A 144,179-nucleotide genomic window follows, 5' to 3' on the forward strand; every position below is an offset into this window, starting at 1 on the left:
TCTGCTCTTCTTTAGTGTTAAGTTCTTTTAAAATTAATTTTTTTTTAGTAATCTCTATGCCCAGTGTAGGGCTCAAACTCACAACCCAGAGATCAAAATTGCATGCTCTACCAACTGAGCAGCCAGACACCCCTAAAACTTTATTTTCTAACTAGCATGTAGTACAGTTGACTATTTTTGGCATTCAGTCCTATGAATTTTAACATATGTATAGATTAGTATAATTATCATAATTAGGATGAGGAGCTCTTCCATAATTCAAAAAAACTTCTATCTGCTGTCCCTTTGTAGTCCCTCCCCCTAACTTTTAACCCTTGGGAACTGCTGCTGTTTTCTCTATCACTGTGGGTTTTTTTTTTTTTTAAGAATGTCATATAAATGGTGATTATGAACCTTTTGAGACTAAATTCTTCACTCAGCATCATATCTTTGAGATTCATCCAATTTGTTCAGTATAGCAGTAGTCTATTCCTTTTTTGTTGCTGAGTAGTATTTATCAATGTGTCAGGTTTATCTTTTTACCTATTAAAGGACATTGGGTGGTTTACAGTTTTTGGCTATTATAAGTACAGCTGCTATGAACATTTTAATATAGGTTTTATGTTTATGTTTATTTTAATTTCTTTAGGATAAATACCAGGAGAGAGATTGATAGATTGTAATTATAGGTATAACTTTATAAGGATCTGCCAAACATTTTGCCTGCACACAGCGGTGAATGAGAGTTTTAAAGCTCTTCATTACTGTTAACATTATTGCTTTTATTTTCTGTTTGGGGCATTTCTCATAGGTCTATAGTACTTGTCTCATTGTGGTTTTAATTTAAATTTCTCTCATGGATAATGATGTATATCTTTTTATTTCCTTGCACATATCCTCTGTGGTGAAGTGTCTGTTTAAGTCTTTTGCCCAGTTTCAAATTGGATTTCTTAATACTGAGTGGTGAGCTTAAAAATATATTCTAGATAAGGGTGGCTGGGTGGTTCAGTAGGTGAAGTGTTTTCCTTTGACTAAGGTCATGATCCCAGAATCCTGGGATTGAGGCCCTTCCTTGAGCTCCTTGCTCAGCAGGGAGTCTGCTCCTCTCTATTCCTCTGTCTGCCACTCTCCCTGCTTGTGCTCTCTGTCAAATAAATCTTAAACACACACACACACACACACACACACACACACACACACACACACACAGTCTAGATGTAAATCCCTTTTCAGGTGTCATTTACAAACATTTTTCCTAGTCTACAGCTTGTAATTTTATTCTCCTAACAGTGTCTTTTGCAGAGAAAAAGGATTTGATTTTCATAAAGTTCAATTTATTATTGTTTTCCTTCTGTGGATTATGTTTTGGTATTATATCTAAGAATTCTTTGCCTAATCCAGGGTCATGAAGATTTTCTATTGTTATTCCCCTCAAAAAACTTTCCAGTTACAGGCTTTACATTTAGCTCTAGGATTAGTTTTAATGTAATTTTTGTATAAGGAGTGAGGTTTATGTCAATGTCTGTGTTCTTTGCATATGAATGTCCAGTTGTTCCAACACCATTTGTTAAAGACTTATTTTCTACTGACTTTCCTTGGCCTCTTTGTAAAGTATTAGTTGGTCATATTTGTGTAAGTCTGTTTCTGGACTCTATTCTGTTCCATTGAGCTATATATTTACCTTTTTACTAATACCACACGGTCTTGATTATTGTATCTTTGTGGTAAGTCTTAACAATTGGGTAGTAGGTACTCGGTGAGTGGGCTGGGGCTGGGCCATTGTGCAGGTGGGTGCTTGTGACAGCCTGGCCCATTCATAGTACAGGCTTGGTATGTGGATGAGTCCACCCACTACCAGAGGTGGCCCCACCATGCTGTGCCTGGCCACCTGGTCAGCCAGGAGCAGCTGTGCTGGCTCAGGATTCTTTACTGGAAGCTGGCTGCTGACAAATATGAGAATGATCAAGAATTAGAGAAGATCTGAAGAGAAACTACTCTTAAATGGACATAATAACCATATATGAAGTAAACTACTGAAGTATGAAGAAAAGATTAAGATATTCTATGAGGAGCATTTGCACCTGGATCTGCTACATCCTGGTTGGGTACTTTGAGGTGAGAGATAAAGAGGACCAGTGGATCCTCATTCTCACGGAAGAAGGAGACAGGATAACTCTACAGAGATTTATTTTTCAGCCTAGTATCATCTAGAATGTAATCCTTTGCCCTGCTTTAGTTTTCTCTCAACATACTATATATTTCTTTTATTTGTGTTTATTATTGTCTGCTTCTGCCAGTAGAATGTAAGCTTTTTGGGGACAGATTGTGTGTCTTACTTGCTGCTGTATCTGCAGTGTGCCTGGTGCAGAAGAGGCATTCACATACTAACTGAGTGAATGCATGTCTTTATGGTATCAGAATGAATGTTTAAATTTTAGCCACAATTATGTACTGAAGTAGTAGGCTTTTTTTTTTTTTTTTTTAAGTATGCCATGTTTTTTTTGGTGAGTTCATCTACTCATTTTTTATTTAGGGCACCTTATACATTTCTTTGGAAACTTGTTTGAAGATTTTTAAAAATTCCAACTCCTAATGTATTTCTAGGAGATGTTAGTAGTCATACTGATCAATCGAACAACTAACCTTGGGTTTTCTGGACCTTCTTAACAACTTCAGATGCATACCTTCTTGCAATTTCAGTTGAACCTTCTAAAAACAGGGTTTTGTGATCCCGTGTAATTTTTCCTTTACAGAAGTAGTAGAATTCAATCCAGTGCATTTTTATCTTGACAGGATTTCCTAACCTCTCATTTTACTATAACTGCTCTTAAATCTCCAATATGTTTTTGTGCACTGTCTTTCTTTTCTCCTCGTGTGTCAGCAACCTTCTAGCTTCTCTTCTTTGCTTCATCAGCCTTGAACACCATCATAGAACATCCAGACTATCCTGTATTCCCTTTTATTCCTTTTCTTCCCTTTAGTCTCTTTAAGACCTTAATTCTAGGTATGTTTTATGGCCTGCTATATATGTTTAAAAAAAGTTCTTACCGATTTCAAAAAAAGTTTTATTTTCATGCATGAATAAATTTTATTAAAGTAATATATTTGATTTTTCCCATAATATGACCAAACATTGTTAATTTAAGGACATTATTATGTCTATTTATAACACGATGATAACATCCTCCCTTGCTAGGAGCACATAAAGCATTTTTGGCACTTAACTAAGTACTTAAAGAAACTTTTTAATTGCCCACTGTGAGGGAGCCCATTGTTATCTTAAGTGTGGACATGAGGATTGTGTGAGTTAAGGAAGGACATTGCTGCTTCTTAAGTGATGTCCCATCACAGAATTTCCGTCTTTTTTAAAAAAATTTTTATTTATGGGGCGCCTGGGTGGCTCAGTGGGTTAAGCCGCTGCCTTCGGCTCAGGTCATGATCTCAGGGTCCTGGGATCGAGCCCCGCGTCGGGCTCTCTGCTCAGCAGGGAGCCTGCTTCCTCCTCTCTCTCTGCCTGCCTCTCTGCCTGCTTGTGATCTTTCTGTCAAATAAATAAATAAAAAATCTTTAAAAAAAATTTTTATTTATTTATTTATTTGACAGAGATTGCAAGTAGGCAGAGAGGCAGGCAGAGAGAGAGGGGGAAGCAGGCCTCCTGCTGAGCAGAGAGCCCGATGTGGGGCTCGATCCCAGGCCCCTGAGATCATGACCTGAGCTGAAGGCAAAGGCTTTAACCTACTGAGCCACCCAGGTGCCCCAGAATTTCAGTCTTTTGAGGCTTTGTGCAAACCACCTTCTCCCTTCACTAAACATATCATTAAGTCTTGAAGGCATAGCCTTTACTGAAGCCAATGATGAATAGTTTTGATCCTTCATGGTTTCTCATGAGAAATCCACTGTCATTTGAATCATTGGTTTCTAGGTAATGTGATGTTTTTCTGTAGCATTGCTACAATTTTCCTTGTCTTTAGTTTTCTGCAGTTTGATTATGAAGTGTCTTGGCATATATTTTTTGGGTTTACTCTCTTTGAGGCTTGCTCGTCTTCAATTTGTAGATTTATGGTTTTCAGCAAATTTGTAAGATTTGGTTCAGCAATTATTTCTTCACATGGTTTTGTTGACCCTGTACTCTTTCTTCTTGTTTTCTGAAGTTCTGATGACATAAATTTGGATCATTCTCTTACTGTTTCACAGGTTCCTGAGGTTCTGTCCGTTTTTTGGTTGCTATTCAAATTGGGTACTTTCTGTTTTTCTTTCTTTAATTTCATTGGTGCTTTCCTCTGTCATACTCCTCATGCCATTGAGCCAATCCAATGAGTTAAAATTTTTTTCTGTTCTTTTTCAGTTCTAATATTTCCTTTTGGTTTTCTCTATATCTTCTGTTTTTTTCTTTGCTGAGGCTATTATTTTGTTTGTTCCATGTGTGTTTGATCTCTAAGCATTGTTATGATGGCTCCTTTAAAATCTTTGTCAGATAATCACTCTGTGTCATCTTGGTATCCCTTGGTTGTCTTTTTCTTATTCAGGTTGGGATTTTTTTGGTTCTTAGTCTGGCATGTCATATTCAATCATATTTTGAACATTTGGGTATTATGTTCTGAGACCCTGCATCCTATTTAACCTTCATTTTTTGGAGATAGGCCCCCAGTTAATGTAGTGTACAGTTTCAGATATGATTAGATCTTCATCTCCTCCCTGGCTCTGCTGACACCACCCCAGCAAATGCAGAATGCTGAATTGTGGTGAATGCCTTGCCTCCTCTCATTGCTGATGGGTGGCAGTGGAAATTCATCTCTCCGTGGAGTCCTGTTGACACTGGGGAACAGGAACCATACTTAAATGTCTGCTTTACCACCACCACCTTATTTTACTTCCTTGTGCCTTTTGCTGCCTGGTAAGCCTGGAAGTTCTATTTTCCACTGGGTCCTGCTGACACTTGGGGAGTGGAGAAGAAAAAAGAGAGTCTCACTAACACTGCCTCACATTGCTTTGTTCCACTTTGTTGCTTCTGAGTAGGACTGGAATTTAGCTTCCCTGCTGGGTCCCAGTGACAGTACCACTTGGGTAGAGTGCCAGCTGATGCCATCTCACATTGCCTTCTTCTGCCTCTTTGTGATGGTGGGGATGAAAATCCAGCTTCCCACTCAGCCCCGGTGACACTGGGTGGTATGGGGGAGTTTTTCATTTATTATTTGACTGGAGTAGGGAATATTACAGGAAAGTTTTTATACTATGGGACCACTCTCTTCCCAGTTCTTTGGCTAAAGGGATCAGGCTTTTCTAGGGTTTTTTTTTTTTTTTTTTTTAATCTGTGACTCGGGGCGCCTGGGTGGCTCAGTGGGTTAAGCCTCTGCCTTCGGCTCAGGTCATGATCCCAGGGACCTGGGATCCAGTCCTGCATCGGGCTTTCTGCTCAGCAGGGAGCCTGCTTCTCCTCATCTCTCTCTCTGTCTGTCTCTCTGCCTACTTGTGATCTCTCTCTGTCAAATAAATAAATAAAATCTTAAAAAAAAAATCTGTGACTCTTGGGGTTTCTGAATTGCAGGATTTTCTCACACTCCCTCTGCAATATAGGAGGTTCAAAAGGAGGACTCAGGATATTCAAGTCCCAAGGTGTCCCTAGGTACTTCACCTTCTTCTTTCCACTTTTTAGAGTCTTCTTATGTTTGTGTGTTGATTTCTTTTTTAAGGCTGAAGCTGATTGGTCTACTCCATTTTGTCTGGGATCCGTTGAATGCCTTTATACCTTGGAAGCTGAATGCTTTTGCAGAATGTCACCACTATATCAGTTTAATTTCTTTTGGGTCCTCAGTGCTTTCTTTTAGTCCTTTTACTTGCCCACAGCCAGCTCATTCTCATATTTCTCTCAAAGCTTACTTTAAACCTTTTACTGCTTTCCTCAAGCAGCTATTGAAATCACACTCTCATTCTTTTCAGTTGACCTTACTTCTTATTTTCTTGAGAGAAAAAAATGAGATCATGTGTGCTTTCTCTCAAATTTCAGTTCTTCTGTTTACAAACTAATCATTTCTTTACCCAGTCTCTGTCTTCTAGTCCAGTTTGAAAGTATTCCTTCAGTACAAGCCATCCACATGTGGCCTTGACCCCATCCTCTCATCTTCTATTCTAAAACATCACTTTCACACTACTTTTATCTTTTTAGTAACTTCAATGTATTTCTTTTTATTCTGCACCTTTCCTTCAGCCTAAAAATGCGGTTATTAAGTCTGGTATATCAAAAAACAAAACAAAAATCCACAGTAATTCCTTTACCCATTGTTTTCTGTGACACATCTTAGTTTTTTTCACTTTTGTGATTGGGCATTTTTTTTTTTTAACTCTTCCTTAGTTCCTATTAACTATTAGTGTCCCCAAGGATTTTGCTTACATTCTACTAAAATTTTCACAGTGTAGCCTTTCCTTGGATATTCTTATTTACTTTCAGAGTGTCTAGCGCCATTTATTTGTTAGTAGCTCCTACATTTATGGCAGTAATCTGATGATGCTCTTGCCAGAGTTTCCAATTGTGTATATATGCTTTCCTGCTAGCTAACTTTACCTTAATTTACTAGATACTTTATCTTGTTCCAGAAAGGATACAAGGCAATCAATTCACAGAGGTACTTTAAAACAGAGCAAGACATGACAAATTGAAAGTAGAAAAGAAAGAAAAAAATAGCAGGGGGCGCCTGGGTGGCTCAGATGTTATGTGTGCCTTCCCCTCAGGTCATGATCTCAGGGTCCTGGGATCAAGCCCCACATCAGCTCTCTGCTCAGAGGCAAGTCTGCTTCTCCCTCTCCCTCTGTGATCTCTCACACTTTCACTCGCTCTCAAATAAATAAATAAATAAATAAAAATCTCAGGAAAGAAAGAAGGGAGGGAGGGGAGAGAGAGAGAGAGAAAGAAAGGAAGAAGAGAGAGAAAGAAAAGAAAAGAAAAGGGGTGTGAACGTAGAGTTGAACCACCAATGAGAGTACTATAGAATGCACATCACAAACCCTTGTTTGTACACAAACCCTGACTCAGTGGCTCAGTGAGGTAAGCATCTCACTCTTGGTTTCTGCTCAGGTCATGATTGCTGGGTTAAGCCCTGCATCAGGTACTGCACTCAGTGTGGAGTCTGCTTTAGATACTCTCTCTGCTCCTCACCCCTGCTGTTTCTCTAAATAAAAAAATTAAAATCTAAAAACAACAGCAACAACAAAATATACACCACAGAAACCCGTTTGGAGCTGCTAATACACAATTCATGTGTTGCCATTCTTTCCTTCTAACAGATATACTGCAAAATGATTGTGGTCATGCTCATTGATCTCAGATATGACCTCAAAATAACACCCATAAGGAATAATATTGTTTGAAAAACAAGCCTATTTACCATCCTTGATGAATATATTTTCTTTTTTTTTTTAAAGATTTTGTTTATTTATTTGTCAGAAAGAGAGGGAGAGAGAGCGAGCACAGGCAGACAGAATGGCAGGCAGAGGCAGAGGGAGAAACAGGCTCCCTGCTGAGCAAGGAGCCCGATGTGGGACTTGATCCCAGGACGCTGGGATCATGACCTGAGCCAAAGGCAGCTGCCCAACCAACTGAGCCACCCAGGCATCCCGATGAATATATTTTCTATAAATAAACCACTAAGATTGCTCTGATCTTCTAGCAATTATAAGAAAAGAAATCTTGTCTGTCGTACAAACCATTATCTCTAAGATAAAAGGAGGCCAATTAGGACAAGTAAAGCTGTTGTCTAGTTTTTGTTTTGTTGTGGAAAGTTACACAAAAATAAAGATAAATAATGAAACCCTTTATACTTTTCAGCCAGATTCAGCTTTTGTCAGTGTTTAATTACCAAGCTATTCTTAGTGATAAAACTAGAGACCCTCATAAGGACAGCATTTCACATTGCTAACGCAGATGTCCCAAGTTACCTGAAATTTAAAAAACAAAAATAGGTAACACTTAATGAGTGCTTACTATGTAACAGTTACTTTATTATAAGTATTTATCCAACTTAATTCTTGCAGGGGCCTTATAAGTGAGGAAACTGAGGCAAAGAGAAATTAGATGATTTATTCAGACCCAGTGGCTGCTAAGAGATGGAACCAAGATTAAAACCTAGCCAGTCTGTCTCCAGAATGTGCACTCTTTACCATTATCCCATTTCTCCTGCCTTCCCCAAACAGTTTCTTCCAGTCATCTGAGCTGACAACTTGTAGTCTTCTTGACTCTTCCATCTGCCTCACCTCACCCTTCCAGTTAATCATGCTTTGGCATTTTTACTATCTTATGAATTCTTAAATTTCTCTTCTATCTCTTAAACCAGTGTGTTAATTCAGTATCTCTTACAGCTTGTTAGTAAGAGGCTTGTTAGGAGATAAGGATTGTGAGAAGATAAGATTTTGTTAAATAACTAAAAGTCAACAATAAAATTTAAAGATCTAATTAGTTTTATTAATCAGTTCATGAGTCAGTCAGCATCCCTTCTAGTAAGTAGAAGGGAGCTCTGAAGTATTACAGAACAGAAAAGGCTTTTTATTGATTTTGCTTGACTTCTTTTGGGTTACTTGAACATTTTTAAAGAGTTGATCTTGATTTATTTGTTTTTTTTAAAAAATATTTTATTTATTTGACAGATCACAAGTAGGCAGAAAGAGAGGGGAAGCAGGCTTCCTGCTGAGCAAGAGAGCCTGATGTGGGGCTCGATCCCAGGACCCTGAGACCATGATCTTAGCTGAAGTCAGAGGCTTGACCCGCTGAGCCATTGAGGTGCCCCTATTTATGGTGTTTTGAGTGTATTACCTTCTGTAGTTTTCTGAGCGGTTGGTATGGGTATTATAATATATGTATGTGTCTTATCACATTCTACTAGTATCAGTGTTTCAACACTTTGAGGGAAGTGTAAAAGCCTTTTGTATAAGTTCCTTCACCTTACCCACTTTTAACTATCATTGTCTTAAGTGTCAGATAGTATAATGTAATAACTTTTGTTTCAGTCATTATATATGATTTAGGAAACTTATGATGAGAAGGATAGTCTTTGACATTCCCTTATATTTCTGTTCTTTCCATTGTTATTCCTTCCTAATGCTCCAGTGCTCTTTCAAAGGGCACAACGTGGGGGAGGGACAGAGAGAATGAGAGGGAGAAGCAGACTCCCCACTGAGTGGGGAGCTCCATGTGGGGGCTCAATCCTAGGACCCTAAGATCATGACCTGAGCTGAAGGCAGACACTTAACCAACTGATCCACCCAGGTGCCTCGAAAATTCATTTCTTTTTTGGTTGAAGCTTCCTTTACCCAGTCTTTAAGAATGTGTCTTCTCAAGACGTATTCTTTTAGTTCTCCTTCATCAATGAACATTTTGATTTCACGTTTTTCCTGATGGATAGTTTCACTGGATATAAAATTTGTGGTTGATGGTTCTTTTCTCTTAGCAGTTGAAAACTGTTGTGCCACTTCCTTCTGGTTTCCATGGTTTCATATAAGAAATTCTCTGTTATTCAAGTTGATATCCCTTTGTAGATAATGTTTTTCTTTGGTTGCTTTCAAGATTTGTTTTTGTTTTTAGTTTTCAGAATTTTCATTAATTTGAGTTTATCCTAGATGAGTCATTTTTTGTTGTTTTGGATGTGGGGGTCATAAGACACTCCAGTCCTGGGGTTTTTTAACCAGTTTGTTTTCCTCTTTACTCTCTCACAGACCTCCTTTGTTGTGTTCTGTTATTTCTAACATAGTTTTACTTAGTGGTAAGGAGAAGGAAGAAACCGTAAGTCCTTTTGCTCATTTTTAAATTACAATGTATGGAACTTATTTGAATCTAGATTTAAGTAAACTATATGAAAGTATAATAATTTCTGATATTTATGGGATGATAAAAGTTTTGAAAACTGGGGGTACCTGGCTGGCTCAGACTATGGAGCATGTGACTCTTGATCTTGGGGTTGTAAGTTTGAATCCCACGTTGGGTGTAGAGATTACTTAGAAATAAAATCATGGGACCTGGGTGGCTCAGTCAGTTAAGTGGCTGCTGTTGGCTTAGGTCTTGATCCCAGAATCCTGGGATCAAGCCCCATGTTGGACTCCCTGCTCAGCAGAGAGCCTGCTTCTCCCTCTGTCTTCCTGCTGCTTTGCCTACTTGTGTTCTATCTCTCTGTCAAATGAAAAAAAAAAATCTTAAAAAAATGTTTGAAAACTGGATAGTTTATATAGGCATATCTTGTTTCATTGTGCTTTATTGCGTTCTGCAGATACAGATTTTTTTTTTTTTTTTTTTTTTACTAATTGAAGGTACAGAATTCTGTGTCAGGCAAGTTCATTGATGTCATTTTCCCAATAGCATCAGCTCACATAGTGTCTCTGGGTCATATTTTGGTAATTTTTGCAACATTTCAGACTTCGTGATTACTAGTATATTTATTCTGATCTGTGATCAATGATTATGACTCATTGAAGGTTAGATAACTAGCATTTTTTAGCAATAAGGTATTTTTAAAATTAAGGAATGTATATAGGCTTTTTTAGGCATAATGTTACTGCACACTTCATTTGACTTGCTTTATTGTCATATTTGTTTTACTGAGGTAGTCTAAAACCAGATGTACAATATCTGTGAGGTATGTCTATATTAAAGAATTACTCAAAAAGAAAAAAAAATCACTGAATTGTTAGTGGGATGATATTGTCATTGTGCCAAAATAAAAGATTTTAACTTTTAGAAATATTTACTAATGTATTTACAGATGAAATTATGAGATGTATAGGATTTACCTCAAAAATAATTTATATAGTTTTATGTATAGGGTTGATGGTTGTTGGGGCTGGGTGATGAATATGTAGGGTTCAGAGTACTTTGTGTATGTAAGAAATCTTCATATTTAACAGTTTTAAAAGTTTAACATGTATCTCTTGAACATAGATTAAGAATTAGGGAGGAAAGAAACATGCTTGATTTATTTTCTTTGTACTTAATACATGAAATCAACATTGTAATAAGCTACTAAGTTTTGATATATTTTCTTGAAAGGTGAGGAAGCATTGAAATTGCTTATAGTCTATTCATCAGCTCTGACTGATACTTGAGGAGCCCCAAGAACTGTTTAGTTCCTGTGAACAAGTAATTATTAACATGGAAATATTTTTATCCTGTAAGACCTGATGTGTGTTCTTTGAGTGCGCTCTTCTGTTTTGTCCAGAATATGAAGAGTTCCAGATTTGACTGTGCTGTAGGATTGGCATTTTGTTACATTAGGAATTTACCCATTCTCATTTTCTTTAACAGCTTTCTGTTCAAAATCAGAAATTTGAGACAAATGAAGATGGAATCCCAAAAGTGGATCAGTTTCATTTGGTATGTGACCTTTTTGTCATTTACTGGTTGGAAACATATGCTGTAATTGTAGCAGTAATGTAAACATAAATATTTGACTGAAAATATCCTCTGCCTTTTGTAAGAATGCAAAATTGCATTCACAATAAAGAAATACTGAAAAAAATTCAAATGCCTTTCTTACACCACTGGCAGGGAATTACTGCTAGAGAATATTGTTGGATTGTACATTTGTCACACAAATTATATAATATTATAAGTAATAACTAAAGAAATATAGTCTTTGTTTTGTCTTCCAAGATCATATTATATTAAAATTAATGTTTTACTAATTTTTATAGGCATCTAGCTGTGTCTTTTCTTTGTCATATATCTGTCATTCATATTGCTCTGCTATTAATGTATGAATTCCACCAACATATTTTGAGTATCTATTCCACACTAGTAATTGAACTAGATGATGTATTACCAGAATTGCTGCATTGAATAAATGAATAATTTAGAAATGTGAACCAGGGAAACAACCAAGATCTCTAGGTAGGGTATTAAGAAAGTACTTTGGAGGAAGCTAATCAGAGAAAGGTGGAAGGAAGAGAGGTAGGTAGAAAATGCCACCAAGTAGTTTGAGGTGAATCTTCAAGATTGAATTAAGAGTTTACAAGAGAGAATGAGGTGATGGTATTCCAGGTAAAGACAACAAATAACCTGCATTAAGACTTGAAAATATTAAATTCTTTTGAAATAGAATAGTCCTGTATGACTAGATGTTAAGAGGTTATAACTATGGCAGTAAATGAGTTTATGGAAGTATAAAAATAAAGCTCTAAAAGTTCTCATGCCATTTTTTAAGAAAGAAAATGTTTATTTAAAAATAAATGGCCCTGGCGATTCACAGACCTGTACCCCTGGGGATAAAAAGATATATGTTTATAAAAAATAAAATTAATAAAAAAAAAATAAATGGCTTGGGTCCCCTGGGTGGCTTAGTCGTTAAGTGTCTGCCTTCGGCTCAGGTCATGATTCCAGGGTCCTGGGATTGAGCCTCGCATTGGGCTCTCTGCTCAGTGAGGAGCCTGCTTCTCTGTCTCCCACTCCCTCTGCTTGCATTCCCTTTCTCTCTGTGTCTCTATCAAATAAATAAATAAAATCTTTAAAAAAATGGCTTAATATCTCATTTCTTTTTAGTGCTGAATAATATTCCATTTTCTGAATGTACCATGGTTTATTTACCTATTCACCTACTGAAGTTCATTTAGGTTGCTTACAGGTTTTGGCAGTTATGAATAAACATCCATGTGCAGGTTTTGTGTGGGCATAAATTTTTATTTCATTGGGTCAATTCCAAGGAGCACAGTTGTTGGCTTATATGGTAAGAGCATGTTTAGTTTTGTTAGAAAGTGACAATCTTCCATGGGGCACCTGGGTGGCTCAGTGGGTTAAGCTGCTGCCTTCGGCTCAGGTCATGATCTCAGGGTCCTGGGATCGAGTCCCACGTCGGGCTCTCTGCTCAGCAAGGAGCCTGCTTCCCTCTCTCTCTCTCTCTGTGTCTTCCTCTCTGCCTACTTATGATCTGTCCCTGTCAAATAAATAAAAAAAAAATCTTAAAAAAAAAAAAAAAAAGAAAGTGACAATCTTCCAAAGTGGCTATACTATTTTGCATTACCATTCCTGTTGCTCCACATCCTTGCTAGCATTTGATATTGTCAGTATTCTAGATGTATAGTGGTATCTTGATTTAATTTACATTTCCCTGAGACATGATGTATGGAGCATTTCTTATATGCTGATTTGCCATCTGTGTCTCTGGTGAGGTGTCTGGCAAGGTCTTTGGCCCAATTTAAATAATGTTGTTTTCTAATTGTTGAGTTTTAAGTATTCTTTGTATATTTTGAAAAACTATCCTTTATCCGAAATGTCTTTTGCAAATATTGTCTCATAATCTGTTGCTTTTCTTTTAATTTTTTTGACCGTGTGTTTTGCAGAGCAGAAGTTTTTAATTTTAAATTTAATGAAGTCTAATTTGTCAGTTTTTCTTTCATGGCATTTGGTGTTGTATTCTAGAAAGTCATCACCAGACCCAACTTCATCTAGGTTTTCTCCTATGTTATCTTCTAGGAATTTTATAGTTTTGCATTTCACATTTAGATCTGTGATCAATTTTGTGTTAATTCTTATGAAGAGTGTAAGGTATCTGTGTACATTCATTTTTTTACATGTGGATGTCCAGTAGTTCCAGTGCTATTTGGTAAAAAGGCTATTTTCGGGGCACTAACCGAGTCACCCAGTTGGTTAAATGTCTGCAACTCAGATCATAATCTCAGGGTCCTGGGATTAAGCCCTGTGTCAGGCTCTCTGCTCAGCAAGGAGTCTGCTTCTCCCTCTCACTTTCCTTCTGTGCGCTCTCTTTCTCAAATAAATAAATAAAATCTTAAAAAAAAAAAAAAAACCAGGAAAGACTATCTTCATTGTATTGCCTTTTCCTTTTTGTCAAATATTATTTGACTATATTTTATGGGTCTGTTTTTTGCCATTAACCTATTGGTTTATTCTTTAATATCACACAGTCTTGATTACTGTAGCTTTATAATAAGTCTTGAAGTTGGGTAGTGCCAGTCCTACAACTTTGTTCTTGAATATTGTGTTGATTATTCTGAGTTTTACTGCCTTTCCTTGTAAATTTTAGAATTAGTTTGTTCATATCCACAAAATAACTTGCTGAAAGTTTGGTTTGGATTGTACTGGATGTACAGATCAAGTTGGGGAGAATTGATACATTGACAATACTGAGTTGTCTTATCCATCAGTATAGAATATCTCTCCATTTATTTAGTTTTTCTTTAATATACATATATTTTTAATATTTTATTTATTTATTTGTCAGAGAATGAGAGAGAGAAAGGCAGGCAGAGGGGGAAGCAGGCTCCCTGCTGAGCAAGGAGCCTGATACAGGACTTGATCCCAGAACCCTGGGATCATGACCTGAGCTGAAGACAGATGCTTAACTGAATGAGCCACCCAGGCATTCCTCTTTAATATCTGTCATCAGAGATTTGTAGTTTTCCTCATATAGATCTCATACCTATTTTGTTTTGTTTTATTTTGTTTTGTTTTGTTTTGTATTAATATAAATACTTAGATTTATACCTAAGTATTTTGTTTTTTGGTGTGCTAATATAAATGTGTTTTTAAATTCAAATTCCACTTGTTCATTGCTGTATATAGGAAAGTGATTGACTTTTGTATATAAACTTTATATGTGGCAGCCTTGCTATAATCAGTTACTAGTTCCAGGAGTTTTTTTCTGATGCCTTCAGAATTTCTATATAGACAATCATGTCATCTGTCTATAAACAAAAAGTTTTTCTTCTTCTTTCCAGATAACATAGTGTCATGACATTTTGATTATTTGGACTGTAATGAAGGAACACATACAGTTTAACTCTGTAGTCCTTTAATTTATTTGACCACAGAAACATTGTGTTTTATAGCATCTAATATCCCATGAAAATAGCTTTTAAAAAACTCAGTAGAAATGATTAGTAAGGAGCTTTGCCATACTTCTTGGATAATAGTAAAAAAAGAAATTTGGAGATGACTTTTGGGAGATGGTGAAGTTGTTTATTATACTTGCTGGCTGTAGTATAGAATGAGATAACAAAGATGATAATACTTTATACTTCTAAAAAACAGGATACAGATTTCTTGCCATTGGCAAAATAGCAATACTGATACATTAGAGGTTGTAGCTTCACCCAAAGTGAACATTTGAAACTCCTGCTTTTTCAGACTTGATATAAAAATTACACTGTAAAAAATTATCCTGAAATTTAGTGATTTAACGTGCATTTACTGTCTTACAGTTTGTGACTTAGGAATCTGGTCATAACCTATTTGGGTTCTCTGCTTTAGGGTCTTTTACAGGCTGCCATCACGTTGTTGACTGGGCTGTCCCAATGCTTGACTGAGGAAGATCAGCTTTCAGGCTCTCATGACTGTTGGTAGAATTCATTCCCTTTCTAGTGCACCAGAAGTTGCCCTCAATCTTTGCCATATGTCCATCATGATGGCTTGTTCCATCAAAGTGTATAAGCAGTGAAAGGAGTAGAAAGTCTGTTAGCTAGACTGAAGTTATAGTTTTTTCATAACCAACTCACTACGTCAATCATACACTTAAGAGGAGGGGATTATGTAATGATGTGAATACCAGGAAGTAGGGATCCATGCGCAAAATCGTAGAAGTTGCCTACCACAGTTACAGTCTGTTAGTTGTGTGCTAGGCACTCTGCTAGGTGTATGTATAAAGAAGGTGAAGGTGAATAAATATAAGAAGCTCTTATTTAAGGGCACCTGGGTGGCTCAATAGGTTAAAGCCTCTGCCTTTGGCTTGGGTCATGATCCCGGGGTCCTGGGAACCAGCTTCCTCCTCTCTCTCTCTGCCTGCCTCTCAGCCTACTTGTGATCTCTGTCTATCAAATAAATAAATAAACTCTTAAAAAAAATTCTTATTTAATGTGGGTAGCTGCTTAGGGAGACCAAATTAGAAGAATATTTGGCTTATGTAGTATTTCCTTGTGGGATCTGAGACAGCTATTAGTGCTAGGAATGGGTTTGTCTTTATATTTTGTAATCACACGTAGTTACCAAACAATTGAGGGAACTATAATTTAGACATTTCAGTGGCCATATCAAAAGTGGAGAGAAATCAGAGAATTATGTAACTGACAGATATTAGAGGATAATTAATTCACTAATTCCCAGCCCCCAGAAGAATTTCTTTATTAATAGGTCCAACAGATGGCCCTCAGTCTTTGCTAAAGTACTTTTAAGTTCAGATAAATGCATTTTTTATTGTACAACTCTTAAGTTTATCTGAAAGTAGTTCTTCAAATAGATGTTCCTTCATATAACATGTTTGTGATACAGTATTCAAAAGTTACAAAAAGAAGCACATCCCTATTGATGTGTCCTCTAGCTACCCAGGTCTGTTCTCCCAGTAGTAGTGCTAGTTTCTTAAGAATCTTTCCAGAGAGTTATATGTGGAATCTAAAGCAAAACAAAAACAAAATCCAAGGTCATAGATACAGAGACCAGATTAGAAGTTGTCAGATCATAAATACATACATGGAAAGGTCTATGTGTGTATGTGTCCTTTTTAAAACAGATTATCATATCATTAAGTTAAAAAAAATTATATTTGCTCTGTACCCTCAGTAAGAGCAGGAGCTTTGTGTTCGGTATCATTGTATTCCCAGTGTCAATAGTTGATACATAGTAAGACCTAAATATTTTTTGAATGAATGAATGAATCTTTACTATATTTTTTTCTGATAAATATTCTTCATCTGCCATTTTTTGAACTTGCTTTTATCCTCAATCCCACCCCCATATTTTCAACCTCTCTGGAATCCATTTTTGTATATATGAAGTATATATCTATATATCTATATATCTATATATATCTATATATATATATATTTTGTATATATGAAATCAGGTTCAAAAATTTTTCTATATGTGGACAGATAGTTGACCCAGCACCATTTATCCAATAGACAGTCTATCCCTACTGATTAAGAAAACTACTCCAAGCTCTGCCACATTTTCATGGACTCAGGAATCCGGTTGGGGCTCTGTTCTGTTCTTTGTTTTTTTTGTTGTTGTTATGTTTTTTTTTTTAAGATTTTATTTATTTATTTGACAGAAACACAGCAAGAGAGGGAACACAAGCAAGAGGAATGGGAGAGGGAGAAGCAGGCTTCCTGCCGAGCAGGCAGCCTGATGCAGGGCTCAATCCCGGGACCCTGGATCATGACCCCAGCTGAAGGCAGACACTTAACGACTGAGCCACCCAGGCGCCCCTGTTCTTTGGCTTGTTTATTGATCCCTGTGCCAACACTATGGGGTTACATGCTTTAAAATGTTATATCTTTATAGAGAGAGGGCTTTGACTTTCCTTCCTTATGTTTTCCTTCAACATTGTTTTGGTCATTCTTGCCATTTTATTTCTCCTTATGAATTTTGGCACCAACTTGTTAAGTCCACTGAAAAACATTATTGTTACTTTGTAAGTATTTTGAATTAGTAGGTTAATTTGAAGGAGAATTGTCTTAATGATATACTATTTTTGTGGTTAGGAAAATAATACCTCTCCGTTTCTTAAGGACATTATTTTTATTTTACTCCTTATTGTATTGGATTGATTATAGGTAGATTTTATTATTATTTTTAAAGATCTTATTTATTTATTTGACAGACAGAGATCACAAGTAGGCAGAGAGGCAGGCAGAGAGAGAGGAGGAAACAGGCTCCCCGCTGAGCAGAGAGCCCGATGTGGGGCTCGATCCCAGGACCCTGGGATCATGACCTGAGCTGAAGGCAGAGGCTCTAACCCACTGAGCCACCCAGGCACCCCAGATTTTATTATTTTTAAAACAACTTCATAAGTGGTTTAATTATATTCAAAAGTACATATATCATGTAGCAAAACTTGATTATTTTTCCATTTTTTAAAATAGAGGTGTAATTGATACATAACATTAGTTAACACATAACATTAGTTTAATTTCATAATGATTTGATATTTGTACAGATTGGAAAATAATCACCACAATAACATCTAGTTAACATCAGCATACATTGTTCTAAACATTTTTTTCACTTGGTATGAGAACTTTCAAGATATACTCTCTTAGCAACTTTCAGATAGGCAGTACAGTAGTATTAAAGAGTCACTATGCTTCTGTACATTACATGCTCATGACTTACTTATAACTGGTAGTTCGTACTTTTTTGACCCTCTTCACCAGTTTTGCCCACCTCTCCTCCCTTCCCCTTGCCTCTGACAACTTCTGATCTGGTCTCTGTATCTATGACCTTGGATTTTGTTTTTGTTTTGTTTTAGATTCCACATATAAGTGATATCATGTGGCATTTATCTTTCTCTGACTTAGTTCATTTAGTATATTGTGCTCAAGATCCATCCATGTTGACACAAATTACAAGATTTCATTCTTTTTTATGGCTGAATAATACTTCCATTGTGTATGTATATACATATATAAGCACACACCATATTTTATTTTTTTGCCATTGAATAGTACTTTAAAAAAAAAAATTCTGGTATAGTTAACACACAGTGTTATATTAGTTACAGTGTACAATATAGTGATTCAACAATTCCATATATCACCCAGTGCTCATCATGGCAAGTGAACTCCTTGATCCCGGACATCTACCCACATTACCCTCTGGTAACCATCAGTTTGTTCTCGATAGTTAAGAGTCTGTTTCTTGGTTTGTCTCTCTCGTTTTTCTTTCCTTTGCTCATTTGTTTTGTTTCTAAATTCCACATGAGTAAAATCATATGGTATTTGTCTTTCTCTGACTGACTTGCTTCACTTAGCATTATACTCTCTAGGTCCTTCATGTCATTGCAAATGGTGAGATTTCTTTTTTTTTCATTTTTTAAAAATAGCTGAATAATATTCCCGTGTGTGTGTGTGTACCATATCTTCTCTATCCATCTATGGGTGGATTTTCCTAAAAAAGAAAAAAAAAATTATTTATTTATTTGACATACAGAGAGAGAGAGAGATCACAAGTAAGCAGAGAGTCAGGCAGAGAAAGAGGAGGAAGCAGGCTTCCTGCTCAGCAGAGAGCCTGATGCGGGGCTTGATCCCAGGATGCTGGGATCATGACCTGAGCTGAAGGCAGAGGCTGAACTTACTGAACCACCCAGGCACTCCTACACCATGTTTTCTTTATCCATTTTTCTGTTGGTGGACACTTAGGTTGTTTCCATATCCTTGCTATCATAAATAATACTGCAGTGAACATGGGGGTGCATATATCTTTTTGGGTTGGTGTTGTTGTTTTCTTCAGCTAAATACCCAGACGTGGAATTGCTGGGTTATGTGGTAGTTCTATTTTAAATTTTTTGAGGATCCTTCATACTATTTTCCACAGTGACTGTACCTGTTTACCTTCTCAGCAATTATTATTATTATTATTTTTAGAGGGAGAGAAAGTACAAGCACAGTGGTAGAGGGGCAGAGAGAAAGGGTGAGAGGGAATCTCAAGCAGGCTCTCTGCCAGCATGAGTTTGATGTGTGGCTCAATCTCATGATCCTGAGATCATGACCTGAGCCAAAATCAGGAGTTATATGCCTTTTTAAAAATTTTTATTTTTATTTTCAAATTTTTAAAAGATTTTATTTATTTATTTGACAGAGAGAGATCACAAGTAGGCAGAGAGGCAGGCAGAGAGAGAGGGAAGCAGGCCCCCTGCCGAGCAGAGAGCCGGATGCGGGACTCGATCCCAGGACCCCAGGACCATGACCAGAGCCAAAGGCAGAGGCCCAACCCACTGAGCCACCCAGGCGCCCTATGCCTTTTTTTAAAAATAAATATTTATTTAATAGAGAGCATGGGTAGGGGGGTAGAAGGAGAGGGAAAAGCAGGCTCCCTCCTGAGTGAGGAGCCCAATGCGGGACTCAATCCCAGGACCCTAGGATCATGACCTGAGCCAAAGGCAGATGCTTAACCGACTGAGCCACCCAGTTGCCCCTGGATTTTATAAGTTTTAGTTAAGTTTATACCTGCTGAAAGTGCTGTCTTTATGTATGTTTAGAAACATATCCTGTAGAGTGCAGTATGGGCATTGGCATTCATTAATTTAACAAGTACTTACTGAATATCTGCTATATCCCTGCTACTGTGCTAGTTGTTGGGGATGAAGTGATAAACTAAAATTTCTGATATTAGGGATCTTAGAGTCTAACGCGGACACTAGCAATAAACAGGTGATTTTTATTCAGTGTGAAGTGTGTTCTGTTTGGAGTCATCATAGAGGGATAAAAAAAAAAGGCATACTCCACTGCTTTGTCAGGTGGATAATAATGGAAGAGCAGTATTACAGTGTTGTTTATGTGTGATAATACAAATAACTTTGAAATATTTCCTTGAAATTGTGGTACCTAATAAATTTTGGTTCCTCAAATGAAAGAAGATGGGTTCGGGAGGGAGACAAACCATAAAAGACTCAATCTCAAAAAACAGGCTGAGGGTTGCTGGGGGGAGGGGGGTCGGGAGAGGGTGGTGGGGATGGACATTGGGGAGGGTGTGTGCTATGGTGAGTGCTGTGAAATGTGTAAACCTGGCGATTCACAGACCTGTACCCCTGGGGATAAAAATACATTATATGTTTATAAAAAAATTAAAAAATTAATAAAAAATTTTTTTTTGGTTCCTCATATGGATGATGATAATGGTAGTGGTGGCAGAGGAGTTCCTGGAGATCACTTCAAAACTAATCACTAGCTGACCAGTAAAGGAGGTTATCCTTCCAAAGAAACTTCACTGTAAAATTTTCAGTGTCGAACTCTGATCAGGCCATAAAAAAGGAAAAAGGAATAGACTTAAATTATTTTTTTGTTTTATTTATTTATTTTTTTAGTTTCACTTGTTTTTGAGATATTTCCGCTGTGATTCTCTTTCCTATTACAGTTTTTCCTTTTGCTCTAACTCCATTGATTTATTATTGGAGTAATAATTCCTTTCCAATAAAAAGTAGTTGCATTTTGTAGAAATCTTAAAAAATCTAAATAGGAAAAATTGATGTTAGCTCTGTATTATTGATAAAAGTGTTTTTGAAATGGATCCTCCCTCCTTATTTCAGATTTGTCCTTTTGTTTTGATTTTACTTTTGTTTTGTAACCTGTCTTTTTCCTTGCAGGATTGTAATGTCAAATCCCTCATCTATAGCTTGATCTATTGTAGAAGTTCAATGACTGCTGAGCAAGTTTTGAATGCTGAATGTTTCTTGGTGCCAAAGGGGAAATCAACTCCAAACCCAGAAAAAGATACTGAATATAAAGAAAACAAGAATTAAAGATGGAGAATGTGGATAAACATAAGGAAAAGACAAGAAATGATGAAGCCAACTTTGATTTTGATAGATTTAGTATTTTTTTTTTTGTTGTTACAGATGTTCCTTTTAAAACTTTGTTTAGTTTGGTTAAATAAATAGAAAAAAATCTGAAAGTGTTCTGGAGCTAGTTGGGTTGTATCTTTGGTATTCCAGTTGTGAAAAATAAAAGATGTTTGGCTATGCACAAGATTGTATAGTTCGAAATTTCATTTAACTGGAGTTGTTAAGGAAGAATTTTCTATCCATAGTACTTTTTGAAATTGCATAGACTATGATATTTGTAATAGAAAATGTTATTAGATATTTGGGCAAATCCTATACAAATTTTCAGTTATATGAGCCAGCTGATGGTGATACATTCAACAAATAATTGGCCTTGTACTCAGTTCTGGGGATATAAAGGTAATTAAAACATTGTCCTTATATTTACAGAGCACACAATCTGTTGAGAAAGAGATATAAACAAATCTTCATAATACAATGTGGAATAATCAGTGGTAGCTTTGTACAGAGCTTTATAAGAGTACACAGGAGGAGTACTTACACTGTGGGAAAGGATGTCATCGAATGCTTTCTGGAAGATAGAGTATGTTAGTTAAATTTTATAGACTGAGTAAAAAATTGAAGGAGGGGGTGAGAGTATCTTAATTGGCAGAGAAAGTATGATAAAAGCACTGAAAGGAGAAACTTTTTGTTGTGTTTAATAGTATAAAATAGAAGGCAGAGAACAGTCATATAGTAGGTGAGTAAAGTCTTTGTACAAAATAATAAAATGCTCAGACATAACTAATCATTTTATAGAAAATATGGAGTCATTGAAGAATTTTAAACAGCTTTAGCTCCTTCAAAATCCTTCTGTCTACCACCAGTATAGGAGGTAGAGAGACTGCTTAGAAGGTTAATGTGATAAAGTAGGTGGGAAATAATGAATACAAGGTCTAGGGAAGTAGAGATAGTGATGAAACATATAGGACAAATTTATGAAATACTTAGAAGGCAGACCAGTTGAACTTGGTGATTGAAGTGCATGTGGACTAGAGTAGTGTGGTAGAGTCTCTGTTGCCTAGTTAAAACCCAGCCTTCCTTTCTTCCTTGGTAATAGATTCCAGTTTCATTTGGGATGGCAGTGTACTTGGCTAAAAGACTATATTTACCATTTCCTACATTGAGGCCTTTTGAATAAGTTCCTTCAAATAAGGCTCCTTAAAAGGAGTTGACTTAGCGGGAAATGTGCTCTTTTGCCTTTACCCCTTTTTTTATTGCCTAGAAGTGAATATGGTGGTTAGAATTTAAGCAGCCTCCCTGCATCATGAGGTGACTTTGAGGATGAACCCCATGACTGGGATGATGGAGTGGCAAGTTAGAAGGAGCTGTTGTCTTTAATCATTCTGGGGCCTCTGTACTAGCTTCAAGTTTTCATACTACTTGAGAGAATAAAGCCTTACATGAAAGTATGGTTCCTGTACCAGCAGCCTCAACATCACCTGGGAATTTAATAGAAATGCAAATTCTTGGCTCCATTCTAGATTTACTAAATGAGAATTCAGGGGAAGAGCCTGAAAATCTGTGCTTTAACGAACACTTTAAGTCATTCTAATGCATAGTAAAGGGAACCATTGTCACATATTCAAGCCATTGCCACTTCTTGAGTTTCCTATTTTATAGCAGACCTTAATTTTAGCTGATTCAGTTGAAAAGACACAGGTGTAAAGTAAAGCTGGGTAATTAAAGAGAACAAAGAATAGATCACTTTAATTATACCAGTGTTTAAAATAAAGAATTAGACCAGCATTTTCCAAGTGTGTTTGCTGAACACTAGTCCCTTGGGATGTTTAGCACAAAAAGTTCTGTGATTAGTTGTTTGGAAAATAATGAATGGTAAATTGGAGATTGATTATGCATATTAGATGGTAAGTTTCTAAAAAGTTGTCTAGAAAAGAAACCTGTTTAGTTTTTTCTTTTTTAAAGATTTTATTTATTAGAGCACCAACAGGGGGAGCAGCAGAGGGAGAGGGAGAAGCAGGCTCCCAGCTGACCAGGGAACCCAGTGTGGGGTTTGATCCCAGGACCCTAGGATCATGATCTGAGCCGAAGGCAGACATTTAAACTGATCAAGCCACCCAGGCACACCGGAAACGTGTTTTGTTTTATTTAGCCCAGTGTTTGCCAAAATTGATGTGCTCTTTTTTTTTTTTTTTCCCCCCACAAATAGCAACTTCTCTCTTGTGAAACTGGGATGAGAATCATATTTTTTGGCATATGAAGCTAGCATTTTTTTTAAAGATTTTATTTATTTATTTATTTGACAGACAGAGATCACAAGTTGGCAGAGAGGCAGGCAAAGAGAGAGGAGGAAGCAGGCTCCCCGCTGAGCAGAGAGCCCGATGTGGGGCTTGATCCCAGGACCCCGAGATCATGACCTGAGCTGAAGGCAGAGGATTTAACCCACTGAGCCACCCAGGCGCCCCTGAAGCTAGCATTTTTATTTATTGTTTAAAAATGGCAAATAATGATGTGTGATGGAAAGAGAAAAATTTTAAGTATCTCTTCAATGCCACAAAAGCAACAAGAAATATATATATGTGTAAAGGCAATGCAAAGCCAAGCAGATATGTTCACTGCCCTATGGGCAGTTTGAGAATAATGCAGTATATAATAAGCTATAAGAAAAATAATAATGTATGTCACTACAAGAAAGGAAGGCAAGAGAAGAGTGATGAGGTTGAGGAATAGACATTTGAAGGAGGAGGAGGAGTTTTTAGAGGAGGAGTAGGATTTTACTTTTTTGGAATTAGAGAAGGAATTCCAGGCCAAGGAAATTACGAGTAGATTTGGGAGAAGGCAAGTTTTGGCTGGAGTATAGGACATTAATAGGGGAGCTGAGAAATAGGCTTGGAAAAGTATTTTGGGGACAGATCATAGAGGGTTCTGAGTTGCTCTATAAGAGATGAGACCATTATAATATTGTGAGCAGCTGAATCACACAGTCCTATTTACTTTTGAGTAAAATAGCTAACCAGAGAGGATGATTTGAGCAGGGAAATAAAGGGGGTGAGGAAGGAGTCAAGGACAGCACATTTCACTAAAGCAAATGAGGCAAAGAAAATGTCCTGTTTTAGATCAAATTACTGGAAAGAAGAGAATTAGGAGTATAAACTTTTTCTCAAAAGAAATTTGTGGGTGGTGTACCTAGGCAGTTCAGTTGGTTAACTGTCTGCCTTTTGCTCAGGTCATGATCCCATGATCCCAGGGTCCTGGGATCAAGCCTCTCATGCTTCTCCCTTTCCATCTCCCTCTGTTCCACTTCCCACTTGTGCTCACTTCTCTCTGTCAAATAAATAAAATGTTTAAAAAAAATTTATGGGAAGCCTCTTGTCCATTTTGTAGTGTCAGTGCTATGTCATTTCAGGGTGTATTTAAATGTCAACATTTATTAAATTCTTTTTAGCATCTCTCTTTTAACTCAGCAAATGACATACTTTATCATTTCTTAGTTGTTGGTATAATCGTGTCTTCTGTCACTAAAACTACATACGGAAGCAGTTCTGGATTGGCCAGAGTAAGGACTTCTGAAAATTTCCTCCATAAAAGCAACAAGAACACTAGCAGGATATTTTCCAAATCAACTTTTTCAGAACTCTGGGAATTAATCAAGGACTTGGAACAATTTGAAGAACACATTTAAGGAAAAACATCTGAATTTTGGTAAGAATTGCAAGTTTTGTCATGTTTTAACTTGCCCTATTCCTATCTCTCTGTCCCCAGCTTCACAATCATGTTAGCTGTGAAAACTAGTGGCTTAACAGCCAATGGAAATGGCAGAATGTTTTGAGCTCCTCAAAAAACGCCATTGCCAGAGAACTCACTATTTGACCAGTTTGGCAGCTCTCTGGGAAAGCCCCTTGTACAGGGCTTGTCCTTACTTGACCTGACTCAGAATTTGTTCAATGGAAAAACTCTTTTCTCCTTTCCCAGGGCATTTGTTGAAAAAAACTGTGGCAATTGTTTAACATCACAGCTGTCTAAGGTGGCAACACCTGTGAGGGAAAACAGTTTAATAGGAAAATCTGGGAATGATCTTCATAGGCTGCACTGAAAAGCTCTGATGAATTCTTGGGGTTCTAAAAGGCCATGGTCATGTTCAGGTCTGTCAGCATGTCCTGCAAAGGTCCTGATCTTTCATCTCTGGTTGACCTTGAGGTTCTGGAAAACAGGATGTGGAGGCTAAGGCAGAGTTGTAAACTACTGGGGTGTTAAAAGTGTAGCTCTAAAATACAGCCTCTCAGCAAAGGTTGGGAGTCTTACTGGTTTCAGGCATTTTAAGGAAATGTCTGTCCAAGTATTAGATGACCACTAAGCTAAGCTGAACTCGGAAAGAATATAGATTTCATAGAATTATTCCAGGAAAGTCATTAAGTAAACATCATCATCATTGCCAGTGAAACTCAGTAATAAACTGGATTGAGAGGGGGAAAGTCTGGTTTCCAAAGTTGGAAATTGTTATATTTAAAATGTCCGGTTTTGAGAGAAAAGAAAAGGTGTGAAGAAACTGGAAAGTATGGTGCATATGCAAGAAAAAATAAACAATAAAATCTGTCTAAGGGCAAGCCTGGATGTTGGATTTAGTACACAAAGAGTTTATATCACCTATTCTAAATATGTTCAAAGAATTACAGGATACATATCTAAATAATTGAAGGAAGGGTGCCTGGGTGGCTGAGCTGGTTAAGCAATAGATCATCTGCTCTGCCCGGGCTGCCTCAGCCTTACCAGTGCAGGTCATGTCTAAAGGTCATCATCCTGAGGAAGTTCCTGAACTTCCTTTGGTGTTTGAAGGTAAAGATGAAGCCTACAAGAAGACCAAGGCAGGGGTGTTGGGGTGGTTCAATTGGTTGAGCATCTGACTCTTGATTTTGACTCAGGTCATGATCGCAGGGTTGTGTGATCAAACCCCATGCCAGGCTCTGTTCTGGGCATGGAACCTGTTTAAGATTCTATCTCTTCCTTTCCTCCACCCCTCTCACTCTCTGGGGGAAAAAAAAAAATTAATGGAAAGTGTGAGAACAATATCTCACAAAAAATATCAATAAAGACAAATTATAGGAAATAAATAAAAATTAGGGAGCTGAAAAGTACAATAACTGGCATGAAAAATTCATTAGGCTCAAGAGCAGGTTTGGATTGACAAAAGATCAGTAAATTTAAATATGGGTAAATTGAGATAATCTTGAATGAGGAACAGAAAAAAGAATGAAGAAAACCAAAAAAATGAAGAGGTTTGTGGGGACACCTTCAAGAATACCAACAGCCTAGTGGGAGTCTAGAAAGAGAGATGGGAAAGGGGTAGAAAGTATATTTGAAGAGATAATGGCTGAAAATTTTCCAAATTTGATGAAAAACATGAATCTGCATATCTAAGAAGTTTAGAAAACTCCAAGTAAGATAAACTTGAAGAGATCTACAACCAGAGATGTCATAATCACACTACTAAAAGAGCTAAAGAGGGAATCTTGAATGTGGCAAGACTGATGACTCATTGAACACGAGGTATCCTCAGTAAGAGTAACAGCTGATTTTTCTTTAGAAATAATAAAGTCTAAAATAAAATAAACGTTAAAATTCAGTTGGATGACATATTCAAAGTGTCGAAAGAAAACCTGCTCAACCAAAAATTTTTATATCTAGCAAAAATGGTGATATTAAGACATTGTAACATTAGGACATTCTCAGATACACAAAAAATTGAGGGATTTTGTTGCTAGAATAACTGCCCTACCAAAAAAAAATCTCTCTATATATCTATATAGATATATAGATATAGATATAGATAGGCTGAAATGAAAGCACACTAGATAGTAACTTCAATTCACACAGAAAAATAAAGATACTGGTAAGGGTAACTATAGCACCAAGAACCATAAGATACCTAGGAATAAACCTAACCAAAGAGGTAAAGGATCTGTACTTGAGGATCTATAGAACACTCATGAAAGAAATTGAAGAAGACACAAAAAGATGGAAGACCATTCCATGCTCATGGATCAGAAGAATAAACATTGTTAAAATGTCTATACTGCCTAGACCAATCTATACTTTTAGTGTCATCCCGATCAAAACTCCACCGGCATTTTTCGAAGAGCTGGAACAAACAATCCTAAAATTTGTATGGAACCAGGAGAAACCCCGAATTGCTAAGGAAATGTTGAAAAAAAAAAAAAAAAAACTGGGGGCATCACGTTGCCTGATTTCAAGCTTTACTACAAAGCTGTGATCACCAAGACAGCATGGTACTGACACCAAAACAGACACATAGACCAGTGGAACAGAGTAGAGAGCCCAGATATGGACCCTCAACTCTATGGTCAACTAATCTTCGGCAAAGCAGGGAAAAATATACAGTGGAAAAAAGACAGTCTCTTCAATAAATGGTGCTCAGAAAATTGGACAGCTATGTATTGAAGAGTGAAACTCGGCCATTCTCTTACACCATACACAAAGATAAACTCAAAATGGATAAGTGACCTCAACATGAGGCAGGAATCTATCAAAATCCTCCAGGAGAATATAGGCAGTAACCTCTTCAACACAGGCAGTAACCTCTTCGACATTGACCACAGCAACTTCTTTCACATGTTCCCAAAGGCAAAGGAAACAAAAGCGAAAATGAACTTTTGGGACTTCATCAAGATGAAAATCTTCTGCACAGCAAAGGAAACAGTCAACAAAATAAAGACACAACCCACAGAATGGGAGAAGATATTCACAAATGATACTACAGACAAAGGGCTGATATCCAAGATCTATAAAGAACTCCTCAAACTCAACACACACAAAACAGATAATCATGTCAAAAAATGGGCAGAAGACATGAACAGATACTTCTCCAAAGAAGACATATAAATGGCTATCAGACACATGAAAAAATGTTCATTATCCTTAGCCATCAGGGAAATTCAAATCAAAACCACACTGAGATACCACCTTATACCAGTTAGAATGGCAAAAATTAATAAGATAGTAAACAACATGTGTTGGAAAGGATGTGGAGAAAGGGGAACCCTCTTACACTGTTGGTGGGAATGCAAATTGGTGCAGTCACTTTGGAAAACTGTGTGGAGATTCCTTAAGAAATTAAAAATAGAGCTTACTTATGACCCTGCAATGGCACTACTGGTATTTACCCCAAAGATACATATGTAGTTTAAAAGAAGGGCCATCTGTGCTCCAGTGCTTATAGCATCAATGGCCACAGTCACCAAACTGTGGAAAGAACCAAGATGCCCTTCAACAGACAAATAGATAAAGGAGAAATGGCCCATATATACAATGGAGTATTAGGCCTCCTTCAGAAAGGATGAATACCCAACTTTTGTATCAACATGGATGGGACTGGAGGAGATTATGCTGAGTGAAGTAAGTCAAGCAGAGAGAGTCAATTATCATATGGTTTCACTTACTTGTGGAGCATAAGGAATAACACAGAGGACATTGGGAAATGGAGAGGAGAAGTGAGTTGGGGGAAATTGGATGGGGAGACAAACCATGAGAGACTGTGGACTCTGAGAAACAAACTGAGGGTTTTGGAGGGGAGGAGGTGGGGGGTTGGTTGAACCTGGTGGTGGGAAGAAAAAAGAAAAGGTAACTATGTAGGTAAATATAGACAACAGTATAAATATATTTTTATTTGTAACTCTTTTTTTTTTTTGAGTTAAAAGAAAACTGCATGAAGCATTAACTAATCATAAAAATGTATTAAGGGGCTTACAGTGTGTAAAGTTACAATTTATGGACAATTATAGCACAAAAGAGAGGAGAGCAAATGGAGGTATATTGCAGCAAAGTTTTTGTTTGCTCTTGAACATTGAAATTGTTGGTATTGAAATTAAGTGGTATTAACCCAAACTGGAAGGCTTTAAGTAAGATTTTAATTGTAATTACCTTGAGAACCATTAAGAAAATAAAAACTGTGGTAAAGGGGAAACGAGGGAATGGTATATTAGAAATATCTAACACTAAAGAAGACAATAATGGGGATACAGAGAGACAGGAAAGATATAACTGAAAGCAGAAAACAAAATGAAAGATGTAAAATGCACCTTAGTTAACACATTTTTTTTAAAAGATTTTATTTATTTACTTGACAGAGATCACAAGTAGGCAGAGAGACAGGCAGAGAGAGAGGAGGAAGCAGGCTCCCCGCTGAGCAAAGAGCCTGATGCAGGGCTCAATCCCAGGACACTGGGATCATGACCTGAGCCAAAGGCAGAGGCTTTAACCCATTGAGCCACCCAGGCGCCCCCCTCAGTTAACACACTAAATAAAAATGTATTAAGCTTTCCAAGCAAAAGATAGAAACTAGAAGAGTATAATCAAAAATATTAAATTATGTACTATTTGTAAGAGACACAACTTAGAATCACTACCACAGAGCAGTGTTGACACCTTCAGATCAGCATAAGGAAATGCCTTTCTGTTAACATTGACAAAGCTGGCATTCAGATTGGGAGCACTTTCTGGGAACACTCTTGCCTGGAATGTAGAATCTAACCAGGTGACATCATTCTTGACAATAAAAAGGATCAGTTGGAAAATATTAAAATAGACAATATGAATGCCTTTTGATATCTTATTTTGTGAGGCAAGAGCTGAGACATGTGTGCCCAGAGAACTCTTCCCAGATCTAGAACCAACTGTTACAGATGAGATTCTTGCAGGAAGTACAATTCACTCCTCTACTCAGAGCAGCTTCTTAGCATAAAGGAAGATGCTGCAAACAACCATGTCTGAGTTCACAACTCTGTGGGGTCAGAGATTGTCAATCTTGAACTAGAGAGGATCCAAAACTTGTCAGAACACTGCAGTGAACTTAAAGTATTTTTTATTTTCTTAAGTTTTGGAGGAGGTATTGAATCAGGATGTATATCTCTCTTAATGGTGTGGCTTTTTTTTTTTTTTTAAGTAGGCTCCGTGCCCAGTGTAGACCCCAGTGTGGGGCTTGAACTCACAATTCTGAGACAAGACCTGAGTTGAGATCAAGAGTTGGACACTTAACCACCTGAGCCACCCAGGCACCCCAGCGGTGTGGCTTTTGATAGAATATAGGAGGAATATTAAATTGGAGTTCCTTGTATGTCCACCCTCAGGGTCTCCACTGCTGTGGTAGAACCTTACAACTCTATCCTCACCATCTGTGAACATCTATGACATGTGCCATCATATACTTGTTGTAGAACACCCCTCTTATTCCTGCATAAATAGGCTGATAGGTCTCCCATTGCTGTTTCCCTTTGGATTGAAGGGCCCTTGAATATAAATGTAATAATCAAGTTCCAGACCGACATTGTACCTATCTGAGAATATATTTCCTCATGACAAACTTTCCCTTCATCATCTCTGCTGACAAAACCCATCATGAGTAGCTCTCTTTCAGATACACCACTGCATTCTTTTTTTTTTAAATTTTTATTTATTTATTTATTTTTACCACTGCATTCTTTAAGTTCTCTAGCCAGCTAGTCAAGTGTGATTTTTCTACTTGGCAATTATATGGTTTCTGCTTACTAATCAGAGGGAATGTGGTTCCTAGGGATGTGAATGCTGGAAATGCAGCCACAAAGTCAAAGAATTCTGTTCCGTTTGTAGATTGGTTTCCAGCTAGTTTCAACAACCATCCAACCATGATGCCAGGAGACAATGTGGCTGGAATCCAATGGGCTATCTGCTTGCTGAGCAACACCATGGCAGTTGTGGAGGCCTGAGACCTACTGGACCACAATTTACTTTAAAAGGAAGTAAGATGTCAATCAATAACCTAATCTAATCTTAGTTTCTATCTAGTTAAGAAACCCAAAAGAGATGAACAAAGTAAAGCCAAAACAAGAAGAAGGAAGGAAATAATTAAGACGTGAACAGAAATAAAGAATAGAAAAACAATTAAAATAAATGCATGAGACCAAATCTTGGTTCTTTGTAAACATCTACAAAATTGAGAAAACTTCAGCTAGATTGACCTAGAAAAAGAACACTCCAGTTATTAAAATCAGAAATGAAAAAAAAAAAACACAAGAGACCTTACAGAATTATAAAGGAGTATAAGGGAATATTATTAACAACTATATGCCAACAAATTAGATAACCTAGCCAAAATGGACAAGTTCCTAGAAGGACACAAACCTGTGACACTGACACAAGAAGAAGCAGAAATTCCCAGTAAATCAATGATGAGGAAAGAGAATTAGTAATTACAAAGATAGGTGCACCTGGTGGCTTAGTCAGTTGAGTGTCCAACTCTTGATTTTAGCTCAGGTCATGATCTCAGGGTTGTGAGACTGAGCACTGCTTTGGCTCTGTGCTCAACAGGCATCTGCTTGAGATTCTCTCTCTCCTTTTCCCTCTGCTCTCTCTCTCTCTTACTCTCTCAAAATGGATGAATGAATCTTAAAAAAAAAAAAAAAAAAGAATAGAAAGAAAGAAAGAAAAAAGAAAATTCTTACAAAGGAAAGGTCAGGCTAAGATGACTCCATGGTGAATTGACCAAATGTTTAAAGAAGAGGTTTCAGTTTTTTTCCTTGTAATTGATTTCTAGTATCATTGCCTTGTGGTTGGAGAGATGCTTGATACAATTTCAATTTTCTTGAATTTATTGAAGCTTGTTTTGTGATCTAAGGTGATCTATCTTGGAGAATGTTTCATGTACACTTGAAACAAATATGTACTCTCTTTTTGGATGGAATGTTCTGTATGTATTTGTTAGGTCCATTTTGTCTAATGTGTTGTTCAAATACACTGTTTCTTGCTGATTTTCTGTGTGGGTGATCTATCCATTGATGTAAATGGAGTGTTAAAGTTTCCTACTAGTAGTGTCTTACCATCAGTTTCTCCCTTTATGTCTGTTAATATTTACTTTTAGGTATTTAGGTTCTTCTTTGTTGGGTACATAGATCTTTACAATTGTTATATTCTCTTACTGGATTGATCCCTTTATCAGTATGTAACACCTTAAGTCTCTTGCTACAGTCTTTGTTTTAAAGTCTATTTTGGGGGTACCTGGATGGCTCAGTTGGTTAAGTGTCTGACTCTTGATTTTAGCTTGGGTCATGATCTCACTGTCTTGAGAATGAGCTCCACATGGGACTCTGTGATCAGCATGGAGTCTGCTGGAGAGTATCTCTCCCTCTCCTTCTGTACCTTCCTGATGCCCCCCACCCCCACTCTCTCTCTCTCTCTCAAAATAAATAAATCTTAAAAAAAAAGTCTATTTTGTCTGATAACTATTGCTATCCTGTTTTTATTTCTCTCTCTTCCATTTGGATGAAATATGCTTTTTCATCCTTTCACTTTCAGTCTGTATGTCCTTAGGTCTGAAGTGAGATTCTTACAGGCAGCATATGGATGGGTCTTGTACATTTTTTTTTCCTTAAAGATTTTATTTATTTATTTATTTGACAGAGATCACAAGTAAGCAGAGAGGCAGGTGGAGAGAGAGGGGGAAGCAGGTTCCCCACTGAGCAGAGAGGGCTTGATCCCAGGGCTTGATGCAGGGCTTGATCCCAGGACCCCAAGATCATGACCTGAGCTGAGGGCAGAGGCTTAACCCACTGAACCTCCCAGGTGTGCTGGGTCTTGTACATTTTTAACCATTCTGCCACCCTGTGTCTTTTGATTAGAGCATTTATGTCATTTACACTTAAAGTAATTACAAATGGATATGTACTTACTGCCATTTTGTTAATTGTTTTCTGGTGGTTTTTTAGGTCTTCTCTGTTCCTTTCTTCTCTTGCTCTCTTACCCCAGGTTTGATGGCTTTATTTAACGTTATGGTTGGCTTGTTTACTCTTTATTTTTCATTTATATATTGCAGGTTTTGATTTGTGGTTACCATGAAGTTCACATATAACATCCTAAGTACACAGCAGTCTATATTAAATTGATGGTTGCTTAAATTTGAACACATTCTAAAAGCATTTTTAATTTCCCTTACACATTTTATGTATGTATTGTCAGAGTTCACGTCTTTTTATTTTGTGAATCCATTAGCTAACATTTTAGGTATAACTTATTTAATACTTCTGTCTTTTAACCTTCATACTAGCTTTATAATAGGGATTAATCTACTACTACCTTTACCATGTTTGCTTTTACCTATTACATTTTTTTTCTTTCATAATTTTCTTCTAGTTAGGCCCTTTTATTTTTCACCTAAAGAATTCTTTTTAGCCCCAGTAACTCAGTTGTTCATTTGACTTGATGGATAAACATTAGTAGTTTTCCTACTTCATGGATTAGATGTTTGGTTGCCTGCTATACTGCTGAGGTATCTTAGGGAAGGTCCAGGAGAAATAAAACATGGTCCAAATAAATATCAGATTCTTCTCTGTGCTTTTGGATACAAGGTATTGTAAAGAAAGCTTCAGGGTGCAACCCAATAAAACATCAAAGAAGTCTCATTTATTCTGCAGTGTGCCTCATGACATGAGGAAAAATCATGTGACATATGGTACTTAATCTTATATGTTCTGGATTGCAGCATGGGAAGGATTTTAAGCATAATAATGTGGAGAAGGGCCACAGTCTAAAGGAGGGAGATTATCTGCCTCTGGGTATGCTCCCTGGAAGACAAAGAGCTTAAGAATATTTTCTAAATGAAAACTGTAGTTGTTGAGCTGGATTTTTAATATCTTCAATAAAAAAATTGTTTTCCAAGTATGCAAAGATGCAGAAAACCCCCAAAACAAAACATAATGATCATATGTATACTTATCTCTCAACTGAAAAAATAAAAATAAAATATTATCAGTGTAAGTGAAAAAAAAATTCTCTTTAACATTTTTATAAGGCTAGTTTAGTGGTGATGAATTCCTTTAATACATGTTTATTCAGAAAACTCTTTATCTCTCCTTCTAATTTGAATGGTAATCTTCCTGGTTAAAGTATTCTTGGTGGTAAGTTTTTTTTCCTTTCAGCATTTTGAACATATCAGGCCACTGTCTTCTGGCCTGCACAGTTTCTGCTGAAAAATCATATTATAGGCTTATATGGTTTCCCTTATATGTGAGTAGTTGCTTTTCTTTTGATGCTTTTTACAGTTCTCGCCTTATCTTTAATTTTTGTCATTTTAATTATTATGTGTCTTGATGTGGATCTCTTTGGGTTCATCTTATTTGGGGTTCTTTGTGGTTTCAGGATGTGGATATCTGTTTTTTACTCTCAGATTAGGGAAGTCTTCAGCTATTAATTCTTCAAATAAGTTTTCTTCCCCTTTCTCTTTTCCTTCTGGGATGGCTATAATGTGAATGTTATTATTCTTAATGATGCCACAGATTTCTCTCAACTCATTCTCATGTTTTATTACTTTTTCTTGTTGCTGCTCAGCTTTGTTGCTTTCCTTTATCCCATCTACCACATCACTGATCCATTCTGCATCCTCTGCTCTGCTTTTGAGTCCCTCTAGTGTATTTTTTCTTTGTAGTTATTGAATTCTTCAGCTCTTACTGGTTCTTTCTTTCTTTCCTTTTTTTTTTTTAAAGATTTTATTTATTTATTTGACATAGAGAGATCACAGGTAGACAGAGAGCCAGGCAGACAGAGAGAGAGGGGGGAAGCAGGCTCCCTGCTGATCAAAGAGCCTGATGCGGGGCTTGATCCCAGGACCCTGAGATCATGATCTGAGGCTTAACCCACTGAGCCACTCAGGTGCCCCACACTGATTCTTTCTCTTTTCTTTCTTTCTTTCTCTCAAATTTTTTTTTTTATCTCTTTGTTGAAGTTCTCATTGAGTTCATTCACTGTTTTCTAAAATCCAGTCAGTATCTTTATGACCACTACTTTGAATTTTTTATCAGGCATATTTCCTATCTCCATTTCATTTAGCTCTTTTACTGTTGATTTTGTCTTGTTCTTTAATTTGGGACATAATCCTTTGTCTCCTCATTTTGTCTAACTCTCTGTGTTTGTTTTATGTATTAGAAAGGTCAGCTACATTTCCTGGTCTTGAAAGTAGTGGCTTTGTGTAGAAGAGGTGTTGTGGTACCTTACTATGCAATCTCCCCCAGCCACCAGAATCAGGCATTCCAGGGGTGTCCCCTGTATGGGCTCTGTGGACCCTCCTGTTGTGTCTAAGCCATGACTTTTTAAAGCCCAGCTGGCTTCAGTGACCTGCTTTGTCTGTTGTAGGTACACTGAACATGGTTTGTTCCCTGTACTGTTGAATGGCCTGGCTGCTGCAGACTCATTGGTACAAGAGATCAGCAGGTAGCATAGCCATCTATAGTTAGCCTTTCTACCATGGCTGTAGGCCCACAGAAAGACAGGGATTGCTCCCTGCATAGCCAGCTAAGAGGCTTGGCTGCAGGAACAGGGTATACTGATTTGTAGTTATCTCCTCTACCTCCTCAGGGGAGGAGTCACTTTGGAGTGGCACTGGTCCTGGCTGAGGCTTCCTGCTGCATGTGGTAGAGTAGGAAGCACTTTGGAGAGCTGCTTGCTGAGGTGGGTGTATTGGGGTGGGGCCATAGGGGAACAACGGGGCAGGGTATGAGATGCTAAGGTAGATGGAGAGTATTGTCCCTGGCTCCTGCAAATGTTTGGCTATCTAGGCTTGGGGAGAGGAGGAGAAATGGTGCCCTTCTAGCACTTTTGCTCCTGCAGAAATCTGCAGGTGTTTGCCCCTCTGGTATGCACTCTGATACTAATAAATTTCCTTTATGTATATATACTCCAGGTGCTGCTTTTGTGTTGTGTCTTGGACTGAATTATTTAGTACGTTGGCTGTTAAATGCAGGAACTTGGTTTCCTATTGCCCTCCAGCTCTCCTGGAGTCAGGCCCACTGATTTTTAAATCTCACAGAGTTAAGCCCTGCTAGTTTTTAAAGCCAGATATTATGAGGACTTGTCTTCCCAGTGCAGTTCTCAGTGCTGCGGATACCTAGTATGGGGTCTGATACTCTTGCTTCTCTTTGCTTGTGTTGTCCCTGCCATTTGTGGTTGGTAACTCTGGGGGCTGGTTCCTAATAGCATCTCTGCCCCTCCTACCCTTTTTAGTGTGGCATTTTCTCTGCAACTAGCTATGGAAAGCCTGTTGTGCCAGCCTTCAAGTCATTTTCAGAGTTAATTGCATAAAGGTAACTGTTACCTTGGTGTGTCTTTTGGACAAGGTAAGCTCAGGATCATACCTATGAACAACTGAGATTTATCTCAAAAACACAAAGCAGGTTTAATGTTTAAAAATTGATCAATATAATATACTGTATTAACAAAATAAAGGCAAAACTTGATGATCATGTTAATAAATACAGAAAAAGCATTTGACAAAATCCAGCAAACTTTCATGATAAAAAAAAAAACACTTTACGAGCTAAGAATAGTAAGGAACATCCTCAACTTGATAAACAATATTTATAAATAGCCCACAATTTATATTATACTTAATGGTAAAACACTATGGATGCTTTCCAGTAACAAGACAGAGATGTCCACTCCTGCTACTTCTATTCAACATTGGACTATTTTGTTCTAGCCAGGGCAATTAGACAAGAGAAAAGATATAAAAGGCATACAGATTGAAAAAGGAAGATGTAAAACTGTCCCTATTTGCAGATGATATGATCTTGTACATAGATAATCTTAAAAATGGACTTAGATTTATCTTTTAAAAATCTTGAAAATGAGGGGCGCCTGGGTGGCTCAGTGGGTTAAAGCCTCTGCCTTCAGCTCAGATTATGATCACGGGGTCCTGGGATCAAGCTCCACATCAGGCTCACTGCTCAGTGGGGAGCCTGCTTCCCTTTCTCTCTCTCTGTCTGCCTCTCTGCCTACTTGTGATCTCTGTCATATAAATAAAATCTTAAAAACAACAACAACAACAACAACACAAACCTTCAAAATGATAATCTAAGTCCATTGAAAAACTTTTAGAACTAATAAGTTCAGCATGATTACAGATACAAGATCTATTACACAAAAATAAATTACATTTTTATACACTAGAAATTTCTATAACTGAAAGTGAAACTGAGAAAACAATTCCATTTATAAAACATCAGAAAGAATAAAATAAGGAATAAACATAACAAAAGAAGTGTAAGACTTGCACACTAAAACTACAAAACATTGATGAAAGAAAGCAAAGAAGACCAAAATAAAGTTAAAGCAATGATAATGGATTAGAAGACAATATTGGCAAGTTGGTAATACTCCCCAATCATCTAAAGATTCAATACAACCTCTATCAAAATCTGTGCATCTGTTTTTACAGAAATTGACAAGCTGGTCCTAAAATTCGTATGGAAATAAAATGGGCCCAGAATAACCAAAACAAATAAAGAACAACCTAATTTTTTTAAGGAACACACTCTTAATTTAAAAACATACTATAAAGCAATAGTAATCAAGATGGTGTGGTGCTGGCATAAGGGTGGACATACAGATCCATGGAATAGGATTGAGAGTTTCTATTACAAATTTCATAATGGTCAGCTGATTTTTGACAAATGTATCAGGACAATTCACTAAGAGAAGAAATCTTTTCAACAAATGATGCCCGGACAACTGGTACATGTAAAAGAATGAAGTGTACTTCTATCTCACATTACATGCAAAAATGAACTCAAAATGGTTCACAGACTGAATGTAAAGCTATAAAACTTTAAAACTATAAAATTCTTGGAAGAAAACATAGGTATAAATCTCTGACTGTGGGTTAGACAAAGTTTTCTGAAATAGGATGTCCAAAGCACAAATTAGAGAAGAAAAATTAGATATATTGGAATTTATTAAATTACAAATTTTTGTGCTTCAAAGGACACTATTCAGAAAGTAAAAAAACAACCCAGAAAATAGGAGAAGTAGTTTCAATTCCTATATTTGCTAGAGGACTTGTATTTAGTATAAAGAACTCTTATAGGGCGCCTGGGTGGCTCAGTGGGTTGAGCCGCTGCCTTCGGCTTGGGTCATGATCTCAGGGTCCTGGGATCGAGTCCCGCATCGGGCTCTCTGCTCGGCGGGGAGCCTGCTTCCCTTCCTCTCTCTCTGCCTGCCTCTCTGCCTACTTGTGATCTCTCTCTCTCAAATAAATAAATAAAATCTTAAAAAAAAAAAAAAAAAAGAACTCTTATAACTCAATAATAAAAAACAAACAAATTTAAAAATGGGCAAAGGGCCTGAATAGACATTTCTCCAAAGAAGTTATGAAAATGACCAATAAGCAAATGAGAAAATAGTCAATATCATTAGTTATTAGAGAAATGGAAATCAAACTACAATGAGATACTACTTCATACCCACGAGGATGGCTGGAATTGAAAAGTCAGATGATAACTGTTGGGGAGGACTGGTAGAAACTGGTAATGCTGGTGGAAATGTATAATGGCACAGCTGCTTTGAGAAACAGTTTGACAATTCCTCTAAATGTTACACATGAAGTTACCTTACAGCCTGGCGAGTTAACTCTAGCTAATTACCTAATAGTCATGAAAAGTTATGTTCACACAAAAACCTCATACATGAACATTCATGGCAGCATATTTATAAAAGCCAAAAAGTGGAAACAACCCAAGTTTCCATCTACTGATGAAAAGATAAACATAATGTTATATATCCATATGATGGAATGTTACTTGGCAACAAAAAGGAATGAAATACTAAAACATGTCACAATATGGATGAACCTTAAAAACATTACAATAAGTGTAATGTCGGAAGTCAGTCACAAAAGACTATATACCATATGATTTCATTTATCTGAACATTTCATATCTGGGTATTATGGAATGTCCAGAATAGGTAAATTTATCATGACAGAAAGTAGTTTAGAGATTGCCTGGGGATGGTGAGTAGTAGGGAGAGGATGTGATTTCTGATGGGTGTGGGTGTCCTTTTTGGAGTGATGGTAGTGTTCTCTAATTAGATAGTGGTGATGGTTTCACAACTCGATATACAAAAACCTCTGAATTATTCACTTTTAAGTTTTAATTCAACTTAAAATTCAACTCGATTTGGAGAAGTTAAATTTTGTGTTGTGTGAATTATACCTCAAAAAACTATCCTATAAGAAAACAAATGATTGTATGTGATTCATGCAGACTGTATTTGAGTGTCTCCTGATTATCAGGCATCTTAATAGACCCATGTGCGTGACTCACCTAAAATCTTTCTCCTGGTTTGTAATTTCGATCTTAAATCTGCGTGAGAATCATCTGGTTATCTTTTTTAAAAAATGAAAGTTTCCCAGTATCCATACCCATAGATTCTGCTTCAGTGTATCAGAGATGGAACTCAAGAATCTATGTTTATAACAAGTTCCCTTAAGCATCTCTGATGGATCTAGTTGGGAGGACCACATTTAAAAACAGTGTTCTGGGAGAAAGAAGTCTCAGTTTTACCAGATACATTTTTATTTATTTCCTTCTCATTTTCTTAAAGGGAATTTTAGTTTCTGAATTGAATGTGTATAGATTAAAATGAAAACATGAAAAAAATTTTTTTTTCATGTTTCTCACTGCCTTTGATCAGGTCTTTATTCAAAATTAGCTGCCCATAATGATTTGACATTTATGGAGTAAGCAAACTAAAGTTTATGCAGCAGGCTTCTTTTCTTCTTTGTGGTTTCTTTTTTCTTCTGTAGGCTTCTTCTCAGCTGCTGGTTTCTTGGTAGCTGCAGCCTCTTTTCCCATCAAACGTTTCTTCTGCTTCTGGACATGAACAGCCTTCTTTCCTTTCTTTGCTCCCACAGCTTCTTACCTGGATCCCCCTTCTCATCTGATTCAGCTTCTTATCTGTCTGAAACTTAGGATTCTTGGCCAGGTGAATAATGGTGTTCTAGTGCATGGACTTTGCACGTGGGTTTAGTGTCAACATGATGTCAGGTTTTTCAGTGGATTCTTCTTTAGGACTCTGCGACGACTCTTCTTGAATGGTGCTCAGAGGGCTTTTTGGATCTCTGGGCTTTTCAAAGTTCTGCTAACGTCTGCATTAAGTATCTTGTGCATGGGAAGGTTGTAGTTACTCTTGAGGGAGGCAGCCTTATGCCCAGTGCCATACAGATTGTCTAACTTGAGGAAAACTCTTTTAGCCCAAACTCAGAAAATTCCCACATGCCCACCAGGAGCAGCTCCAAAATGTCTGGCTTGCTTTTATTAAGTAGATTAATTCCAGGGGTGTTTCTGAAGGCCCTGTTGATACCATTGCCTTCATTATAGACGATGCACAGTCCCCTTTGCTGAGTATGAAGACTTTCTCATTTTGCCCTTGCCAGCTCTCATTTGCAGAGAGGCATAGAACTTTTTGATATTATTCCAGGCATTAAGTTCTCCTCTTCTCTCCCCTTCCCCTTCCCTTCCCTTTTTCCTTTCTCTCTCTCTCTCCTTCTTTCTTCCTCCCTCCTTTCCTTCCTTCTTTCCCTCCCTCCATTCCTTCTTTCCCTCCCTCCCTTCCTTCCTTCCCTCCCTCCCTCCTTCCCTTCCACCCTCCCTCCATTCTTCCCTTTCTCCATCCCTCCCTTCCTTCCTTGTAGTTTAACAAAAGCTTATTTCTCATTCCTATAAAGTCCATCACAGGACTGTGGGATTCTATAGAACAGCTGCTCTCCATGTAGGGGGCTCAGCATTCCAAACTGAGTTTCTGATCCCTTTTTCTGTATGGGCTTCCATGACCAAGGCAGGAAAAACACCAAAGTCTTGCACCAACAAATAAAGGCTTCAGCCCAGCAGGTTTTTAATTTCTTAAGAAGCAAAACAGCCTCCTTGGTCTTCTTCTTCTTTGTCTTTTTTTTTTTTTTGAGACTTATTTATTTTAGAGAGAGAAAAAGAATGAGCGTAAGCACACATGTGTGGAGAGTAGAAGGGGCAGAGGAATAGGGAGAGAGAGAGAATCTTAAGCAGACTCCCTGCTGAGTGTGGAGCCCAACATGGGGCCCCATCCCACAATCCTGAGATCATGACTTGAGCTGAAATCAAGAGTCGGATGCTCAAATGAGACACCCAGACATCCCTTCCTTAGTCTTCTTGTAGCCTTCAACTTTATCTTCAACCATCAAAGGAAGTTCAGGAACTTCCTCAGTATGATGACCTTTAGACACAACCTATGCTGGTAAGGCTGAGGCAGCCAGGCCAGAGCAGATGATCTATTGCCTGTGTTGTGTTCACTCTGCAGTGCTAATGGCTCCAGGTTTTGGTTGGTGCAAATGTGCAGCTGCCACAACGCATATTTCCCAAACCACCCTGGCCAGAACACTGAATCTTACTGCCTCGAACTCTAGGAATTCAAGCCATGGTTCTGCCAGTAAAGACTCAGCCCTGGTTAGATGACTGGCTAATTCACTGATATCATAGGGCTATATGTTGTTTTGCATAAGTTGGAGAACAAAGTTCACAATATCAGGTCATACGGGAGCCCTGAACCCAGCAGGCAAAGTAACATATTTGCCAGATGACTCCCCATTTTTGAGTACATTGATATCAATGGACGAGCATATGGGGCGGAGAAGAGAGGACCATGCTGCTTTCAGTCCTGCGGCTCCAGGAAAAAAAAGAAAACAAAAATGTTTTAGGATATCTATTATATTTATGAAGAAGTAGTCTATTTCTTAGTTCTGAGTGGATTGAAGAAATAGCAAACAAAGAGACTGACAGATTAGAATATATAAAAATAAACATAATGAAAATGGTAAAGGACCGTAGCTGATGAGAAAAACTTGCCTGAGTTTAGGAGATAGTGGGTTAATAGTTATAACACACAAAGTAATTATTCACATTTATAAGAAAATTATTAAGATTACAGTAGATGAATACAGAAATATGTGAAAAATTTTCAAAAATAAAAGTGCAAATTAACCTCTGGATTATATTTTTATGCTTAGTAAAGCAGCAAAATATTGAAATGGCTAGGTCCCATGGTTGTGGTTAAATTGGTGTTAGTTTTCATTTATGAAAGCAGTGTGAAGTTGGTATAAAGTAGTTTGATGATGTCTCATGAGCCATAAAAATGATTTTCTCCTTTGATCCCAGTGGTATCAGTCTTAAAAAATTTGTCTTTGAAACATGTTTTAACAGAAACAAAAATAAGCATTTGTAGATATTAAATTGGAAGTTGAATAAATGTGGAACAAGTGACTCCTTTAATAATTCATTGTCAATATCATAGACTGTTATACAAGCATGAATTATGAAGACATACATTATGCTCATTTACACAAGGAAACACTACCTAAAAATGTGTTTGTGCTATAAATAACAGTGATGGAACATTTTAAAAATCCTTTATTTTTTTCAACATTTTATTATGAAAATTCCCCAAATTTTCATAATAAAATGTTTTATTTGTTCCCAAATGAAAGAATTTTCTAACGAATATCCATATATTATCACTTAAATTCTTCCACTAACATATTGTTATACTTTGCCATAATATTTTAAAATTTAATTTCTGTGAAAAATTTAAAACTTCCTTCAGTTATCAAGAATGATAGTTTCTTGAGATGCTTATTTTTGATTAACAGAGGCATAGCATAACTTCTAAATTTCCATGAAAAGGTTTAGAACAGTTTTCTGTAAGTTTGTGTATGGCCACCAGGTGTAGCTCTGGACTCACAACATCCTGGAATAAGCATCTGCAAGGAAGGGTTTTAGGGAAAGTAACTTCCAAATGCAAACTAGACTTGTTTATCAGCTAAGGGTGCAGTAAATCTCTTTTTCATTAAGATCTAAAGTAATTTAGGTTATATATTTATTTTATTGTTCAGAAAGTCTTTGCCACAATTTTTTTTGCCTGGAACCTGAGTTTCTGACTCCTCGGCGTCTAGGTCAAAAAGTTTTGGGTTATGCTGCAAGTATGTTTATATTATCACCTTTTAAAAATGATTATTTAAGAAGGTTAAAATTAGTTGCGGAAATGGAAATGTTCTTTTTTTTTGCAATGAAAACTCATCACAACTCTAATTTTTCTTTCATGTGATTTATGTTTTTATCTCTTCAAATATAAACTCCATGAAGTTTGGGACTATACCTAGCACAGTGACAGGAATTCACTGAATATTTTTTAAATAAATATACATAAAGAATGATCGAAACATTTTTCTGAAGGCTGTTTTATAGGAATTAGTATATCTATTCTTTAAGAAGCGTGATTGTTCCATTTTTATTTTCTTTTCATAAAGGATAAAAAGATTAGCTTTAAATATTCTTCATAGTTTAAAAGTGGCTCCTAGATAAAAATATTTTCCTGTTTTTAATGGAAAAAAGAATATTGTTATTTTTAAAAGATAGTAGAGCCTATGTTGAAATCCATTTTAACTAAAAATACTCTGCTTTTTCTTCCACTTAAAGGAATCCTCAATTTCTCTCTATGTTAGAATCATCAACTATCAATTTGTTTCTACATACTAGAGAATAAAATCATTGAGGCAAGAATCTAATAGTATAGTCAAATAAATTAAACTATCTACTGGAATAACCAAGGGGAAGGATATTTCAATTTAAAGTCTTTTTTTTTTTTTTTAAGGAGAGAATATTATATAAGCTGTCTACAAAATATAGTTCTTTTTTTTTTCATAAAAGGAAGCTTTTCAGAATAAAAGGTGTTGGGAGAATTTTAGTGTAAGTAGAGATGTTTCTCTCAAAGAATTTAATGTCATAATTTGGAATTTTTGACAGTAAGGTGGAAAGATTCATGGAGAATAAACGTTACACTTGGTTTTAAAGGATTTTTGTTTTACAAAAAGAAGGGATATTTCTAAGAAATAGGATCACAAAATTACTTAGCTCAAGAATTAAAGTATTGACAAACTTTATGCTTATCTCTATTCTGCTTTTACTTGTTTTCTTTCAGTTGTACTTGACAAGGAAGAGTCATTTTATATACATATAGCCTAAAGGGCTGTAACTTTGAAGATCTTTACTGTTCTTCATTTCCTTGAAAGGTAAGTAATGTCTATATTGCATACCTGTCTTGCATACCTTCTTTCCCTTCTTTGTCTTCTCTCTACTTTTTCCTCTCTTTTCTCCTCACACTTTTTTTTTTTTTTTTTAAACCATTACTAGTTTGTTTAGAGAAAGATTAGTTACTGCTGAGGGAATTTTACAACAGATATTCGGTAATATAAAGTATTTCTTGAACAACTTTATACTAAGGTACAGACTTAAATCATTATCATCATGTTTTTGTAACTGTCTAAAAATATTATACAGATTAATATTGTTTTAAAGATTTTATTTATTTGAGAGAGAGAGAATGAGAGAGAGCAAGAGAGGGAGAAGGTTAGAGGGAGAAGCAGACTCCCTGTGGAGCTAGGAGCCCGATGCGGGACTTGATCCTGGAACTCTGGCATCATGACCTGAGCTGAAGGCAGTTGCTTAACCAACTGAGCCATCCAGGTGCTCTGGATTAATATTTTAACATTTATTTGCTTTTACTTGAACATCATGATTCATTCTTCTCTAACATCAGCTCCACTTATGATAATCAGCTGATAACTACAAATTACAATTGCTATGACAAAATGTATGTGAAAAATGCCAGTGTAATTTTGATCATCACTATTGTACTTGCCTGAATCATGGGTTGCATCATCTTCTGCAATCTGATTTATGATTCAGTAGCTTTTATTTCTACTATATCTTTTCAGTCCCCACATAAGCTTCAGTCGTAGCAGATAAATATGTGATTACAATTTGCCATAGTTGGAAAACCTGGATAATTTCTTTTGGATATTTTGTCATAGCGATTGTAAACTTATAGTTGTTAGGGGTTGTTAAAAGCTCTTCTTGAGTCTCCTGGGCCTTGATTTGCCTTCAGCTCAAATAATCCATATGCCAAAGCAGCACATTCTGGGATGGCCTGCCTGAACCCCATCAATATAATTAAGTAAACCTTCAGGCTCTGATATAATAATTGATTTTAAAATAGCCTTTGGTTGTTGGTTTGAACTGCTGCTTTCAAATTTTACCTCCTTTTGCGTTGAAAATTTATGCAGTGTGGAAATGTAATTTTGTTTCATAATGAAAGCCTGTGTGCAATCAATTACCACAGTGTATACGGTGGGGTGGGTGCTAGGCATTATGTCTACATTATCTCATTTAATCCTCACGATGAAAGTATAAATAATACTCTTTTACAGAGGAGGAAGGAAAGTGAGGCATAAAAAGCTAGGTTCTTGGCAAAGATCACATTTATCATTGTTGAACTTATGCGTGGGGCACCAAGATAGATGCTGAAGACACTAAGAGGTATGAGTCTTTATTCTAGAAAGTCTTCAGTATGGTTGTTGAGACAAGGCATTATCTGTGAAAAAAAGAAAAGAGATAAGAATTGTTTTAAGTACCATTAACTTACAGTAGTATCTCCTAGGAGAAGTGAATCAGTCTTGGGTTCAGCAAAGCTGCCTGAGACTCTATTCTTGAGACCAAAATGAAGGCATCTCCACTAATTTTGCATGAGTCTGTTTACTGCCTTTACATTCTTTTTTTTTTTTTAAATATTTTATTTATTTATTTGACAGACAGAGATCACAAGTAGGCAAAGAGGCAGGCAGAGAGAGCAGGGGAAGCAGGCTCCCCGCTGAGCAGAGAACCGATGTGGGGCTTGATCCCAGGACCCTGAGATCATGACCTGAACCGAAGGCAGAGTCTTAACCCACTGAGCCACCCAGGTGCCCCTACTGCCCTTACATTCTTTTTTTTTTTTTTTTCTGCCCTTACATTCTTGAGAGTTAAAATCGATTTCCCCTTATTTTCTTGAAATGAAATGGAAGGATAACTTCTTTGTGGGAAATAAAATGTTCTTATGTAACAAGCTGTACGTTATTTCACTACTTTGGTAAACTAGAAGCTTGTTAGTTTCAGGTGCAGAGATTTTCTTGAATGGCTGGCAGAAGGATTCACTATACATGTAAAGAAATAAATTTTAATTTCTGTGCAAGTTTAATTTTTAATCAAATTACTTTATTGTAGGAGATACGCTCCCTTTGATAAAAACAGTTTGTAACTGAAGTTCATTTTTCAGGCTAAAGCCATTGCCAGGGACCATCTATGTAGAACAAATAAATAATGTAATATGGAATACAAAACTGTCAGTTCTGGTTTGAGTAAGAGATTAAAGTGAGTTTTTTAACTCTCACACCAGTTTGGGGAAAATGTCTCTCAATTTTAGGGAAATCTGGCACAGGCTAAATAGTTTTTGCTTTCATTCTTTATTATCAGTATTTGAGAGAAAGGAACAGAAGGATCACATGTAGAGAGACTAGAAAGAAGTGTTATCTACCTCAGTGCTTCCAAACTTTTTGTGTTCTTTATACACTTTTGAAGAGTAGAAATTAGAGTAGTCCATTTGAGGGATTAGAAGATGACTGGTTTTTTTTTTCTTAAAAAATTTTAGGAAATAGAAAATGCGTCTCATAGTTATTGAATTCTTCACTGTTACTGTTTAATACTGTTGACTCTTTTGACTATGTTCTCCTGCATACGCAGAGGTATTCAGTTTTTAATGTTCTACTAAATCAGGAAGATTTTTGGGGGGACTGACCAGATGCTCCATCATGTGTCTTACTTATTTATTGATTGATTGGACTTGTGCAAGAACTGTATTAAATTAATTAATTAAATTAACATAATGTATTATTTGTTTCAGAGGTACAGGTCTGTGATTCATCAGTCTTACACAATTCATTATGTGTCTTATAACTAATTTATGGCAAGTTGTATCTTCTCTGTATCTAATCTTTCACATAGCCTATAAGTCTAATACACATGTATCAGTGTATATCTTTATATTCTTATTTGTAACAAAAATAAATTTTGTATGTATGAAGGGTTTGTGGTACAAGATAAGCCTATATAGCAAAGGGTGAGAGACCAACTGGGGCTGGGATAGAAAAGACAACTGGCCTCTAGGAATAAAAAATTGGGAACTTTGAAGATTGTGGCAGTCTAGAAGTTGAGAATCAACTCCTAGGTAGAAAACTTTTGACAGTTTTAGGATTCTGGTTGAATTGACAAAGGAAAATTTGATAATTTATGTATTGCTTTTTAAAAAATTAATGAGAGGTATTAAACTATACCTTAGATTTTTTGTTGCTTCTTAAAGTTATGTTTTTTCATAATGTTTATTTTTTATTACTAAATGTAGAATAGAAATAAGAAGAAATAGAAAGGGTACCTGGGTAGCTCAGTCAGTTAAGTGTTTGACTCTTGATTTCTGCATGGGTCATGATCTTAGGGTCTTGGGATTAAGCCCTGCATTGGGCTCTAGGCATGGAGCCTGCTTGAGATTCTCACTCCCTGTGCTTGAGTGCTCTCTATCTCTCAAAAATAAAAATAAGTGGAAATAAAACACCACATTTCAACCACTTAAAAAATAATTTTTAAAATTTTAGTGTTTTCCATTCCATTTTTTCTGCAGAGGTTAAAAAAATGTGTTATTTTAATGTTACACATAGAATCATAACTTTTTCATATTATTATAGTTTGCATAAACCTTTAAAAGTGGCTTTAGAAAGTATTCTTTTAAGTAAATATATCATAGGTCACTTAATTTCATGATTTTTTTTCAGTTCATTCTGGGAGTTAGGAGGAGATAGGGTTAAGTTAGGTGAACTGTAATTAGAAGGTAGAACAGAAGTCTAATTCTAAAATATTAAGTTAATGATTAAAATTACCCGAATTAGAAGAAACTTAAAGATCAAGGTCCAGGACAGATTAATAAAAACTATAATGCTACCTTCTGGCTCCATGGCCAGTTGTTCAGTAGATCATGGCATTCTTTTCCATGAAACCAGGCTCTCTTGCCATCACAGACTAGAGATTTAAGATATTCATTTTCTAGGTGAAAGCCAAAGATCTGAAGTTAGAGACTGTAACAACCAGGTCTAATTTGTCAAAGAGAAAATACAAAAGATCCAGGAACAAGGAGTAAAAAGAGACAAGTAGCATCAGAAATCAGAACATAGGAATTTGAATTGCGGGTAAAAGTAATTTTCTTAATGATGGTCTTGTACTTATTTGCTACATGTATTTTTCCTAAACGTATTCAAGAAGTCTGCATTATGGTACAATGTTAAAGGGAAAATAATAAGGTAGTATGTTAGAATAATAGTAATTTTTTTTCTTTTTCTTGTTTCTAAATTTTCTATAGTATGATTATATTTACTGTTATAATTAAAGTAACTTAAAAAGTATTCAAATAATTTAAAGACTATCAATTATCATAATGAATTCTAACCAAAAATTTCTTTGTAGATAATGTGTGTTTCAGATATATCTGAATTAGCACTGGACTTGGGGTCATAAGAATTGGGTTTTAGGCCAAACTGCTCCATTACTATGTATGCTTTTTTTTTTTTTTTTTAAGATTTTATTTATTTATTTGACAGAGAGAGATCACAAGGAGACGGAGAGGCAGGCAGAGAGAGAGAGAGAGAGAGGGAAGCAGGCTCCCCACTGAGCAGAGAGTCCAATGCTGGACTCGATCCCAGGACCCCAAGATCATGACCTGAGCCGAAGGCAGCGGCTTAACCCACTGAGCCACCCAGGCGCCCCTATGTATGCTTTTGGTGCCAGTTCGAATGTGTATTTTCCTCCCACACCATCAAACAGGTCTCTGACACCAGTGGAGTGTCCTACAAGTCAACTCATTTCTGATACTGTCTTTCAAGAGATGGTGTCAGATTCCACAGGTTAATGGCTCAGTTCCATAAACTGCCCCCACTTCAGATGCCAATCATAAGGCCAGGTTGTTGCCTTGCTTCTGACCAGTGGACTATATATTAGAGGTCCTCAAGTTCCCTTTCTTAGGTTTGATTGATTTGTTCAGGAACTCAGGAAACTAGTTTCCTTAATAGGTCACCAGTTCACTGTAAAAGGATATAACTGAGGAAGAGCCATAGGAAAGAGATGCATGGGATGAAGTGTGTGGGAAAGTATGTGGCCATGGAGCTTCCATGCTCTCTCCAAGTATACCACTCTCCTCAAATCTCCACATGTTCACCAACCCAGAAGCTCTCCATACCCAATCCCTAGGTATGATTGAGAAATTATTGACCATTGGGGCACCTGGGTGGCTCAGAGGGTTAAGCCTCTGCCCTCGGCTCAGGTCGTGATCCCGGGGTCCTGGGATCGAGCCCCGCATTGGGCTCTTTGCTAAGCGGGGAGCCTGCTTCCTCCTCTCTCTCTGCCTGCCTCTCTGCCTACTTGTGGTCTCTGTCTGTCAAAAAAAAAAAAAAATTATTGGCCATTGACTATCAATTCAACCTCTAGTTCCTCTTCTCTCCTGGGAGGTCAGGGTGGGTGGGATTGAAAGTTCTAACTATGGTTCACCTGGCTTTTTAAAATTCACCATGTTAACATAAACTCTGGTGTGTTTGAAAGAGTTTTGTTAGGATATCAAATCCCTGTTATGGGGACGCCTGGGTGGCTCAGTTGGTTGGACGACTGCCTTCGGCTCAGGTCATGATCCTGGGAGTCCTGGGATCGAGTTCCGCATCGGGCTCCCAGCTCCATGGGGAGTCTGCTTCTCTCTCTGACCTTCTCCTCGCTCATGCTCTCTCTCACTGTCTCTCTCTCAAATAAATAAATAAAATGTTTAAAAAAAAAATCCCTGTTATGGTTCTTATTACTTCAGAGAATTCAAGGGTTTTAGGAACTCTGTGACAGAAACAGGGACAAAGACCAAATGTATGTAATTCTTATTGTAAATGACAATGTTACACTATGCAAGTCACTTTTTTCTATCTGGATTTCTACTTTCTCTTCTATAAAATTGAGATAAAATGGTATCTACCTCTTGGGCCTATTGAAGAGATTATGATAATATCTTTGAAAGTGCTTGGTAATGTGCTTCACAGATGTAAGCTATTGTGGAAGTTTTAGGATGATTTAAAGCTAAAGCAAGTTCTTTCAAGTTTTGAAAAATGTTTAAAAATAAAAAGTGAAAGTTAAATAAATGTTTTAATCAAGGAAGACAGACTTTTTCTCATCCTCCAACAGTTTTTTTGTTTTTTTGTTTGTTTGTTTTTTAAGGGATTTTGTTTATTTATTTGAGACAGAGAGAGAACGAGCAGGGGGTAGGGACAGAGGGAGAGGGAGTTATTGCTAGCCTGGATCTCCTGAAGCATGATGGCTCCTAGGGGCATGTCATTCAAGGTGGTACTTGGGTGGGGCACAGGCAGTGTTAAAAAATTTGCAGTGAAAAAATTTTTTTTGCATTGAGCCTAAGGCCCTAGCCTGTAGGCTAGAGTGAGCATATCCTTAGGAGAACTCAGGGCAGAGCACACTGCTAACAGGTTAGATAGCAAATGTCTGCACAGCACTGCCTTCTGTAGGTGGTTGTGTTTATGCTGAAGGGCAGGAGAGGAAAATGGTGCCTGCCAGCTTCTTTGTTCTCAGAGAAGTCCCCCCACACCCTCTGAAATACTTATAAAAAGATATCCCTCCTGTTTGCCCAGGCATCATGCAAACTGTCAATTCTACATTGCCTCTCTGTGGGCTCTTGTCTCTGTAAGGATGGGGACTGAGCTATTCCTCATCCTCCCTGCTGGTCTACTGCTGAGTCAGCAGACTTTAAAGCTCCAGGCTCTGAGTCCTGCTAATTATACAAATTCATGGAATTCATTCCCTCTGGTTTTCAAGAACAGACAATGTGGGTTTTTTTTTTTTTTAATCCCTTTGTGGGTTCCCTGGTGCTTTTCCCTCTTTGCACCTGCAGTCCTATCCTTCCTATGGGTAGCTCCCAACCATTGTTTCTACCCTTCATAACTTTTTCCAATGTGGCTTCTTCTCTACATTTAGTTGTGGTTTGTTCTGATAGTCTTCCAGTGGCTTTCCAGTTTATTGAGTTGGACGGGAGTGATATATAGTTCTAAAAATGGATTGGAGTGAGTTTAGGGTCTTCCTACTCCACCATCTTTCTGGCACCCCCAGGTGTATCTAACTCTGGGTCCTTTGATTAGGGCATTTAGACCATTTATATTTAAAGTAATTATTGATGGTTATGTACTTTTGCTACTGGTTTTATGATTGTTTTGTAGGTCTTCTCTGTTCCTTCTTTTATACTTTTTCCTGGTGATTGATGACTCTGTGTGTGTGTTATGCTTGGGTTTCTTTCTCTTTATTTCTTACATATCTTTTGTAGGTTTTTGGTTTGTGGTTACCATGAGGTTCATATATAGCATCCTGAGTATATAGCACTCTATATTAAGTTGATGGTCACTCAAGTTTGAACACATTTTAAAATAATTTCTCTTTCACTCCCCTCTCTGCATTTTATATGTATATTGTCATATTTTACACTTTTTATTTATAATTTTCTTACTTCTAATTATGGCCTTTCTTTTCTACTTAAAGAAGTCCCTTTAACATTTCTTATAAGGCTGATTTAGTGGAGATGAATTCCTTTAACTTGTTTGTCTGGGAAACTCTCTTTTTCAAATCTGGGTACAATATTCTTGGTTGTAGGTTTTTTCCCTTTCAGTTCTTTGAATATGTAAGATCACTCCCTTTTTACCTGCAAAGTTTCTGTTGAAAAAATCAGGTTATAGCCTGTGGAGCTTCCTTTATATGTAACTATTTGTTTCTTTTTGGCTGCTTTTAAATTTCTTTTTATCTTTAATTTTTACCATTGAAACTATTATGTATGTTTATTTAGATCTCCTTGGGTTCATCTTCTTTGGGTCTCTCTGTGCTTTCTGGACCAGGATGTCTGTTTCCTTCTCCAGGTTAGGGAAATTTTCAGCTGTTCTTTCTTTCCTTTTTTTCTTTCTTTCTTTCTTTCTTTCTCATTCCTTCCATCCTTCCTTCCTTCCTCTCTCTTCCTTCCTTCCTTCCTTCCTTTTCTTTCCTTCTTTCACAGCTTTAATTTAGAATAGTTTTAGATTTACAGAGAAGTTATAAATATACTATTGAGGATTTCTAAATACCCTATTCCCAGTTTCTCCTATTATTAACATCTTATGTTACTAAGGTATGTATATCACAACTAATGAACTAATATTGATACAATATTTTTGTTTTATAAGATTTATTTATTTGTTTTAGAGAGAGAGCTCAAGTGGAGGGAGGAGCAGAGGGAGAGGGAGAGAGAATCTCAAGCAGACTCTGCAATGAACAGATCCTGAAGGATCCCACGACTCTGAGATCATGACCAGAATGGAAATCAGGTCAGATTCTTAACCAACTGAGCCATCCAGGTGCCCTTTTTCATAACTTTTAACTGTGCATTAAATATTAAAAATTGTGCTATATGGAGGAATAGTCTAGTCCGGTTATTCTCAATCTTTAAAAAAAAGATTTTTTTCAATATAGTTGACATACAATTTTACGTTAGTTTTGGGTGTATAACATATTGATTCAATATCTCTATAAATTAAGCTATGCTCGCCACAAGTGTATCAGCTATTATTTTTTTCAAATAATTTTTCTGACCCTTTTACTCTCTCTTTTCCCAGAGCCCCTATAATGTGTTATTATGCTTGATGTTGTTCTAAATGTCTGTTAACTTATCCTCATTTTTTTTTTAAAGTCTTTTTTCTTTTTGTTGTTTAACTTGGGTGCTTTCCAGTACCTTGTCTTCTAGGTTGCTGATCTGTTCTTCTGCATCCTTTAATTTGCTGTTGATTCCCCCCAGTGTACTTTTTATTTCACTTATTGTATTCTTCAACTTTGATTGGTTCTTTTAATATTTCCTTTGTTGAAATTCTCACTGAAATTATCCACTCTTCTCTGAAGTCTGGTGAGGGGCTTTATGAACAATACTTTGAACTCTTTACAGTAAGATTGCATATCCCCATTTTGTTTAGTCCCCCCCCCCCACTCAGGTTTTGTCTTATTCTTTCATTTGGAGCATATTCCTCTGTCCCCTCCTTGGGTTTGACTTTCTGCACTTGTTTCTATGAATTAGGTGAAACAGCTGCCTTTCCCTTCTCTTGAAGGAGTGGTCTCTTGAAGTTCCTTCTCTTGAAGGAGTGGTCTCTTGAAGCTCCCTCTCTTGAAGGAGTGGTCTTATATAGGAATGTCCCCATATAGACTTTGTGTGCCTGGTGGCTCTGGCTGACTGGCCGGAGCTGAGGTGGGTGTGGGCTGAAGTACTCTGTGGAGGTGATGTCTTGGTGGGACGGGTGGAACTCAGTGGGTCAGCTGGGGGTGTTGTGGGATACTTTTGTACCTGGGCTACCTTGATGAGATTGACTTTACTGTAGTGGGTGTAGGATGGGGATTTCCTGGTATACACCATGTTGGGGCACCCTTGGTGGACAGCTAAAGCTGGGGTGGGCATTAGTAGGTGAGGGACACCTTGGAGGGACTGCTGGACCTAATGTGGAATAGGCATCTGGGGCTCACTGAGGTGGCAGGCCAGCTGGAGCACAGCGACCATGTTCTTATTTGTACTATCAAAGTGGAAGGGGAATGTAAACCATGGTGTTGCCAGCAGCTATGACTGACCCTGAAGACAATTCCAACATTTCCCCACCATTTGGTGAATGCTCTAGGGTTAGTAGATGGGTTTCTTTTATTTAAAGTCTAGGTACCCTATAAATGGTTTTTAATGTTGTGCCTTAGGTCAGGTGAATCTGTGTTTGGCCTCTCAGTGTGATCCTTTCGTACTGCAGTTCCTAGTATTTCTGGTACAGTTCCTGGTGTTACCATGTTTCTGTCTCTCCTGATGTGTACTCATTGTCCTATGGAAGATGTTCACTCAGCCCTCAATTCTTCTTCAGGAGGAATTATTGTATATGTAGGTGTAGCTTTAGTACATCCAGGGAAGGGGCTAATTTCAGGGGTCTTCCTATGCCACCACTTGGACCAGGCTCTTCATTGAAATTTTTAGTAGGTCTTTATGTATTAGAGAAATTTCCCCTTTGTTTATGATAGTTGGTAATGTTTTATAGTAAGTGCAACAAAAAGGCTGTTTTGTGCCCTCAAAGTTACTCACACATCCCAGGACTTGGGTATCTCTTACAATCTATGGTGTTCTTCTCCCCACCCTACCCAAGTATTGATTTAACATCTCTCAGATGCAGCAGTTGCAGCAGCAGGTAAGATTATTTCCTCATTGTAGGTAAATGTATTGTGACCACAGCATTATACAAAGCTGATGTCTTATTTGCATTGAATTGAGAGGGGAAGGCAGGGAATGATCTTAATTCATCACATCCCTACCCTCTCCACCAATCTGTGTTGTAATACTACTTAGAATTACAAAATGGATATCTGTGCAGTAGGAAATAATCATTGGACTTTCATAGACCATCAGTCTTTTCTAGACTCTAGCTTTTAGAGGGCGTAGAAGTATTTCATAATTGATTTCTGATAGTGATAACTTTGCAAACGTTGAGGGTGAAAGCCAACTCATAATGTCAAAGTCTATTTTATGAATAGTCTTTCTTCAGAATTCTTGTCACCCTTGAACCATTCTTTTTAAAATGATATATTTTTTCTTCTATTCTCTCTGTCTTGTCTTCTCTTCCCTTCCCTTTCCTTCCCTTTTCCTCCCTTCCCCTCCCTTCCGTTCCCTTTCTCTCTCTCCTCTCTCTCCTCCCTTTTTCCTCCTCTGTATCTGCCTATCTCTATCTCTACTGAAGACTAGGGAGAAATTATAAAATTCAGAGTATTTGTTATGGAAGAAAAATTTACACATTTTAAAGACAGTGTTAAAAAGCAACAACATGTGGAATATTTTGTTTCTTGACCCTTTGAAAATTATTTCACTCATGAGGTTTCAGTAGCCTTGTTATGACAAACTGAAATACGAAACTACATTTAAAATATAAAGAGTATGGAGAAAAAGATAATTTGTCATATAGTAGGAAAGTCTAACTGCTTCTTTTAAACACCTTTACTTTTTTTTTTACTTTCAATATTTTTTACTTTTAATATTTAATTATGAAAAATTTCAATCATGGAATAAAGTTGCATTTTATAGAAAACAGCAATATACCCAACTCTAAATTTTGTAATTGTCATGTTACCATACTTGCTTTATCTATCCATCCATTTTGTTTTTTGATATATTTCAAAGTAATTGTTTAAAAATACTTTTGTTATGATTTCATGGGAGTGACTAGAGAATTTGTAGACTACAATGTTAAATATCGTTTTTTAATTTCTTCACATCCATTCCCTACCCTTTTGCTCTTTAATCTGTGTCATGGAAGTTAACCACATCAGTGGGCTTCCTTAACCTCTGGTTTTTGGTTAGGTACAGATTATGGAAAGTGCTGGTAGGAATCAGAAGAAGGGTAGAATATAAGGTTGGGTTATTTAATCTTCCAGTCTCCCTCCATTCATGATTGCTGGTAAGTGGCTATATTCTTCAGCCTGAAGGCCTTGATTGTTGATTGTTTTTCTTTTTTTTTAAAGTTTTTTTTTTATTAATTATTTTTATTAACATATAATGTATTATTTGCCCCAGGGGTATGGGTCTGTGAATCGTTAAGCTTACACATTTCATAGCACTCATGGTATCACATACCCTCCCCAATGTACATAACCCAATCACCCTCTCCATAACCCTCTTCCTCCAGCAACCCTCAGTTTGTTTTGTGAGATTAAGAATCTCTTATGGTTTGTCTCCCTCCTGATCTCATTCTGTTTCATTTTTTCCTTCCCTACCCCCCAAATCCCCACCCTGCCTCTCAAATTCCTCATATTGGAGAGATGGCATGATAATTCTTTCTCTGACTGACTTATTTCGCTCAGCATAATACCCTCTATTTCCATCCACATCATTGCAAATGGCAAGATTTCATTTCTTTTGATGGCTGCATATTATTCCATTGTATATATATACCACATCTTCTTTAACCATTCATCTGTTGATGGACATCTAGGCTCTTTCCATAGTTTGGTTATTGTGGACATTGCTGCTATGAACATTTGGGTGCATGCGCCCCTTCAGATTCCCTACATTTGTATCTTTAGTGTAAATACCCAGTAGTGCAATTGCTGGCTCATAGGTAGCTCTATTTTCAACTTTTTGAAGAACCTTCATGCTGTTTTCCAAAGTGGCTGCACTAGATTGCATTCCCACTAGGAGTGTAGGAGGGTTCCCCTTTCTCCGCATCCTTCCCACTATCTGTCATTTCCTGACTTGTTAATTTTAGCCATTCTGACTGATGTGAGGTGGTATCTCTTTGTGGTTTTGATTTGTATTTCCCTGATACCAAGTGATGTGGAACACTTTTTCATGTGTCTGTTGGCCATCTGGATGCCTTGTCTTCTTTGCAAAAATGTCTGTTCATGTCCTCTGCCCATTTCTTGATTGGATTATTTGTTCTTTGGGTGTTGAGTTTGATAAGTTCTTTATAGATTTTGGATACTAGCCCTTTATCTGATATGTCATTTGTGAATATCTTCTCTCATTCTGTCAGTTGTCTTTTGGTTTTGTTGACTGTCTCCTTTGCTGTGCAAAAGCATTTGATCTTGATGAAGTCCCAATAGTTCACTTTTGCCCTTGCTTCTCTTGCCTTTGGTGATGTTTCTAGGAAGAAATTGTTGCTGCTGAGGTCGAAGAGGTTGCTGCTTGTGTTCTCCTCAAGGATTTTGATGGATTCCTTTCTCACATTGAGGTCTTTCATCCATTTTGAATCTATTTTTGTAGAAATGGTCCAGTTTCATTCTTCTGCATGTGGCTGTCCAATTTTCCCAACACCATTTGTTGAAGAGGCTGTCTTTTTTCCATTGGACATTCCTTTCTGTTTTGTTGAAGATTAGTTGACCATAGAGTTGAGGGTCTATTTCTGGGCTCTCTATTCTGTTCCATTGATGTATATGTCTGTTTTTGAGCCAGTACCACACTGTGTTAATGATGACAGCTTTATAACAGGGCTTGAAGTCCAGAATTGTGATGCCACCAACTTTGGCTTTCTTTTTCAACATTCCTCTGGCTATTCAAGGTCTTTTCTGGTTCCATATAAATTTTAGGATTATTTGTTTCATCTCTTTGAAAAAGTGGATGGTATTTTGATAGGGATTACATTAAATGTGTAGATTGCTTTAGGTAGCATAGACATTTTTACAATATTTGTTCTTCTAATCCATTTTTCCATTTTTTTGTGTCTTCCTCAATTTCTTTCATGAGTACTTTATAGTTTTCTGAGTACAGATTCTTTGCTTCTTTGGTTAGGTTTATTCCTAGGTATCTTATGGTTTTGGGTGCAATTGTAAATGGAATTGACTCCTTAATTTCTCTTTCCTCTGCCTTGTTCTTGGTGTGTAGAAATGTAATAATTTCTGTGCATTGATTTTATATCCTGACACTTTACAGAATTCTTCTATGAGTTCTAGCAGTTTTGGAGTGGAGTCTTTTGGGTTTTCCATATAAAGTATCATATCATCTGCAGAGAGTGAGAGTTTGACTTCTTCTTTGCTGGTTTGGATGCCTTTAATTAATTTCTTTTTGTTGTCTGATTGCTGAGGCTAGGACTTCTAGTACTATGTTGGATAGCATTAATGATAGTGGACATCTCTGCCATGTTCCTGACCTTAGGGGAAAAGCTCTCAGTTTTTCCCCATTGAGAATGATATCCACTGTGGGTTTTTCATAGATGGCTTTGATGATATTGAGGTATGTACCCTCTATCCCTACACTTTGAAGAGTTTTGATCAAGAAAGGATGCTTTACTTTGTCAGATGATTTTTCAGCCACTATTGAGAGTATCACATGGTTCTTCTTCTTTCTTTTATTAATGTATTGTATCATATTGCTTGATTTGTGGATGTTGAACCAACCTTGCAGCCTAGGATTAAACCCCACTTGGATGTGGCCAATAATCCTTTTAATGTGCTGTTCGATTCTATTGGCTAGTGTTTTGGTGAGATTTTTTACATCTGTGTTCCTCAAGGATATTGGTTTGTAATTCTCCATTTTGATGGGGTCTTTGGTTTTGGGATCAAGGTAATGCTGGCCTCGTAAAATGAGTTTGGAAGTTTTCCTTCCATTTCTATTTTTTGGAGCAGTTTCAGGAGAATAGGTATTAATTCTTCTTTAAATGTTTGGTAGAATTTCCTTGGGAAGCCATCTGGCCCTGGGCTCTTGGGAAATTTTTGATGACCACTTCAATCTCCTTAGTAGTCATAGGTCTGTTGAGGTTTTCTATTTCTTCCTGGTTCAGTTGTGGCAGTTTATACGTCTCTAGGAATGCATCCATTTCTTCCAGATTGTCAAATTTGCTGGCATATTGTTGCTCATAATATGTTCTTTTGACTGTTTGTATTTCTTTGGTGTTGGTTGTGATCTCTCCTCTTTCATTCATGATTTTATTAATTTGGGTTTTTTCTCTTTTCTTTTTGATAAGTCTGGCCAGGGGTTTATCAATCTTATTAATTCTTTCCAAGAATGAACTCCTAGTTTCGTTGATCTGTTCTACTATTCTTTTGGTTTCTATTTCATTGATTTCTGCTCTGATCTTTGTTATTTCTCTTCTCCTGCTGGGTTTAGGCTTTCTTTGCTGTTCTTTCTCCAGCTGCTTTAGGTGTAGGGTTATGTTGTATATTTGAGAACTTTCTTGTTTCTTGAGAAAGGCTTGTCTCAGTGTACACATTTCTCTCAGGACTGCCTTTGCTGTGTCCCACAGATTTTAAATACTTGTGTTTTCATTTTCATTTGTTTCCATGAATTTTTTAAAATTCTTTTTTCATTTCCTGATTGACCCATTCATTCTTTAGTAGGATGCTCTTTACCCTCCATGTATTTGAGTTCTTTCCAACTTTCCTCTTGTGATTGAGTTCTAGCTTCAGAGCATTGTGGTCTGAAAATATGCATGGAATGATCCCAATCTTTTGGTACCTGTTGAGACCTGATTTGTGACCCAGAATTTGATCTATTCTGGAGAATGTTCCATGTGCACTAGAGAAGAATGTGCTTTAGGATGGAATGTTCTGATTATATCTGTGATGTCCATCTGGTCCAGTGTGTCATTTAAGCCCTGTATTTCCTTGTTGGTCTCTTGCTTGGATGATCTGTCCATTTCAGTGGGGGGTGGTGTTAAAGTCCCCTACTATTATTGTATTTTTGTTGATATGTATCTTTGATTTTGTTATTAATTGGTTTATATAGTTGGCTGCTCCCATGTTAGGGGCATAGATATTTAAAATTGTTAGATCGTCTTGTTGAACAGACTCTTTAAATATGATATAGTGTCCTTCCTCATCTCTTATTATAGTCTTTGGCTTAAAATCTAATTGATCTGATATAAGGATTGCCACCCTAGCTTTTTTTTTTGATGTCCATTATCATGGTAAATTGTTTTCCACCCCCTCACTTTAAATCTGGAGGTGTCTTTGGGTCTAAAATGAATTTCTTGTAGGCAGCATATTGATTTTTTTTTTTAATCCATTCTGATACCCTGTGTCTTTTGATTGGGACATTTAGCCCATTTACATTCAAGGTAACTATTGAGAGATATGAATTTAGTGCCACTGTATTGCCTATAAGATGATTGTTACTGTATATTGTCTCTATTCCTTTCTGGTCTACTACTTTTAGGCCCTCTCTTTGCTGAGAGGACCCCTTTCAATATTTCCTGTATGACTGGTTTGGTGTTTGCAAATTCTTTTAATTTTTATTTGTCCTGGAAACTTTTTATCTCTCCTTCTATTTTCAACAACAGCCTAGCTGAATATAGTATTCTTGGCTGCATATTTTTCTCATTTAGTGCTCTGAATACATCATGGCAGTCTTTTTTTTGCCTGCTAGGTTTCTGTGGATAAGTTAATCTCATATTCCTACCATTGTATGTTACAGACTTCTTGTTCCAACCGGCTTTCAGGATTTTCTCTTTGTCACTAAGAGTTGTAAGTTTTACTATTAGATGATGTGGTGTGGACATATTTTTATTGATTTTGAGGGGGGTTCTCTGCACCTTCTGGGTTTTGATGCTTGTTCCCTTTGACATATTAGGGAAATTCTCTACTATAATTTGCTCCAATATACCTTCTGCCCCTCTCTCTCTTTCTTCTTCTGGAATCCCAATTATTTTAGTATTGTTTCGTCTATGGTATCACTTATCTCTTGAATTCTCCCCTCATGGTCTAGTCGTTGTTTGTCTCTCTTTTGCTCAGCTTCTTTATTCTCTGTCATTTGGTCTTCTTTATCACTAATTCTCTCTTCTGCCTCATTTATCCTTGCAGAAAGAGACTCCATTTTTTATTGCAACTCATTGATAGCTCTTTTGATTTCAGTGTGGTTAGATTTTTGTTCTTTTATTTCTCCAGAAAGGGATTTTATTTCTCCAGAAGGGGTTTTTCTAGTCTTTTCCATGCCTTTTTTGAACCTATCTAGCACCTTGACAATCGTCATTCTGAACTCTAGTTCTGACATATTACCAATGTTCATATTGATTAGGTCTGTAACTGTTGGTACTGCCTCTTGTTCTTTTTTTTTTGTGGCGAGTTTTTCTGCATTGTCATTTTATCCAGATAAGAATATATGAACAAGAGAATAAAATACCAAAAGGGTGGCAAAGACCCCAGAAAAATGTATGCTAACCAAATCAGAAGAGACCCAAAACCGAGGGGAGAAGATAGGGGGAAAAAAACAAATAAAAATTAAAAATTAAAAAAATATATATATATATTAGACTGATGAATAGAACAGAGTCACCCACTTTATTTTGGGTGTATTCTGGTCTTTTTGAAGATACTACCTCCCAAAATTTTAAAGAAGGAAATATACATATATATATGTATACACACACACACACACACACACAAAATAAGGGTAAACATGATAAAGGGATGGAATATGACTGTAAAGATGAAAATTAAAAAAAATTCTTAAAAAGGAATTGATAAGATAAGTTGGTTGGAAAAAGGAAAAAAAAAAAAAAAAAAGAGGAGCGAATGTGCTTAGGGTTGAGACTAGAACAAAGCCCTGTGCTAGATTTAGGATATATTTTGATCTATTAGAAGAAGTTGTATTCCAAAATTTTAAAGAAAAAAACCTATATGTTTACAAAAAATAAGTTTAAATAAAATGAAGACGTAAAACACGCCTATAACAATGAAGGTTTAAAAATATATATTTTTTTAGAAAGGTATTGTTAAGATAAACTAGTTAAAAAACATTAAAAGAGGGACGCCTGGGTGGCTCAGTTGGTTGGACGACTGCCTTCTGCTCAGGTCATGATCCTGGAGTCCCGGGATCGAGTCCCCGCATCGGGCTCCCAGCTCCACAGGGAGTCTGCTTCTCTCTCTGACCTTCTCCTCGCTCATGCTCTCTCTCACTCTCTCTCAAATGAATGGATAAAATCTTTAAAAAAAAACATTAAAAGAGGAAAGAGAAAAAGTTAGAAAAATAGAATAAGGAAAAAATAAAATAAAAAAAAATTTAACTTTGCAAGACCAAAGGATCATGGGGAAAAAGCCATGAATCCTATGCATTGGTTTGTCCTAGTTCTGGAATTCCTGCAGTTCTCATTGATTGGTGATCTTGATCTTGGCTGGATGTTCTTGCTGACCTTCTGGGGGAGGGGCATGTTGCAGTGAGTCTCTAATGTCTTTGCTCAAGGTGGAATTGTGCTACCCTTGCCAAGGGCCAGGCTAAGTAATCTGCTCAGGTACACTCTTGGGAGCTTTTGTTTCCTGAATGCTTTCCCTAGCACTTTGGAGGACAGGTATGAAAATGGTGGCCTCCCAATCTCTGGCCCAGAGGAGCTGAGAGCTTGGGGCCCCACTCCTTAGTGCACACTCAGAGAAAAGCAGTCAGTCACTTCTGACTCATTGGTATCTAGCCATGCTCTGTGCTCACTCAGCCCATGACCAAGCATTTCTATCTCTGGCGCACAGCCCTGTTTGGAGTCTCCAAACCCAGCAGACTCCTGTAGCATGTTCCAGCATCACTTCTCCTGGAGGAGGAAGGAGGGGTTCTTTCTGGATCTGCCACTTTTGGGGTCCCTGCTTGACTGTGACTTGGATCACAGTTTAAGATAACCCCAATCTGAAAGCTCACTCCTTTGCTCTGTCTCTGTAGTCGGCTTCCCTACTCTGATACATGAGACCTCTGCCATACTCAGACATCCCCGGTCTTTCTGTGACTCCGTGGGATCCAAGACCACACTGTCCCCGTGAGGACTTCACCCCTGTTTAGCCTCTGGAACAATGTCCCTCAGAGGTGCAGACTTCTAAAAGTTCTGATTTTGTGCTCTGCTGCTCCAGCACTTGCTGGGAGCTGGCCCCTCCCCACACGGTCTATCTTCCCATCGCTTCAGATTCACTTCTCTGCATGTCCTACCTTTCAGAAAGTGATCGATTTTCTGTTCCTAGAGTTGCTGCTCTTCTTCTCTTCAATCTCCTGTTGAGTTTGTAGGTGTTTGGAATGGTTTGATAACTATCTAGCTGAACTCCTGGGACCTGATGTCATTTCAGTCTGCTTCTCCTCCACCATCTTGGCTGACCCTTGACTATTGATTTGATTTCTTAATTAGTTCTTTAATTAAACTCTCTTCAAATTATCCTAATTCTAGTGTTTCATCTGTTTCCTGCTGGGACTGTGACAAAGGGCCTTCAGAGGATTAAGAGCTTACTTTGGGTTGGGTCCTGCAGAATGACTCTACAAAGTAGATTGTATTTTATATGGGTCTCTAAGAATAGGGTTAAGGTGGATAGAAGTGGGAAGTGTTTGGAAGAATGGAATGATAGGAACAATTTACAGTATGGAGAAGTGGTGAAAACCACTTTGATTAAAGTAAAAGGTTTGTGAAGGAAGATTATTAGTTGGAATCAGATTGTGCATGACCTTGAATGTGAGGCTAGGAAGCTGTTCTTTACCCTGTAATCTTTGAGGTACCATTTAAGAAGAGTAGCAACATGGTCAAATAAAGTATTTTCTGATCTTTAACCTGGTCTTGAATAGATTGGAGTGGAGATATTCTAAAGGTAGGGAAAAGACTCTAGAGGGAACAGTTGAGACTTGAAGTGATTAAGATCTAAATTATGATGATATCATGGAAATGAAAGGGAAGGAACCCATTCCAAAGCACAGAATGAGAGATCCTGGTGCCTGATTGTTGGAGAGGGAAGAATCAAAGAAGGCTCACTTAGGAAAACAGTGATACTGTGGAGAGAAACAGTAAGATAATGTAAAAAAAAGTAAGATAATGAGGAAATGATTTTAAGGGGGCCATGGTCTCACCTTTAGGCCGGTTAAACATGTATTGTTTGAACAATGGAATGGAATGGAAATGGAATGGAATGGAATGGAAATGACTAGCAGCAGAGAGAAAGGCTGAATTTCAGTGTGGATAGAGAAATGAAAGCTGAAGGGCTGGTCCTGGGGTCATCTACTTAGAAAAGGGAGGCAGAGAGAGAAACATTATTTATTGCGTGCTTACCATGTTCTAGACTCTAATCTATTAACTTACTCAGTAAAGTATATTTTACTGTCCCATTATATAGATGAGGAGACTGGGCTCTCAGAGAGGTTAAATAAATTTGCTCTGGAACTAATTAGCAGAGCTTGGGCTTAAACTGAGATCCAAATCTTCCACATCCAATATCTTTTTATCAGAGATAGAATTAAAGCTATGAGCATAGATAAAAGCTCTCAAAGACAGTGTAGAGCAAGAAGATTAGTAGATTAACAACAACCCATGGAGGGTTAGCCAGGACTCTTTTGGTTGCAAGCTAACAAACCAAATTGAAGTAGTTTGAACAACTAAGTAGGTTTTATTGGATTCTTAAACAACTGTGGGGAGGGCAAGAGGTCACAAAGAGATTAAGGGAGAGAATGATGGGAAAGAATGCTGGTTTACTGATTCGGATGTTGTTTTCATCTTTTGAGATTTGATGAACTCTCACTAGCAAAAAGGTTACACACCAAACCTTAAAACTTTAGATGCAGTTGGGGTTTCATAGTCTCCAACTCAACTCTAGGTTTAAGGGCACACTTTATGTAGAGCTGAAGGAACAGAATGAGATTTCATAAGAATAAGGGTAGAGAGTGTGCTGGATAATTTTATGTCAACTTCACTAGGCCATGGTATCCAGATGTCTGATCAAACATTATTCTAGAGATTTCTGTGAAGGTATTTTAAGATAAGATTGACATATAATCAGTAGACTTTAAATAATGCAGATTACTTTCTGCAATATTGGTGGGCCTCACCTACTTAAGGTCTTAATTAAAAAAACAAAAACAAAAACAAAACTCTGACCATCCTCAGAAGAAGGAGAATTCTGTTAGCCAGTTGCCTTCAAACTCAAACTGCAGCATCAACTCTTCCCTGAGTCACCAACCTGCCAGACTACCTTACAGATTTTGGATTTGCCAACCTCCATAATCATGTGAGCCAGTTCCTTAAAATCTCTCTCTCCTTCTATATGTGTACACACACACACACACACACACACACATTTGTGTATATATATAAATATTTATTATTTCTATTTCTCTGAAAAACAATGACTAATATAGAAAGTATATGGGGAAACACGAAGATATCATTTGTAGGTTGGTCTTTTGAGAAGTTTAATAGTGAAAGGAAAGAGAAAAACAGACTTATCACAAAAGGGGAAATGTTATTTTTAGGAGTATGCTAAGGAAGAGAGAGATAAATATACTACACAAAGTTGTAAGAATCTGATTAACTTTGGCATACACTTGTACTGATATGAAGGGAAGTGCTGGGTTTGTTGAATAAGAGGCTGAGGAATCTCAATGTTGAAGGATCTTATCAACAGAGGAGGATGTGTGATCACTAGAGATGTCTATAAAGGATGAAAGGATGAGCAAACCATTACCTTCGGAAGTTTGGAAGTGGGCCAGATAGTAGGTCTGGGGAGTCATGGTGATGGCATATATTACTTGGGGTCTAGATCTGGCTACCATAACACAGACCAAAATCACAATGATTTAAACAGGACAAAAGTTTGTTCTCTCTTATATAGCAGTCTCAATGTAAATAGCTTAGGGGTGCATGGCAGTTACGTGGTGTTAGAGACTCAACTCTTGCTGCTTAGCCATCCCTAGGTTAATCTTGTTCATTAGCACATTCAAAGATGGTTCACTACCCCATGTCCATGTCCGAGGAAGAAGGAGAAAAATAAAAGGAAGAGTTTAACCTTTCCTTTTAAGAGGATGTTTCAGAAGTTGTACAATTAACCACTATTCACTGGGCCATACCTAGTTACAAGGGAAACTGAGATTGTGTTCTTTTCTTAGTAATTGTGTGCCCAGCTAAAACTGAGTACTCTATTAATAAAGAAAGTAGAAAAGAGTGGATGCAGGAGGATAACTGATAGTATTTCCCATGAGGTGGCAAACAGTAAGAGCAGTGATTTGATGAGGATGATATAAAAAAATGACTTTTGTACAAAGAAATCAGATATACGTGACAACTACATGATTCCAAAATGGTGTGAAAAATGAGCATGAGACCAACTCCCTTCTCTCACCCTTTTACATTAAGTTAGATAACATGGAACCTCCATAGATAATGGAGTGAGAAATGATAGTATCTTCATGGATAACCAGGAAGGAAGTAGGAAATATAGTCAGATGAATACTTATGAATGAGTACCAATAAGACATAAATCCCATTCTTCTCCCAAAAAAGTTTCCAAAGGGAATTTAAAAATTTGTGGTCATAATTTTAAGAGTGGTCATGAGAAAGTGACATAAATTATGTAAATCATAAAATATAAGTCATGGCACACCTATCAGAATGGTTACAATAAAAGAGACAATCACAAGTGTTTGCAGAGATGGTAGACAGAGAAACTAGAACCTTCATACATTGTTGGTAGGTATGTTAAATGATGCAGCTGCCTTGGAAAATAATTTGGCAGTTTCTAAAAAGGTTCAAGAGAGTTATCATTTGACCCAAAAGAGGTATATACCCCAAAGAGATAAAAACCCATATCCATATAAAAACTTGTACAGAAAGTTCATGCCAACATTATTCATAATAGCTAAAAAGTAGAACAACCAAATGTCCATCAACTTATTACTGGGTAAATAATATGTGGTATATCCATATAATGAAATATAATTTGGTAATTTGTTTAAAAAAAGAAATAAATTACTGATACATGCTACAATATGGACTAAACTTGAAAACATACTAAGTGAAAGAAACCAGGTACAGAAGACCACATATTGCATGATTCTATTAATGTTAAATATCTGGAATAGATGAATTCATAGAGACAGAAAGTAGATTAGTGGTTGCCAGGGATGGAGTTGTGGGAAAATGGGGGGTGACAGATAATCCATATGGAGTTTTTTTTGGAATGATGAGAATGTTCTAAAATGGCTGTGGTGATGGTTGCACAACTCTGCAAATATGTTAAAAACTATTGAATTATATACTTTAAATGGGTGAACTTTATGGTATATATAAATTTTGTATTAATATAGATGTTAAAAGTAACTCATGGTTCAGCTATTTGTAAATATTTTCATTATGATAAAAACTAAAGAAAAGAAGATACTGTGAGCATTAGTATTAATTAGTCCACTTTACCAGTGAACCAAGGTACTCTGGATTGTAAATCTATTCAATATTCAAGACCGTAGACATCAGTACATAGTCTCATTTCAGTGACAATACTCTTAATATGGTACAAATGGAAGTAAGCTAGAGGAAAAAGGATTGTTGTAAAAAATAGTTTTAGGGGTGCCTGGGTGGCTCAGAGGGTTGAGCCTCTGCCTTCAGCTCAGGTCATGGTCTCAGGGTTCTGGGATCGAGCCCTGCATCGGGCTTTCTGCTCAGCAAGGATCCAAGGATCCTGCTTCCCCTTCTTTCTCTGTCTGCCTCTCTGCCTACTTGTGATCTGTGTGTGTTAAACAAATAAAAATCTTTAAAAAAAAAGATAATTTTAAAAAAGGTAAAATCATGGTTCTCATACAGATTTTAAAATGAACATATGTTAAAGATTTTATTTAAGTCATTCATTAAAGGAAATAGGGAGATGTTATAACCATTTCAAAAGAAGATTAAGGGGGCACCTGGGTGGCTAAGTTGGTTAAGTATCTGCTTTCCACTCAGGTCATGATTCCAGGGTCCTGGGACTGAATCCCAAACTGGGCTTCCCAGTCAGTAGGGAGTCTCCTTCTCCCTCTCCTCTCTGCCTGTCCTTCCTGCCCCTTCTCCCTGCATTTCTCTCTCTCTCAAATAATAAATAAAAAAATCTTAAAAAAAAAAAAAGAGAATTAAAAAAGCAGACATATTTATACAGAGTTGTAAAACAAAGATAATGACTAGGGCTAGAATCAGATAACCTGGCAGAGTATGCTGTATGTAGAAAGTGTTCAAGGATGAAAGGCTAGAATCATATGACATAGAGGGATATCCTTGAGACTGCATAGTTCTCTTTTGAAACACATTTTTTTTCTCACCAAATGTTTGCCTCAAGTAGGCTACAAAGTGGACAGAGGCTTAGAGTAGAATGAGGGTGAGAAGGAGTGAAAGTGGAAAGGATAAAAGCATTCAACAGTTTGTGCCCAGAGCAGTAGACCTGACAGGAATGATGGGGACATATACTACAGATAAGAGAAAGGGAAATTTATTGAGACAGGAAGCAGTAGCTAGAGGAGTAGAAGGACACATGAAAGAGAAGGGAAGGGTCATCTAGGTGAAGGAAAGAACTTAAATAGATGGATTTTGACATATGACTTGATCAGATGGACGTTGCCACAGAGACAGTCTAGGCTTGGTCCCTGCTTTAATTTCTAAAAATTTAAAAAAGAAATTAATTAATTAATTAATTAATTTAGAGAGAGAGAGAGCATGTATGAGTGGGTGGGAGAGTGGGGTGGAAGAAAGGGCGGTGGGGAGAGGGAGGGCAGGAGGAGAGGGAAAGAGGATCTTAAGCAGACTCCACATGTAGCCTGGAGCTGGATGCAAGACTCCATCTCTTGACCCTGAGATCATGACCTGAGCCAAAATCAAGAGTTGTACACTTTACCCATGGTTCAACCCAGGCTCCCCTAGATTCCTGCTTATAAAATGCAAGACTCGGTCATTGCTCAAGAAGTGCTTTAAAAACAATGACCAATTTTTCAAGTGACCAATTTGCCTATTAAGTAGTTTGCCGACATCAATTTGCCAGATGATTAATTTGCTAGGTAATCAATTTACCTATTTGTTTCAGTTTTGCTGTAACATTGGCAAATTGCTCATTCAGTGAATTGATTTTCAGTGACTTGGTCTACTTCCAGATTCTGATTCCATAGGCAAACCAGTTTGCCAAAGTTGAGCTACCTTTAGTAAGCCACATTCTACATTCATTAATTAATGCGTTCATTCACTGGCAATTTCTTAAGTACCTACTGTGTGTCTGGCATTATTTGAGAGAATTTTCTGCCAAGAGCTGTGGAAGGAAATGCTTTCTTTTTTTTTTTTTTTTTTAAAGATTTTATTTATTCATCTGAGAGACAGAGATCACAAGTAGGCAGAGGCAGGCAGAGAGAGAGAGGAGGAAGCAGGCTCCCCGCTGAGCAGAGAGCCCGATGTGGGGCTCGGGCCCCAGGACCTTGGGATCATGACCTGAGCCGAAGGCAGAGGCTTTAACCCACTGAGCCACCCAGGCACCCCAAGGAAATGCTTTCATCCACTGTATATAATATATAATTGACAAAGATATCTTAATTTCATAAAAATGTTTTTACCAAATATCAGAAAATTATAAGGTTGTACTTAAAATAGAAATCTAAATGGACAATATTAAGACATGGGAAACTGGTTAAAAACCCAACAAAAATTTAGGAAGTGTTTTCTCTAATCTGCATTGTGCTAAGTAGGACTTTAAGGGGGTAACAAATGAATTACAGGAAGGACCCTAGGAAAGAATATGTTGGGTTTTTAAAATTCATGTGTAGCTTGCTTGACACAGGTCTTCCTTTCATGGCATAGAAATCATGTTATGAATAGGGATTAAGTTCTTGGGTTGGCTCATAGCCCTTTAATCCTCAATGTAGCAGTGAGCATGGCAAGAGAGGCAATGTCTGATATAGTATTAAAAATAAGGACTTTGGAATCTGTTAAGACCTGAATTTGAGTAATTGGATAACCCTGGGCAAATTACTTAAGTTCTTAGAATCTCATCTGTAACATGAGAATGATAATGTCTACCCAAAGTGATTGATGATTAAGTGAGATAATGTAATACAAAAGTCTTTCTCCAGGTAGTCTTTATCTTTTCATATGTAAATAAACACATTCCCTTCCCTTTTTTTCTTTTTCTTAAAAAGAACAGAATAACCATAATTTAGTATTCTAGTGATTGGTTCGTTGACTACTTATGTTATGGTGCCCTCAGGAACAGTTTACTTATATAGCGTATTTCTTCTACATTAAATGGTCTTAGATTGTTATTTTATGTTTTTATTATTTAGATGCCTCACATTCACTGTAAAGCATCATTTCAGGCTGTTATTAGTGTCTAGTTCTAACTTTGTAATGTACTACTCTTAATCTTCTGGGGAGAGAACCCAGAGGACTTTATTCATTAGTATTGCTTGTAAGCCAAATAAAGGGCCAAAACACAGTCTCCCGGGATTTACAGGTTTATCATGAAGAATACAAGTTTTTTGTTATTTCTGTAGAAACTCCTTTACCTGTAGTTTTACCCAAGTTACAGACCAAGAACAAAGCTACACTCCAGAGCCAAAACATATCTCTGTTCTTCTCAACAGAGATATGATGGCACAGTGGTTGTGCAGTCACTACACGACTTACCAGTCTTCAGCATGTTTGCTGTGTTTGCATCTAGTTTTGAGATTGTACATGAATATTATTAGTCTCATGTTTCTCAAGTGCAAAACAGAAAGAATTTTGACAGTGGTAGTTTAAGCAGGCATGTGATTAGGATGGAAATGAAAGCAAAGAAGAAAAATAATGGAATGGCAAGAAAGTGGGCACGTGGGAAGAATTCTTTAATAGGATTAATTCTGAAGGCCCATGAGCAAATTCTACAAATGTTACACCCGTGCAATGGAATAAATTAGGTAAGTGTTGCATGTATAAAATGACTTAACACGAAGCTATTCACTGCAACTTTGTTTATAATGGAAAAAGCCTACAAACAACCCAGTTGTACAACACAAAAGGAGTGGGTAAATAATTATTATATATCCATGCAATGGAAAACTATGAGAATCTGAAAAAATGAGAATACTGTTTATGTACTGATTTTGAATGGCTTCAGATTAAGTTAAAATCAAGATGCAGAAGAGCATTTACAGATACTACCATTTCTATAAGGAAAAGTAAAAAATATACTATTTTAAAAATTATAATATTTTAAATATACTATTTTAATATATTTAAATATATTTAGTGTATAATATCACTATAAGAATATTTATGATATTACATCTGATACCACAGAAATACAAAAGATTATAAGATACTACTATGAACAACTATATGCCAAGAAACTGAATAACCTAGTAGAAATGGAAACATTTTTAGAAATATACAATCTACTAACACTGAATCAGAGAGAATGGAAAATCTGAATAGATCAATTGCTGGTAAGGAGCTTGATTCAGTTAAAAAAAAAAATAACACAGCAAAGAAAAGCCTGGGACCAGGGGCACCTGGTTGGCTCAGTTAGTACAGCATGTGACTCTTGGTCTTGGGGTTGTAAGTTTGAGCCCCACATTGTGTGGAGAGATTATTTAAAAAATAAAATCTTAAAAAAAAAGGGCGGGGGGGATAGAAGAGAAAAACCTGGGACCAGATGGCTCCACAGGTGAATTTTACCAAACATTTAGGAGACTCAATAACCAGTCCTTCCCAAATTCTTCCAAAAAAGCAAAGAGGAGGGAACACTCCCAAATCTTTTTTTTTTAAAATTTTTATTTATTTATTTGACAGAGTGTGTGCATGAGAGAGAGAGAGAGAGAGAGAGAGAGCAAGCAGAAGGAGATGCAGAGAGAGGGAGAAGCAGGTTCCCCACAGAGCAGATGGCCTGATCCTAGGACCCTGGGATCATGACCTGAGCTGAAGGCAGACACTTAACTGACTGAGCCACGCAGGTCTCCCCCATCCCCAAATCTCCTTTTATGAGATCAGCATTACACTGATATCAAAGCCAGACAAAGACACTGTAAGAAAAAGAAAACCATAGGCCAATATCCTGATGCAAAGATTCTCAAAACAAAACAAACAAATTGAGTTCAGTAGCACATTAAAAGGATGATTCACTAGGATTAAGTGCAATTTATCCCTGGAATGAAAAGAAACTTCAACATATGCAAATCAATAAATGTGATACATCACATTAATAGAGTAAAAGAAAAAACAATGTGATCAAACACAAGACAAGCATTTGACAAAATTCAATATCTGCTCATGATAAAATTAGGTATAGAAGGAACATACCTGAACATAATAAAGAGAAATGAGAAGCCCACAGCTAACATCATACTCAATGGTGAAAGTCTAAAAACTTTTAATCTAACAACAGGAACAAGACAAGTATATCCATTCTCATTACTCCTATTCAATATAGTACTGGAACTCCTAACCAGAGCCATCAGGCAAGAAAAAGGAATAAAAAGCATCAGAACTGGAAAGTAAGAGTATGTTGTTTTTATTTGCAGATGATTTGATATCTATAGAAAATCTTAAAGGCTTTATCAAAAACTGTTAGTTCTAATCAATGAATTCAGTAAAGTTGCAGGATACACAAGTAACATACAGAAGTCAGTTTTGTTCCTATACAATAATAGTGAATTATCTGAAAAAGAAAATGATCACATTTAAAATAAAATATCATCAAAAATACTTAGGAATAAATTTCACCAAGGAGATGAAAGACCTCTACACTGAAAACTATAAAATATTGATGAAAGAAATTGAAGAAGACACAAATAAGTGGAAAGTATTCTGTGTTCATGAATTGAAAGAATTAATATTGTTAAAATGTCCATACTACCCCAAGCTACGTATAAATTAAGTGCCATTCCTGTCAAGATTCCAAATGGTATTTTTTATAAAAGTAGAAAAACAATCCTAAAATCTATATGGAACCACAGAAGACCCCATACAGCCAAGCAACCCTGAGGGGGGTGGGGGTGGAAAGAAACTAAGCCAGAGGCATTATACTTCCTGATTTCAAACTATATCATAAAGCTGTAGTAATCAAAACAGTATGGTACCAGTACAAAAATAGACACATAGACCAATGAAACAAAATTGAGAGCCCATATGTAAACTCATGCATATATGGTCAACTAATATTTGACAAGGGAGCCAAGAGTATTCAATGGAAAAAGACAATCTCTTTAATAAATGGTACTGGGAAATTTAGATATTCACATGTAAAAGAATGAAACCAGACTCTTATTTTACAGTTCTCACAAAAATTAAGTCAAAATAGATTAAAGAATTAACTGCAAGACCTGAAAACATAACACTCCAAAAGAAAACATGGGACAAACTCCTTGACATGCGTATTGGCAATGGTTTTTTTTTGGATATGACACCTGAAGGGCAAGCAACAAAAGCAAAAACAAACAAGTGGAACTATATCACTCTGGAAAGCTCCACAGCAAAAGAAATAGTAAGATGAAAATGCACCCTTCAGAGCAGGAGAAAATCTTTGCAAATCATTATCTGATAAGGGGTTAATATACAAAATGTATAAAGAACTCATACCACTCATTAGCTAAAAGACCAAATCATCCAAATTTTCAAGTAAAGTGGATCTTGAGGGGGTGAATAGGAATTATCCAGAAGGATGAGGAGAGTATGAAATGAGGAAAAACTGCATTTCTGGGGGATAGAGAATATGATATAAAATATATTTTGTTTGGCTAGGATATGTTTTGGGGAGTGGTATAGTAATACATGGTCAGGGGTAAGAATGGAAAAGCAGATTGGAGCTTTGTGATGAGACTCATAAGCTTAGGAGTTTGGAGTTTATCCTCCTGCTTGATGTCTGTTCTGATTTCCCCTCATGATGTTGAAAACTATGAGAGTGGATTTTTTATGGTTCAAAAGCCAGTGGAGGTGTTTCAGGGAAAGGGAGAGTTAGCGTTGTCTGTTGGAAAGATCACATTGACAGTGGGATAGAGGGTGGACCATGAACAAATGCAACAGATGAGGTAAGGAATGGTAGGAGAATTAAAAAAGGGTGAAGAGGTTCCTAGGATATGTAGGGTGTCTTAGTCTGCTTAGGTCACTGTCACAAAATACTGTAGACTGGGTGGCTCAAACAGAAATTTATTTTCTCACAGTTTTGGAGGCCAGCAGTCCATGATCAAGATTCCTGCCAATGGGGTTTTGTGTTAGTGTCTACTTTCTGGCTTGCAGATGGCTGTGTTGTCACTGTGTGTGTTCATCTGACATCATTTTTGTGTACCCTTAGTTGGGAGAACTCTCTGGTATCTCTTCTTCTTCTTCTTCTTTTTTTTTTTTTTTTTAATTTATTTATTTATTAGAGAGAGAGAAAAAGAGAGAGAGAGAGAGAATGAGAGCATGCAAGTGAGCAGGGGAGGGGGGAGGGAGAGGGAGACGGAGAATCCTAAGCAGACTCTGCCTGAGCACAGAGCCAATGAAGGGCTCCATTTTACTACCTTTAGATCAAGACCTGAGCCAAAACCAAGAGTTGGATGCTTAACCAACTGAATCACCCAGGCGCCCCTCTTGTATATCTTCTTATGAGAATACTAATCCTTTTGGATCAAGGCTCTACCTTTATGGCCTCATTTATTCTTAATTACGTCTGTAAAGTCCATATCTGCAAATACAATTACGTTAGGATTGGGACTTCAACATAGGAATTTTAGGGGAACACAATTCAGTCCATAGCCTAGACTGTTTTTTTTTTTTAAATCTCTCAGTGCCTATGATGGCACCTGTTCTTCCTATTCAGAGTGTAGAGGAACAAACACGAGTTTAGCAATCTACCAGAACTGGGTGTTTATTACTTACCCACTGAGTGACTTTAAGTTACTGATTTATTTAAATTCTCTCAGTTCTTTTACCTGTAAAGTGAAGATAATACTACATTTTACAAGGTTGTGAGAATTGTTTAAGACAGTGTATGTGGAGACTTTTGGCGCTTGTTCAGATGGGGGCCAGGAAAGGGTATTTTTGCATATTGGTATATATTTAGCCTGCTGACTTATAATTTCTTTTTCTGTCACTGATTTTATGGTTTCCCCTTGTAACTGCAGCCACTATCTACCAGCAAAAAGGGAATAACTGTAGGATTCAGTGCAAAAGAGTAAATCTGCTTTTTTCCCCGTGTGATTTCACAGAATTCACTACTTTGAACTGGGAGCTGGGCTGCCTATATGCACATGAGTATGGCTTATATGAACTTTGTCTCTTCAAATGTTTAATCTTCAACTGTTCATTATTTTGTGGTCACCATTCTTGCTAACCTAGTTCTCTAATATTTATGAGATGTTTTAAGTAAACATTAGAACATAATACAGTGCAATGCACTGCTAATAGAAAACAGCAGGGGGAAAGAGAGAAGTCCTTTTAATTTTTATTACCAATCTACCTCTATTAAAATTCCCAATGAGATTAAGGTTATCTGGGAGAAGCACAGAGAGGAAACCTGAGCTAGCAACATGAACATTCTATACAGAAGGTCTTCAACTGGGGCTTTCTGTTCTTTGAGAAGTCTGTGGGTACATCTTTTTTTGACTGCAGTCATACAGTTGCAGAATTCAAGATAGAAAACACAGTGCCTGTAAATAAGAGCAGCTTATCAGCCCCAATCTTTTTAAAAACTGAGGAGTTATATGGTTTTAGTGGTTTGTTGTTTATAAATATACTAGGCTTGAATGTAAGCATTTACTAACTCTTAAGGAGCATTTCTTTATGTTAGTGGAACTAGATATTTTTTCAAGTTCAGAGTACCCTCTGAAAGAGCCTCAATTTGGTTTCTTTTCTTTCTTTTTTTTTTTTTTTTTTTTTTTGTCTTTTCACTAACTAAGGTGAGTGCAGATTGCCTCAAGTAGGACTCAGGGTGCTTTAATCACAGACCTGGCATCACATGTAGGGGAGGGGAAATGGAGGACAATTGCTTCCAGGTGGATGATGCGGTCTTGAATGAAAACAGGTGCTGTTTTCATTTGTGTGTTTCTGTTCATTCTGTCAGAGTTTGGTAAGGAGAGGCCACAATAGGGACCCTCAAATTAAAAAATAATGTTTAAGGTGGCTACTTCTATGAGAATCTCAGCATAGCAGAACAGGAGAGGGACCTGAGGATCACTCAGTCTAGCTCCTTCCCTGTTAGGAGCAAGGAAGTGAAGTGACCTGATCAAAGCCCATCATAATTTGTTATAGAGCCAGTGTTAGGATCCACTACTCTTTTTTTTTAAATTTTTAATTTTTTATTAACATATAATGTATTATTAGCCCCAGGGGTACAGGTCTATGAATCTCCAGGTTTACACACTTCACAGCACTCACCATGGCACATACCCTCCCCAATGTCCATAACCCAACCACCCTCTCCCAGATCCACTACTCTTGATGGATTTTTCCATGAAATATGTTTTGCCCCTAGGAATCAATCCTATCCTTTCCTTTTTTTTTTCTTTTTTCTTCTTTCCCCTTTCCTTTTTTTTTCTTTTCTTTTTCCTTTCCTTTCCTTCTCTTCCCTTTCCTTTCTCTCCCCTCCCCTCCTCTCCCCTTCCTTACCCTCCCCTCCCCTCCTTCTCCCTATCTCCTCTCCTCTTTTCTTTTCTTTTTTCTTTTCCTCCCATCCCCTCTCCTTTCTTTCTCATACTTAAAACAATCTAATCATTTAGAATGTATCTCCTGAAAACTTTTTGTTTGCCCTCTATTGGGTAAATTATAAAAGACTGTTGCTATTATGGATGGAATATTTGTGTCCTCCTACCCCCAGTTCATACACTGAAAGCCTAACCCCCAGTGTGATAGTATTTGGAGGTGGGGACTGGGAAGTAATTAGGTTTAGATGAAGTCATGAAAATGGGCCACTCCAGGATGGGATTGGTGTCCTTATGAGAAGAAAAAGAAAGAATTTTTTTTCGTTCTCTTCTGCCTTGTGAGGACAGAGCTAGAGGTAGTCACTTGAAAACCAGGATGAGATCCCTTACTGGTAAACTGAATTGAGGGGCATCTTGATCTTGGACTAAGATCCTCCAGAACTGTGAGAAGTAAATCCCTGTTGTTTAAGTCACTCAGTTTATGGTATTTTGTTATGGTAGCCTGAATAGACTAAGGCAGTAGCCAATCAACAAGTGGGGTATAGGAATAAACACTGTAATTAAAAAAAAAAAAAGATTTTATTTATTTACTTGAGAGTGAGAGCAAGCAAGTGAGAGAGCGCGTGCAAAGAGGAAGAGGGATAAGCAGACTCCCCACTGAGCAGAGTGCCTGAGGTGGGGCTTAAGCCCAGGACCCCAAAATCATGACCTGAGCCAAAAGCAGACACTTAACAGACTGAGCTACCCAGGTGTTCCATAAACACTGTAATTTTAAAAAGTAAAAATAAATAAATAAATAAAACTATCCTGACCTTTCCTTTAAAAAAAACATAACTTTTATGTTTTATGAAGGGTTAAATTCAACCAATCATTCATTCATTCATTCAGTAATTTCTTTTGAATACTTGTATACCAAGATTGGAGTGAAGAATACTTGGTTGGGACTCTAGAGTCTAATGGAAGAGGCATGTCTGTAAATATACAATTACTCCTGCAGGGCAGGGCTCACATCTGTTTTGCTCACCATTTTATCCATATTGTCTACTGAGGACAGAGGGCATTATTTTTAAATGGCTTCAGAGACAAGGTGATATTTATTAGGTTTTAATCACTCAAGTAGCCTTGTCTGGAAGTAAAGATATAGAAAGAATCTGAGTATGAATTTTCATCTGATTCCAAGTTCTTTATTTGACATTGATTTTATTTATTTACTTATTTTAGAGAAAGAAAGAGTGGTTTGGGGAAGGGCAGAGAGAGGGAGGGAGAATCTCAAGCAGACTCCCTGCTGATCATGGAGTCAAAAGTGGGACTTGATCTCATGACCCTGAGGTTATGACCTGAGTGGAAACCAAGAGTTAGACGCCTGACTGTGCCACACAGGTGCCCCTTGACATTGATTTTATCTGATTACAGTGTGTCATACCCAATGGCCATATAGTAAGCTACATTTTCAACTGAAGTCCAAGGACCAAAAAATGGAACTGAAACCTGAGCTCTTTACTCTGAAAATCAAAAGAAATCACTGATACTTTGATCAGAAAGAATAGAGAATAAATTAAAAAAAATACACAAAACTTTTCCATTTATCTTTATTACATTCATTTACATTTATTGCCTCATTTAATACAACTCTGAAAAAGAGATATTGTTATTTCCATTTTAGAGATGAGAAAAATGAGACTTAGAATGATTGAATAATTTGTCCAAATTTGTATATCTATTAAATGGTAGAACCAAGATTTAAATCCAGTTGTTTCAGACTCCCAAGTCCAGCAGCCTCCAAAGCTCTGCCTCCTACTACATCTCCTTACCAGTGGGGTTTGATACAATCCTTATGCAGTCAGTAAATCTTACTATCTGCCATGTTTCCAAACTCTTAAAATCTGGGCTTTAATCAGCTCAGTGGAAACTCAAAAAATGTTATTTTCAAATTTCCCTTAACTCACTGGAAATCCATTTGGGATGAAGCTTACATGGTATGTTTGTCGATGTGACTCATCTGACTTTTATCAAGTAAAGGAGAGGAAGTTGGGGAATGGGTGGTAGGAGAAAGAGGTGAAGAGAGAAAGAGAGCAAATATTTGTTAGGGAATGACTGGAAGGAGAATGAAATTTTCAGGGAGAAACCACTGGTTTTAGATGGGAAATGGCTGGGAACTAAAGGCCGTAACAAACAATTGGTATTGCAAAGCTGAATAGAGCTTAGTATTATATTTAAAGATGAAAGTTTTGAGGTTAGTGTTGCATATGAAGATACTTTCAGTTTAATCTCTTGGAGCTCTGAACACCATGGCAGACCTGTTGGAAGGGGCCTGGCCAGACAAAGGATTTACTGGGTTGGATTAGAAGTTCTAAGAATTTCCTTATTCTTTCCTCTGCCACAATCCCTCATAAACAACCAGAAAAATCAATTTCTGTCCATTAATAATGCTTATGTGTTCTCTATTTGTGGACTTTTATAAGGGCACATTTGACTGTGTTGTATTCTAAAAATTACTCATCACGGTAGAATTTAGGCTTCATGATAGGCTAGTCCAAGTCAACACAGCTACAACCTTAAAATCATATTACATGCACAACTCCCATTATGTTGTGGGCAAAGAAGGTCCTACCTGTGTTTTGGGATAACTGGTTCTTGGGGGAAATGGTGGGTTGCAGTGAGGTTTTTTTGTGCTGTCACCTACCTATGGTGCATTCTCTGTGAGAGGTAGGAAAGTGAGATAGATAAAAGCATACAGGAAAAGAGACAAGAATACAACTGCATGTCCTCTGAGAAGCAGTCATTAGTACAGGGAGAGTCACTTAGAGTGTAAGTAAGGAGTGAGAAATGCAGGCCATATGCAGGACTTGGGCAGAGAGACAGCACACAAAAGATTTCTATTCACTCTAGTTCACGGGCGGATCTGACAGCCCAGGCTCATTTTCTCAGGGCCTTGACTGTTGAGAAGGATGTATTTCACTTTCTATGTCAGAAGCATTCCTAGAAATATGAGAACGTTCCTTTGTAACTGCCATCAGCGGGGAGATGAGAAGCTACAACCTGTAGAGGACCTCCTTTCAGTGTCAGGAGAGCTCTGCATCTTTGGCATGACTTTCTTCTCCATCCACATCATAACACCTGAATGAGAAAAATTGGAATTTTTTTTTCCCTAGCTCATTTTGACAGGCTCTTCAGGGTTTGGGTGGAGAACACTTTTATTTTGCTGAGGTTACAGGAATAGTGATTAACTATACCACAGGGCACTGCATCTGTTTTTACCAGCAATACTACACCCCTGATATCTTATGTATATTTCCTGTCTGTGCACACATGCATGTGTGTGTGTGTGTGTGAGCATGTATGCATGTATAACTTTCTCTCAACTTGCTTCCTGGAATGTTGCTGACACCTCTTATCTGAATTTCTCAGTCTGACTCGTGACTCTCCCTTTTGACAGACACTAGGTTGAGGTTTTCTTTAATTGGCAGTTCTTTATCAGTAGACAGAATATTAGAAATGGACTGGGAGATAGGCTCTCCCCCTTACGCTGTTAGTTCAGATAATCTTATCTGCATCCAGCCTCTGGTATTCACTGCTTCCAAGAAACATAAATTGGTCTTGCTGCCTTTTTTTTCCCCCCACCTTAAATAAAATCCTTTCCCTCTGTGATAACCAGCTCCTGGAAAATGGCAACTATGACTAAATCCAACAGCCTTTGATGTTGCAACCACAGGAAAAAAGGAATTGATGAGGTCTGCTTGGGTTACTGATTTTTTCTTCTTCAACTTCTAATAGGTCTAAGTGAGTATTTGGTAAAACCACATGGATTTTGAAAAGGACCTTAGAGAAATAGAGTGGGAGTCAAAGAGGGGTTGAAAATGTCCAATTTAGCTGCCCTGTTGATTGAGTCTTTAGCTTAAGATACCTTCTTGCAGCCACCTGAGTTTGTAGGAGGAGGACTCTGTCACAAAGCTCTGCCTCAGTCTCTTGGCAAATCCACCCTGGGAAATGCTCCTTGACGCAGCAGCAGTGGAAGTGCTGCCCCTTTTCATCCTCAGGACACGGGACAGAAGGCAGAGATTTGACAAGGGGAGGGTGTTCTTACATTTCTCTCCGGGCTTGTTGACTTCTGGCACACCACTTTGGCCTGGACACAGATCCTAGCTCTGCAAGCAGTGCTGGTCTCACCCTGGGCCTGGCAGTGGTTGGGGAGTGCCGTGTTGCCAGCTGCAGCTTTGCATTCAAACTCAGAGGAGTGGAGAGCGTGGATGCAGGTGGACGTTCTTTGTCCACATCTGATTATGGAGATGGATACCTTGCAGGCCTTTCTCTTGAGCACAGCTGAATTGTGAACACCAGAGCTCTGTTCACCAGGGGCTGCTTAGTTGAGCCATTTGCACTGCAGACTTGAGAGCTTTGCTTCTCTGATATTTCCCAGGCTCCATTTGTAACATGATGCCTCCTGGTTTTAGATCAGTATTTTTTGGGTCTTTAAAATTTCAAAGGACATTGAGATTGGACTGTATGAACTTTTTCTCTAAGCTACCTCACTCCATGTTTCCATGTTTCTGGCTGCTTGTTATTCTTTCTCTTACTATGTGTCTCTCCCTCCCTCCCCATCTTCTGATTTGAGTTTCTCTATTATCTTCTTCAGATTAAGAAGAAAAGTTTTTTTGTAACATGTAAAAGTGGAAAGAAATATTTTTAAAAATGCATAATTCCATCCTCAAATAATGACCATGTCCATCCTGAATCTTTTTGCTAGCTAGTCTAGATATTAGTATTTCATTCATAAAAATATGCATATCAAATACCTGCAAGCAAAGACAACTTTATAACCAAGAGAGATAGTGAGTGCAGTGAATAATGTAGATTGATCTCTGTATGAAACGTAACCTCTTTGAGCCTCAATCTTCTCATGAGTAAAGTAGGAATGATAAAATGTAGTTTTGGGGAGTATTAAATGTTATAGTAAAAAATGTTATAGTAAAAATGTTATAGTAAAAATCATAGGACAAATGCTCAACAAATGGTTTAATGTTAACATAATTTAAAAAGTAAGAAAGTGTTTTGGAAGTGTTGAATGAACTGCAGGCGTTGGAGATATGGAGGGCTGGAGTGAGGGAGAGAACAGAGGAAGAAGCCAGCTGGGCAGAAGAGTTCTCAGATCATATCTGGATTCCACTCAGATGGAGGCTCACTTTGCTGCTGCAAAGATCCTAAGTGTGGATCCTTGAAGGCTGCTTCATTTGGGAAATCTCCCCTTCTAGTTCTTCCCGTGCGTAGCAAGGAATCCTTTCCCCCACCTCTGCAGCACTTTGTAGCTTTATTCATCGATTTATCACATTATAAAGCCATATAAAAATTGATATCTGGATTCCTCACATGCCTGTGAATTTGTCTAGGTTAGGAACAACATCACACTTATCTTTGTATCCTCGGGTGCCCAACTCCCTGATTTTTAGATGTGGGGGATGGATGGATATGTTCATGTGTAATGCACGTTATCATCAGTGTAAGTAAAGTTTTGTGGACTCAGAATGCTTGGGAACAGTGGGAATACGTGCATGAGTTTCTTTTCTACAGGGGTAGGGTGGTACTGTGGTACAGCAGAAAAAAAGAAGGACAAACTCAGAATAGAGAGATGCTATGTCCTGATTAGATGAATTTTCTGTACATTTAAAGTACACAAAAATATCCCTTTTGGTTTCAGCTCTCATTCTATATTTCTGAAAATCCACAGAGATTCAATGTGTTTTAAACTTTTCCATTGAAAAAACACCAAGACGAAAGAGAGTGGTCACCAGTCTAGTTGGAGAAAATGGGGGCTGGAGTCAGAACCTGAACCTGCTTACAACAAGATCATACTCTTTGTTCTTCATTTAATCTTTACAATTAATGAACACTTTGCATTGGACATTATGATATATCTTTGTTTTTATACCAAATTATGTTTAAAGCTACTTCCCATTGGTTAAAAGCAAAAATTCAACTAAGTAAATTTAAAGATTTAATCTGCTTTATTTATTCACTGATTCATGGATCAGGCAACATACTGTTGAAAAATATTGGAGTGTTCCAAGGAGCTGTACAAAATAGAAAGCTTTTATAGGTGAAATGGGGCAGGGCAAATAAGTTATTAGCAAAAGAAAAGAAAGGATTGTTTTAGGCAAGGCCACCTTCTCTTGGAGGTAAGGGCAAGGAGTCTTATATAGATGACCTCACTAGTGTGGATAAGGAAATTCTAGACTGAATGGTTTAAAATTATCCTCATGGGAGAGGCTGAAACTGCAATGAGATTAGGTATTAAGTCTTGGTGCTTAACATAACTGATTCCATTTTGGAGTTTGTTTCTTTTAACAGTTCCTCCCTTTCAATCAAACTCTCAGCCTAATAGATAAGTGATCAAAATTAAAAGAATTAGGGCTACTCTCAGTTACTGATCTGTAGTTTTTTAAGCTTTTGTTAAATAACAAAACTTCAACTGGGTACAGTGTAAAGATCTAATTGGCTTATTTAAACAATTCATATATTGCACAGCATTCCACCTGCAAGCAGAAGAGAGCTCCAAAGGGCTTTAGAAAGGGAAAGGTTTTTAAAGGCAGACCAAGGAAGTCATAAACAGAAAAAGTCCTGAGAAGTCACCTTCCTTTGGGGAAAAAGGTTTTTATTAGGTAAATTATCCCATCTTTGTGGGGTGGAAAGGGCCCATGAGACAGATTACTGACCAGAAAATTCCTGATTGCCTGTTAAGATAATATTTCTGGGGGATGTTGAAACTGTAATTAGGTTCAGTATTTGGCTTCATTTTGGTGATGTGGCCTAGCATAAGTGACTCCATTTTGGGCCTATTGTTTTCTTTTCAACTCTTTGATCTCATTTTTTTTTTTTTTTCTGAATCACTGTGGTATTCAGAGATCACAACTTTATGCTCACATTTTTTTAGTTGATCATTCCCTTTGTTCCTTTTTTGATGTTCCATTTCTCAGGGTGATCATTTGCATGGTGGTTAGGGGATCTCAACATGCATTTAAAGCTTTTGGGAGAATACAGTATACCTGGGAGATTACTATGATAACTATATGTAAGACAATTCCTGTTTTTTTGGGGGGACTATGATGCTAGAGGGGTGAGGTTCCAGCCAGACTAATGGATGTTGGGTCTCCTTGTCCTCCTCCCCTTTGACCTTTCCCCTAAGCCCCTCAATAAAATGGTTTGATCCTAAAAAAAAAAAAAAGACAATTCCTGATATTTGAGTGTACTTCAGAGCCATGGCCCCCAAACCAATCAAGGAAAGACCCATGAATGAAGTCACCCTTTAAGCCAGCTGGCTTGCTCAGTGATATTATGTAACTCATTTCAGTTTCCCCTGAATCCAGGTACAGTAGGTGGTGTTGGTCATAGCAGAGAGAACTCCTTGCTCAGCTAAGAGACAATACTGTTAACAAGAACAGCTTTGGCCAGAGAATCTAGGGACCTTTGTTGGGTACCTTGTGTCCTAGCAATGGAATCTGCAATGTCTCCAAGAGTTAAGGAGAAATTTCTGATCATATTCTCAATCGCATTTACTCTTAAGCCAGGGATCAGTCAGGTTTTTATTTTAACACATATGGGAAAAGAATATCCTGACCTGAAATAAAAAGTACCCTAAATGACTTATAAAGAGGGGTACTGCTGGTGAAATCTCTTGCACCTGGTGGCAAATCTGATCTAGATAATCATGGGAATATAAGGGTGCAGATGTGCTAAGATGTATGTAGGCAAATGTGTCTAGCTGGGCAAATACTTCTGAGGGGGCAATTGTAGTTTGCAATGACATTGGGAGTAGAAGAGAAGTTGGTCATAGGGAGGACCAGAGGACTTCTTACCTCATGACCAATTCAGCATCTGAAAGGTTACCCCTTTTAGGAATGGCCTGGAAGATATGGACAAGGGCATTATCTTTCTAGGCCAGGGCTAGGGTAAAAAAAAATTAAATTAAAAAAAAAGGAGAAAGGATTTCATGGTGAGTTACTGTATAAAGTTTTGATTTGAACCAGCATCTTTTTTTTTAAGAAAGTTTTTTTTAAGCTTTTAAAAAAATTTTTTTTTTTATTTGTCAGAGAGCGAGAAATAGCACAAGCAGGGGATGCAGCAGACAGAGAGAGAAGTGGTTTCCCCAATGAGCAAGGAGCCTGATGTGGGACTCCTTGATCCCAGGACCCTGGGATCATGACCTGAACTGAAGGCAGATGCTTAGCTGACTGAGTCACCTAGGTGTCTCTTAATCCAGTGTCTTGGAAGTTGTCTACTTTGATGTCAGCTCCTTCTCTTCCTCATCAACTTGATTTGTAGGTCTTCAGTGTCTGTATAGGACCAGATGTCAGTGGAGTCTTCTTTAGCTGTGAGATGGTGTATCCAAGGTTCAATGTCTTCTAGTTTTACAGCAGTGTCAGTGGTCGTGAATACTTGGTAAATTTGCTTCTAGTAGAACTCAAGGGCTGTCTTCCTCTGGTGATACTTCCAGACTACCCAGTTACCAGGCTCTAAACTGTGATCAACAGGATCCTTTGAATTGGGATCTAGGAAAACTTCTTCAATCTAGTGATGATATGATTAAATATAAGAGATTGAAGACTTACAGTAGCTGGTCATACTGGCATGAGACAGCAAGGGATTAGCAGAAGGTTGTATACCAATAGACAGACATTGGTCTGCCAGTAACCATCTTACGTGGAGTGAGCTTATGTTTCCCAAAGGGGGTACTGTTAACAGTCAGCAAGACCAAAGGCTATACCTTAGGTCAGGGGAGTCTGGTGATTTTGGCAAGTTTAGACATTTTAAGTTGGAGGATCCTATTCTCTCAACCTTGTCTGATGATTGAGGGTGTTAGGGACATTGATTATTCCAAGAAGTTTGCAAGGTTTTCATTAAGACTCATATGATTTACCCAGTGAAGTGGGAGCTTTGACCACTAGAGACTGCGGAATGTACACCCCAAATGGGAAACATACTTTCTAACAGTTACTTTACTGGTGTGAGGGCATCAGGTTTGAGGTAGCGGAAGCCTTCAACCCATCCAGAAAACATATGTACAATAAGAAAAACATATTGATAACCCATACTAAATAGTAGTTGAATGAAGTTCAGTTGCAGGTTTCAAAGGGTCCAGAGGGAGGAGGTCTGAGGTCTTGGAGGACAAAAATAGTTTTTCCAGGACTGTGAACCTACCAGTAAACTGTTTTTGCAATTTTATAGAAATCTCCCTACCAAAGTTGATTAATAATTTGAGTCCCGTTAAATATACTATGATAAGTGAAGGGAAGCAAAAACTGAAAAATAGGATTTGCTGGGGAGCTGGGAGGAACCAAGCAGCTGTTTTAGGTTTCCCATAGCCCTGATTATTTGTTTAATTTAACCATTTTTGCCCATTTTAATCACTGATTTAGGAGCAGACTGTTGCCATGTGACAAGGACATCAGGATGACAAAAATCTGGCAAAGGAAGGACCATTTTTTGCAGAAGCAGAATGGACTTCAACCACATGGGCTACAATCTTTATAGATTCTGGTGCTGTTGCCTTTGCATGAAGGTCAGCTAGGGCGCTTCTCTGATACTCACATTTAGTCCTTTTTGTGTCAGCCTCAATTTCAATGACAGCAATTTCAGAAGGTAAGAGACTAGCACTAAGATCATTTACTTGTTGCCTATTTTTAATTGGGGTCCCAGGGGATATAAGAAAACCCCTTTGTTTCCATAATATCCCCAAATCATGGATGACCCCAAGGACATACCAATTATCAGGATAATATATTAAATATTAATGGTTTGTCCTTCTGATAATTGGCATGCTCTAGTAAGGGTATGGAGCTCTGCTTGTTGGGTAGATTTAGCTGAAGGGAAGTGTTCCCTCTTGAGTAGGTCACATTGAGTAGAAATAGCAAAACCAGCTTAAAAATTCCTTTATTCCACAGTATGACTCATCAATAAACAAGATTAGGGCAGGACTAATTAAAGGGGTATCTCATAATGGAATGCTATTACCTCTAGTCTTGGGACTTGTTTGCATCAGGCAGAGGTAATAACATAGCAGGATGAAGGACAATGCAACGTTTAAGATGGAGATTAGGTGATGAAAACAGAAGGATCATGGAGGAAGTTAGTCTACTTGCAGAGAAATGGTGAGTCAGTTCAGAGTTTAAGACTTTCGACAGCCAGTGGAGTTTGCAAATAAATGTCATTTCCTAGGGTCAGATCTGCTGAGGCTTCTACTAACTTTGCAGCTGTGGCTATAGCCTTAAGACCGCCAGAATGGGCATGAGCAGCTGAATCAAGTTGTGTGCTATAATGGTCAATCGGCCTGTTTTATTACCATTATTCGTGTGAGCATATCTTGGGTTTGATTATCCCTTTCATGTACAAAGGTGAAAGGTTTTGAATAGTTAGGTGGCCCTAAGACTGGCAGTTCTTGCCATGTTTGTTTTAGTCTCCTAAAATCCTGTTCATGTTTGTCTTCTCAAAAAAAGTATTCAGGGATGAATAACTTATTAAAGTTCATACAGTGGGGAAGCTAATAGAGAAAAATTAGCAACCTATAATAACCAAATAAACCTAGAAATCCAAAAAACTCTCACTTAGTTGTGGGTCTAGGAAATTCCTGGATTAGCTTTATTCTTTTTGGAGACAGCTGAATTCCTTCAGCATTTAGATCATGACCTAGGTAATGGACAGTATCTAGAGATAATTGTAATTTTTTTCAGAGACTTTGTGTCCCTTTTTAGCTGTGGCAGCAAATAAATGGAACCTATTACGGATGCCTCTTTAGTACCTGAGCACAGCAAAAGATCATCTAGGTTTGGTAAAAGACCAGGCCCTATCTCCGAGGAAACTGGATGAAGGGTATTTAAATCTTGGTGAAGTACTTGAGAGAAGTAAGAAGGGACTTCAGGGAACTCTTGAGGCATAACTGCCCATGTATAATTGGTCCAAGGAAAGGCAAATAAAAACTGACTGTTGGGGTATATAGGGATGCTAAAAAAGGCTGAATAAAGGTCTATGACAGTGAACTACTTTAAATCTGGTGTCACTTGTGACAGAGGGTACTCTGGTTTAGAGCAATTGGAAATGGGGAATAATTACCTCAATTCCTAGACAAATCACCATCCCTATACATTACGTTTCTGGACCAGCAAGATAAGTGTGTTGCAGGGACCAGTACAGGGAATAATTAGCCCCTGGGTAATTAGACTTTCTTCTGCGGTATGAGGCCTTGTCTGGCCTCAGGCTTTAATGGGTACTGAGGTAATTAAGGGAGAGGTTTAGTAATATCTATTCAAATATTTATAGGTTTCATAGTTTCTATTCTTCTAATGTCATATTACAAGCAGCGCATGGTTTTCAGGTACCTCAATTAAGTTAGGGGACTTTTGCCGGAATTCTTCCTCTTCTGTGTCAAGGACAAACTAAGGAACATGAAAGATCAGGTCCAGATGGTCAGGAAATTCTGAGGTGAGTTCTCTACTGGAGGCAAAATGTTTTAGCCCTTTTAATTACCTAATAGGTTGGTTGGGGCTGTATCACATAGCCAAAAGGAATGTTTTTCAGTAGAAGCTATGAAGTGTGTAAACCTGGCGATTCACAGACCTGTAACCCTGGGGATAAAAATATATGTTTATAAAAAATAAAAAACTAAAAAAAAAAAAAGGTCTGAGAGTCATTTGTACTGGGTTGAGATAAAGATTTTCTCTGAACTTTCTCAGATACCCCTATTATTGAAATCTTTTTACTCTGAGGGGTTTGTTGTCCTATGAGGTTAGTGTTTAAAGTAGAAAGTGTAGGTTTGTTATCAATAAAATTTGGCAAGATTTCTTATTAATTTTAGTTTTAGTTTTCTTTTGACTTTTTAATAAAATTGCTGGTAATACTTTACCAGAGAACCCCTTGGAGACCTGTTAACTTTGGGAGGGACCCACATGGGGGCTTGCTTTTGGATGCTAAATATGAGGGCATTTGAGAAGAATTTGCATAAGACCTTTGAGGACAATCTTTATTTCAGTGTCCAGTTGATTATAGCCCATACTTACTTTTTTTAAAAGGGTATACATTTTTTAAAAATTAAATTTTATTTTTTTTCAGTGTTCCAAAATTCATTGTTTATGCACCACAGCCAGTGCTCCACGCAATCAATACGTGCCCTCCTTAATACCCACCACCAGGTTCACCCAACCTCCCACCTCCCTCCCCTCCAAAACACCCTCAGTTTGTTTCTCAGAGTCCACAGTCTCTCATGGTTTGTCTCCCCCTCCGATTTTCCCCAACTCACTTCTCCTCTCCATCTCCCAATGCCCTCCGTGTCATTCCTTATGCTCCACAAGTAAGTGAAACCGTATGATAATTAACTCTCTCTGCTTGACTTATTTCACTCAGCATAATCTCCTCCAGTCCCATCCATGTTGATACAAAAGTTGGGTATTCATCCTCTCTGATGGAGGCATAATAATACTCCATTCTTTATCCATCTTCTTTATCCATTCATCCTTTGAAGGGCATCTTGGTTCTTTCCATAGTTTGGTGACTGTGGCCATTGCTGCTATGAACATTAGGGTACAGATGGCCCTTCTTTTCATTGCATCTGTATCTTTGGGGTAAATACCCACTAGTGCAATTGCAGGGTCATAGGGTAGCTCTATTTTTAATTTCTTAAGGAATCTCCACACTGTTTTCCAAAGTGGCTGCACCAACTTGCATTCCCACCAAGAGAGTAAGAGAGTTCCCCTTTCTCCACATCCTCTCCAACACTTGTTGTTTATTGACTCATTGATTTTGGCCATTCTGACGGGTATAAGGAAGTATCTCAATGTGGTTTTGATTTGAATCTCCCTGATTATAGCCCATACTTTCATCTTTAGATAAGTGATTTGATGATGGACCCCTAGAAGGTACAATGTGGGAGGCCCAAGTGTTGTTTTGGGTCTCTGGTTTTGGAGCTGTTATAGCTGTAAAGCTAATAGCTTGGAAGATTTTTGTGATCTTGCTTCAGAGTCCTCTCAAAATGCTTAGCTATAGTCACGATTTCAGTTTTGCTGGTGGCCTTCCATCCTATCTTCTACCTTTTTATCAATCCACTAGTCTCAGGAGATAATCTGTTTACAGAGAGGGCAGCTCAGCAACCTGGATGGCCTTATTAATTGTATGGAACCCTAAATATCATAGAAAAAGGGCTTCCAAATGGGCTTTAAAGTCTGCCACAGATGCATCTATTTTTTGTTTGCAAGTTTGTGTACTAGACCAATCAGTGTGGGCAGGGAAGATTCTAGGAGTGGCTTGTAAAAGTTCAGTTGGTATTTTGTGAGCTTTACTGAGTCCCTAAGATGTTGAAGACAGAGGATCTTGAATATCATCCTTGTGGTTTTGCCAAGTTCCTGCCTCCAGTTTTGAGCTTCACCAGGTGCTACCGACCTGTGTACAGGCTGATAAAGAGGTGGCTGCCAGGGTCATAGCTCCTGATAATGACTCTAAACTCTTCAGAAAACCTTCAGTGTTCCATCCTAGGTTTAGGAAATCTTTAACTATGGCCCTTACCTTCGTCTTTGACCAAGGGTTGAAGGAGACTGAGGAAGTTTGTCTGCAACCTTGGGTAATTTTATTTTAAAAGATGACTGCCTATATGGGGATTAAGGAGTGCACTTGTCCTGATGAGCACTGGGTGTTTTATGGAATTACTGATTCACTATATTGTATACCTGAAACTAATATAACATTGAATGGTATTTCTACCGGGATTTAAAATTAAGTTAAAAAAAAAAAAAAGAAAGGTAACTGCCTAACTGTCTCTGAGTAGACAGGTAGTTCAGACAGAGTTTAGGAAAACGTGAGTACTCAGGTAAAAAAGGATAAGGGGGAGCAGTAGGAGTTATATCAGACCTACTGTCTTTTGTTTTAGGTGCCTCTTACGTCTTTAATTTATTATTAGCCTTTTGTGAGGAATCTTTTAGTGAAGCTATTTTAGAATCTTGAAGCCTTTTGGAAGCTCTGCATACCAATTAAGTATACAGCCTATTCTGTTTAACTTGGGATTCCTTCCTCTCAAGTGCATTTCTTAAATGAGTGATCTTGTCTAATTGGAATGTTCCCTGTAATGGGCTATTGTAACTCTAGGTTATTTTTAGTAAAGTTTTTCTATTTTGCTAGATATCTGCAGCTTCTGGGACCATAGTTCTTAAACATAAAATAAGCAAGTGTCCCAGAAAGTCACAGGCTCAACTCTTTGGATATAAAGGATCCCATTTATTTTAGCTAAGCCTTTGGGTTTGCTGGAGCCAAACTGTTTTCTAAGAGGGCTTATCATGGGAGTCTTTTTGAGGTGGCAAATACTCTAATAACCACTGAATGCTTGACCCATGTTCACTAATGTTTGTGGGCTTTTTGATTTCCAAGATTCCCATTTTAATATTCATCTGAGGCCTCCCACTGGACCCAGTCCAGCCCAAATTGGACCCATTCCTTTCCTGGAACCAGTCTGGTTTTTAGGTTAGACCCAGTTCAATTCTGGCTTAACATTCAATAGTTCCCTATGTGAAATCTGGGAATTGGAGGAAGGATTGAACCAACAGACCCCAAAGAATGGGGACTGTGGATTGATTTCAAACAAATGAACTGTAACAGCCATTGGGAAGTTCCCAATGTGGAATCTGGGGAAGGAACCAAGGGCTGGGGTTTCCAAACAAATAAGATAGTTGGGAAAGCAAATTAGGTTGGGAGCTCAATGCAGAGGCTAAGAGCTCAGACCTGAAAAGAACCTATCAGTGGCCTTCAGGAATGGTGAGAAAAAGAACTAAAAGTGTTTGAGGGCTCTGTGCCTGTATTTCTCATTGTCTTAGAAGGCACAGAAATTCTTAGGGCACCTGGGTGGCCCAGCTGGTTAAGCATCCGACCTTTGGCTTCTGCTCAGGTTGTGATCTCAGGGTTGTGAGATTGAGCCCCAAGTTGGCTCTGTGCTCAGTGGGAGTGTGCTCGAGATTCTCTCCTTTTCCTCTGTCCCTGCCACTCATGGTCTCTAAAATAAATAAATAAATCTTTAAGAAAAAGAAAAAAGAAGCAGGGAACCAAAGAATTCTCCTTTGGTCCCCTGCTGTCATCAAATCTCTTTAAGAACAAAATTCAACCCAGTAAATTTTAAGATCAAATTGGCTTTTTAAAAATGATTCATAAAATGGGCAGTGTTCCATCTAACAAATAGAAACGTGCTCTGAGGAGCTGTACAAAGTGGAAGAGTTTTATAGGCAGAAATGAGGGCAGGACAAGGAACTTAACAAAAGGAAAAGGATTGTTTCAGGCAAATTCACCTTCCTTTAGGGGGAAGAGCAAGGGTCTTATGTAAATAACTTCCTTAGTGCTAATCAGCAAATTCAAGACTGAGTGGTTTAAAATTCCACTCCTGGGAGAGGCTGAAACTGTAGTTAGGTTAGGTATTAAGTCTTAGTGGAGCTTAACATAAATGACTCCATTTTGGACCTGTTGTTTCTTTGTAATACTTTTCTTTCAAATCTTTTCTCCTTCAAATTTCTCAGTAAAATTGAACTTGAGGAAGATGTACCATATTTATCTCTTGACTTGGTGCTTTCTCAGCTTCCTTTAGAGGAAGTAGCTTTAGAGGAGAAGGATGGCCCAGTACATGGTGTACATTTCTGCCATAGTAAATGCAAGTTTTTGATTATATGAAGAATGAGGTTATTATGCCAGTAGGTGACCAGTTCTCTGTCCTAGAGACTTGACATATGAAGTACAACTACAGAAATGAAACTAATAGGCCTGTATGAGTCTTGGGAAATCTGTCTCCTTGCTTTATGATCTTATTATGTGTCTATGTGTTGCATCCTTATTCATTCAATAGTCTTTGAAAGATGTTTGTGGAGTGCCTGGTGGGCTCAGTTGGTTGAGCATCCAACTCTTGATTTTGGCTCAGGTCATGATCTTGAGGTTGTGGTATTGAGCCCCATATTGGGAATCCTCACTCAGTGGAGGGGTCTGCTGGAGGTTCTCTCTCTCCCTCTTTCTCTGCTCTCTCTCTCTCAAATAAATGGGTAAATCTTAAAAGCAACAACAACAACAAAAAACAAACAAACAAAAACCCCAAAACCCTCAACCCCCCAAAAAAAACCTAAGGAAGGGGGAAAGAAAGATGTTTGTTATGGGGCCATCAACCTGTTGACCTACAGTGTTTTATAATTTCTTTTTTTCTCTTAGGATATCAAGAAGAAAAATTAGGCTAACTATAAGTTTTAGGGGGTCAAATGCAGGGAACTTATATATTGGGATATGTGGGTGGCTCAGTCTGTTAAGTATCTGCCTTAGGCTCAGGTCATGATACAGGGTCCTAAGATTGAGTCTTGTATGAGACCCCTTGTTCAACAGGCAGCATCCCAGAATCGGGACCCTTTCTATCATACCCCTTACCCTTGATATCACCAGGCAATAAAAGAGGGTAGAAAAGAAAACTTTGGTTAAAGCCTATGTAAAGTATTACAGATCTGGGAAGGAGCCTTGAGAGTCCTTTTTGTTCCCTTTGTAAGTTTTATGAGCAGAATGAGATGAATCATATATATTTCTCTTTTTAAGAGGAAGAAATTATACTGTGTAGGTTATAGCTTCCAATGTGTGTGAAGTATATGTGTGTGTATGTAAATTACAATTCTCAGGTCAGCTATGGTCTATCTTACGATACTAACCTATAAGAGCTGCCTATGTCCAGTGAAAGAAAACATCACATCTTATTAGGAGCAACATGTTAGGATTACCTAATTTACATATATGTAAAGCTCCAGCCAGATGGGAATTCTGTTCTGATACTTAGTCTACTCTAGAAGTATATTTAACCACATTTACTCTACTTTTGAAGTATATAAACCACATCTAGAACTGACATACAGAATAGCCTAATTTGTATATACATAAAAACTAAAGCTAAAACCAACATGTTAGGGTTGCTTAATTTATACATATATAAAACTTATAACCATAGGGTTGTAGTAACAGCATATACATATACAAGTGTAGGACTAACATATTGATTTCCACTAATGAAATTTTCATAGCTATATTTTCACACATACAAGTGTAGGACTAACATATTGATTTCCACTAATGAAATTTTGATGCTGCTGCAGGAATTCATCTTCTCTTTCCCCTTGTCTGATCCTGGAGGTTTTAGCTTCTGGAGCATGGTTCTTGATATTGTTCCAATATATGAAGGACAGGTAGAAGGCAGGCAGAGACAAGGGCCCCTGGCGCAAAGAGGAAACCACATTCCTTTAAAAAATTTTTTATTTATTTATTTGTCAGAGGGAAAGAGATTGAGAGAGAGAGAGACAGAGAGCTCACACGAGAGCAGAAGCAGGGGAAGCATCAGGCAGAGGGAGAAGGATGCTGCCTGTTGAACAAGGGGTCTCATACAAGACTCAATCTTAGGACCCTGTATCATGACCTGAGCCTAAGGCAGATACTTAACAGACTGAGCCACCCACATATCCCAAGAGGAAACCATCCTTAAAAGGATTTTATGCCAGTCTGGAAGGAGCTCTTCAGCCTTTCCCACATGATAGATAAGTGACAAAAACCTGACTGGATGACAGGGCAGCTAGGGTTAATCAGATTAAAACAGTCTACTAACAAGCCCATAAAACCCCCTAGACTTAGAAACTCTGGTGGCAACCCTCTCAGGTCCCTCTCTCCTTGGGAGCTTTGTACTACCACTTTGCTATCACTCAATAAACCCTGCTTTGCTGACCTCTACTCTGTCTGGTCTACTTCTTAATTCTTCGAGGTGGTGTGACCAAGAACTGGGGACACCGATGGAGAAAAAAATCCTGTAACACAATGAGAATCCTGTTATTGGATCAAATCTCCAGAATAGGTTTAGGCAGCTATGGATGAGTGGGGGGGAGCACATCCATACCTACAGGGTGATAGTGGATTATCACAGATACCACATAAAGGTTGTTACTGTAGCTTATTCCTATCCCAAAGAAGTGCATAGTATGTTTGTTAAAAGGAAGGCTTAGTTTAGAAAAGTTTAATAATTTCATATTGGATTATATTTTTTTGCTTTCAATAGCTCTATAATAAATATAAATAATTTGAGAAGACTACAACTAGTAGATATCCACATCATTGCATGAAATCCAGTGGAGTGGATGAGGGAGGGTCATTGCAGACTTAGACTTTGGCTTTGATACAGAATTCCTCAGGTCTCATCCAAAGTTTTCTTCTTTATCTCATTAAATCTGAAAAATATAAATAGTGTCTATCCTTTACTTAAGCTAATTCCCTCCTTCCTTTCTTCCCAATTTTCTTTTCCTCCTTTCAGAAATATTTGGATGTTTCCTATTCTTTTATTTAGCAACCACTTTGAGTGGGCTGCAGATGTGTAGCAACTACCATGACCTCAATTCTTGACCTCAGCATCCAGGAGAGCAAGTGGGGGTAAAAGACACATAATTAGGACAATGAGATACATATTTTGATAGATTCAAGCACAGAATTCTTGGCACAGTGGTAGAACTTGTAGCTTAATGAGGGTGAGAGAAGGTAGGTGAGGATTCTTCCTGAAAAAGGTAATGCTTGAAAGTCAAGGAGGATTCAACTACATGGGGACAGTAGAACCTAGGGTTGGGAACAGCAGGAGAGGGAATAATATGTGGAAAATAATAATATGTGGAAAAGAATGAGAGATGAAACAACACGCATGAGTAGAGAATTTAAAGTAAAAAAAAAATAAGGTAGATGAATCTGGGTGAAGAACAGAATGAGTTGGAGGAAGGATGAGAAATAAGAGAGAGGTGAGAGAGAGAGGATCATGCACGGCCTTATATGTGAAGTTGGAGATCCAAGGATTAATTCATTCAACACTTATTTATTAAGTACTTTCTATATGTTAGGCATTGCTTTTGGTATCTGGGATGCTGGGGTAAACAAGATGGTACCCCACTCCCATTCTAGTCTAGAAGACAGACAATTTAAAAACAATATGAAAAAGAAAAACATCAAATATGATAAACGCTATGCAGAAATCTAAGGCAGGGAGATGTGAAAGAAGTGACTACATTGGATCAGGTTGTTAGTGAGCCCTCTTACTCAACTATAGACCCCAAGTTAAAATCAGAAATAGTCAAGACCACTCAACTCATGCTGTAACTAAAACTCATTGTGCTTATTTCTTACTGCACTTTCTTGAGGCAATTGATGAAGGTGTTTTGCAATGACTAGACTAGCCCAACCACCAGACCAGAAAAAGCCCTGAGAGCAAGAGACTACCTGGAAGACCACACCCTACAAATCCCTTTCCCAGCCTTTGATCACTGGCTGAACACATACCACCCTCAGCCATAATGAGGAGCTCCTTGTCCGCTCTTTTGCATGTACCCTGACACTCTTTCTTTATAATAATATCCCCGGTGTCCATCTAGTAGTCAGAGATGTCAGTTCTTAAGGTTTGAGTTTGCCATCTCCCCTGGCTGCTGACACCCAAAATAAATTTCTCCCTTTCTCTCTTCCAGACCCTTGTCTTTCAAGTTCCTGACCTTTCTTGCAACAAGTTTATCTCAGTTTATTTGGCAACAGTTTTGGCAAATCCAGCCAGGAGTTATGCTTTCCATTTGTCCAGCCCCTTCAGGATTACCTGGAGCAGAGCAGTTGGCTGGGGCAGCACTCTAGGCCTTATTCATTTGTTTCCTTAGTTAGTGGCATATGATAGATCTTTTGGTAATAAGATGTCCAAAGAAGACCTTTCTTACAGGGTAGAGTTTAGGACAGGGTAGAATAATTAGGAATTATTATATCTGGTTATTTTATTATTTTAGCCAAGTGAATATAGTGGATATTAACAAAAGAGGTTTCGGGGCACCTGGGTGGCTCAGTGGGTTAAAGCCTCTGCCTTCGGCTCAGGTCATGATCCCAGGGTCTTGGGATCGAGCCCTGCATCAGGCTCTCTGCTCCCCAGGGAGCCTGCTTCCTCCTCTCTCTCTCTGCCTGCCTCTCTGCCTACTTGTGATCTCTGTCTGTCAAATAGATAAATAAAATCTTAAAAAAAATACAAAAAACAAAAGAGGTTTCATAACCAAAGGCCTAGTTTAGGAAATGAGGGGGAAGGTGGAGTGGGCAGGGAAGCAAGTGATGGAAACTGGTAAGGCTGCAGATGTATATCTGTGAAGTCCCAGCCACCTCAGACGCCAGTTATGTTCTCTCTTGGATCCTGGGGGAAAACATGCACCATGAACATGCTTGCCCTATGTGTGTTTCTGTCAAACTCAGAAGAGAACAGTGCTGGCTATCTTGGTGAAAGGTGAGCTAAGAACTGACAAACCCAATTTTAAACACACTTTTTTTTCTTATCCTACTATCCCTTGGCTTGAACTTTTGGGAAGTAGCTGTCCAAATCCAAAGTGGCATCCCTTCCAGTTTCCCAGACAGCAGAAATAGGAAATGGAAAGGAACTAGTAGAGCAGAGTGTGGTTTAGACCTCTCAACTGTGAGAAGAGGATCCCAGTGAAGAACTGGACAGCATAGTGTTGGAATATGGCTTACCTCAAATCATTGCTGCTCTCCAACGCCTGATGGATGTAGGAAGTCTTCTTCAGAGAGCCTTACAGCCTTATTCCTAATACTCCATAGTTCGTCTGTTTGTGAGATGGCTCTGCTGTCTGGTATTTGCCCTTCTGAGAATGTGGCATTTTCTGTGGAATAGTGGGTGCTACATACCACTATTTTTTCCTGATAGACTAAGTTGTACTTTTCTTTTCCCTGTTCTCAGTTTCTTAAAGCTAATAGTTCTTTTGGCTTCCAGGATCTTAAAGCTATCAGTAATCAGAGTGAGGACAGAGAATGCAAATAGAATGTAATATGGGCCCTGTATGTTCTGTAGGTTCATTTTTATGTGCACAAATGCTTGGGAAAGGTCTGGAAGGTCATACCAACTTGATACTCCTGGAAAAGCAAGAGATGTACCAGAACTGAGCCTGTTGAAGTGAATGTTAGCATAGTGCTTAAGTTTTTACAAGGAGAGGTATTAATGTATTGCTTATATAATTAAATGTCTAATTAAAATGAATTTGGAATTCTAGACCTGAAAAGGAACAGGAGAAGGATGAGGCTGCTGTGGTTGGGGTCTGAGCTGAGGACCCAGGGATGGGAGTGGGTAATGAGTCTAAACTGTAGTCTGGGTTAGGGAGTTGTAAGAAATGGGTAGTTAAGGAAGAGTCAGATCAGGATGGCTTTGAAAATCAGGCAGAAGAAGTAAGTTTTGTTGTAGTTGGCATTTTAATTTCTTGGGCAGAAGAATCAGGCCATATATAAAATGTTTGTGGGTAAAGTAGATATATGATTTAACAACGTACTGACTTGATTTGGAAAAAGAAATTATTACATGATTGTGTTCAAACTGCCAACACAGAGTGTGCATCTCAAGCAGAGAATCTTGGGCTTAAAGGTTCGTATTGTGTGTTCATTACCTCTACTCTTTAGTGGCTGGTGATTGCTAATTTCTCAGGAGAAATTTGTGGTGTCAGAGAATCCTAACATGACCATAGTGCATGTTTCCCGAATTGGGTTCCAGGGATGTTGGTCTTTGAAAGAAGTAGTGCTATTTGTTCAAATATATTTGGAAAAGACAGTGTATTACACTTCCCCTGCCTTTTTTTTTTTTTTTTTAAGATTTTATTTATTTATTTGAGTGCAAGTAGGGAAGGCCAGAGGAAGAAGGAGAAGCAGACTCCCTGATGAGCAGCGAGCCTGATGTGGGGCTTGTTCCCAGGATTTGAAATCATGATCTGAGCCAAATGCAGATACTTAACAGATCGAGCCACCCAGGTGCCCCTACGCTCCCCTTTTGAAAGAATTCATAGTGTGTTTTAGAATATTTAAAGCCTCTGTGTAGTCTTTCAAGAAAGAAATTCTGAAGTCAGGTAGTCTCCAGAAGAGATATGATTAGTGGCTCAATAATCAACATCAAGAAACCATTTCAGATTTCCACATCAATTTCATGCCAGAGATGGTTCTCCTTAGGTCACAGGGAGGCTGCTACTGACAACTGGGGTCTCATGTTTCCTTATTCATGTCCAGCAGACAGAAGAGAGTGAGAGAACTTCTTTTCCAACCATGAGCTCTATTTCTCTTCAGTCCAAAAGGACCAACTCAACTCATGCTCATCAGAAGAGTGCTAGCTGCTGATTTGCTCAGATTTACCAGATCCACTTCTTGAAACAGGGGTCTGGGTTAGTTTCCTTGGAGCTTGTGCGGAGGAGTGGATACTTGAAAAAAAGTCAGGATTCCGTGGGGAAGGAGAGGATGATGAGGCTAATATGCATACAGTGATGAGACAAGCACTAGAGACGTGGGTAATGAGGCCAGAAGGCCCCATTCGAGTGTGAGGCACCAGGCGGCTCTGGTCAGTGAAGGGGAGATGGTGCTGGCTGAGGGCATCATGCCCAGCCAGAGGAGAAAGGGTACCTGACAAAACCACCAGCTGCTGTTTTCAGTTGTGGCTCAGGACTGTATATTTTGAGAACTTGAGGATTTATTCAAATTCTGTCACGTAGAGAGTGGTTTAGAATTTTGGAGAGTTTGAGAAAGAATTAAAATGCTGCTGAACTTTAAAGAGAACTAAATAAAGAACAAAGTGGCAGGAAGTGCTGTGTGCAGAATAAGGCTGGGTTTTTTTTTTCCTCAAGGGTGCCAGGCATGAAAAGTTCCAAATGGCAATTTATTTTCTTTATATACAGTTCCCCTGAAATATTTGTCTATCAAGGCTGTCAGAAGTGAGTACGGTTGCAAAATGAGTGACTAACTTAATTTGAAGACTTAAAATGTTTTTCTTATCTTTCTGCCTGTGATTCAGCATAGTTTTTTTCTCCAGGGCTGAGTAAATGTTAGGGCAGAGCTTTTTGGCACCTGAGATACCAAAAGCCTAACTCACCTAATCAGACACTTAAAAGTGTTTATCTTGAAACTGACATCTCAGCTCGATCTTTTCTGATGTGATGTGAAATACAGGTTTCCTTGCAGCAAGTACCCAAATAGTAGCTAGCAATTTTATGTTTGTGCAGTTACTCATATTCTGTATCTATTGGGACATTCATGACTAGAATGAATATATAAATAAATAGAATGTATAGAGAAAGGTTGGTTAATTTGCGAGGAAGAATTTTCTTTATGGGTATCAGTATATCTTACTTTACATTATGAGGCTACCCATATGGGTGTATAAATCAGAATTTCAAATGAATTTAATCATTTTCAAAAGTACCAGGGAAACTCAATGTGTAAATGGTTTTACAAAGTGAGTATACACTCATTTTTCTTTCAGGTAATATAATTTTTATATAATGGTTTTGCTTAAAGGAGGAGTGTTCTTGATAACAACTATATCATTCTGAAAACCAAGGGTAAAAAACTACTGGAAAGGGGCGCTTGGGTGGCTTAGTCATTAAGCGTCTAACTTCAGCTCAGGTCATGCTCTCAGGGTCCTTCCTGGATTGAGTCCCATGTCGAGCCCCATGTTGAGCCCCACATCAAGCCCCACTTTGAGCCCATGTTGGGCTCCTTGCTTGCTAGGGAGCCTGCTTCTCACTCTCCCACTCCCTTAGCTTGTGTTCTCTCTCTCTCTCAGTCAAATAAATAAATAAAATCTTAAACAACAACAACAACAACAAGACTACAGGAAAGCTTTAAGTCTGTTGTAAATTTGATGGGGCAGCACTTTCCTGTGTGTTCTCTCTCTCTCTCAGTCAAATAAATAAAATCTTAAACAACAACAACAAGAAAACTACAGGAAATCTTTAAGTCTGTTGTAAATTTGATGGGGCAGCACTTTCCTGAGCTCTTAACAAAGGCATGCCATTTTTTAGGACATGTGAAAGGTTGAGGAGGACGTAGGAGGAATCTGATCACTGTGTTTGAGGTATTGTTTTTGCTCTTTACAAATGTAAAGAGCGATTCTAATGAGGAGAGCATTAGGCTTGTCCGTAGGATTCCTCCTAGGTATTAGCAACTTGTTGGGCAGAGAAGGAAAAATGAAAGCAGGCATTAATGTGACCCCAGGACTTCGACTTTTGAGGGAGTGGTGAGGTTTGTAATAAACCTAGCTGAATTATATAATGGCTCAGGGGGAAAAAATAGGCAAGTTAGAGCATTTAAAGAATTGATTTTTATTTGAGAGGAAAATGAGGGTTGAGAGTGGAGGGATATTATAATTACCTTTTAAACTATACAACTTTCTTCTCAAAATTGTTTCTATCTCTATAACATTTGTGTACTCTGCCCCCAAAATGAGAATCCTTGCTATGGTCTGTGAGGTGCTGTTACTGACAAAGTTTATTATCTTCCTTGGGTGTATTGGGGCAGAACAAAATATTGACAGAACTCTAAAAATATGAAGATTCTGTCAAGGTCAGAAGGAAACAGGAAAACATCTGTGTGTCTTCTCTACTTTGAGATAGGAACAGAACTTTTTTGATGGAACTAGATGGAACCCCTGATATTCTCTTGCAACTTTAAGGGCTAGCATCGGTGGCTGGGATGGAGGTGGGCAATAGCTATTTTAAAATTTCCAACATTTTTTCTGCTTTCCTAGAGATTGAAGTCTGACTTGACTTTTGAGGGCAGATTGCTCCTGTAACAACAGAAGTTAACATCCTTGGGCCTTCTGATTAAATGAGATAAAGGCAAGAACCTATTCTGGAGTGGAAAGGTTTAATGCAACCAGAAGCTAAACTGCTTCTGTTTAAAGTAAATTTCTAAAGTAAACTGAAAGAAAAATGAAAATGAGTGTCATCTTTATGTGGGTGGAATAGAAAAATATTTTGATTGTGAGGGGAGCATTAAATGCTTTTTTCCTTGGAAAGGACCTGGAGGAGATTTGGGACAGGAGCTCTTGATGGAGGGCTGGCAACAGGCTGCAGGTTAGAGGGTGCAGAGAACTAAGGACAGAGGGAGAGGCCTTGCCCAGAGCTGGTGGACCTGGGGGAAATGTGACATTCAGCTGACAGTATCTGCTCAGAGCTCTAATGGTCTTTTGTGCCTCCCAGCCTTCAGTGACATTCTCGTTTACTGTCGTCTGTGTGCTGAGGGTGGGCCCATGCCTTTGTGGAGCTAGGCGGCATTGACAAACAGTGGCCCAGAAACAAAGTCCAAGGAATGAGCCAAGGTGGCAGTATGCACACTTTCTTTTGTATTCACCCTGTGTTGCAGGGCCCATGGTTCTTGGTCTCACTGCTTCTAAGAATGAAGAGGAAGACCAGGCGAAGAGTGGTGGGCAGCAAAGCAAAGTTTATTGAGTGATAGTACATAGCTCCTGAAGAGGGAGGGGACCCAAGAGAATTGCCACTGGAGTTTCTAAGTCTAGGGGGTTTTATGAGAATGTTGGCAGGCTGTTTTAATCTGATGAACCCTCCATGCACCTGTTACCCAATCAGGATTTTGTACACGTGTTCATCTAACTATTGGGTAGTTGTTCAGGTGGGAAAGGGTGGCGGGCTCCTTTCAGGATAATGTAAAATCCTTTTAAGGGTAGTATTCTCTTAGGGTGGTGCAGGGGTCCCTAGCCCCTACCTGTCCTTCTTACCATAATTTTTCATTACCTGGAGACAGGAGATTTTGCTCCAATACTATCACCTCCAGCTTTTAGAAAGAAGGGATTTTTGTATTCATCTCAATCTGAGGTTTGTTTCCCTGAATAAATAAATAAATAAATAAATAAATATTTATCTGTCTCTCTCTTTCTCTTCCTTTCTTTCTCTTTCTTTCTCCCTCCCTCCCTTCCTTCCAGATTTATTTTATTTTTTATAGATTTAATTAATTTATTTATTTGAGAGAGAGAGAGAGACAGCTTGAGCAAGCACAAGTAGAGGGAGGGAAAGGGAGAGAATCTCTATCGGAGCCATTCCTATGATCCTGAGATGATGACCTGAGCCGAAATCAAGAGTTGGGTGCTTAATTGACAGAGTCACCCAGGTGCTCCAAGATTGATTTATTTATTTTAGAGAAAGAGAGAGAGTGAACAAGAGAGCTAGCATGGGGGGGAGGGGAGAGGAGCAGAGAGAAAGAGAATCTGGAGCTGACTCCCTGCTGATGGGGGAGCCCGACCCTGAGATCATTACCTGAGTTGAAATCAAGAGTCAGATGCTCAATGAACTGAGCCACTCAGGTGCTCCTGAATTCTAACTTCTTACCTGGGTCAACCTCTTCCCAGGAAGACTGGCAGCAGTAACATCTCTTCCCTTCAGGGGAAGCCCCTCTCCCACTTACAGAAGTATAGATGGACCTGAAGACCTCAGTGAGAAAAATCACAAGAGAGAGTGACCCTCCTAAATAGACTGACTCCCCATGTGGATGCAGTGAGTTACCTGGTTGGCTGACAACAGCCTTTGGTACATGTTTTTCAACTGGGAAGCTAATTTATTTAGCCAAGGTCTCGAGAGCCAGGGATTTCTCCTCCTTGCCCTTCCAGGTTAGTGGTGGAGGTAGACGGGAGTGACAATGACTCAGCCAGCTCTACGTTCCCCTCAGGTTGTCTGTCCTTGAGATTGACTGTGAGGGAGTTAGGCCATTTGTCTTCCAACCTAGCTTTATCTATAATAGAGATGGTATTCTGTGCTCCATCTCTGCCTCTGCCATTTAAAAAAAAAAAAAAAAAAAAGGAAAGTTGCAAGCTCCGGGCAGGAAAAAAGAATCTATTTAGGGTCTGTCAAAACTCTACAAGTTCTGCCAAAGACTTAACTCTGTAACCTGGGACAAACTACTTCATATTTCTCCGTCTGTAAACTGGACCCATAACAATGGCCACTGGATAAGGGTTAAAAAAAAAACTAAAAGTGCTATAAATTATTGGCTGAAAGATGTAATTTCTGGCCCCATCCCCCTGATAATATAATCATTGTTTGACAACATTTTCTAAATCTTATCTGAGAACCTTGCTGCTGTGACACATTGATTCATTTTGGCTGGCACCATATGCTCCCATCTGCTATGAGTGGTATAATTGCTCTCTGTCATCAACATCGAGCACCCACAGCTAATTCGTGGGAAAAGGCTCCAGCCCTGCAGACTCAAATGCAACTTGTCTGTCAATTTGCTCATGTGAAAGGAATCAGGCGCTCTTCCTGCCTCTTCATTTTGTCTTGGGGATTGGTCACAGTCCATCCAGGTATTCAGCTCTAGCTTTTCCTGGGTATCAGTAAGGACAAACATTCTAATTTTATGAAAAGAACTTTGTCCTAAGTCTCAGAATGAAATCACTTGTTGAATCATTGTTGTATATACATTTAGTGTCCTGTTTTCACTACTGGTTGTCCTGGATTCAAATCCTAGTTCTGCCCCTCAGTAGCTTATGTGACCTTGGGCCAATGACTTAACCCCTCTTTACCTCTTAGGAGGTAGCTTTTTTTAATATATATTTTTTATTTTTTAAATCTGTAATTTAAGGCTAATACCTACCTTGCAAGGTATTTTGAAGATTTTACTTAATTATCTGAGGTAAGTGAAGCACTTAACTATATACTTGGTTGATAGTAAATGCTCAATAACTGTTAGTGATTATTTTTACTGGAGTGCCTATTCTTTGTGCATGGAGCAATTATGAAGACTAATGATTTTTTCTAACTTTCTTCACATGCATTTCTAGCTCTCTAGAAGCTTGTTCCTCAAATTACGGTCTTTGGAACAGCAGGCGATCGTGATCTGCAGAGAAAACATGTGTTGCTATTAAAGCATCCTGCATATGAAAGCATTCAGGTATATGAGATTTAGATTCATTCTTGCTGGGGTTAGCTGTTGATGGAGCCAATGTATGTGGTATTCTTATTGAAGGAATTCCAGAAAGCCAGATTTGGAGGAGATTGCCATGCTAAAAGTGCATTCCCAAGAGTGAACACTTCTTCTTTTTTTTTCTTTTAAAAGATTTTTATTTATTTATTTCACAGAGAGAGATCACAAGTAGGCAGAGAGGCAGGCAGAGAGAGAGAGAGAGGAGGAAGCAGGTTCTCTGCCAAGCGGAGAGCCCGATGCGGGACTCGATCCCAGGACCCTGAGATCATGACCTGAGCCGAAGGCAGAGGCTTAACTCACTGAGCCACCCAGGTGCCGGAGTGAACACTTCTTAATGCAAACAAATTTAAAATATTTTAGTCAAACTGTGGATATGAGGCAACTTGAGACAACACAAAAACTAGTTCTTCAGAAAGTAGCCAATTTGCTTGTTCTTGTGTTTGCATGTGCATGTTTAGTCAGGTTCCAGATGACAATTGATTTTCCCCATGTCTAAGGCACTTGGTTGGGATGGGAATGTCAGTACAAAACGGCTCTTCTCTTAATGAGTTAATTAGCATATAAATAATTAGAATGTAGTTGAAGAGTTCAAACAACATTTATCTGAAAAGTAGTAGTTTAGGATGCAAACTGAATAGGCCATCCTAATAATTGAACATTACTGGAATTCTGAGCAGGGGCTATAACTTCTCAGTGGGTCACCTCTGGCCCCAATGGCCCCTTTTCTGGGCTTGGCACAAATATCCGGCAAGCTTCCACCCATGGGTCTTTGTATTTGGTTTTCTCACTACCTGGAATGCTCTTCCCAGTTGTCTGCCTGGTTTTCTCTCTCACCTTCTCAGGTCTCTGGCACTTCTCAGTTAGGTCTTCTTTGACTATTCTATTTAAGATGACAACATTGATCATTCCCCACTCCCTATCCTTCTTTTCTGTTGATTTTTCCCCCCATAACACTTACCATCAACCGCATGGTATGTGCTTTCTTTTTTTTTTTTTTTTAAGATTTTATTTATTTATTTGACAGAGAGATCACAAGCAGGCAGAGAGGCAGGCAGAGAGAGAGGAGGAAGCAGGCTCCCTGCTGAGCAGAGAGCCCGATGCGGGGCTCGATCCCAGGACTCTGAGATCATGACTTGAGCCGAAGGCAGCGGCTTAACCCACTGAGCCACCCAGGCGCCCCCTGGTATGTGCTTTCTTATTTATTTGTTCACTTTCTGTTTTCCCCATGCAGATTCATAAAGGCTATATTTTTGTTCTGTCCCATGCTCTATCTCCAGACCCTAGAATTGCTTCTGGCATGAAGTAGATAGAGACTCAATACATATTTGTTGATTGGATGGTAGCTTTATATGCTCTCTTATTTTCATAGCACCCTGAAAAATGGTTATTATTTGCATTTTTGAGATGAAGGAGCTAAGATGGGGAGAGGCTAAGTGCCTGTCTACAGTCACAGAAACTAGTAAGTGGTAGAGACAAGATTTGAATCTGGCCTCGGGTTTTTAATATGACCACCTGTCTGATGAGATGGTAGAGGCACCCTATGAAACTTCTGTGCCTGCAGTGTAAGAAAGATCTTTCTTTGCTCCTAAAATCTTTGAAATTTCCTGAGGGATAAGGGTGATGGGAGAGTTGTTGTTGTTGTTGTTGTTGTTGTTGTTGTAATGAGGTGACTCTTGGTGTGCCCTTAGATAGTTTCAGGAAGGGACCTGGTCACCAGAAAGATCAAGCATTGATTAGTAGCTTAGAACTTTCAACCCTACTCCCCAACCTCCAGGGAGTAGAGAGGGTGTAGAGATTGAGTTGGTTGTCAATAACCAATGATTTAATCAACCATGCCTAAGTAATTGAAACCCACATATAAACTCCTAAACAGTGGAGTTTGGAGAGCTTCTGAGTTGGTGAACACATCCATATACTGGGAGGGTGGTACATCTCAACTCCTGGACAGAAGCTTCTGGGTTTGAGATCTTTCCAGACCTTTCCTTATATACCTCCTCATTTAGTTGCTTATTTGTATCCTTTGCAAAAGCTCAGAAATGTATGTAAAGTGGCTTCTTGAGTTCTGTGATCTGTTCTAGCAGATTGAAACTGAGGAGGGAATAATAGGAACTCCTGATTTATAGCTGGCTAGGCATAACTGCGGGTTACCTGATATTTGTAAATGGCCTCTGGAATGAGGGCAGTCTTATGGGACTGAACCCTTAACCTTGTGGGGTTTGATGCTAACTCCAAGTAATTAATGTCAGAATTAAATTGAATATAGGACACCTTGCTGGTGTTGGAGAGTTGGAGAAGTGGTGCTGGAAAAGATACCATGCAGTTGATGTCAAGAAGGAAAGTACCTCTCGGTGCCCAAGATAGGTCTGTGGGTTCTCAACCATACCCCTCTGTTCTTCCTTATTTCAGAAAATGTTGCTTCCACTTACCCTGGTGCTCAAGCCAAAAACATTAGTACCATTCTCAACTCCTTCCTTTCATTCATCCCCTCCATTTGGTTCATCAAGAAGTCTGGCAATTCTACTTCCAAAATAATCCCCAACCCAGACACTTTCCCTGTTCTGCATCTCTCACCATTATCATCTTGCATCTGGATTATTCTAGTAGTTTCCTAAATCAGTCTCTCTGCCTCCTCAGTTGCCCTTATAATTCATTCTCCACATAATAGAATAAAAATAGTAAGAAGCTGTGCACTGCTTATCCTGGGAACATGAACAGGAGTCTTACATTCGTTGTGCTGCTCCTTGGATGTTCTTGGCATATCCTTCATGTGTTGCTGTTGCTGCAAAGACATCATTGTTTCAACTTCTAGCTTATGATGGCTGGAATCTAACTTTAGGCTGAGTAAACCTCCAGGACTTCCAGCCAGAATGTCCTTTTTAGATAAGCCCTATGCTTTATTAACTTAGGAGGGCCCTGTCTGTACACAGTACCTGACTGTTCCTGTTTCATCACAAAATGCAAAACAAAAGCATATAAAAATTATTATTTAGGAGCAAATCATTTAATCTGTTGTAAATTGTTTCATTTAACTGCAGCTGTGTTGTTTGCATTTTACATTTGTGTACAAACCCATAAAGACTGACTGGCTCACCCCTTTATAGGTGGGGCCAGCAGCTTTAGGCAGTAGGCTACAAGGCCTTAGCCTTATGAACTAAAAGACTGGACAAAACCATTGGGCTATCAGGGTAATTGTACCAAAGACAGCAATCTGACTGTCCACTTGGAACAGGGAAGGACATATGAAAAGAATACAAAGAGTAGTAGAGAATTGCTGAGTTCCTCCTGCTGGTTTCTTTTCACACGGGGCCCTACATGCAACTGATGAATATTAAGGAATGTGTTCTGGGAACATGGGAGTGTTCTGGAAGTATTGAGTAGTAACATCTCCTATGTGGAGAACACTTTACCTCTATAGAGCCCTACAGTTTTCAGAGTGTTCTTCAATACAGTGGCTCATTGATGCTTGCCACCACCCTGGCAAAATCATTACCTCCATTCAAAGCTGCAGGAAGTTGTGGTTTAGAGAGTTGGGGATGCTCATGGTCACATAGCCGGTAACAGTTTGAATACAGATTTGACCCCAGAGTCTGCAGACTCTAATTTCTTTTTCATTGTTCTGAGAGTGTAAAAGAGATTTTTTTTTCTTTTGGTGGGCTAATTTTGATTGCTTACTCGTCATTATTTAGAGCAGTAAGTTCAGAAATAATTTGAGGTCATTGCTGGGTTCTCTGGGAAAGAATATTGTGATTGATGGGTTGTGTCTGCCACTGGTGAGGTATGAAATGTGGTGGCATATTGCTTTTTAGTTGCCTACTCTCCCTTCTCTCTCTGTATTGTGCCATAATTCCTTTCTTTGTAGTATCTCCTCCTCTTTTTTTGGATCAAGAGTTAAAATAATAAGAAATACTACCCAAGAGACTTACATGTGCTTCTTTCTTTCTGTCCTGGTTGCTATGGTTGTTTCTTCTGTTCTGATTATAGATGACTCAGGCAACTACCTCACATTTCTGAGGCTCCTTTAAAGAAGTTTAATGTATTTATGTGAAGGAGTGATAGCAGAGGCCAATCACATTTATGTGAAGGAGTAGGCAATATTGACCTATTAGTCATTGTAATTGGATTCTTAGGTGCCAATCTAAATATGGTGCAGATCTAATTCGGAATGTAGAAGTTGCATGCGTGTCTCCTTTTTAAGCACTGTGAGGAACTGTAGACAACTGATTGCGTATATGTCATCAACGAGATTCTTCTCTGTTCATTCCCATGTCTGCATGGAGTGGTGTAGATGTAAAGCTTTCCCTTACCTTAAGTAATTAACTAAAAAAGTAAATTCTAACTAAAGCATAGCCACTAGGAAGAAGCATCCCGTATTTGGAGCTATTCCTATGTTGTAGTGAATTCTTCTGACAGTGGACTTCCAGTGACTCTTCCATTCCAGCTCCATCTCTCATTAGTCTATGCTCAGCCAGACTGAGTTATTTTTTTCTGTACTCTCTGTCTTCTGCTTCTTTGCTTAGAAGGTCACTTCCTTCTAGAACATACTTATTGCCCATTACCCTATTTCTATATGTTTGTAACATCTCCTTCAGAACGTGTCTCCTAAAAATCCAACTAGATGTGATTTCTCTTTTCTTTGAGCTTTACCTGACATCTGGGGCAGGGAGGATGACCATTCTGCTTATGGATTTTTTTGTATGCTGTTTTGTTTTATTGTTGTTGACTGAGTGCTTCTACCGTTTACTAAATTGTAAGCTTTTTGAGGAATGACTCTCTGATCATCTTGTCTCTACTACCTAACACAATGCCTAGGCCAGAGTGGAAACACAAAAAATATCTGTTGACTGAATAGACTTTTTTTTCCCCAGTAGTCAGTCCATCAAGTCTTGTTTCTTCTAGACATTCATTCATTCACTCATTCACTTGCTTACTTGCCCAAGTGCCTGGACATGAACCACTTGCATTGTGTTGGGTGGTTGGTCATCCAGCAGTTCAGACAAGGGATGGTGACAGGTTGGACTAGAGATGGTAATAGATATGGAAAAAAGTGGACTGATATGACATGTAAAGAGGAAGTAAAAATGCAGCACTTGGTGATGAAATGGATATGTAGGCTGAGGGAGAGGGAGATAGCAGGGATGGTTTGAAAATTTTTGTTTTGTCTAACCAAATTGATAGTGATACCAGTCATTGAGATAGGAAACACTGGAAGAAGATTAGTACTTTTTATTTTTATTTATTTATTTTTTTTAAAGATTTTATTTACTTATTTGACAGACAAGTAGGCAGAGAGGCAGGCAGAGACAGAGAGCCTGCTGAGCAGAGAGCCCCATGTGGGGCTCGATCCCAGGACTCCGGGATCATGACCTGAGCTGAAGGCAGAGGCTTTAACCCACTGAGCCACCCAGGCGCCCAAGATTAGTACTTTTTAAAGAGGGATGATCTAGAGTTTGATTTTGGGGTTGGAGCTTATATGGGGGCCAGGGCTGGATGTATAAATTAGGAAGTCACCTGTACACAGCTGGTCCCTAGAATCCTGGGCATCGATAGAATAGAGAGTGAGGAGAGAATGTTGTATGAGACCAAGGCTTGGGGAAGTTCCACAATTAGAGGCTGGGAGGAGAAGGATGGGGAACTAAATGAGATGAGAAGGATCATAAACAATACATAAATTAGGAGTCTAGGGGAAGAAATTTGTGAACAGGAGAAAGAGAGGGCCGTATATGGAGAGGGAAAACCAAATTGATGAAGGTTTTCTTTCTGTTTTTTAATAAGAGAGTAACTTATGAATGTTTACCTGTGGTGAAGAAGGATCCAGTAGATTTGGGGAAGCCAAAGATAAGGATCATCAGAGCAGTAGCTAACTATATGCAGTCCCTGAGGAGGAGGGGTGGTGTGTTTGTGTGTGAGAATACAGAGCAGAATGACTAGCCCCTGCTGACAGGATTAGAGGATACATAAAGCTCTAGTGCATATGCAGGTTTGACAGGAGGAAGTCAGGGGTATTCCCATTTGAAGACTCCTTTTACTTCTGTGATGTTGTCTTGTTTGCTGAGAGTAGCAGAAAGATTTGATGAAGTCAGAAGTGAGAGAAGAGAGAAGGTTTGAAAAATGTGTGTGATGGGGGATGAAATTATCTATAGCCATGTAATGAGGTTATAGGGTCAAGTTGAGGATCTGGTTAAGGGTGACACCAATTGTTCCTACTGTGGGGTTTTTCCCAGCAGCTCTCAGATGCCCAGGTGAAGACTTGGAGAAAGTGCTAGATGATTTTATCTAGGTTGTCGATTTTGCCAGACAGTGGGATTTTGAGAGAAAGAGGCAAGGGAGTATAGGATATTTGCAAAAATATAATTTTAGATAATAGATAATGGAATCAAAGACAGGGAGGGAAGAGAAGACAGGAATGCGATAATGAATATAGAAAAGGCAGAGAGATATCCTGGTGGATAGGAAGAAGGTAAAAGAGTATACCAATGAGGTCGAAGAAAAAGTGTTACAGGAGTATTTTAAACAGCTATAAAAAAGAGACTGTCCAGAAGAGCTAGATGGTTGAAATACTGACTTTGAAGGTCAAGCAGGCCATGGGTAGAGAATCATAGAGAAAGCAGCAAAACTAACTTCAGAAACCTTGGGAGAGTTGGGGTGCAGGCAACTGCAGATGTATCATTATTAAAATGTGCTGGGGGCATAGATGATTTGGACAAGGGGATGGTGGTAAAAATTTTCTATCTTGATGAAATACTTGCAATTTTGAGCATAACAATGATAAATAGAACCATGCTTAAATATCACAACTTACCTAAATGATATCATGCACTTAGGAGAATTCTCTGATTTTCCCCATAGCTAGTTTTCCTTTTAGCTGGGGATACTTCCCACCTTTTCACATTATCTTTACCATTCTTGAGGACTTGGAGAAAATTCCACTGACAATTTTTCCTGATACCCTTTTTAAACTCCCAAGCTGGGGTAGGCACCTATAAATAGCTCCATATGCCCTTGAGTTGGAAGGGGCTTTGAGTTGGAATTTCTTGTCAAACAGGATCCCAGGGAAAAGAATCCCTCACTCTGATGCCTTTTGCACCTGCATTCAGCTTCATAGGTAGAGAACAGTTTAATAGTCCTAGGTGGTAAATTGCTTGCTCCGCTAGAGAAGAAGGAACCAGATTAAGATGAGTTTGGAGACTAGGTGCCTGGGAAGCTTTGGATGGCTCCCTCCCAGAGATAAACTCTCTCGATCTTCCCCTGGTTGTTTTAGGGTTAATCTGTAACTTTGCACAGTCACAATGAATCTTGTTCTCCTAGGCATCCAAAGTGGTCATGAGCAATGTTAAAAGCTAGTTTTCAAAAAAGAATAAAATCACTATTCTCACACTATTATAAAAATGAACTTTCATTAAAAGATTTTATTTAATTCATGATGCTATATCTTATTCAAAGGAAAAAATTCAGAAACACAAACTTACATGGAATAAAGGAAAGTTTCCATAATGTGCAAATAGAGGAAAACTTTTTTCCACAGAGGGGGAGACAAGTCAGTTGAATCTCCACTGGATAGGATAGAATATGTTTGTCTATAGACAAGGATTATTTTGCATTGGTATCCTTTATCTATACATTAAAGAGTGGAAGAATAGCTCCAACAAACTCAGAATCAGATAACACAGAAAAATGAGCAGATAATGCATAGTTTTCTATTGAGCATTAATTCTTCCCTATTGCAAGAAGAGTGGCTGTCTCCTCTGGTTCCTTGTTCCCTGTTCAGCTAATATCTTACAAAACTGTTGGCTTGAATTGTTGCCTTTTCACCTGAGGGTTCCTCAGCTAGATAACACTTTTCTATGGAAAAGACCAAAAATGTAAACTTTTCAGATATTTAAAGCCATGGGAATAGAGAACATTGTGATTAGTAAGTAAGCATCGACTTTTTTTTTTTTTAATTTCTTTGATATTAGGGGGCTAGAAGAAAGTGTGTGTGGGAGCTGGTGATGAAGAGAAGAAAATAAGTTCCTTTTCATAAAGAAGGTTGGGATTTGGGGTGAATGAGATTACTTGGGGTGAGTACCTTTATTATTTAGTGCTTAGTGCCTAAGACTGGGTGGTGCATGGGTTTTCCTGGCTGGGGTAGGAACTCCTGGGGGGTGATTTTCTGAAGCACTTTCATAATTGCCTAGTGCTTCACAACCACAGCCCCCCCATTTGAAGAGAGGCCTTTTGGGCATTGTCTGAAAAAGGCAACAGCCCAGATAGGCTTAGTTTAATGGGTAGCTTACCTGAGTCTGTTAAATCCCATCTAACTCACTTAGCTGGCCCTGCAGAGGTAAAATCAGTGGTTCTTATGCCTGGCTACACATTAGAATCATCGAGGGAGCTTGGTAAATACCCACCTCAAGAGAATCTGATTGAATTGGTCTGAATGGACCTGGGACTTGGTGTTTTAAAAATATTCCCCCAAATGATTACAATGTGCAGTGAGGGATGAGGACTGCTGGTCTCAGCAGTGTTTCTCAAACTTGTCTGTTGGTTAGAATTACTAGTAGAATTACCAAAGTGTGCCTGCTAAAAATACAAAATCCTAGACCCTTCCATGGTGACTTGGATCCTACAGTTCCGGGGTGTTGCCTAGAAATCTGAATGTTTGACAGATGCCCCAGGTGGGTAAGGGCTATGTTTGTTAGTCCCTAATGGGAGGAAACTTCAGAGTCCTTGGGTTTGACTAAAAGACCAGTTTTGGAAATTTCAGTGCTTCTTTGCTGAAAATAGGTTTTGAAGGGTGGCTCTTTGTTAAATGTATCTGGAGATGGTATTTATACAGATCCCTTAGGTAGTTTGGGTATATCCCAGTTAGCATGTGGAAATAAAACTTCTTAGATTCAGGGCTGTGATAGGTGGGAAAATGGTTCCCTGGAAGATATCCACATCCTAATCTCTGGATGATGTCGATGTTACTTTATGTGGAAAAAGCATCTTTGCACATGTGACTTAAATTAAGGATTTTGAGATGAGATTATTTAGAATCATGTAAGCACAAATGTCCTTCCTTTTAAATTTTTATCTGCCTATGGGTGAAAAAGTTTTAATGAATGGGTTTTCCCATCGATGAGTACTGGGAACAGATACTTGGGGATGGAGAAGATTGAGTAATCATGGGCAAAACTGAGGCACTGGGCTGCTGCCCTGGGTCTACACTTTAAAAGTACCACTCGACCCTTAGAAGCTGGAAGAAGCAAGGAACAGATTCTTCCCTCAAGTACCTGAGGGGAGGGTGGTCTGGCCAACACCTTGATTTCAGCCCAGCAAAACTGATTTTGGACATCTGGCCTCCAGAACTGTGAGAGATTAAATTTTTTTTAAGAAGATTTATTTATTTACTTGAGAGAGAGAGGGAGAGAGAGCAAGTGAGCATGAGCGGGGGAGGGGCAGATGGAGAGTGGAGTGGGGGGTAGGGAGAGAGAGAGAGAGAAGCGACTCCCTGATGAGAGACACAGGGTTTAATCTCAAGACCCTGAGATTATGACCTGAGCTGAAGAGTCAGATGCTTACCAGACTGAGGGTGTCTCTGTGAGAGATTAAATTTTTGTTGTTGTGAGAATCCAAGTTTGTGGTAATCTGTTACAGCAGCCATATGGAACTAATGCAGTGCTTCTTAAAATTTATAGTGCATATGAATACCCTGGGAACGGGGTGCAACTGGGAATCTTATTCAGTGGGTCTAGGGTAGTGGCCTAGATGTGGCTGCATTTCTAAGAAGGCTCTTGGATGATGCTGATCTTGTAGGTCTGAGGGCCATACTTTGAGGAGGAGGCTTCAGGAGGTAAATAGAGAGGAAAGATGGGCATGAACATGTTTACTGAAGAGAGAAATCTGGCAGTTTGGTAAAAATTTTCGAAGCCCATTCTTGTCATATCTAACTCCAACAATCGTATCATATTTCTACTGACAAAGGGAAGATCAGAATTGAGGCAGCTGCCCAGATAATTGAGATAAAAATTAATTAGACGATGGCCTCATTTCCCGTTCTGCCAATGAAGACCTGGCTAAAAATGGTATGTGGCCATTTTAAAGTAACAAAGGGATAATTGCTTCAGCAGTCACATCTGTAACATGTCATCATTTTCTGAGTGTCAGTGGAAATTTCTGTACCTATTGAGAATGAGCATGGGTGCAGAGAGTTCATTTAATTTCAAAAGGTATAAAAGCTGAAAATTAAAAAGAACCCCCACACATCCCATGGGTAATTCTAATGCTAGGTGTGGGTGAAGGGTTTTAGCTCTATAGTGTAGGGCTGATTTACAACAACATTGAGTTTAGCATTGGCCTTGGGGTGGTTTTTAATTTGGTTTATCTTCCATTTAAGGTATTGTGAACAGCAAAGGAGGAAGAATCAATTTACTTAAATGCAGACTCCTTTGATAAGGGACGAAGTGCAAATGAAGAGGGTACAGAACAATTATGACACTTGGATGATGCTGAAATATACAACTTCCCTTAGAGAACTGTCCCCAGTCTTTTTAGAGGTGACATTGGTTTTGGAAATTTGGTTTCAGGCTCTCTATTCTTTCTTCTTTGTCATTCTGCCTCCAGAAAACCTTTGAGGTGCTCAGTAGCATTTCATCTTTTTTTTTTCTTTTGTTCCTGTGGCAAAATATATGTAACTTAGTATTTACCTTTTGAACCATTTTAAAGTGTACATTTCAATAGCATTAAATATATTCACACTCTTATGCAGCCATCACCACTATCCTTTTTCATCATTCCAAGTAGAGACTCTGTACCCATTAAACAATAACTCTCCATTTCCTCTCCTCCCAGCCCCTGGTAACCACTATTCTATTTTCTGTCTCTGTGAATTTGACTATTCTAGGTACCTCATGTAAGTGGAATCATATGGTATTTTTTCTTTGTGTCTGGCTTATTTCTCTTAGCATAATGTCCTCAAGATTCATTCATGTTGTAGCATGTACAGAAATTTCATCCCCTTTTTCTTTTTTAAAGATTTTGTTTATTTGTCAGCGAGGTGGGGGAGAGAAAGCACAAGCAGGGGGAGCAGCAGGCAGAGAGGGAAGCAGGCTCCCTGCTGAGCAAGTAAGCCCCCCACTCCCCACCATGTGAGGCTCGATCCCAGGACTCTGGGATCATGACCTGAGCCGAAGGCAGATGCTTAACTGACTGAGCCACCCAGGCATCCCAGAGTTTCATCCCTTTTTATGGTTAAATAATATTCTACTATCTGTATATATAATATTTTGTTTAACTGTTCAGCTCCTTGTGCATATTTGTGTTGTTTCCATCTTTTGGCTATTTGAATAAGAATTTTATCTTTTTTTTTTTAAAGCTTTTCTTTTCTTTTTTTTTTTTTTAAAGATTTTTTATTTATTTATTTGACAGACAGAGATCACAAGTAGGCAGAGAGGCAGGCAGAGAGAGAGGGGGAAGCAGGCTCCCTGCTGAGCAGAGAGCCCGATGCAGGGCTCGATCCCAGGACCCTGAGATCATGACCTGAGCCGAAGGCAGAGGCTTTAACCCACTGAGCCACCCAGGTGCCCAGAATTTTATCTTTTAAGTCAAGATTAATTTTAATCATTATAAAAATGATTTTTTTAATAAATTAAAAATTTTTTAATATAAAAATGATTTTTTTAATAAAAAAATGAGAATTCCATGCCTTTCCTTTTAAGATAATGGAAGAATTCCCATGAAAACAAAGTTGGGGATTATTGAAATAGGACAAAGTAAAGTGCCTTTTAAATTTTTATCTGCCTACGGGTGAAAAAGTTTTAATGAATGGGTTTTCCCATTGATGAGTACTGGGAACAGATACTTGGGGATGGAGAAGATTGAGTAATCATGGGCAAAACTGAGGCACTGGGCTGCTGCCCTGGGTCTACATTTTAAAAGTACCACTCGACCCTCTTGCAACATTTCTTGCAGGGTTAAAGGGTGTGTCCATCTAAAGCATGCCCCTTTTCTAGACCTTGTTGTGGTATCTGAGACCCCAAATTCCTTACCCCTAGCAGTCCCGAGCCTATTTCCTGGCTTTCTTCTCTTGTTTGAGCCATGCTGCTGGTAACTACATGTCTGGTACTAGGACTGAGAGTGGCCAAGGGGCGCTTGTTTGTTCTTTCCAAGGTGGGGCAGGTGGTGGTTGTGAGACAAGAGTGAGAGCCCTGAATGCTGCCCATATTTAGGGTTATTTTAGGCCTTGCTGAATCTCAGAACATTTGATAGGGTATTGAATATGTTAGGTGAAGGAGATTGTGCAGAGGTACAATTGTGAAATAGATAAAATTGTTTATTCTAGTATACTTTAGAGTCAGAAGATTGTCCACACCAGACTCATTTGACAGATGAAATAATCAAGGACCAAATAGATCTTAAAAGTCTCACGAGTAATACTGGCAGAGGCAGTGTTTGAAACCTGCAGGTCTTCCATTTCTGCCTACAGCCCCACACAGTGGAGACTCCTCACCCCAGTTCCTGTGACATAGTGATTTAATGGCCTAGAATTGAGTCCTGACCTACTATCTTGGAATGCAGAGTCAAGAGACTTGAGTCCCAAAGTGGCCTGTTTCCTAACTAGCAGTTGGAATTTGGGAAAGCGCCAACATTTTTGGATCACAGTCTCCTCATTATTTTAAATGGGATAGTCCTACCTGCTCTGCTCACAATCTGTTCACACATCTGTTATGAAAATCAAATGGTCTGAAAACATGAAATGCCACATACATGCAAGAAGCTAAGGAGAATGTGAAAAATAGTGAAGGTTAAATTTCTGTAGTCCTTTGGTTTAGAAGTGTACTGCTTATGCGGGAGAGGTGGGGAGAGAAAGATTCTGACCTACTTTTATATGTGCTCATCTGTCTCCATCTTTTTCCTCATTTCTCTTTCCACCCTTTCTTTGTTATCTCAGTAGGGGAAAGAGAAGGGTTTTGTGTGGGAGGTTCCTGGGCTGGATGGGAGCAGAAAGAGCCTGTACTAAGAAGTCTGGCTGAACCAGGGCAAGCTGACAAGGCAGCTTGACAAATGCATCTTGATGTCTTAATCCACTGTGAATATGCCGAAGGCAGCAGGCTGGGTGATTGTCAGCTACAGTCCAGCTGCCACCAGAGCCCAAGGCACAATCACAAAGTGGGATAAGTTTGTATGCAATGGCCTTCTGCTTCCCTTTCCCTTCCCTTGTCCTTCCTCTACCCTCTTCTATTCTTCGATTTTCCTTCTTTCCCCCTTACCCAACCCTGACCTTCAGTCACCCCGTTGCTGTGTTCTGAATGTCCAAACTTCTTCCTTGCCATCTGCTTTCTTCTAAAAAGTTTTTTTTTTTTTTTTTTTTTTTTAAATAACCTTGTTCCTCTGCATTGTAATCACAACACTGAAATATCAAAGTCTGGAAGGTTCTGATTTGATTTAAATAATTTATATGAAGACGGGAATTGATAAACTTATGCTCACAGGTGATTTGCATTTATAAAAGATTGTTGACACAGGAGAATCTCTTATTGGTATATTCATATGAGAGAAAAAGTTTTTTTAACAGGGAGTTTCTCCCTTGTTCCTACTCATATCTAGCCTAGTTTGGAAGGATGGGCATCTAATGAGAATTTTCTGTCATTCTCTTATCAGGCACTTGGTATGTGTCTGCTCATTTAATCTTCCTGTGAACTTATGAAAAATATTATCCACATTTTATAGTCGAGGAAACCGAGGCCAAGAGAAGCTAAGAGGTTTGCCTAAGTTACACAGCTTATAATCGGTAGTACTGGATTCAAAGTCTACTTTTAAGATGTCACATGGAGGCCTCATGTAAAGGATGAGGCCCAGGAGTTAAAAGGGGTGAAAAATAGGACTGGAACTGAGGGTTGGGGTAGATAGTGGGGACCTTGTTTTCTGAATTGAGCAAAGACATTCAACTTCATTGTTTATAATAAACAGACCGCAGGTATCTGGTGGGTTTTCACCATCTTTCCCACCAGCATCCAGAATGATTTCCTGCTCATGGCATTTCGTAACTCCTAAGTAACTCCTAGGCTTGGCTCTCCTTCATCGAATCCTGATAGGTGACCTAACTGCCTTAGGAGGAAATCAGGGAGTATGACTGGGGTTGGGGGAAATGCAGGGAGTAGGCAAAAAAAGGAGAAAGAAGAAATATTATTCATTGAGAACAGAGCTTCCCAGGACTTTTGTTGGACTATGAGAGCAAAATCAAGCCTCCTATTTATCATTTGGCACTGATACTTTCCTATTTATATCTACAAGCAAAAAGAGAACTTGGGAATAGGGTTAAATAATGAACAATTAATGAATATCATGTATACTTAAAGGCTTTAGACTAGCAGTGGTTACAAGGATCCCAAAAGTCAGAGAAGGGAAACTGAAAAGTTAAAAATAACCTGGTCACCAGGGCGCCTGGGTGGGTCAGATGGTTAAATGTCTGCCTTTGGCTCAGGTCATGATCCCAGCGTCCTGGAATCGAGCCCCACTTTGAGCCCCTGGCTCAGCAAGGAGTTTGCTTCTCTCTCTCCCTCTGCCTCTCCCCCTGCTAATGTTCTCTCTCTCTCTCTGTATCTCTCTCTCAAATAAATAAATAAAATCCTTTAAAAAAATTGTAACAACAACAACAACAAAAAAATCCTGGTCACCAAAGAAATAGTGACATTCTTTTCCTGACATTTTGATTGTTGTCATCACTTTGGGAAGCAGAGGGACTTTGCCTCCCAAGTCTCTTGATAAGCAAGGCTGTGCACAGGGAGGGCAGGGACTGGTCTGTTGTGAGATGTGATGAGAGACCTGTTCAGATGCTGGGAATGATGTCTGTAATTGACCTCTTGTGCGCATCAGTTCTCATCTCTTGCTCTGTGCTGTACTAATGAATAAGTTGTTTTTGTATTATATAAAATTACCTTCTAATCAACCCTACATTATCATTTACTTCACAGTAGCACTGAACAAGTTGGAATTCCTTCAGCAATCAGGCCTCTCATTTTGATTTCTTGCTTCCCTTCTCTGTACCTTGATTTGCCTCACCTTCTCCTTTTCAGAGTGCTCCTCTTTTTAACTCTTGTGGTTCATATTACACAATAATATTTGTTGTTTATTTAATACCTACTGTGTGCCAGATACTTTATATAGAATCTGTAGTCCTCATAGGACCTCCATAATGGCATTATGTTCTTTGTTTTACAGATGAGAAAAATTGAGGCTTAGAGGAATATTGACTTGTTGAAGTCAATCTGGGTGACATGTGACTGAGCTGGGACATGAATCCAGGCCTGTCTGACTCCAAGCCCACGCTAGTCTTGAGAATGCATTATTTTCTCCTAATACTTGGGGGATGGGGGAGGCAGTATGGGGAGGTAGTGGTTGTAGTTGGGGAATGCTCACAGTACTGTGACTGCCCCCTGAAAACCAGCCTTTATACTCTCCCATCATCTATATGGAAATCATTTAAAAATCCCTGGGTTACAGGACAGCTTAGAGAGGGTCATTTTGCTTATGGGGGTATTTCTGGCCATTCCTCAGAACCATCTGAGTTCCCCCTTACTCCCCTAAAGCAAAGCCACTATTCCACTTGCCAGCAGCACAGTCTGGTCCTTATAATTGGGGTAGGGATAGAGGGCTTCTTATCTCCTTATTGGGGAATCTTATCTTTTCAAATGTAGATATTCGGTTGAAGTCTTTTGACTGGGAAACTCAAAGTCAGAAGAAAAAAATTGAATTGAATGTGAAATGAACACTGTGAAAGAAAATGTGGCAAAACCTATTTTCTTGTTCCTTTTCCTTCTTTTGGCCACTTTTGCTCTACCTGAATGCCCCTCCTTGTAATTAATTTCCATTTGAAGAAACAAGGAAGAAAAGATAGCTAACTTTACTAAACAATACTGTGTTTTCACTTAATCCTAATTGTGGCTCTTTAAAGGAAGCCTATTACCATGTTAATGTGAGACCTTAAGGAGTGAAATAACTTGACTAACCTCACTTATCTGTAGACCTCCAGGATGCCGTTTCAGGCGGGGATACTTCTAATCCCTTTCCACCCAAGCATGTGGACTGGCAGGAGCCAATGAAGGAGAATGACCTGAGAGCAGAGCAAAGATGGCTAGTGGTGCTGATTAGACAACTTTAGGAAACTACTGTGGAGGACCAGCTGAACACTGAAGCTGTTGGAGGAGAAACAGCGTGAGGCGGGGATGGGCCAGTAGAAACATCAGCACTCTAGGTAACATCCTCTGAGTGCACACAGCCTTTGGTAAGTAAGTTCATTATTGCATTGCATCTTGCTGTCCATCCTGTGAGTAGAAGGTCTCAACCTCATCTTACAGGTGAAGCAGCCGAGATTCAAGGAGGCTAATAATTCCTTTGGTCCAGAATTAGGCAGTGACAGAGCCAGGTTAGGATGAGCCTGAAGTTCATGCTTCTGACCAGTGTATATGATGCCTGGACAGAATGCCTTTATTTTTAAAACATCAGCCGTACCCTCAACAGCTGCCCCCAGACTGCAGTGGAAGAGGACCATTGAGACATTTTGAAATTATCTTCTCAATCCTTCACTCTGAGAGGAAAAAGGACACAGTTGAGGGGCTAGCCTCTTACCTAACATAGAGGCTCTTAAATTGGAGTCCATGGATGCCAAGACGTGAATAGAGTTCAAAGGAGTTTATGAACTTGAATGGGGGAGAACTGAAATATAGCAATTCCTTTTATAAGGAGTAGAGTGATATTAGCAGCACCTAAGACTCTGTCACCCATAAGAATTACAAATGTTTTCATATCACATTATAGTTTGACAGATGTCTCAATAAGGCATGTACCCTTAGAACTACTTCAAATTACGGAAGTTATTAGACTCACTGCAAGATCTTGTTACTTATTGCATTAATAAAAAGATCTATATTACCATATACAATTCTAAGGAAAATTTGCCAACTGTAATTACATGCAGTGAGTTTTCTTTGTAATCCTGTGGATATTACTTTATGCTGAGGGCCTAGGATATGTCAGGCATGGTGCTGGGCTCTGGAGGTACTACCAGGTTTTTGCCTCATGGGGATTATATCCTAATTGACAGTGACAGGTATTAAACAAATAGACAGGCAATAAATAATATGGGTTGGAGATCTGAACAATTAGAAGGTACCTATTAGGGATGGAGCAAAAGTTCTAGGCAGAGGGAACAGGAAGTACAGAGATACAGAGAAAAAGAGAGAAAGAGAGCATGTGCACAGAGTTTTCCCAAGATAGGAAGAGAGGTTCTTGAGAGTTTTTAAGGTGCTAGAGCTGCTCTGGCCAATATAGCAGCCAACTAGCCACATTTACTACTGAGTGCTCAAAATGTGGCTAATCCAAATTGAGACGTGCTATGCAGGTAAGATGTATTGGATTTTAACTAAACACTTTGAACTAAAAAAAAAAAAGAAAAAAACTAAAAATCATAGTAGAAGGTCTTGATAACTTTTAAATATTGATATCTTGGTAATATTTTGAATATATTAAGTTAAATGAAAAATAAATTATATTAATAAAGTCAATTTTGCTTGTTTTACTTTTTAAAATGTTCTAATAGAAAATTAAAATTACTGCTAGGTGGCTAGTAATATATTTCTATCAAGTAGCACTATACTAGAGCAGAAAGAAGAGAGGAGAGGGAATTTTTGTGGTGATTGCTCTGTATAATACATTCGGACACTCTTAAATGTTTTTCAGAGATGAGGCATGAATAAAGATTGGAATTTCTCTCTTGTTTCTCTCAGTATTTATTGAACAACTGGTAGTTATTGGAGATATGTGCTTTTCTAGAGAGGTATGTGTGACAAGAAACACGAGTTACATGCAAGATTTAGGGATTGTGTTACAAGAAGGAGAAGAGCAGGGTGACTGGGGGAATCTGCTTTAAATGTGGTTGTTAAAGAAGGTTGTTGAGATGGTGTCATTAGGTTTTGAGGAGGATCCCACAGTGGGAAGAACATCAAAGCCTCCACTCAGCCCTATAATCCTTCCTGTCACTCCTGACTGAGTTTAGCGTTAAAAGCAGGCTTCTCATTGCAATATAAAGCTTTACTAATTAGTTTTATTTTCTTCCCCTTCCTAAAAAGGATGTGGCAATTTCTTAAATTTGTCAGGTAGTGAGGCAGAGATGGCAAGGATGAGTGTGCTGCTGATCTCCTGCTGATCTCCTGCTGACTGTGTTCTAAATGGTTTTAGGGCTTTTATGGGGGAATTCCCTCAGTGGTTGGTCTACAGTGCTATTCAGCTCCCTTGGCATTTATTGAACTGCTTGCGTAAATGGGATGTTTAAAAAAAAGTGCCATCCCTCTAGGTTGGGTTTTAAGATCCTGTTTTGCAAATAGTGTTTCCCTTTTTATACGACAATTCTAAAAAGTTGGAAGTCTGCTTTTTGGAGTTATGGTATTATATCTCAGTTTTATATCTGTATTCTGCTTCAGTCTTTAAATGATGATGATTACAATAAAAATAATAGCATAGCATTAACTAAGCACTTACTATATACCAGGTACTGTGCTAAAAATACATGTGTCATCTCACTTAATCCTCACAACGTAAAGAAGCTGTATGATTCAGTGGTGAGACTTTCTCAGATTGCTTGGATTTGAGTCTCAGCTCTATTATTATCAGCTGTGTGACCCTGGGCAAATTATTTAACTCTCTGTTCCTCATTTACTCTTCTGTAATATGGGAATAATCATAGGTCCTACTCAGCCTGTCCTGTGGGGTTGTGGGAAGGATTAAATGAGTTAATATATGTGATGTGCTTAGAGCAGGGGCTAATCTGTACTAAGCCTTATCGAAAGATTAGCCATTATTGATATGAAGTATTACCACTATCAGCCCCACTGAACACATGAGAAAAGTAAAGTTTAAATTAAGTCAGTTGCCCACGGTTACCTACCAAAGAAGTGACACTCTCTCCCACTGCGGCACTGAGGTCCTGAGAATATTTTCTGTTGGTACACAATGTCCGTAGGTGTATGGGGGTTTGAAAAATAAGTGATATAGACTTATTTTTGGCCCTGGACTTCAGGACTATATGCTGTCTTTCATATAAGAGAACTGTACACAGTCTGGAGAACTTTGATTTTTGGGAGTTTACCATATAACTGTAAAGTAGACATTTTTCTGCTAATGACAGCTTTCCAGACCCCATTTCTTAGTATGAAGTGACAGTATGGACAGGATAATCAGAGGCGTACCAGAATGATTAGTTCTTGTGCCTTGAATATTGTTTCCTAAGCCTCAGGGAAAGAAAAAGACCGTAAGGTGAAATATCTGGAAAGTTTTTGCCTAGATTAGGAGCAGGGCATGGTCAGACAAGTCTGGTTCGGCATCATGGCATTTCCACTCCCTCTTTGAATAATCTTGGGCAAGTCCTTCACTTTTTTGAAACTTAGTTTCTTTGTGCAAAGAATGGATATGATTATCATGACTACAGCAAGAGTTGTCCTGAGGATTGAGCGCGATCATGTTCAACAGGAACAACAACAAAAGGATAGATAACATGAACTGAGGGCTATATCAACAACTTCTAACAATGATTATCCTCATATTACAAGCATGGAGGGCTTATCACATAGTATTGGTTCAATAAATAGAAGCTGCTATAATTCAGTTCCACGATGACATGTGGATATTTGTTTGATAAGGCACTATCTCTGTTAGAGAAACCAGGCCTAATGACCTGGTTGTCATTAGGCATATGGGAGGGTGTATTAAGGACCTTAAGCCTCTTTGCTTTTAATGAAGCTTCTTTTTTTAAATTAAAGATTTTACTTATTTATTTGACACAGAGAGAGAGAGAGACAGCGAGAGAGGGAACACAAGCAGGGGGAGTGGGAGAGGGAGAAGCAGGCTTCCCACTGAGCTGGGAGCGTGATGTGGGGCTCGATCCCAGGACCATGGGATCATGACCTGAGCCGAAGGCAGATGCTTTACGACTGAGCCACCAAGGTGCCCGCTTTTAAGGAAGCTTATATCACTTCCCACATGAGCTAAAAGGTCAAGTTGCTGATTGTTGGATTAACACTGGCTCTTAGAATCTTCTAGAATCTGTTAATCTTAGTCCTGGCATCTAGGAGAAAACAGAGCCCAGACTTACTGAGCTCGAGTCCTGTTTATCCAACTACCTATTTGGCTCCTCTGCTTGGATCCTTACTTGGCCTAAATTGATTTTACCATATGTTCCTTCAAATCTGACTTTCTTTGTCATATCCTGATCTCAGTAAGTAACAACATTCACCATGTTGTGAAGAAATGCCAAGTCTTCTTTGCACCTCTGTTCTTTTTATCTTTTGTTACCTGTCAATCACCAGTTTCTTCTGGAATCCCACTGCTGCAACCTTGGTCTGGGATTGTCCTTCTCCCAGATTATTGCCCTAGACTCCTAACTGGTCTGCTGACCCCAGGGTCACCTTCTTCCCATCCATTCTCAATTTCTCCTGCAGGTAGATGACCTTTTAATGACATTCCCCCTTTTAAATCCTTCCAGAGACTTCCCATTTCGCATAGGATAACATCCCAAATCCTTGCCATAACTGGCTAGGCCCTGCATGATCTGGCCCTGCCTGTCATTTCTGCTACACCTGTTACCCTCTGAATCTAGTATGGAAGGCTGTCATCCACCCCAGTGCTTTGCATGCTGTTCCCTCTGCTGGCAGTGGTCTCTCCCAGCTCTCCTCCTGATCCCCCCCCTTTACCAGCCACTTCAAGTCTTGGAACAAATATTTAAAATATTTTCTTCAAAGCGGTCTTCCATAACCACATCAGCCTTTCAACAGTACCAAGCCCTGTGTTACATGCTTATAAGCCCTATGCAAATATTCACCACACGTGATTATTTGCTGATTGTCTATTTTCTTTGCTAGGATATAAGGTCCATAGGAGTTTTTAATTTTTGTTCAAAACAGAAGGGTATATCATTCCATATCTAGTCCAATTACCACAGTTTACTTATTAGGGGAATGGAGTCCATGGATGGGAGACTTCAGCTTCCTAATTTGTAAATTTTCTATGAATATAACTGAAATATGACTGAGCAATTTAGTTCCCTTAAAAATTAATTGGTTTTTCATCTAACAACTTCATTCAGAAGACCAACTTACTCACCTGCTTAGGTCTTTTTCTTTTGCCATTCATTCATTTATGAGATATTTGTTGAGCATTCTTTTTTTAAAACAAGATTTTATCTGTTTATTTGACAGAGAGAACACAAGTAAGCAGAGTGGCAGGGAGAGGGAGACAGAGGAACAGGGGGATCCTGATGCAGGGCTCAATCCCAAGATCCTTGGATCATTTCCTGAGTTGAAGGCAGATGCTTAACTGACTGAGCCACCCAAGTGCTCCTTTATTGAGCATTTTTAAATGTACAGAATTATTCTGGGTGTCAAGGATATAGTTATAAACAAGGTAGACACAACCTTTGTCTTCAGACAGCATCCATTCTAGGGTTGGGATACAGACTATAAATCTATAAGCAAATAAACAAGATAATCTAGGAACTAATACATGCTAAAGAGAATACAAAATAGTGCACATGGGTAGTTTGGGCACCTTTAACTACACATGTTTGGGAAGACCTTTTAGAGGAGGCAACATTTGAGTTGAGACCTGAATGATGAGTAGGCAGTCACATGAAGTCATTCATTCACTCAACAAGTATTTGTTAAGCACCTGCTATATGCTAGGTACTATGGTAGGTAACTGAGGAGACAATAGTGAACAAAATAGACAAAAAAGATTAATAAGTAAAATATATAGTATGTTAGTGTTTAGTATCATGTGGAAAAATAAAGTGTGGAAAGGGTTGGAAAGTACATGCATACATGCATGTGTGTGTTGGTTGATATTTTAGGAAGGGTGGTAAAGGAAGTCCTCATGAGAAGGTAACATTTGAGTAAAGACCTGACTGAAGTAAAGTAGAAACTGTGCAGATATCTGTAGTAAGAATATTCTAGGCAGAGGGAATAGCAAGTCCAAAGGCCTTGAGACAGCATATGCCTGGGTATTGTAAGAACAGCAAGGATTTGGAGTGTCTGGGTCAAAGTGAATGGTGTTGAGTGGCGGGGACGGAGTGGGGAGAGAACTATAGGGAGATAAACTTAGAAGGTAAGAGAGACCGCCTCATGGAAAGGATTTGGATTTTATTCTAACTGAATGGGAGGCCAGTAGTGGATTTTATGCAGGAAACAGTCTGATGTGTAGCTGCTTGGGGAAGATGGCTGATGGGAAAGCAAGTCAGGGAACAGGAAGCTAGCACATAACTTCAACCTCCATTTTGGAACAACTTAATTATGAAGTTTCCTGTCAGGAAGTAGTCCTTAGAGGATTTTTGCTTTCCCGACCCCTTAAGTAGACAAAACTTCATGTTACATGAACGGATAGAGAAAATGTTAATCTCAATAGAATGTGGATCCTAAATGTCTTACTGGACAAAAACTCTGTCCTCTTTCACACCATGCTATCAGCACCCCTTACAAGTAGCTCTTTTGTGGGTTGCTGAGGTATGACCAGAGGGTAACTCCTCTCCCCCTCCCTGGAGTATCATGTCACTTTCCTCTCCTCTGAGTGGCCAGACCCTCCTCTGCCAACCACAAAGCTATTCTTCAGCAGATATTAAGTTGGTATCAGGATGCAAAAGGAAATCCGTTTTTTGCTCTGTTAAGAAACTGGGTATGGTGTTTGTCCAGCCGTTCACCATGAGGACTCCTGATCTTCTTGCTTCCCTGTATAGCTATTTTTAGAAGATGACAAAGTTTGTTTACAATCTGAGTCTGTTGTCTTATGTTTCACCTGGGCCAGAAGTCTCCCTGAATCCATGCAGAACAGAATCCCCTCAAAGCTGGAGGTCTAGGGCTTGAAAGCAGTTTCAGAGAGCAGAAGCTACATTGGATCGGGGCCCATGACCTTTGCATTGGATGCTGTTGGGGAATCTTGTAAGATCCCAGAGAACGGAATAGTTCATCGATAAAATGACAGAGATTAAATTCCTGCCAGTGCTTGGTGGGTGAGTGTTCAGAGCAGTTTATATTTGATTTAGAGAGCTGTAGAAATGTGATATTTAAAAAATCTGAAGAGTTACAGGGTTATATCCATGCCTACTATGGCAGCATGGCTTGTCTAGGTAGAACTGTGTTAGTTTCTATTTGAAATCCACAAAGTTCAGCAGTCACCTCAGGGGTGTGACTAGATGGCCATGCCTTTCCAGGTTTCTGGGGTTTAGCACACATCATGCGGTTGAAATGCTGCCAAAGTTACTTCTTTGTTTTGACAGTGATGAGGGGAATTGAAAGCTCTGGGGCTCTTTGCTTTCCTAAAAAATGCAAGCAGCACAACCCTGTACTTGCCTCCTATACAGTACAGTCATTGTGAGGGTGGTGGTGCTGAGTGGATCAAATTTGACAGAATGAAATATAAACTTTTGTAAAAATAATTAAGTGACATTTACGTAGCCCTTTAGAGTTTTCATACACTGTCTCGGTGCTCACACTAAAGTGAGAGGAGTAGGTTTATTATGATCATCCCACTTTTATTGATGAGGACTCTGAAGCTCAGGGAGGCTGAAGCGAGTACCAGGTAGAAAGCTCTCAAGAGGCAGAACAGAGCCTGAAACACACTACACTCAATGCAAGTCATCTCTGTCCCGAGGGTAGTTTTTCTTCTCAACCCTTCTTTACAATTTAGGGAACTGAGGCACAGAAATATTAATTTGCCCAAGTTCATACTGCTTGGATTCTAAGACTTCTTTTAAAAAAAAAAAAAAGATTTCATTTATTTATTTGACAGAGATCACAAGTAGGCAGAGAGGCAGGCAGAGAGGGAGAGAGGAGGAAGCAGGCTCCCCACTGAGCAGAGAGCCCGATGCAGGGCTTGATCCCAGGACCCTGAGATCATGACCTGAGCTGAAGGCAGAGGCTTTAAACCACTAAGCCACCCAGGTGCCACAGATTCTAAGACTTCTGACTCCACAGTCCATGTTCTTAATGTTTGGGCTCTGGAATGAGGTAATCTTATTGAACAAAATATTTTGAAATGTGCTGACTTTTCTCTTTTTTTTTTCTTTTTTGTATATGTGTGTATCTGTAGACAGAGAAATGGAGAATCCTGTGCCCCCAGATCTGTTTGAGAGATCCTGCAGTGTTTGAGAAACACAGTTCAAGTCTCCATGCTCAGTTGTACAGGGAACAATGTGCAGTTATGTCTGGTGGCATATGACTGTGAGCCCAAAGAAGAAAAATTGGAATGGTGGGGAGGAAATCTGTGGGAAATACATGAATATAGTAGTCATGTCAAAGATGCAAAACTTTTATTTTTATATTTCATTGTTTTCCCCCAAAGCAATACATGCTCATTGTGTAGAAGACAGAAAACATAGAGGTCTATGAAAACATAAAGAAATAAAATTCACCTGAAACCATATGACCCAGACAAAACCTCTGTTAATTTGATACATACCTTCCATACTTTTTTTTTATGCAGATATAAAGGCTATGGACATTTTTAAGGCTCTTGATGCATACTGGTAAGTCCTCTTCCCTAAAGGCCATAGAGTTCGACTTCAATCTGAAGTGAATGAGAAGGCCCTACCACTGATTTCTCCCCAATGCCAGTGGGTAGTATGATATAGCATTGTCAGTTTGGTAAATAAATATAATATCTCTGCTTACTCAGTATTTCTTTCCATACCTGTTAAGACGTTTGGAAGGAAAATGAAAGCTTTGGGCTATGAACTTTTTATTCTTGACCAGTTTAGCTGCATTCCACATCCCAGTCTCTCCCCTTCCAACTACTAGTGACCCTCTTTGAGTATACCCTCTCAGCTTCTGGAAGCCAATCTTTTCCTTGATGAAGGAATCTGAAAAACTTGTGTTTCTCACCCGTGGCTGCATACTGGAACCACTGGGGAGTTTTAAAACATGCCCCAAGCTCTGCCACACCCTGGACCAATTAAATTAGAATCTCGGGGTGGGGGGTCATTGAGCAGACCTCAGTATTTTTTAAATTTCCTAAATGATCTAGAGAAAGCTTTAGATCAGTTCAAGGGTGATTCAAATCAGGTCAGCTTTTCCTTTAAGTCTCTTGTTCGTGGAACATGAACTTTCTTGATTTCTCCTGGAGGCTGTGTCTCATGTTGGTCCCCTGTAGAACCATGCATGGAATTCTGGGCCATGTTTCTTGAATACCACAGGATTCTCTTAAGCAGATTTGGGGGCATGAGATTCTCCATTTCACTGCCCACAGATACACACACACACAACCAACTAGCCCCAAGATGTCAATACATTTACCTCAAGTACAGAGTTGAAACAATTTCTTTCTTATTTGTGAATTTAGATCTAGGTATCCTACAGTTTGGAGATAATAATACTTCATAGGGTTGTTGATTAAATGAGATAACATATGTCAAATGCTTTTTTTTTTATGTTGTTAGTCACCATACAGTACATCATTAGTTTTTGATGTAGCTTTCCATGATTCATTGTTTGCGTATAATATCCAGTGCTCCATGTAATACATGCCCTCCTTAATACCCATCACTGGACTCACGCATCTCCCCACCAAAACCCTCAGTTTTTTTCTCAGAGTCCGTAGTCTCTCATGGTTCATCTCCCCTTCCAATTTTCCCCCTTCATTTTTCCCTTCCTTCTCCTAATGTCCTCCCTGCTATTCTATATGTTCCACAAATAAGTGAAATCATATGATAATTGACTTTCTCTGCTTGACTTATTTCACTTAGCACAATCTCCACCAGCTCTGTCCATGGTGATGCAAAAGTTTGACACTCGTCCTTTCTGATGGCTCTGTAACATTCATTGTATATATAGACCACATCTTTTTTATCCACTCATCTGTTGAAGGGCATCTCAACGCAATGTCCACAGTTTGGCTACTGTGGACATTGCTGCTATGAACATTGAGGTGCATGTGGCCCTTCTTTAGACCACATCTGTATTTTAGGGTAAATACCCAGTAGTGCAATTGCTGGGTCATAGAGTAACTCTATTTTCAACTTTTTGAGGAACCTCCACACTGTTTTAAAAAGTGGCTGTAACACCTTACGTTCCCACCAACAGTGTAAGAGGGTTCTCCTTTCTCCACAGCCCGTCCAATACTTATTGTTTTTTGACTTGTCAATTTTTGCCATTCTAACTGGTGTAAGATGGTATCTGTAAGATGTGGTTTTGATTTGAATTTCCCTGATGGCTAATGATGACAAACATTTTTTTATGTGTCTGTTAGCCAATGCTTTTAATAGCCCCTGAGATATTCACCCAACAACTTCCGGCCTTGGCTTCCTGAGGAAGATTTCATTCTTCCTGGAGAAGCCCTGTATGTCTCTGGGGTGGTGCTGGATGATTAGTTCTGGTGTGAAGTGCTCTCAGACTGGTCTGGAGGCAACTGCCTGCCATACTAGTGTTGGTAAAACCTCTGGATCTAGGCCTGAGGAGTCTCTACCCTGGATAGTAATGGCCATACACTGATGATGTTTTTCTTTTTTACTTCTTTTTATAGATAATGAACAAATGAACAGGTGTAGAAACCTCCTTTTTGTCAGCATATTCTTTCCTCACATAGCTTAATGCGGTTACTAAGTTTCAATTTCTTTGTTCAGTTATCATCCAGTCATCTTTCTCTTTGGTTGCCTTGAGTGGATGTTGTCTTGGGTGTTTGGTCCATCCTTAAGCTGATATCAATCAGTTCATCTGATCACTTAAACTTCCTTCCCTCCAATCATGATATTTAGACCAGAAGTAAAAAATGTAGGCTTTGGTACCACTGACTGGATTTTGATTCTGGCTTTACTACTTTGGGAAAGTGAATTCGCTTTTTTGAGCCTTCAGATACTTAATATAGAATGATCACAGTGGTATTTTTCCTATGGGTTTTTTGGTAATGCTCAAGTGAAATCAATTTTATCATTTATCTGAATTACCACAACTAGGAAATGTTTAGGAAAAACAGAGGGAAGATCCTGTTAACACAAGCAAGTCCAGAAAATTAAAGAAAAAAAAATATATACTCACAAGATATATATTGGATGATGCAGATTTATCTAGGAAGGAAGATGTTTGTTGGGGAGATAAAAGGACAGATTCTTAGAAACTGAGGACATATCTGCTAAGGAAAGCCATCTAATTTTGAGAGGGATTTGTCAGGATACTTTGGAAGTGAGATAAGAGTAAATCAGATGGGTGATGAGATGTTTTTGAGACAGCTTGCTGAGATAATTGTCTTTGCTGCTGCCATATTCTATGCTAGCAATGATGAAACTAAAGTAGTGGAGAATCAACAAACCAAGTGGACTTGAATCAAAAAGAAATTATAAACTAGTAAAAAAGTGTTTCAAAGAATTTAGATGCTCCTCCTCCCCAAATTAAGTGTTCTCAGAAGAACAAATTTCTAAGAAGGGAAAAGAAAGCACTTTTTCCTCAAGGAAAATAATACAAGGAGGTTCTGCTTGAAGGAAACCTTGTGTATACAGAGAAGCCAACTTCAAAGTTGGTAAATGAGGCATGTATACTTGTGCGTGTGTGTGGATACGCACAACACAAAATGACTTTTTTTTTTTTTAAGATTTTTATTTATTTATTTGACAGAGAGAGATCACAAGTAGATGGAGAGGCAGGCAGAGAGAGAGAGAGAGGGAAGCAGGATCCCTGCTGAGCAGAGAGCCCGACGCGGGACTCGATCCCAGGACCCTGAGATCATGACCCGAGCCGACGGCAGTGGCTTAACCCACTGAGCCACCCAGGCGCCCCACAAAATGACTTTTTAATGTGATCTTCAGGGATCCTTCAAATAGGACCACTTTGATGTATTCAAAGTTCATTTTCCTCTTGTCTAAGGGTTAGGCAGTAATGTGGAGCCCAGAAACTGAAAATTAAAGTTTAGAAGTGATGACAAACTGAAGATTAATCAAAACAAAGAATAATATTTAAAACTATAATGGAAATCCAAGGAAAAACAAGGAGAGAAATGATAGAACAAAATGAGGCATTTTGTTCTATAAAATATACATTATATTTCAATGTAATATAGAAAACTCTAAGCAGTAGAAGTTGTTTAAATTGAAAAGAAGGCACTTGGTAGGTAGAATAGGAAGATCATATAAGAGATTCTTTTGGGACCCTTAATGGCAAGAATTGGCTCAGCTGTGAACCTGTCTTGTGACTTGTAGCACCAAAGAAGTTCGTCATTCTAGGAAGTCAGGAAAGTTTTGTGCAAATCTGATGAGACAGTACTTTGGGAGATTAAATATGGTAATGAATCTGCTGTGTGTGTCTCATTCAGGCTGATATAGGACACTCCCAACCCCCACCCCACCCCCTCATCCCAACTCCAGCAGTAGAGCAGGTTACTAGAATTTACATTTGACTGGCAGATATTTTCAGGTTGGTAAATATAGACAAGTTAGGGCAGTAATAAGTATAAGATAGTAATAAAGTTTTGTAAGAAGGTTTTAGTGTTGCATAAGTGACTTTAGGGTCCAAGTTGGGGGGGCCCTTTCTGGAGGCGGAGTCTGAATATGTGACAGGTGTCTGAGAGATTCTTCTTTCAGGACCCCTGGTCATTTGTGAGCTGGGGGCCAGTCCTCCACAGCACTGGACTGTTGCTGCTCACTCCCCCAGCTTTTCTTTTTAAAGATTTTTAAAAGATGTTTTTCTTTTTAAAAATTTCTTTTTAAAGATTTCTTCTCAGAGAGAGACACAGTGAGAGAGGGAACATAAGTAGGGGGAGTGGGAGAGGGAGAGGGAGAAGCAGGCTTCTAGCTAAGCAGGGAGCCCAATGCCAGGCTCAATTCCAGGACCCTGGGTTCATGACCTGAGCCAAAGGCAGGCGCTTAACAACTGAGCCACCCAGGTGCCCAACCCCCAGCTTTTCTTGAGTGCCAGGATGACAAAAGACTCTTCACCTTAAAGTTCTCAGAACTAATTGACTTTACCTCACTTTTCACCACTGATAGATAAGGATTATGAGACCTCCCCAACCCCCCACTAGCCCAAATGAAGCATTGCTCTGGTCTGTGAAATAACTGTCACTTTTGTGATTGTGTTCAGATCCTTCAAGGTCTAGCAAACACCCAAGAACACTTTCTAAGCCTGGCTGGGATTCCTGATATTTATGAACAGGTGTGGTTCAAGATGTCACTGTAGGAATACCAGGTCCCCTCATAGTGAACACTCTTGGAGTTTCTTAGTCTTCTTCAACAACAAAAAGATGAGTACTCTCTGATTTTTATGTCAATACAATGTTTAATTATAATATAGGGGCCACTGTATTAGTTTACTAGGGCTGCTGTAACAATACCACCACAAAGTGGATGCCTTTAACAATAAAAATTTATTTTCTTATAGGTCAGGAGCCTGGATGTCGAAGATCAAGGTGTTGACAGGTTTGGTTTCCCTTGATCCCTCCCTCCTTGGCTTCCAAGTGGCTGTCTTTTTACTGTGTCCTCATGTGGTCTCTTCTCTCTCTGTGTGTGTATCCCTGGTGTCTCTTTTATATGTCCAGGTTTCCTCTTTTTATAAGGACAGCTGTAAGCTTAGATTAGGACCCACTCTAATGGCCTCATTTTAATGTAATCAGTTCTTAAAAGATCCCATCTCCAAATGCAGTCCCATTCTGAGGTATTGGGTGTTAGGATTTCAACATATGAATTTTTGGGGAATGCAATTCAGTCCATCATAGCCACTCTATTTTCTTTTACTCACAATGTGAGGTGTCAGACTCATGCTTTAGAATAGAAATGGAACTGGGGCCATCCTAAGTCACTTTGAGAAGGAAAGAGCTCGTAGAGGAGGTTTGGAGGCTTGACTGTTAGGGTTTGGTGGGGTAAGTGCCAAGAACCAGATGAAATTGCTCAGTCTTGGGAACACCCATATTTTAAAGGAAAAACAGCAATCTAAATCAAATGCCAGGTTTTGTCTTGAAACTGTTTAACACCCTTCTTTGTAGTCTGACTAGGTCCCAGGTGTAGCTGCACACTCTGGCATTGCCTGGGGCACCATCTAACATTGAGCATCTGCCTTTGGCAATTTATACTTTGTTGGCAGCTGAGCTGTCTGTCAGCAACTTTGAAAGCTCAGAAAAGCGCATATATCTTAATTACAGTGGAAAACACATGGAGGGGCACATAGGTTGGGGCAGTGGATCCCAAAGGACATCTTTTGGGTAAATATCTGTGTAATCTGTTTTGTTGACCTTGAATGCCTCCTCTTTGAAAAAGAAAACAGGATAATGATACATTTTTCTTTTTAAATTTATTGTCTGGCCCACATCATCCCCTGCTTCTTGTAGTATTTTGTCTGACAGCTAAAAGCCAGGGGGTTGCATTAATATTCTTGCACTTTCTGTTTAATTGCTGGCTGGGGTGTGATTTCAGTAAAAGAGGCCTGGTGTTTGTTCTGGATGTTCACGTGGTATCGTTAACATTACTTCCAGGGTCTAAGTCTATCTAGCAGCAGGGGAAAGTGATACTTAATTGGATTTTCGCAATCTTAGAGGCAACAACTTCTCATTTCTTTAGAAGCTGAATATTGAGTTCAGAGTTGAACCAGCTCAACTCCAGCATTGCATCTACCTATTAACTTCACAGGCAGTTAAATAGAGGGATATAAAACCACATGACGGACTGTGCTCATACCAACTGATAACCAGATAGGCAATCTCAAAATCCTTTATTTCAGCACATTGTGGGTGCTAAATAAATTTTCAATAATAAGTAATAATGCAAAATTTTCCTTTGTCCGCAGTCCTCTTGCTGTTCTCTACTCCCTGTGAAAAAGCTCATATTTATTAATTGGAAAGAATCTTGAGAAGGCAATATTGGAAGGCCTTCATAGAGGGAATTATCAGAAGGAACTTCAGAGGATAGGCCCCAAGAGGGGCAGAGAAGAGAGTCAGAGCTTTCCTGACCAATAATAGTAGCTTTATACCAAAGATGCCTGTGGGCCAGTGGTTCTCAGCCCTGGTTGACCACGAGAATCATCTGAGAGGTTTTTAATTAATATTGATGCCAGGGCGCTACCCTAGCCTACCTAGATCATATCTCTTGGGAACTGGACATTTGTATTTGTTAAAAGCTTCCCAAGTGATCCTCACGTGTAGTGCAAGTTTGTGAACTTTTGCTATATAGAGGTAATTATTGACTATGTCAAGGGTTTGGACATAAAATCTGCTAGGATTTTAGGTCTTTAAAACTGTGAGAGGTGAGGATCTTGCTAAGGTGAGTACCCAAGAGGCCTTGGAACTTGTATGGTTTCACAGAGCTTTATCATCAGTTTGGAATTTATAGGCTCTGCTGTGTCATTCCTACCTTACCCCTTATGACCTTGATTCCTCAAGTTGCATATGTTTCTTTTTTTTTTTTTTAGATTTTTTTATTGATTTATTCAACAGAGAGAGAGAGAGATCACAAGTAGGCAGAGAAGCAGGCAGAGAGAGAGGGGGAAGCAGGCTCCCTGCTGTGCAGAGAGCCTGATGTGGGGCTCGATCCCAGGACCCTGAGATCATGACCTGAGCCGAAGGTAGAGGCTTAACCCACTGAGCCACCCAGGCGCCCCACATATGTTTAATTTTTTTAAAAAAACTGAATCAGTATCAACAAAAGAATTATAAATTTGCTGGTCAGTGAGAATTTGTGTCATTGACTGGGTTTCATGAAGGTGGATACTTACTCCTAATCGCCAAATTTCTCATCTATAAAGTGTAAAAATATGTCTAAGTAAACTTCTTGAAGCAGGAGGTGAATGACCTCCCCACTGACATTTTCTTCACTGGGTTCCTACAGGTATCAACTGATACATGAACTATACTCATTTGAAGGCTTGTTATTTAGAAGTTGTCATTGTTTTAGGAGGTCTTGAAAGGTTCTAGCTATTATCTTTATGTTGAAGACCCCATTTGTTGCTTTTGGAGATCCTGAGATCATACTGGGATTGTCTAGGGTCTATAAGGAAATGCATAAGAGTTGAAAGTCCAATCCAGTTATCATAGACCTGAGAAAGAGTTGGGAGGGGAAGAGAATGATGACTTTGGAAACAGAATAATAGGGTAATAGAGGATTTATCAGGATGCCTATTAAAGACACCAATATATATCCCCTTGGAATAATAAAACTAGAAACTGGTGAATATAATTCACCCATGGGAGGTGTGGGCAGCACAGTTATCTAAATATGAATTCAATTATCTAGCAAGACTGAGAATGGGGCACATGGGACAGTCTGGTTTTGATAGAGAAATAGGGGAAATAGGAAAATGAGAGAGCACCTAGTATCTAGTCTTGCTTTAAAAAAATGGCACTGGATGATTAAAGAAATATGTTTGAATTTGCAAGTCATTGAGCTACTCTTTTCCATGAATCTGAGCTCAGATAAGAGGTATTAAAAGAACACAATAGGATGTTCACAAATAACCAAGACAAAAAAGTTTGCAGTTTGTGCTTCATTATAGTCTTTGCTCATAAAAATACAATTGGTTTGGTATGACCCCAAAATAGGTAGCCTTTATACTATGTGAAGAGGTGAGGCCACTTTAAGCGCTTTTTGGGGTCTTTTCTTTCTTTCTTCCCCTCCTTTCTTCTATTCCTACCTCTTTTAGGTACCATAATTGTTAAATAAACCAGGAAACCAAAAATAAACAAGCAAAACAACAACAAAAATAGGCCTCTACTACTGTGTATTAAAGATCTTATTGCCAAGAACCAAACAAAATCCCTCTCTCAAATGGTTTTCTGAGATGTACAGGACACACAGGAAAGTTGCAGCCTCTGGGGTATCCCATGAACAACCAACGTCTTGCTTATCATCCACATTTCTTTGTGCATTTTAAATGAATTAGATCCTTGGAAATAGAGTCACAGGGCCGGCCAATTTTCTCCTAGAAAGGTGGCAGTAAAGGAAAGCTGGAATGCATTAATCAAAATGAGTCAATTAATTACAGCTCTCCTTCCCCTGTGGGGTCAGAACTAGCTACAGTAGGCCTTAAGTTATTTAGGGAATTAGACACCAAAGATGCCCTTTATAGAGCCAATTATGTGGAAATAAATTGCTCTTTCAGATGACAATATGCTATTCTCTTGGAACACGTGGGGAGGGGTGTCTTTTTGTTTCTGAACAGTCTGCGTGTAGTTTTCCATGATAATTAGTGCCCTTAAGCCATTTGTGGAAAAGCAAAGGTTTCTTCTGGCTCTTGTTCTTTGACTATATTGATACTGGCTGCTTAGAAAATGTATGTGGGGGTTGTTGTGCTGAGTGATATGTTGACATCTGAGTAGGTTTCAGAGAGGTGTGACAGAAACTTCCAGCAGCTTGGAGAAGGCCTGGAAGGCAGGCAAGTGGTGTAAATTGCTTCCTGAGCCTTTTACCCACCCATGAGAATAGGGGGGTGGCAAGTCTAACAAATAGCTTTCAGAATTCACACCCCTCTGTGGTAAATGCTTGTAGCATGAAATGGTCACTGCCATGAGGGGAAAGAGGCAACTACAGTTGATGGCAACTAGGCCTTAAGGAGGACCAAGGGAAGAAGCAGACTCTCTGCCCTCCCTTGGGGGCAAACCCCTTCCTCTCTCAGTAATACCTGCGACCTAACCAGTGTGGGGAGAAGGGAGTGGGTCAGGATGCTCGTTGCAGCCTTGTTTATAGCAGTGAGGAACTGGAAATAGCCTCATCCCTCTGAAAAGCACTAGTTTAAGGACCACGGAGAGCTTTCTCAGCAATAAATACATTATAGCAGAAAAGAATCAGGCAGAGCTCTGGCTCCTGGCATGGAGAGTCTGCTAGGCATATTGTTAAAGGAAAAAAGAAAGTTGTATAGTAAGACATATGGTCTAATAAATTTATGTAAAACAGCCACAAAAAAGGGGCACATGTGTAGCTCTGTCTTGATTGAACACTCTTGATTGAACCACTCTTGATTTGGGCTTAGGTCAAGATCTCAGGGTTATAAGATCAAGCCTCACATTGGCTCCACACTAGGTGCCTGAGATTCTTTCTCTCCATCTCCCTCTGCAAACCCCCCTCACTACTCCTACTTGTGCAATCTCTCTCTTAAAAAAATTTATATACAATGTATAATTTTAATATATAATATATAGTAATACATGTAATTCTATGTAAATAGAATATAACTATATCTGTATATTATTTATATAACATATTAGTAAATAATGTCAATAGTATATAATAATACAATAAAATATTTTAATATATTATATAATATATAATTATATTTATATATTATAATTATATAATATTTTTCACTTAATAGTATATTATTTTTCTCTCTCTAAAAATATTTTTTTTTATTATGTTGTACCATATAAAATTGCCTTTTTGAAGGTCAGAATTGTTTAGACACTGGTAGTTTCATATAGTTTAACTCAGGGTTTCTTAGCCATGGCACTATTACATTTTGGGCCAGCTAATTTTTTTTTTTTTTTTTTTTAATTAAGCTTAATTTTTATTTTTATTTTTTTATCAAGAATTTCTTATGAGTCTCAAGATATCTGGCCATCTCTCATTTTGTGATCTTTCTGTTATAAAATTCTCTGTTAGCTTTCACTTAATGTGTTAGTAGCCATTCAAGATCATTGCCAGCACTCATTTCTCCATTAGGGGATGCAAATTTGTGTTGTTTCAATGCTATCATTTTTTCTGGATATATTAGCTGTAATTCTTCCATAAAACATTTACTCATGAACTATTTTGTTACCCTTAAATATATTTGTACACCAAAGGAAAGATAACTGGTTCACTTTTCCCTGTTATATATTAGTTTCCAGAAAAATGAATTGTTGCCCTAGCAACTTCCAGAGGTAATCAAAGAGATTTTAAAAATTATTATAAGCTCATTTTTTTAACATGTTTGGAATGTTCGTAGCAATCATTGTAGTTCTTAATGTTTAGCCATATTGTTTTCTTTTTTTTTTTTTTTTTTAGTCCTTGTCTCTTTTTTTTTTTTTTTTTTTAAATTTTATTTTTCATAAACATATAATATCTTTTTATCCCCAGGGGTACAGGTCTGTGAATCGCCAGGTTTACACACTTCACAGCACTCACCATAGCACATACCCTCCCCAATGTCCATAATCCCAACCCCCCACACCCCCCCATTAACCCTCAGTTTGTTTTGTGAGATTAAGAGTCACTTATGGTTTGTCTCCCTCCCAATCCCATCTTGTTTCATTTACTCTTCTCCTACCCCCTTAACCCCCCATGTTGCATCTCCTCTCCCTCATATCAGGGAGATCATATGATAGTTGTCTTTCTCCGATTGACTTATTTCGCTAAGCATGATACCCTCTAGTTCCATCCATGTCGTCGCAAAAGGCAAGATTTCATTTCTTTTGATGGCTGCATAGTATTCCATTGTGTATATATACCACATCTTCTTTATCCATTCATCTGTTGATGGACATCTAGGTTCTTTCCATAGTTTGGCTATTGTAGACATTGCTGCTATAAACATTCGGGTGCATGTGCCCCTTTGGATCACTACATTTGTATCTTTAGGGTAAATACCCAGCAGTGCAATTGCTGGGTCATAGGGTAGCTCTATTTTCAACATTTTGAGGAACCTCCATGCTGTTTTCCAGAGTGGCTGCACCAGCCTGCATTCCCACCAACAGTGTAGGAGGGTTCCCCTTTCTCCGCATCCTCGCCAGCATCTGTCATCTCCTGACTTGTTAATTTTAGCCATTCTGACTGGTGTGAGGTGGTATCTCATTGTGGTTTTGATTTGTATTTCCCTGATGCCGAGTGATGTGGAGCACTTTTTCATGTGTCTGTTGGCCATCTGGATGTCTTCCTTGCAGAAATGTCTGTTCATGTCTTCTGCCCATTTCTTGATTGGATTATTTGTTCTTTGGGTGTTGAGTTTGCTAAGTTCTTTATAGATTCTGGACACTAGCCCTTTATCCGATATGTCATTTGCAAATATCTTCTCCCATTCTGTCAGTTGTCTTTTGGTTTTGTTAACTGTTTCCTTTGCTGTGCAAAAGCTTTTGATCTTGATAAAATCCCAATAGTTCATTTTTGCCCTTGCTTCCCTTGCCTTTGGCGATGTTCCTAGGAAGATGTTGCTGCGGCTGAGGTCGAAGAGGTTGCTGCCTGTGTTCTCCTCAAGGATTTTGATGGATTCCTTTCTCACATTGAGATCCTTCATCCATTTTGAGTCTATTTTCGTGTGTGGTGTAAGGAAATGATCCAATTTCATTTTTCTGCATGTGGCTCTCCAATTTTCCCAACACCATTTGTTGAAGAGGCTGTCTTTTTTCCATTGGATATTCTTTCCTGCTTTGTCGAAGATTAGTTGACCATAGAGTTGAGGGTCTATTTCTGGGCTCTCTATTCTGTTCCATTGATCTATGTGTCTGTTTTTGTGCCAGTACCATGCTGTCTTGATGATGACAGCTTTGTAATAGAGCTTGAAGTCCGGAATTGTGATGCCACCAACTTTGGCTTTCTTTTTCAATATTGCTTTGGCTATTCGAGGTCTTTTCTGGTTCCATATAAATTTTAGGATTATTTGTTCCATTTCTTTGAAAAAAATGGATGGTACTTTGATAGGAATTGCATTAAATGTGTAGATTGCTTTAGGTAGCATAGACATTTTCACAATATTTATTCTTCCAATCCAGGAGCATGGAACATTTTTCCATTTCTTTGTGTCTTCCTCAATTTCTTTCATGAGTACTTTATAGTTTTCTGTGTATAGATTCTTAGTCTCTTTGGTTAGATTTATTCCTAGGTATCTTATAGTTTTGGGTGCAATTGTAAATGGGATGGACTCCTTAATTTCTCTTTCTTCTGTCTTGTTGTTGGTGTAGAGAAATGCAACTGATTTCTGTTCATTGATTTTATATCCTGACACTTTACTGAATTCCTGTACAAGTTCTAGCAGTTTTGGAGTGGAGTCTTTTGGGTTTTCCACATATAGTATCATATCATCTGCAAAGAGTGATAGTTTGACTTCTTCTTTGCCAATTTGGATGCCTTTAATTTCCTTTTGTTGTCTGATTGCTGAGGCTAGGACTTCTAGTACTATGTTGAATAGCAGTGGTGATAACGGACATCCCTGCCGTGTTCCTGACCTTAGCGGAAAAGCTTTCAGTTTTTCTCCATTGAGAATGATATTTGCGGTGGGTTTTTCATAGATGGCTTTGATAATATTGAGGTATGTGCCCTCTATCCCTACACTTTGAAGAGTTTTGATCAGGAAGGGATGCTGTACTTTGTCAAATGCTTTTTCAGCATCTATGGAGAGTGGGCCAGCTAATTTTTGTTGTGGGGGCTGTCTTGGGCATTATAGGATGCTTACCAGTATCACTGACCTCTATTCACTGGCTCTCGTTATCACTTCCCAGTTGTGACAACCAAAAATGCCTTCAGATATTGTCAAATGTCCCCTGGGAAGCAAAATACTCTCCTGCCTTAAGAACCATTTATTTAACTTAATATATATAAATAGAAAAATGTACACCAGACTGATTTGTTATCAATTACTTATGGGGAGGGACTAGAAATAGGGTGTTGCAGCTTTAGCCTATCAGTATTGTTTTAAGTTATTTTACAGTGAGATTACATTTGTGTATTACCTGTGTAATGAAAAAAATGGGATTATGTTTAAACTACATACTAGGTGAGTGGTGGGAGGGGTCCCTTGGCTCTCAGAGAAAGAAACAGGAGGCATCAATAGTTAGGTCTCTGTCCATTGCTCCCTCAGGCTTGCTTATAGTGCTGTGCTTTATACTGGAGTTTTGGTAAAGACATTAATTGACTGCTTGAATGCCTTCATCTCTTTGGAGTGGACGAGGGATATTTGGGATCCATGTTGCTCTAGAGGGCCAAGAAGGCAGAGTGGGGAGTTGCCACTCTGAAGGAAGAACAGAGGAGTGACAAAAGCTACCAAATGCACATGTGTCCAAGGTCCAATGAGCCAAGACAGACAGGAGGACGACCCAAACCAACTGGGTCTAAATTCAGGCAGAAAGGGAATATTAGACCAGGGAGAGAAGGTAAGCATAATCAAATCAGAAGGAAACTATGTGTATGTGTCTCTGTGTGTGTGTGTCTGTGGGTGTGGGTGTGTGTTGGTGCATACTTGGTTACCTAGAACCAGTATTTGCTATTTAGGGCAGGAGTCCTTACATCTGGGTGCATGTCAGAATTACCTGGGAAAAGTTAAGAGAAATGGATTTCAAGGCCCCACCCCGGGCTGATTCAGAATCACTGAGTAAGAGGCTAAGAAACTGAGTAAGGGGTAAGAGACTGCACTTTGGAAGATACTGCTTTGGGGCTGGGTATGATGGTCCATGATCTTGGGGTTGTGAGATGGAGCCTTGTATTAGGCTCCATGCTCAGCACAGAGTCTACTTAAGATTCTCTGTCTCCCTCTCCCTTTGACCCTCCCACCCTGTGTACTCTCTCTCTCAAATAATAAGTAAAGTAAATCTTTAAAAAAATTGGAAGAAGGATCAGAAGAAATTAGGAAAAATAAGTGTCGATATTATTATATAAGATTGCTTGTGGAGGCTTGATAATTAAACAGATCCTCTTCCAGTTTTGATCAGCTTTAGAGACATAGTTCTCATGTGCTGGTTAAAGTGGAGTGTCAGTCTTTTACTCCAATTTGGGATTCACTATGAAAGTGGATTAGAGAAGGTGGTTTGTACTGGAGGTACTCTTCCTGAACTGAACTGACTTGGCCTTTGTGATGGTTAATTTTAAGTGTCAATTTGACTGGGCAATGGGGTGCCCAGATATTTGGTGAAACATTATTCTGGGTGTGTCTTTGAGGGTGTTTTTGTATGAGATTAATATTTGAATCATTAGACTGAGTGAAACAGATCGCTTTACATTGTTTTACATTGTTCTCTAATGTGCTTGGCCCTCATTGAATCAACTGAAGGCCTGAGTAGAATAAAAGGCTGAGGGAAAAAAAGAATTCTCTTATAATAACATCAGCGTTTCCGGTTCTCAGGCCTTCAGACTCAGACTTGAAGTGTACCATTGACTCTCGTGAATCTTCACTTGCTGACTACAGATCTTGAGAATTCGTTCTCAGCTTCCATAGTTGTGTGAGTCAATTCCTTATAATGAAACTCCTTATTTTATACACACACACACACACACACACAGACACACAGACACACAGACATATTTGTGTGTGTATATATATATATATATATATATACACATATATACATACTTATATATGTCAAATATATATATATGTCAAATGACATATATATATGTCTAATATGTATATATATATACAAATTAATCAATCATTCATTGTCCTATTGGTTTTGTTCTCTTGAGAATGCTGAATAATGCAGCTTCCCACTTGCAGGTGGGGCAGCTGAAGAGTTTTCCTTGGTCTGCTTCTGAATGGTAGGAAGGAAACAAATCATGAGCCATGATATTTGTCCTTCTTCCACAAACCAGATATGTCATCCTCAGCCTACCGGGATTGGAGAGTGAGAGGGAACCTCAGAGAATGGTAAAAATTTTTTCACTGACAACCTCCAAGAGGGTAGAAAAATTGGACATAAGAATCAATATGAGGGCTCAGAGGGAATCTGAAGAGAGGAATTCCATGTATCAACTGGTCGTATTAAGGATTAGAACCCACATATTGTGCAATCTTAAATATTGTCTCAAAACAGAAGCCAGCCTGAGTTAATTCAAATAAGAAAAGCTCACTGGGGACGCCTGGGTGGCTCAGTTGTTTGGGCAGCTACCTTTGGCTCAGGTCATGATCCCAGCGTCCTGGGATCGAGTCCCACATCGGGCTCCTTGCTCGGCAGGGAGCCTGCTTCTCCCTCTGCCTACCACTCTGTCTGCTTGTGCTCACTCTCGCTCCTCTCTCTCTCTGACAAATAAATAAATAAAATCTTTAAAAAAAAAAAAAAAAGAAAAGCTCACTGGGGCCAGATTCAGCCAGCAGAACAAGAAAGACACTATTTTAAAATATATTGTATCTTAGATACACTAAGAAACACCAAAAATTGTTTTCAGTTATTTGTCCTGCATGGACAAATTAAGAGCATCTAATCCACCTTTATAGGATAAATTTTTAAGCTATCAAAACTTACAAACAGTATTAATGACATATAAAATGGCTTTTGATTAGGATGAATTTGATTCTGTTACACATGGTAAAATCTGCCTTATTGTGATATATTGTCTATCAAGAAAGTTCAATATATTAGCCATTTTATGTGAGGGCAGCTTAAAAAGACTGGTCTTTTCTCTTTTGGAAATAATTAACTAGATAGCCAAAAATTACTGCCAAAACATTTAGTTTATGGATGGGATTATTTTTAAGATTTTATTTATTTATTTGACAGAGATTACAAGTAGGCAGAGAGGCAGGCAGAGAGAGAGAGGGGGAAACAGGCTCCCTGCTGAGCAGAAAGCCCGAAGCAGGGCTCCATCCCAGGACCCTGAGATCATGACCTGAGCTGAAGGCAGAGGCTTAACCCACTGAGCAACCCAGGCACCCCATGGATGGAATGTTTTTAAATGCAGGTGACAACAATAATAATAAG

General features: G+C 38.5%; 1 protein-coding gene and 1 pseudogene across 2 annotated transcripts in view; one reads left to right on the top strand and one right to left on the bottom strand.

Annotated features, from left to right (window-relative positions):
• LOC111147390 (serine/threonine kinase 31) overlaps window positions 1-21,194 on the top strand; it is an 88,408-nt gene extending 67,214 nt beyond the window's left edge. Inside the window, exons 23-24 of one of the 2 annotated variants that reach the window (XM_022503392.1) lie at window positions 11,258-11,326; window positions 21,039-21,194. In XM_022503392.1, the coding sequence (XP_022359100.1) occupies window positions 11,258-11,326; window positions 21,039-21,194 (225 nt within the window). The remainder of the gene's footprint in view (window positions 1-11,257; window positions 11,327-21,038) is intronic. The other variant, XM_022503393.1, reaches the window with a different exon arrangement.
• An 18,608-nt stretch (window positions 21,195-39,802) lies between these two features.
• LOC111147221 lies at window positions 39,803-106,416 on the bottom strand (annotated as a pseudogene).
• Window positions 106,417-144,179: the final 37,763 nt, after the last annotated feature.

The sequence above is a fragment of the Enhydra lutris genome, unplaced genomic scaffold (assembly GCF_002288905.1).
Source record: "Enhydra lutris kenyoni isolate GAN:26980312 unplaced genomic scaffold, ASM228890v2 scaffoldscaffold16, whole genome shotgun sequence".
Taxonomy (NCBI): Eukaryota; Metazoa; Chordata; class Mammalia; order Carnivora; family Mustelidae; genus Enhydra; species Enhydra lutris.